Source organism: Engystomops pustulosus, chromosome 6 (assembly GCF_040894005.1).
Source record: "Engystomops pustulosus chromosome 6, aEngPut4.maternal, whole genome shotgun sequence".
In the NCBI taxonomy this organism is placed as follows: domain Eukaryota; kingdom Metazoa; phylum Chordata; class Amphibia; order Anura; family Leptodactylidae; genus Engystomops; species Engystomops pustulosus.
Window position 1 is genome coordinate 65579433 of NC_092416.1, and position 144179 is coordinate 65723611.

At 44.2% G+C, this 144179-nt stretch overlaps 2 protein-coding genes and 1 long non-coding RNA gene across 4 annotated transcripts; 2 read left to right on the forward strand and 1 right to left on the reverse strand.

Annotated features, from left to right (window-relative positions):
* The first annotated feature begins 24275 nt into the window (after positions 1-24275).
* LOC140135206 (nicotinamide N-methyltransferase-like) lies at positions 24276-49509 on the forward strand. Its single transcript, XM_072156375.1, has 3 exons — positions 24276-24471; positions 44173-44380; positions 46841-49509. Exons 1-3 carry the CDS (start codon positions 24321-24323, stop codon positions 47262-47264), a joined length of 783 nt encoding a protein of 260 aa, XP_072012476.1. The 5' UTR covers positions 24276-24320; the 3' UTR covers positions 47265-49509.
* On the reverse strand, positions 44028-88448 carry LOC140135207 (uncharacterized). The gene is made up of 4 exons (XR_011856486.1): positions 88371-88448; positions 68403-68486; positions 46942-47265; positions 44028-44354 (listed from the first exon to the last, which is right to left on the reverse strand). It is a non-coding gene; the product is annotated as an uncharacterized lncRNA (long non-coding RNA).
* Positions 88449-97602: 9154 nt separating this feature from the next.
* Positions 97603-123145, forward strand: LOC140135205 (nicotinamide N-methyltransferase-like). 2 transcript variants are annotated; one of them, XM_072156372.1, is made up of 3 exons: positions 97603-97800; positions 119372-119579; positions 119793-123145. In XM_072156372.1, exons 1-3 carry the CDS (start codon positions 97650-97652, stop codon positions 120214-120216), a joined length of 783 nt encoding a protein of 260 aa, XP_072012473.1. In that variant the 5' UTR covers positions 97603-97649; the 3' UTR covers positions 120217-123145. The 2 variants fall into 2 exon arrangements, with proteins under 2 accessions (XP_072012473.1, XP_072012475.1); XM_072156374.1 differs by lacking the exon at positions 97603-97800 and adding an exon at positions 101097-101171.
* The last annotated feature ends 21034 nt before the right edge of the window (positions 123146-144179 follow it).

The following is a 144179-nucleotide window of genomic DNA, read 5'->3' on the forward strand; positions in this document are numbered from 1 at the left end:
GTTCGTTATTCGAAACAAGCACTCGAGCATCAGGAAAAGTTTGACACTCGAGCATTTTAGTGCTCGCTCATCTCTAGTTAACACCTTATCAATCAGGTCCTTATTTGTTTTTGTGTATCTGTTCTTTGCTCCACTCCTTCAAAATCTATATTTTTTTATTTTTCCATTTAAAGGCAGGATGAGGGCTTGTTTTCAGCGGAACAAATTGGAATTCCTAGTGTCTGTTTTTAATATTGCATGACCTGTACTGGAGAGTGAGAAAAAATTCCAAATGCATTGAAATGCATCAAAAAACTCACAAAATTTTCACCATTTTTTTGTATGCTCTGATTTTACGTCTCTTACTGTGTGCTCCAAATGAAACCTCGATTTTATTCTGTGGGTCGCTACGAACACAGGGTTGCCAAATATTTTTTATTTTGATTAATACATTTTGAAACTTATTAAAATTGACATGATTTTGCATATTCTGAGGCCAATAACTTTTTCATTCTTCAGTGTACTGTGAGGTGTAAGGTGACATTTTTTCGAAGGCGTGATCAGGATTTCATTTTGTGCAACATTTTTATCACTTTTTATAACATTTTTTATGTGTTGTAAAATGGCAAAAAAGTGCCATGTTAGACATTCAGGCACTATTTTCCTTTATGGGGTCCCTTCTACATTTAACGTTTTGGTAATGTGATAATACCCGACATATTTATTATTTTATTTTTTTATTTATCTATTTTCTATCAGTTCTAGGGAAAGGGGGTGTCTTGAACTTTAAGACTTTTATAAATTGTTTTAATTTTTTTTACACTTTTCTAGCCCCCTATAATATTTAAATTCTAAGTAGGCTGATTGCTCCTTCCATTCTACTGTATTGCAGGATGTGTCAATTTTGCTAGTGATCTATAAGATCAGATCAGACTTAATGACTGTATAAGACTGTATAAGACTCAAGACCATCAAAGCAAGTTATCCCCACACCCGATGACATCACAGGGGGGAAGGGGGGAATTCCAAGATGGTGGCGCAACTGCACCGCCTCAATGTAAGTGCCTCTGGCAGCTTTACCAGAGGCATTTAAACTGTTAACACCAGCACTGACCACAGGTGTAAGCGGTGGATGTGCAACACCCCTGCATAGGCATACTGGTAGTTGAAAATAGCACCCTTCGCAGGTCAGGAACTATTAGGGAGATTGATTACCTCTCAGGTGTAATTTTGTGTAATTGCAGCTGTAGATACTGCCAACAGGGAACAGTTAACTGGTGTATCTAATTTTCCAATGATGTTTCTATTATGCAAGCTTGAAGGTGATTAGAGAGGTGCTACCACCTGACCATGGGAGTATAAAACCCCCTGCTGGGTGATAGGTCATGGTCTGTCTCAGCAGTCAGAGTGAGAGACTCCATCTTGGAGCAAGTCTGTCAGGAGGCAGAGTGAGCAGCATACCTTCAATGATGCCACAGCCATTAATTCCAGAAAATTCTAGTGCCTCAGTCTTACTGTCTTACACATAGGGCAAGTCCAGAGACTTAAGCCCAGAACTGCCGCTTCCACCACTTAGACTAAGTTCCATTTGACAGGGGTTGCACCAGGGGTAAACCATTGCACCAGCCTCTCCCTCCATATTTCTTATACTAACCACCTGCTGGAGTCCTGCCAGGCTGTAGGTAAGCCCTCCAGTACCCATACCAAGCACCGTGCCACTAGGTGTCTAAGGCCGCACTAGCCAGCCAATCCAGTATTTTGTGCCCCGGCTGCCTCCAGGCCACCATTAAAAGGTTAGTCCCCAGTGGGGGATGTTACAGATGCTGACTGGGAGATTCAACAAAAACTACAGAGCAGGATAAATTGTCACCGACACACCATAAGATGGATACACCTGTGGAAAAACACTTTTCTAGACCAGGCCACAGTGAGTTCCTAATAGTGAAAGGTGACTTAGCAGGATAACAGCGAAAGGAAAACCTGGGAGTTCAAGCTGATGATGACCTTCCAGTCACTGACACAAGTCCTCAATATTGCACCTGGGTTTATGGCTCATTACATGGACTCACTTCAAACCCCACAAGAGACTGACTCCAGACCCCTGCCATCCTAGGCCACCCCACCCTCCATGGCCCTTTTCTGTGTAACATAAACTCCTGTTTTATTACCCAAGCTTATCTTAATTGAATCGTAGCATATCTACTAATTATCTTAGTGTAACATCCCTTAAATGTTGTGTTTTTCTCTCAGTGCTTCATTTGTATCCATGCCTGAAGAAGGGGACTGTGTGCCCTAAAAGCTTGCAACAAATATCATTTATCTGTCTAGCCAATAAAGGTATCATTCCTTAAGCACTTTTGTAGTTTTTACTCAAAAGTATTCACATCAGATTTTTTGATTTTTCCTGGCTAACACAATGCTTCTACAATTTTCTCAACATACAAATGCCATTTGCGACATTTAGCACATCTGGAATAAAATATAAATGTGTCTTTCTGATGATAAACAAGTATGACAGGCTTTGTTATGATTTTAGAAAAAAAAATTTGTTAACTAAATGGTTAGTTAGTTGTCATCATTATTTTGTTTTGGGAACTATTCTTTTGAGTAATATAGTTCTGGGACAAATGTGATCATCATGTGGTATTATAACGCTTCTGGCTATATGCATTGGATTAACATTGTTTGAAAAGTAAACTAATAACCTTGAACCTTGAGATTTCCTTCAGGGCAGTGGTGATACAAATGAGTCTAAGTGTAAAAACCCTAGATTCTTCTTGTGTTTCAATTCCACAAAAATGTAAATGAATGAAATTTCATACCCTTGCTACAAGGACAAACTCAGAGCAAAACTAAAGAGATGCTAATCAAGGCATTGATGGTGATGATGTTATTCACCGGGAGAGAGTGTTACCTTAATCTGGGTCATTTCCAGCCAAAGGTGGATCTAGTTCCAGAATCCAGTGGACACCTGCAAAAGCAATTCACAGAATGGAGAGCTAAATTACTGCTAAGCCATGTTATCTTGGGAATGCCTCTGTGCTAGCAGTTTACCTGTTTTATGGTATAAGAAGTGTGTGTTCAGATGAACTTGTACCGTCCCGTGATTAGCATGTTTCTGGTCCATAAGAAGGCATTCGATAGGCCATAACAATTTGTGAAGGCAGTAATAATTGTATGAAACGTGATTGTAATGTGAGGATTGTATTTCCCTGACACCATTAATCCCTGATTAATGAAAAAGCTTTTTGTCTTTAATAAATACACGCACTATGCAAATGGAACACCTTATGAACACCACTTGAATCTATGTCTGAAATATAATGGAGAAAGGGGCGCTCCTATACTGCAGTAACCTCTATTAACGAGTGTGGAACAAAAACTGTATTGGAACTACTAACCTCATGAGGTTGTGCGATCGGGCACAACTCCAAGTATCACTTATGTCCTTTGGCATCTTCCTGCAGCCACGCTCCTGGGGTTCCTTCTCCTAGATGGAAAAACGGCTCCCAAGGTAAAACTTCCAGTGGTACTTTTCTATATATAATGAGCGTTTAGAAAGCGCTGAATGACTGAGATGGTGATTCGAAATCTGATTTATTAGTTAAAACTTGCTATTTAAGATATTTGATACCTGGCAACTAAAGCGTTACAGACATCGTGACAGCTTCCAGTCAACTATAATGACTTTCCAAAGTTGAAAACAATTAATAAGGGTAACAGAACATAAGTACATGAAATATAAAATATTCCATATAAAGGATAATTTTATTAGTAAGTTTAGAAATGGATCTTATGTTGCTTTGTGGATTTTCTGGGTGTCCTTTTTCCATAGCTGTAGTTCCGTTTGAACAGCCTTTTGTTCTGTAACTGCCACCATATTTGTAGTGCTGCTAAGCCAAAATGTCAATCAAGCAGACAGAATAGGACCTTCAAAATAACATAAGATCCATTTCTAAACTTATTAATAAAATTATCCTTTATATGGTATATTTTATATTTTATGAACTTATGTTCTGTTACCCTTATTCATTGGTATCAACTTTGGAAAGTCATAGTTGACCGGAAGCTGTCAAGTTGTCTGTAACTCTTTAGTTGCCGGGTATCAAATATCTTAACTCATTAGCGCTTTGCGTCCGATATTTCAGATGCTGAGCACAGTGACTTAATGCTTAGTGTCCAATATATTGGACGCAGAGGTGATGCCGATTCAGCTCGAGATCTGAGCCAAACCGGCATCAGGATAACACTGAGTGCCAGCTCTAACTAACAGCTGACACCCCAGGGTTACACCCGCAGTCAAAGTGGGCTCCGATCACGGGTGTTTAACCCATTAAATGCTGCGGTCAGTGCAACCGCGGCATTAAAATATCCTTTGGGGGGGTCTTTTCCCCCACGATTGCCCACAAAAACACTCCACCCACCCCACACCTTCTTCAGGAGGCGCCGATCGTTCCCCTGGCAGCCCCGAAGTCTGATCAGGAACCCAGGGCTTCCTGCTGGTAGTGCCTGAAACTTGCCATCTATGACGTCATCTTAAAGGCACAGTGTCAGCCTATGCATGTGAATAGGCTGACACTGCTAATACACCGCAATACATCAGTATTGCAGAGTGTTATCATGAACAAGCAATCAGATGATTGCTTTTTCATGTCCCCTGGTTGGACTAGTAAAATAAATAAAAAAAATGTTATTCAATAAAAAATAAAGTAATGAATCAATAAAAATGCCTATAAGCCCCATAACATTTAAAGAAACATATAACACAAAAAAAGTCTAAATCATAACACAAACCCCACATCTATAGTATCACCGCGTCCGTAACAACCCAAAGAATAAAAGTAAATAATTATCCACCTGCAAAATTTATGATTTTATGATTTTTACCTATTTAATCCCACTAAAGATGCAATAAAAAGTTATAAAAAAACATATGTACTTTACAATGATACTTGTTAGGATCAGTGGATCTTCTGGACCACCGCGGGAGATGGAACTAGCCAACACCCGGGACCAGAGTCTAGCAGCACCTGGTATTCACCAGAGCCCGCCGCAAAGCGGGTTGGACTTGCTGCGGCAGGATACCACTAGGTCGTTCCCAGGTGTGACTAGCCCACGGTGGCAGCCGAGGTCGAGGTACCTTAGCGGATGACAATCTCGTAGTCAGGTCCAGGCTCAGGGCCAGGGCAGGCGGCAGAGATGCAGCGTCAAGTCCAAGTCCGGGGTCAGCAACAGGAGGTCCAGGCAAGTGGGAACAGGAACACAGGCACACGGAACACAGCAACACGGAGGAACTTAGGTAACACGGCAACACAGGACTCAGGAGCGGGGACACGCAGGAACGCAGGAATACACAGGAACGCAGGAATACACAGGAATGCAGGAATACACAGGAACGCAGGAATACACAGGAATGCAGGAATACTCGCTTGGAAGCTTTCTCTAAGGCTATGAGGCACAAAGATTCATCAGGGGACACAGGAAGAGGCAGGATTCTTAAAGGTGAGGTGTTCAGCCAGTGCACCAATTAGCGGTGCGCTGGCCCTTTACATTTTCGGCAGGAGCCGCGCATGCACCCTAGGAGGCGGGACACACGCGCGCGGCGGTCCGGGGAAGAGCAGGAGCCGAGAGAGGTGAGTGAGGAGACCAGGCTGGAATCGCGGGAGCACCCGTGACAATACTGTTGCAAAATACAACATGTCTTGCAAAAAACAAGCCATCAACAAGCTCCATATCCAAAAAATTTAAAATGTTATGCCACTTGGAAAACAGCAATGCAAAATGCTAGATTTTGGCAAATTTAATAAAACGCAAGAAAAATATTATGTATGGTATCTCTGTAAACGTATTGATCCATAGAATAAAGATAACATGATTATTAGACTATACGATGAACACCAAAATAAAAAGTAAAAAATACAGTACAAAATTGATGCTTTTTTACTCTGACAACCACAAAAAAAAAGTTCCTAAATTTTCAAGAATAGGGGATACCAACCCCAAAATGGTAACATTGAAAAAAGCATCTCATACCATGGCCCATCACATGGCCCCAATAACAGAAAAGCTAAAACTTTATAGCCTACAAAATGGGCCTATCTGGAAACTAAAATCCTGGCAGCTGCAGGGTGCCCCTACCCTTCTGTACCTTGCTGTGCGCCCATAAAACAAGTAACGGCCACTTTTTTGGGGTCTCTGTACTTGCAAGAAATTGCATAACAAATTGTAAGAATGGTTTTATCTTTTTATATTTTGGAAATGTGTAAATTTTAGGGCTAAATGAACATACTACCGACAAAATTTGACCATTCTAAAATTCCTCTCCATTTTCATTTAATTACTGTGAAAAACACTGTTTCTGTTAGCTTACGGGGTGCAGATTTTAAAATTGGTAGTTTATGTAGGGGGTTTTTGATGAAAAATATGTAAAATTTCATTCAAAACAGTATTTATCCCCAAAATAGTCAATTCTGAAAATACAGAAAATCGATATTCAATTTGTAAGCCACGTGACATCAAAATAAATTATTCAGACATTTAAAAATTTATGAAAATGTAAAGTAGACATATGGGAAATGTTATTCAGCAACTTATTTGGGTGGTAAATCTATCTGCCTGAAAACGCAATGATTTAAAATTTTGAAAATGGCAAATTTTTCAAAAATTCATTTTTTCTTTTTTGTAAATAAACGCACAACTTATCAGCCAACATTTACCACTAAAATAAAGTACAACATGTGAGCAAAAAACTTTCTCAGAATTATAGCAGTGTTCAAAAGTTATAACCAGAATACAAAAATTGCTGCTACAAAATGGCTGCACCCTTAAGGGGTTAAATAGAATCACGTTGTGTTTGTTTGCCATGAACCATTTGAAGCACTTGGTTCTAGTGCGAAACATGCAAAATATTTTTTATTTTATGTTTCATATACAATAACAAGTTTTAACTAATAAATCAGATTGCGAATCACCATCTCAGTCACCCAGTGCCTTCTAATCGCTCATTATATATAGAAAAATACCACTGGAAGTTGAGGAGTTATTGTTTCTTTTAACCTTATAGCTGTGATCGCTCAGACAAAATGATTAATATGTACAGGGGAAGCTGTGAGAGGTCTGCGGGGAGGGGGTTGAAAACAGTGATGATCAGCCATCTGTGGTCACACATGGTGATAGCATAACTGCAGGATGAGAATATGCATCCTAAGGGCTCCTTCACATTTCATGTTTTTCACATCCATGGTTCAGTGATTGCCATGGATGTCTCATAAAGCCATTGCTTTCAAATAGTGTTTTCACATCGGATTGTATTTTTACTGATCCGTTGTCCATGGTAAAAATGCTGAAACATGTCCTATTTTTTCACAGATAAGGATCACATAAGGCAATAGAAGTCTACAGGTCCTCTGAAAAAAACTGATGAAACATTGTTTTTTTTTTCACTGATGAGGAAAAAAACAGGTTTTTTAAGCAATATTAAAACTACATTTTATTTTTGCAGATGCGGAGACAAAACAGAAGAAAAACAGATACACAACGGGGGCAAAACCCAATGGAGACTAAACTAAAGCTAAGCACCAACTCTAATGTGAAAGAGCCCTTATGCATACCATATGCAAAGTATAGTTTCTAAATAAAGGTGATAACATTGGACTGTCAGATAGGTTCCCAATAGTGGGTTCACACTTGTTAGGGCGGTTTATCTGCTTTAGGCAGGGCTTTAGCCCACAGGGACATCACAGGGTGAGTTCGCCACCACCTACCTAGTCTGACAGCTAGCGCCAAGCCTGGTTGTGGTTGCACGGTTTCTGGACAGGTACTGACATAATAACCAGCCTAACCTACACTATGAAGGCCATGGAAGCCATTGCTAGTCAGGTACATAGTCTGGCTCACATGGTTCAGAATCTGTCTAAACGTGTGCAGCAGCAGGAACCCGGCTTCCCTTTGATTTCAGGTCAGTCTGTGTATGAGCCTAAGGTTAAGCTTCCTGATCTCTTTGCTGGAGACAGAAGATTTTTTTTCCCCTTCAGGGAGAGTTGTAAGCTATATTTCCCCAGTCTTCTGGTAATGATTCCCAGAGGGTAGGCATCATCATGTCACTTCTGCGTGGTAGCCCTCAGGAATGGGCATTTTCTTTAGCCCCTGATGCCCCAGAGGTGTCCTCAGTAGATCTTTTCTTTTCAGCCTTGGGCTCTTTATATGACGAGCCAGATAGAACCAGTTTTGCTTAAGCTCAGTTGACTGCCTTATGTCAGGGTAAATGTGCTGCGGAGGATCATTGATCTGAGTTCAGGAGATGGTCCATTCCAAGTGCTTGGAATGATATAGCCTTAAGATACCAATTTAGATTGGGCCTGTCTGATGCTATTAAAAATCTGTTAGTGGGCTGAAGACCGAAGACCTTAGAACAGGCCATGATTCTAGCAGTTAGAGTAGACAGACATTATAGAGAACGTAAGCATAAACGCGAGTCTGTTTTTTCTTGATTCTTCTTCTCTATCTTCTTCCACTGTCTTACCTGCTATATCTAAAGAGCCCCTAGAAAATACTTTAGAGCCCATGCAAATAGAAGTGGAAGAGCCCATGCAGATTAAAGTTATGTCACCTCAGCAACGCAGAGATCTACGTAAGAGGAATGTCCTGTGCTTCTACTGTGGAAACTCCGGTCATTTCTTTGAGTCCTGTCCTTGACCCAGGTATTTCAGAAACCTCAGATGAGGTCACCTGTTATTGGTTCCTTGACTAAGGATAAGATGTCTGACAAGGCCATTGTTGACTCTGGGTCTGAGCACTACAAGTCCATTAACTTTGAGTTATGTGGTATACAAAACCTGAACCTGTGTCTGTTTTGCCACCTAAGGTTGATGTGTCTGCTAGCAAGCCAGATTTATTTACTGTCATCTGTGATAATCAACATCTGGCTCCTGATAACACCCCTGCAGATAAGCTATTTGTTCCTGCCCAACATTGGGTCAAGGTTATGGAGGAATGTCATGGTACTACACTTGCTGAACATTCTGGAGTCACTGCTACTAGAAATGTTATTTCCGAATCTTATTGGTGGCCTAAATGGTCACATGATGTGGAGGAATATGTTGCAGCATGTAATTGTACTAAGGCCAAGGTTTCCAGAGATTGCCCAGTGGAATCCTCTGCTCATCAATCTGTTCAGTCTAAACCGTGGACACATGTATCTATGAAATTTATCAAAAATTGCCACCTTCTCAGGGCATGAAATTAATTTGGGTGGTTATTGACCGTGTATCTAAAATGTGCCATTTCTTTCTGCAAGAGAAATTGCCTAATGCCAAGGAATTTGCCACTCTGTTCATTGACAATGTTCTTAAACTGCATGGGGTACCTGAGTCTGTTATTTTTGATCAGAGGGAACCATTTGCATCTGTGAGTTTCTGGAGTGAGTTCTGTAAAAAGTTGGGGATACAACTGTCTGGAACACCATCCTGTCATCCTGAGACTGCTGGATAATCTGATCAAGATAGTTTGCGGGTTGAGCAGTACCTCAGGAATTCTGTAACTGCCAGGAAGATTGTGGTACACAGCTAGCTATCTCTGAGTTTGTGTACAATCACCAAGACTCCGCATCTACCGCCAAGTCCCCATTTCTCTGCAGTTATGGTTTTGTTCCACGTTTTTCTTGTGTGTCTATGGATTCGTCCAGTAACCAGCATGCAGATGCTGTTGTGTCCAACCTATGTTCTGTTTGGGCACAAGCCCGCAAAAATCTGCTAAAGGCCCAAGATCTTATTTGCATGGGAACTGATAGAGCATCTTTAGTTGAGGGTCCAGGGGCCCCTCATAAAAGAAGGGGTACTGTCAGAACTCGCAAATTGTACTGATGGGATCTGGTTTCAGGCTTCTTGCTGGAAAACCACACCCAGAGCTGCCTGTTATTGACAGCTCCATTTCTGATCCTGGGAAAGCTGGGTGTGTCTTTGTAATCGTTTTGCCTGCAGCTGCGGTTTGAGTGATGGACGGCTGAGCCAGTTAGTGCTGGAGGTAGTGTACATTACTGCCTTATATTCTGCCCAGCTCTTCAATTGGTGCTGGTTATTGCAGTCTATCTGTGTATCTAGTGCTCTTGCCATTGCATTTCTTGCTTCTCTTTGTATTGACTTCTGCTTTGCCTACTGACTATTCTATTTGCTATAGGAATCTGTATCTTTGCCGCCATCTTGGTTTTGACCCGGTTCGTTTGACTCCGCTTGTCTGTCTGTATCTGTTGTTGTCCTTCAGTATCATTTATCTCCTAGTGTTACCCCACCTTCCTGTCTGTCTTGGGTCAGTTTCTGTGTACCAGTGTGAGCACTGACCTATATCTGTATTCCGGTTACCTGTCCGCTCCACCATCCAGCAGCTGCCAGACGAAGTAGGTTTTCCTGTCATCTTGTAGGGTCACTCAGGGACCATCAGTTAGGTTCCTGATAGTGGGTTCACCCTTTCCAGGGCGGTTTATCTACTTTAGGCAGGGCCTTATCCCGCAGGGTGAGTTCGCCACCTACCTAGTCTGACAGCTAGCGCCAAGCCTGGTTGTGGTTGCGCAGTTGCTGGACAGGTACTGACACCTATGCTGCCACTCATAATTATTTCCTAAGATGCCCCTCATAATTAATTATTTCCTATACTCCTCCTTATAATTCATTATTTCCTATGCTGCCCCTCATAATTAGTTTCCTTTGCTGCCACTCATAATTAATTATTTCCTATGCTGCTCCTCATAATTAATTATTTCCTAAGCTGCCCCTCATAATTAATTATTTCCTATGCTGCCCCTCATACTTAATTATTTCCAAAGCTGCCCCTCATAATTAATTATTTCCTAAGCTGTCCCTCATAATAAATTATTTCCTTAGCTGCCCCTCATAATTAATTATTTCCTATGCTGCCCCCCATAATTAATTATTTCCTAATCTGCCCCTCATAACTAGCTATTGGCCCCTGGACGCCACAATCTTTTTACTGCCCTTTTTAATAAAAAATACTCACCTATGTCTCCTGCCGCGCATCTTCTATCTTCTTGCTGCATCCGGGCAGGAAGGGGTGCGTGGCCGCGTGATGACGTCATTGCGTGGCCGCACATCCTAGTTCATGGAGCGATGTGCGCAGGGGTTGTCTTCCGGCCACATTGCTCCAGTATTAATGTTCGAACGGCCGCTTCCGGCCGCATCGAGCAATGTACAGTGACAGGCATTAGCTTCCTGTCCGGACGGACGGAGGCTCCTGTACAACTGTTGAAGGCCGTGGTGTGCCACGCGTCGGGGGCAGGATCGAAATAGCCGCATGTGGCCCGCGGGCTGTAGTGACACTGCTCTACAACTTTTCACTTGTCTTCTAATGTAGAAAATGTAATGTTCAAGTGCTTTATGTGACTATCTCTCCATTTTTAGCACTCACAAGATAGGATAAAGAGTCGATTTTTACCAATAAGGCTCAAATTAGAATCACAATAGCCCCATATACTAAGGTCCTAGTGCCGTTTTCTGTCAGACTTTTCACGTTCTTTTAGATGCCAACTGCTTGCACAGGTATTTAAGAAGTGCCTGCGCCACATTCGTGCCACACGCCATGTTTTGTGGCGAAGTTGCACTATTCTTCATGCTTCACAAATCTCGGCACTGAAATGAACTTTCCGGTGTTCGGTCGGATCCTGCACCAGATTTATCATGCAACAGAAATATGTTGCACGCCCTTTGTTATAGGTGCACCAAAAGAAAGTGGTGCACTCTGTAGGGGCAATACAGGGAGTGCCAGATTCATAAAGAATGTGCAGTAGAAATCATGAATCTGACGCAGTCTGCACATTACACAGGCACATAGTGCAGTTTGCAGTGTTCTTAGTAAATGTAACCCATTGTATATTGAATTTTGTAACATCAATTTTGTGATTGAAGGATATACACTCTCTGTTTTCTTATATTTTTGAATATACATTACTCCAATAACAATTGCAGATATATATAAAGGAGTACAATGCTTTGTCATGATTTCAGAAAACATTTAGTTAACTAAAGGGTTACATTTGTTGTCATCATTATTTTGTTTTGGACACTATTCTTTAGAGTGAAATAGTTCTGGGAAAATTGGATCACCAGGGGCATAATGTGGTTTTATAACGCTTCTAGATATATGCATTGCAAAAACATTGTATGAAAAATAAACATATAACATTGAACCTTGTGATTTTCTTGAGGGCAGTGGTGTTACCTTTCAACACCATTGTATAAAACATATGAATATTTATGTAAAACCCCAGAAAAGTTAATAAATGGGCACATTATTTTTTTTAAACTATATTTATTGAGAAATTTTCAGTTTTATAATAGAACAAAACCCCAAAGAAGGGGTATGTAATAAAAAGGAAAGGAGAGGTCCTATCCGGTTACTAGGTTCCATTTAATTTAATAAATTATTGGCTGTAAAAAGACCCAGTTCAGGGTGAAAGGATCAGTGGGGGGGACGAGGGGGGGGGACACACATAATATACATAATATAATTAACACAAAAGAAAACCAAAGAATCATGGCATTTGCTCATCATCTTATCCATGGAGGTTACGATACATGGTGTACTATAAGATGTTACCACATTTATATGCTAGGTTACAAATAATATAATTCCTAATCCAATTTCAATCTAGTTCTACATGGGCTTTCCCCACAAGCTGTTGTTCCTGGTACCACACTGCGTTCACAAAGCAATTTCTGATATCTCGCCTCATCTCTAGTGACAGCACACTGATATAACTTTCCCAAGTGGTGAAAAAAGATTGTACTCATTTTTCCTAATCAGGGAAGCTTCTATCTAGTCCATACACATTATATATGTGAGATTATCTAAAAGGGGGCGATGTGGGAATTTCTCCTTTAGTTCTGTAATTGTAAGAATTTTTTTGTCAGTTTCATGTAGCAACTGCGCCACCCACTGTGCAAATTCCAGTTCTAAACCATGTATAGAAATCGTGGTGCGGTTGACCATGTTGGAAGTCAGGGTCGCGGATTAATGACAGATACGAAGAGTACTAGCGGTCAAGGTTGAAATGTCTTCTCACTCTTGACTTTGCTTGCCAAGTGGACATAAGTAAGGGGTTATTTCTCGTCTATGTGGTCAGGTGGAAATATGCGGTGTGTAACAAATTAGTCAGACCCATCCCTGCTGCAAAATATTGGTCTATGAAGATGTCTGTGTAAATTGAGGTACTGTGTGTGAGGGAATTGAATCCATTTTCTATTGTGTTCTCCCTCTATGTGTCTTTTTCCTTGTTCTATTGATAGAAAAGACTTGTACCCATCCCCCCGAGTACACAGATCATTTTACACTGATAGCTCCTCTTGAGGCTATTGGAATGTGGGTATGGTCAGTAGGTTCCTTTGTCCCAAGAACCTATAAAAACTGTCTGCTACCTAAATATATTGCAATTCTCTCAAACATGTGAAGGTCTGAGTGATTCACCGAGCAGCTCGTACTATACAATGATTTGGAACCACACATCACAGAGATGGGGATATTTCCCTGACAAAACTTGGCGCTCGAACAGCGACATGGGTTTGCATGACGTCTACCGGAGAATTTAGGGATCATCCTTTCAGGACAGACAGACCATGCAGCTGCACAAAAAGGTAAGAAGCTTTTTTCTTACAAATTGTTCTGTCTCTCCTTGTTTGGATTGTTCCACGTCCGGTGAGTTGCATGCCTATATTGCCCAGTCCAAAGAATCTTGTTAGTTTATTTGAAAACTCCATGTGATGTGTGGTAGTGTATATGGGTATTGTGTGAGTTGAACATGTGTGTTTGATAGCGCTATTGTGATACTGTACTGTACTGGTTTTAAGAAAGATTACATTCTAGAATCGCCCCTACCTAAAGAGTCTCCTAGACGAGCAGCTTTTTGGATCGTAATTCGCTTGAGACAAAGTAGACTGAGTTTGGACAGTCGGACTTTATAAATTTATTTTGTGTGGTAGAATCCAGAGCTGCTGCAAGGAAGGGGACTGCAGTCATTTCTTGACGGGCAAACAGTTAAAAAAAAAATAATAATTTAGAATTAGAAGTGGTTAAAACTGCCCTATGGAAGAGTTAGTGACTGCGAGTGTGTGCCGGCACTGGAGATATATAGAAAACTATGGGAAAAATTTGCTAGGTAGGATGAGAGGCAATTCAGAGGGAAACCAGACGTACGGATCTTGAATGAGAAAGAGGCTGTAAAAGGATGTCAGAGAATGTTGGAAAAGGACAAGTATATCAAAAGATGGTTGTTTGTATGTTGGTAAATGGAAAGGTTCTTAAAAGAACAAAGGCTGGTTGCATGATAATGATATGATGGAAATTGCAAGTGGATAGGAGAAAATTACAGAGGAAGTGACCAGAGGAGGTTATAAAGAAACAGCCATAGGAAATTGTGTGTTGTATGAGTGTTATGACGATGACGGACAAAAACGTTGGACAGACAAAAGACAACATTTAGAAAAGGTTCTGCCTCCACCCTAAAATGGTGGATGAATTGATGTATGGAAACAAAGAAACAGACTGGCGGAGACATGTGCATGCAATGTGGCACCTAGACCCAACCCCCACACTGGAATATATCCGGTCAAGACTAGATTAGAAAAAGTGCGGGCTCTGCACAGAACAAAGACGTAGTCTTCAGATGTTTCTCCTGTAGGGGGCAGTAGACCAGTGGTATGGGTAATGATGCATTGCCTAAAGATCTTTGGATTTGTACCCACAGTCCGCTCAGCTGTATTGTTGTAACTTTAGAAGACAACTAAGATATAGTACCCAGGGAATAAATGTAGGAGACTGTGCCTGCTTATCTAAGAGTCACCTCTCAGAATTACAAAGTCCAAAAACCCGGGTAGTAACATATTTGTTACGGATTTTGGTCTTCTGTGGGGAGAACTCCTGGAGGGTTGTGCAGTCCCTATTGAATTCCCTGAGCTGACCCTTGCCAGATACTGTAGATGTTCTATGAGTTTATTCCATTATAGAGTCCTGCAGATTATGGCAAAGATATAAATATGTGCTTTGTCTATATCATGTATAGTGCTAATGGTATTTCATCAGAGTTACCAGATGTGAGGAAAGCACAGCACACAATTGTGGACATTGTTCATTGCAGGCTTGGACCCGAGAAATCCTGTGATTTATGTTTTAAAACATCAGAAATGTAGTGTAAAACTTTATAATACACCTAAAGTTTGAAGGGTGTGGTCAAAAGTTTTTGCAATTTGTGTAGGATGATACAGTGAACTTAGATGTTACAAATGGTGTGTTAGATTCCTTCTTTGTTCTCCTTGTATGCTGGGACACCTAATACTACAGACACCACAGGGAGAAGGAGGGGCTGCCTCCCCCCTTGTCTCAGTGAACACAGGAGTGGGGGGGGGGGGGAGGGGGGAGCACATGTTGGAATGTTAAGAGAAGAAAGGAACAATGATAATGTGTGTTCATTACTGAGGACTGATCTGGCCCTAAGCAGATTTTGGGTTTGATTCGGTGCAACATCTGTAATTTTATTGTTTTAACCAGGAGTAAAACCTCCCTATGATCCCATACTATTAGTCCTATTCAGCAGCTATGACGGTGATTATTATTAGGAGCTTTTTAGGCAGAAGTTACAACATCCCTAGAAGCCTCCTACATCACTGGCTCTAGTGATGCTTCTGCTAAGTTAGAACACTGTCCCCCAGTATGTGCCCCCAGTATGTGCCCCCAGTATGACCGTATAGGTTATAATAAGATCTAAGGTATTTGTATGCTTTATGTCTCCTATTATACAGCATTGATACATCGGCATTGGTCCCAAAACTGTGTTTTTCTGGAATATATTGCTCATTTTCTATTGTTCTCATTTAAGTTTAAGCCAAGCAGCTCAGAGGAGAGGACACAGGTTGGAAGCTCTGCTGATCGTGTGTAACAGGACAACCTGGACCCTTCTTGGTTTTGTATCCTACTGCTGCCTACGTATAAAAAGCTTCTGTAGTAGTTTTGGACTATCCTGATAGTATTTCACCTCTTCATGACTAGAAACCTTGGTTATAATGTGCCGTCTTTATGATGTATTACATTGAATCCAGCTCCACTACTTTCGCTAGATTCAAAGGGGGGAGACATGAGGTAGACGGGTTGTATTTAATGAACCAGTTACCTTTTAATATGTCTAACCTGAATATATCACTAATCTGCATTTTGAGTATTTTGTAGATGGCTTTAGAAACCAGGAATGAGGTTAATTCTACATCAGATGTGCAGTGGTCACACAACATGAGGTAACAGCAGCAGAACCACTCCCAACCTACCTGTCTGTACAGGAGGCGGAGGTGAGGGCACTGATGGAGGGGTGTAAAGTGGCAGAGGGGAAGAATGTGAGTCTTTTGGGATTCCTTATGATTCCTAACTTCATATAGTAAGTTTATCAACAACTATGAGACTTTGAAATAGCTGATAGAGGCCTTAGTGTTACATAAAGGTCCATACTAGAAGGTAAAACCTCTAAAGCTCTAATACATGAAGTGACCATAATGGTTACTAGAAAGCCTAGAGTCCGTGACCCTCGCTGGCCCAGTACGGTTATCTATACTCCTATCTTTATAGAAACAGGCTTCACAGGTGAGGAAGCAAGACTGGAGTAACACTGGGACCCCATGGATGGAGGGTGGACTATGGCAAAAAGGTGACAAGCAACGTCTGCCAAGGGCCCTTTACCCTATGATGGTTCAGTGCACCCACAGGTTGAGACACCAGTCTAAGACTCTATATGCTCCGTGGTGGATAAGTATCACTTACATTCACTTTTGCTACTGTCCATTTACACAAGTATGTTTATATGTGCTTAGTACAATGTAGGGAGAGTAGTGAAACCCTCATATATACACTCCAAAGCCGCATTACCCCTTCCAGAGGTTGTAGATTGGCTAAGTACAGCTACCAACGGTAAGTAGCTACGAACATGTACTTATGTGTATGGACCGCTTTTCTGGGTAATCTGAACCCTATCCTGTAACTAAAGCAACTGTAAAGACCACAGCCAGGGATCGATGAATATGTTAGTCCACTTATTCTAGAGACTAAAGTAATAATCCCTATTGGGGCAGTAATATAGTTGATGACAGCTCTAGGGATTAAAAAGGCTTTTCACCTACTGAGGTTGTTTTTAGAATTGCCCCACGGATGAAAATATACTTCCCTAAGGTTGTCCAGAGGTGTCATGGAGAATTGGTGGGGTGTCCAAAAACCTGCAGATACATTTTTTTTCTTAGGTCCATAACCTAGTATCTGTTTCAGTTCCAGAACCTAAAGTAGCTAGAGCAGAGGACCTGCACCCAGGTGATGAGATGGCCCTGATGTGACACCTGAGAGTCTTTTGAAGGGTCATCCCAAATACCTGTGACATATCAACGTGTAGAAACTACAACGAGACAGCGACAGCTGAAGAAGGGCGCATGACCCAGAGACTACAGAACATGAATCTGTGTAGCTTGATGCTGCTATGGACATTATCACTCCTACCACTCCTACTACAGTGTGTGCGCCGCATACCGTGTCTAATAGTACTCAGGGGTTGGTAGGCTGACATGTATAAGTATATACACCAATAGGATGTACAGATTCTGCCCTTTACAATGGATTTACATGAATTGTGTTGTGATATAATGTTCAGGATGCTCAGGAGGGAAGCAGGTGAAGGGTTATATAAGTCCTGGATGTGTGATTAGCACATGTCAATGTACCACCTGAAATTATTCACAAAAAGGGAGGAATTGTGAGGGAATTAAATCCATTTTCTATTGTGTTCTCACTCTATGTGTCTTTTTCCTTGTTCTATTGATAGAAAAGACTAGTACCCATCCCCCCGAGTACACAGATCATTTTACACTGATAGCTCCTCTTGAGGCTATTGGAATGTGAGTATGGTCAGTAGGTTCCTTTGTCCCAAGAACCTATAAAAAGTGTCTGCTACCTAAATAAATTGGAATTCTCTCAAACATGTGAAGGTCTAAGTGATTCACCGAGCAGCTCGTACTATACAATGATTTGGAACCACACATCACAGAGATGGGGATATTTCCCTGACAAAACTATCCAGTCCCTAATCACCCTCTAATAGCCGCTTGGTTGTATGCCCTGATATTAGGGAAGTTGAGGCCCCCATTAATCTTGGGTTGTAGGAGGATGTGAAACACTACCCTTGGGCAACGTCCCCCCGCCAGATGAATTTCTGGTATAGGTAATTAATTTTATTTAAGTCTTTGGATCTTAATGTCAGGGCAGAGATTACAGGAGATATAACAGCTTACGGAATTTAGTCTGGTTTCCAGCGCTCATATGTACTGTGTGTTGTTGGTATCCAACAGGACAAGCCAAGAATTGTAACTACCTTTAATATCCAATGGCAAGATATTCAAAAAATCCAGGAGCGCAATTGGAACATACTGAGAAGAGACGCGCGACTCCTTCCCCATACGGATAGCAAACCACAATTTACGGCCAGAAGTGCTAGAAATCTGAGGGACTTACTTACTAACAGCCACTTCCAACGTCCTACCTCCTCTTTGGGAAGGGGTACACGCTTACAAGGATCCTTTCCATGTGGAACCTGTACAGTATGCCCAAAAATCATCAGCACGAAACACTTTGAGGACCCAGTGGGCCAAGGTAAATATAAAATCTAACAGTATATCAACTGTAAATCAAAAGCTGTGATCTATGCCTTATTATGTCCCTGTCCAAAAGTGTACATAGGCCAAACATCTCAAGAACTAAGAAGACGCTTCCATCAACACTTATCGAACATCAATAATGCAACATCAGATCTTCAAAAAAGTAGGATGCTTTCCTCAGTTGCTTCACATTTTTTTTACAACAACATGGGGGCAACCCACGTGATCTGCGTGTGGTAGGCCTAGAGAAAATCACTCAGAACGTAAGGGGGGGTAGTATCACCCCCAGATTGTTACAAAAAGAATCTCGGTGGATTTATACATTAGATTGCGTTTCCCCCAAGGGACTTGATGAGGAACTTAACTTCACAGGTTTCTATAAAAAATAAAAAGTTAACAAACAACATAAAATAATATACATCTCTCCGTATTGAGTCCATTATTGATCTTCTCTTTCCTATTTTTTATGTTTATACACTTCGGGCTCCTTACAGTTATTGTGTGTTGGACCCCTTACACGAAAATTTTTTAATAGGGCCCCCTACAGTTTTTATGTGTGCTGGACCCCGTACACAATTCCATATCACAATATATCTTCTTTATGTGTAATTTCTTTTCTTCTCTTTTTTCTTATTTCACAGAATTCACAAGTCTCATATTGGTGTGTATAAGTATCACATTTTGATTCGTTGGGACTACGTATTGATGACCCAATATCCCACTTCATCTAATCCTCATCCTCACAGGACTTCTTTGGAGATCGGAGATCCATTTATTTCCACCTACAGCTCATTATCTTGTCAATTGCTTATTGGAAACAGCTATTTTGACTTAAGCAGTACCTTTTCTCTCTGAGTACCTTGCCAACTAGTATCCCCGTCTTTGTATACCATGGCGAATCATACTTCCAATTATTATTGTAACATAATTGACCAGGTGTAATACCAAATACTGTTATTACTTATTTTTGTATATACACTTAATCCATTAACTGTATTTTAGCTTACCTATCAGTATTATTGTCTCTTTTGAGGAGGACTGCCCCCTTTTTTCGTCCTGTGCTGCCCATGTGCACCTGGTACTTATTTTTGTATATACACTTAATCCATTAACTGTATTTTAGCTTACCTATCAGTATTATTGTCTCTTTTGGGGAGGATTGCCCCCTTTTTTCGTCCTGCGCTGCCCATGTGCACCTGGTACCAAGACAGTACGGCTGCACCTGTTTTATCAGTCTTTTGTCAAAACACAACACTTCTTTAGCATTTGGCACTTTTTCAGCATTTTTCAGCACTAGTCACTTTAAATATTTTTGTAAATGTATGGATTGTAGATCGTCTATTATAGCAGTACTTTGCTGTATTGTCTTCTGTGTTGGTTATATGAATTGATATCAACATAGTATTGCTGTGTCTATGTATTTAATATGAATTGAATTCATTTATCCACAGGGTTTTGCACTTTATTTAATTGAGTAGCACTAGCCACTTTATCGTATGAGCATTTAAAAGGTAGATTTTACCTCTGTTAGCGCTTCGTTGTATATTATATGCACAGTTTTTGCATCATATCATATCTTATTATATCTATATTTTATTATTTTATACGTTCCATAGAATCTTGACCTTATACCGAGTATTCATACTCTACTTACCTTATCCCCTTGGTATCGTTTGTACGAGAAATTATTATTCCAAATAATTCCCTTTGTTTAAAATTGCGTTTTTGATCGTACTGCAGTACTTCGCCGATACAATATATTATCACATTGGGACCCCGGGGTTCGTTCTTTGTAGGTTACGATATCTTCATCATTCCGCAGTACTGTTTTCTACCTATAATCGGCACCAAGAGATACCTATTTATCCCATGATACGTAGCGCCGCCTTCTGTTTATAATTGTGATCATGTGACATTCTTTCATTTCGGTTATACGCAGCTTGCGTTTCACTTACCAAGTAACCAATGCCTTATGACGTATTTCCGGCGAGTGTGAAATGTACTGCGCATGCGCTACAACCCTGACCGGAACTGCACACCGAGCAGTCGCAGGTATAAAAGGCAGTCCTCGCCTGCTATATATTCACTCCTGATGAAGCCTACTTGATAGGCGACACGCGTCGGGTCATCTACTCCAGACGTAGGTAGGGACTGGTTACTTATCTTTTACTTATCATGTGCACAGAATGTGCTTATTTATTTGTCGGCTAGCATTATTCTTGCCTTGTAGACCTTATGGAGACCATTGTACTAGACTTATATACACATGGATTATCCGTCACCTTTATTGGCGTATTATTCTAATTATTTTTCTCTGGCCTCCCTATATATACAACAACTTATTATAACACATACTGAGTGCACATATATGTTATTATTACTTTCATGTATAAGTCCCACACCACTGTCTAATTTGTTTACCTTGTATGTTCGATTTATGACTTTTTAATGGTTTTTAACTGTATCTATGTGTATGCTTAATAATAAAAACTTATTTTGTTGATTTTGCATATATGCATCCCTCATTCTTTTTTCAATTTGTGTGTTGTTGGTAAGTTACATTAATGAATTGTTAATGGAGGTGTGAAAGATTTCCAGTCTATAAAAGGCATAAGGACTCAGGAGACTTCTTGGGCAACCGCCACTGCCCTATCAAGTGTGGGTTCCAGTGATGAAGGTTCATGATAGACAGGTGACAAATTTGGCGGCGTGATGTCATCTGGAGGCGAGAGTTGTGAGCATGTTTCTTGATCTTGGGGATTGCATAAGAGGGGCCTGTGGTTTGCGTGCCCTTGCAGGCCAGCCACTGGTACTTCTCGATAGCTTTAAGTCAGCTTTAGTAGGCAAATTGGACAGTAAAAGCAATAAAAACCTGTCAATGCACTGGTGCCAGAGGAAGATGTAATAAGAGGAGGCGAAGTTGGGGAGTAGGTGTAGCATTATAACAGAAAAGATAGTCACCCCAACAACAGCAGATGAGGCAGTAAATCACAGGAATAGCAGTTATAGATTTGCTATAGTTTAATGCAAATTATGAGGTTGTTTCAGCACTCTTCCTATAGTATATCACCAAGTCTGCAAGCTTGCTATTTCTTGTATTATCTCTAGATGGCACTAGGAGTTTTGAGTTATTGCATCAAATATTTTAACTCTTGGCAGGCAACTTTGATATGAGCTGGTAGTAGCAAAATCCAAGATCTATTGAAGATAGCAGAATGGCTCCGGAGCAGAGTGTTTTTACAGGATCTGGCAACAATGAAGATAGCAAAATAACTCTAGAGCAGCATGTAGTGCCGAGACCCAGGTAATAATAAAGATAGCAGATAGCAGAGTATGGTGCTGGGATCCAGACAGCTGTGAACACTACAAACAGTTAGACAGTCAGCGAATCCGGCAGCAGGTTTTCCTTGGTCCAGTCCAGCAGCTCTGGATGCTCCAATAGCCCAGTGAGTGGGGGGTGAGGTGGAACTCGGCGCCCTGCAGCAGAGCAGGGCAATGCCCAAGATGGCCGATGGCAGCACGTGTGGAGCCCGGGCCAATACGTGCAGTGGCAGCTCCAGCACCAGCTCCCCAGTGGGTAAAAGGAGGCTTGTACTCCATCTCCAAGGTAAGATGCGGCCATCCGCGATGCCTCGCCCCTGGAAGACTGGACAAAAATTTTAGAAATGTTTATCACAAATCTACAAAGGCTACAAGGACAAACTTAGAGCAAAACCAAGGAGATGTTCATTCAGTCAATGGTGGAGATGATGTTGTGCACCAGCAGAGAGTGTTACCTTAATCTGTAACATTTTCAGCCAATGAGGTAAAGGCATGGATTTGGTTCCAGAAACCAGTGGACATCAGCCAGAGCACTTCACAGAATTGCAAATACTTTATTTGGTCAGCGTTTTTCCAACAACGTGGAGAGTATGACTGACAACTGCATGAGTAGCAGACAACAGCAAAGTAGCAGTAGCTCTTTGCAAGAATGTAGAGAAAAAGTTTAACATTAAGGCCAGAGAAAGTGCCACGACAGAGTTACAACGTGAGTTAAATAATCTTGGGGCATGCATTTGAATAGTGCAGAGCAATATGCAGCAAGTTGTGGTAGTATATGAGGTAGTATAGATAGCTGATGCATATGTTGCAGGTCAAGGGGAAGCCTGCCCCAAAGCCCTTTTTGTTGTCCACAGTGGGCTATGCCTCATCAACTCTTACCAAGTCTGCAGTTAATTCTCATAGGTGGGATTTGGAATAAACCTCGCAAAGATTATGGCATGTGGATGCCTTGATTGGAGTGCTGGACGATAATTAAAGAAAGTACGGGTATCTGAGCATATCCCTTTAAATGTTTTACATATGTTGATCAGTATCCTGATCTGTGGCAGATATTTCCCCTAGCACAGCTGAAATGTCTAATGTCATCTTCTTGAGAGCACTGTTCCTTATACTAAGCTAGAAATGTGTGATGTTGAGAATTTAATCTGTCCGGAAAATAACACTCAAGTAATTTTTTTACATATATTTTTCCTATTTATTGTACCGTTTTTAATTTTATGTATGTCTTTTTTATTCCATCCTTTGGAGAGGTAAATTACCACTAAGTCATGTTATCCCATGAATGTTTGTGTGCTAGCAGTTATCATGTTTTATGCTATAAGCAGTTTGTGTATGGATGAACAAGTAATATAGCTTGATTAGCATGTTTCTGGTCCTTAATTAGGCATTCGGTAGGTAGTAACAATGGGTGAAGGCAGTGATAATTGTATGAAACAGTGACTGTATTGTGAGGATTGTATTTCCCTGACACCATCTCTGATTAATGTAAAAGCTTTATGCTTTTAATCCCCAGTATGATTAACCCCTTAATGACTGCCACATCGTGTTTTTACAGCAGTCATCCAGTGCACTTATTCAGACCAACCCCTCCGGAACTTTAAGTGTACCGGCACTAACACTTGGGATCAGAAAAAGTCAGATCCTGGGTGTTGCCGATGGATTCGACCCCACCAGCTGTAAGCTTACTGGGTGATCTGGGTCTTGCAAGGCTCAGTTGTAACTAACTGAGCATGCATCTATATAAATGGCAAAACTATATAAACGAAGTATCTTCAGAATTGTAGTGAACCAGACAATAAAGATAAAATATTATTTTTACGTTAAGGTAAGTGGACAAAAAAGTGCTAAAAATACTAAATAAAAATTGATGATTTTGTTTGTGTCCCCCTTGAAATAGTTAATAGAATCTCATGAATAAGCTTTAGACCCCCAAAATGAATTATCTTTGCATTGGATCACATCCTGGAAATAATAAGCCCTCATATGCACGCATTCCCCAAAAAATGCCTTTACAATATGACAATACAAATCTGCTGTGAATGGCACTGTTTTCATTCCATTCCCTCCTAAATGCCGCAGTTCACCACCACATATGGGTGTACACGCTTGACATATTTGGTAGCAAAATTGCAGCACATTATAGAAATAGAATCTGTTCATTAAGCTGAAAACAAGCGTCGATGATGAGGGGTTAAACAATAACACATGAGAAACTATGCAAATAGAACAACTCATGAAGTGGCAGATGATTAGTAATACAAATAACTAATGTGTAATACTTATATAAAGACCTTGAGCACCAGTATAGAGGGAGGCAGTCTACCTGCAAAATAATAGAAGAAGATGGATTCCAATGCCCTTAAGAACTATCATATACATGACTGTGATTCCAGGCAAATGCTGGAGCATTATTTCTCCTGTAACCAGGACATGGTCTTTGAAGAGGATTTATTGAAGTTCCCCATTCAAAATTTTAGAAAGACGTTTGAATTGGGTATGTGTTTTCCTATTATTAAATCTTTAATTTTTTTTTATACATTTGTAAGAAGTTATTTTTTATCTTTACTGCATCAATTATTATCAAATTTAGTACAAATCTCGACAAATTTTGAAAGTCATATGAGCAGGACAGTTACATATTACATTGGTTCTAACACAAAGTCTTGGTCTTAACACCTTGTGGTTCACCTGGTTCAAATGTACAGGTTGTATACTATTTATGTCCTCGTCTATATTGAATCTCCCACTGCTGAGTTATAGTTTCAGATTGATGGACAGCCTTTCTACCTTATCTGGTGGGACATTGGACATCTTCTCCTTTTGTTTATTAATTGAAAATTAAAGTATAGAATTATGAAAACAATTGGCTTATATTGCAGACCATTATCTTTCATGAGTTCATATGAGCTTGCATTACATAGATGGTTAATTTATGTAAAAACAGAGCCACTTTGAATTTTTTTTGGTACCTTACTTTATCCCCTTAATGACCTGGCACTTTTTTGTTTTTTAATTTCCATTTTTCACTCCCCACCATCAAAAATCTATAACTTTTTTATTTTTACACATAAAGAGCTGTTTGATGGCTTGTAGCAAATTGCACTTCATAGTGATGATATTTAATATCCCATGCCATGCACTGGGAAGCGGGAAAAAAATCCCAAATGCAGTAAAATTGGTGAAAAACGTATTTGCGCCAGTTTTCTTGTGGGCTTAGATTTTACGGCTTTCACTGTGCACCCCAAATGACATTTATACTTTATTTTTTGGGTGCAATCATAGGGATAACAAATGTGTATAGGTTTAATAATGCCTTCATACAGTAACAAAAATTAAAACCTCCTGTACAAATTTTCTTTTTTAATTTTGTCATCTTCGGGAGCTAATAGCTTTTTTTATACTTCAGTATATGGAGCTGTGGGTGTTGACATATTTGTAAATTTTGTTGCCTTTTTCAATGCTTCCATTTTTAGGACCGTACAACCTTTTGATCACTTTTTAGATTTTTAAAATGCCTAAAAAGTGCCATTTTCGACTTTGGGCGCTATTTTCCATACTACAGTATAGTAGTACTGTATTTTTCGGACTATAAGGCGCACAAAAAAAATCCTTTGATTTTCTCAGAAATCAAAGGTGCGCCTTATAGTCCAGTGCGCCTTATATATGAACAGACTTACAGACAACAGCTGCCTTGAACTGTGCACAGGTCTGCCACCTTCTGGTCATTCTTCCTTAAAATCAGGTGCGCCTTATACTACGGTGTGCCTTATATATGAACCTAATCGTTTTAGCAGGCATTTATTGATGATGCGCCTTATACTCCGGTGCGCCATATAGTCTGGAAAATACTGTATATGGGGATTTTCCTCCTCATTCTTTACAAGCACCGATCGCGGGTGTTACTGGTAAGTGTTTGCTGTAATATGCAGCAAAGACTTACCGGCTATGGAGAGGGCTCAGCCTGTGAGCCCTCTCCATGCACCATGTTGTGCGTCGTTAAAGGGTTAAATGTAATGAGAAAGACCAGAATACAGCCTCAAAAGCCATATGATTTCAGCTTTACATTGCAAATAACCCACTTTCACCCACAATGCTGTTGCCCATGATAAGAAAAACATTACATAAAAAATATTTTTTTTTTACATTTTCTTTTAATTAACTGAAATAAAATGATTTTATATGACTAAATATGAACTCATAAACCAACTTAGGAGAGCAGAACAAAACCTTTGTCATGATACAAATCTTTTTTTACATCTGTAAAGCCCCCTTCACATGATCATGAGCAGCCTGTGAAAAACAGGCCATGTATCGGGCCAGTTCCACAAACTAAAGTCCCTGCACTATATCAAAAATGTAACGTAGAGACCTATACCAATACCAGTGCTGCAGTCCAGCTCGCAGACGAGAAGTCAGTGTGTTACAGTATATTTTGTCATAGTGCAAGAACTTCTGTCCTCTGCATAGTGTGCAGTGTGGGGCTGGACCGATAAATGACCCATGGGCAGGGAATTAAAGGGGTATTCCGGGAATATGAACGTCTGATACAAAAACCCATAATGCTATAAATAAATAAACATTACAAAACTCAATGTTATTAGCTGCAAAATGGAGCTTAAATAGTTTGAGTTTATGATTTACAAAATTTTATGGCCTCTCTAAAGTAGGTGAAGTTATAACCAAGATGGCCGCCACTGGAAACTACAGATCCCTTGATCCTTTAGTTCTCAGTAACTCCTCCTCCCTCTTAGTTTCTGCCCGCAGTGATGATCTAGCAGATTTTCCTGTTCTGTTACCATAGTAATTATTTGAAACTGCCATCATGGCACATCACCAAAACACTGGTCATACTGAATGCATTGCAACCAACCGACTACAGCCAAACGATAGTGAAGACCACATGACCTGCCCAGGCAGGTGCAGGACATGTGATGTGGACATGTGACCAGCGGCCATTTTCTGTCCTGTGTCTTCTCTGTGTGAAGAAAATTAACGGACTGATTAAAGGGCCTGTAGCATTTTTTAGGGCTTTTCCTAATATTTATTCAGTGGTTGCTTACTGCATCATGGCATGTGTTAAAAGAGCTTTCTTTTTCCTATGATACTGAACTGATTGGTCCTATATAAAAGCACTTTTATTTACCATATATTTGAGTATAGCAGAGAACATACAAGAACATTTGAATAAATAGCTTGACTGAGATGTCACTCAGTGCTATATGGGTAACAGATGTTCAAATGTTACACCAGCAGTATTAATATGGTCTGGGCTATTAATGTAGGGTTTTCTCCTTTTGATTCCAGACTTAGCCACTGCTTAACTGGACTATTCAATGGATATGTAACATGCAGGAACAAGAGGCTGAGTGTAAGTTAAAACTGATTAGCAAATAAAATGGGTACTCTAGTAGTGTGAAGTTACACTGATGCAAATTGGTCTAAGACTGGAATTTAAATTTATCACTGGATGATGCTGGTCTGCAAACTGTACTGATTTTTCTGGATGAAGCTAAAAATGCTAACTATACTGAGCGTGCTGGAACTAAAAACTATACACAGTTGTATCTGGATGATGGATTTTATTGTTGGATGATACTCAAAGTGCAAACTTGACTGAGAATTCACCATAAAGATTTTGATGGAACTGCAAACTACATATACTGAAAAAGTACCTTTAAGGTTTTGATGAACAATGCCAAAACTGCAAACTATATTGAGTTTTCCTATAAAATATTTTGCTAGCATTTAACAATATACAATATTGTAGCCTTTAGATTTTTGCTAAATGATGCTGGAACTGCAAAATATACAAAGACAGTACCTTTAAGATTTTGACGAATGAGGTTGAAACTGCAAACTATACTGAGACTGGGCCTTTATGATTTTGCTCCATGATGCTAGAACTGGGAACTATACTGAGACTGCCCCTTTAAAATTTAGCTAGAACTTAAAACTATACCATGACAGCACCTTTAAAATGTGCTAAATTACTGCAAAAAAGTTGATGCTTTTAAGATATTGATGCAGTAAATGCTTATAATACTAAGTCTGACCCTGGGCAATAGCAGACTATCATTAGCTTAATGCAGTTCTTCACAGTGCCCTAAAAAGGACAATTATTTCTGATTTAAAACTGTCCCTAATTGCACCAGCCTTCTCTAGAGGGCTAGCTTTAGATAGAGTACGCATCAGATTAGCCTAGTAGCTCCGAGTGCTATACATTTAGGCACTTACATCCTATTAGGCCAGTGTCTCTGTCTCATTGTACTGCTGCTTTAGCCTCCCAACAATATCTGTTGGACCCTAGCAGTTTCCGACTTACCTCAGTCTGTTGCTAGGGTTGGAACATAGTTTTTAACACTTATACAGTTGAGGATTTTGTATCATTTTATTTATATATACCAATAAAGGTTAAGTTTTATTACTAGATATACTCTTGTGACCCCCACAGTGAATTAGTTTCTATTTAGAGAGGTTAACAAACCCTTATCCTTACACAGTGATTATTTTTGAGAATCGTCTTTCTCATCTTTATCTGGGGAATGGCCGGTTTTGTATTTGCGGATCCCTGCACTGACAATTGGACGAGCGATGCACAAAATGTATTCTCGGAAGGAGAATTGCCCCTGTCTGGACACTCTCCATCTCTGAAAAGTGCCTTTAATTCCCTCACTAAGACATACAAGGAGTATATTAGATCGTGGTGGGAAATACAGAGCCTTGAGAACTATTTGAAACATAAAATAGTGCCTAGGGGCCTCAGAATCCCCATTACCCCCTCTCCGCGACTCAAGACCCCTAATATTAAGAGCAGGTGGGAAGAGGAGGTGACTGCATCCTCTTTGCGTTTGATGAATATTCTCTTGGAAGAGGAAAAGTTGGCCTTCAAACATACAAGTGAATTACTGCAGAGTGAAATAGCTACTGTAAGAACATTAAAGGACTCTGCAGGTTTTGATAAAAAAGACAAAGCTCTACAGCAGTCAATTGAAAGGTTCACATCTCAAATTAAAGAACGCAAACACTTTCAGTTTCAATGGGATCTTCAGGAATTCAAAGACAGGAGAGCATATGATTTCCTGTCACAAATCCAGATCCCAACTACACAGAAAAAAGTGACAGAGGCTTCTACCTCAGAAAGTGATACCACCGACTCTGAGTTCCCAGGGTGCTCCCAATCACCGAGGGGTCATAGGGGTACTCAACGAGGAGGCAGAAGGGGTAGACCAAGAGGTCGTGGAGATTCAAGTAGGGGGATTCGGGGGGGTTTTTTAGCCACCAACCCCCCGATCTCGGGATACCTTTTGAGGGGGGACCAAGGGCCGTCTGCAAAAAAATGAATCTAGACAAGGACAGTGAAAAATGCATCATTAATCTGTCTTCATATGATCTAGACAAGGCAGAGATGAGCCTCCTTAAAAAGGGTTTATCGTTTGTACCATCAGTACGCTTTGACTCATTTTCATGGGTCAAAGATGTGCATCTTTTTGCAAGAAAACTCAAGTGGAGGAAATTTTACAAATGTAATGACCGGAAGAGATGCATGGAATTAGGGGTGAACGAATCTGATTTGGGGGACCTTGATACCATGATGGATCTACTCGGAGAATCTGAGAGAGAACCAGGACTAGGCCCATTTACTTCCCTCAAAGAGAAAAGTCTCAAATATCCAGCTGTGGAATCCACGCACATTGATGTATTTGTGGATCTTGTTACGGAGGAATTGAAAAATCTTGAAGGTGACATACATAATCCTTTTAATAATCTCAGCTCCGAGGAAAGAATGGCCTTGTCGAACCTAGAAAGGAACGACGGGATCATTATAAAACCCTCGGATAAGGGGGGCAACATAGTCCTGCTCGAAAGGGCGGACTATGTGAATATGTGTGAAAATATACTTTACGATAATGAGGGATATCGACTCCTCCCAGCAAACCCCACAGCCAAATATTCAAGGGAACTTAAGAAGATTCTGGATGAGGCCTTACACGATCATCTTATTAGCCAACAGGAACATGAATTTCTTCTCCCGAAGTTCCCCACCACCGCAACCTTTTATGGTTTGCCTAAGGTCCATAAGGGGTTTCCCCCCCTGAAGGGACGACCCATTGTGTCTGGGATTAATAGCCTCACTCAAAACATTAGCCTCTACGTGGGCTAAATCTTGAGACCCTTCGTCACGAGCCTTCCATCCTATGTTTGTGACACTACCGATGTCCTTAAACAAATCGAAGGGATCATGGTAGATGAGAACATCTATCTGGCCAGTCTAGACGTGGAGGCCCTCTACTCCTCCATCCCTCATAATAAGGGATGTGAGGCGGTGGAGGCTTTCCTGAGTACCAGAGGTAACCATTTCAATAGACACAATGGATTTGTGGGGGTTCTTCTTAAATTTATACTCGAGAAGAACATATTCCTCTTTGAGGGTAAACTCTTCCACCAGCTGAGGGGGACAGCTATGGGGAGCCCAATGGCCCCCAGCTACGCTAATCTCTACCTCGGCTGGTGGTAGGACCGTATAGTTTTCTCAGAGGAACTAGCCAGATGGACATGTCATATATCCATCTGGCTTCGCTATATAGATGATGTGCTCATCTTATGGTCGTCCTCCCCCTCAAATTTTGAGAAATTTGTCCAGGCCTTTCATGTGAATGATCTGGGCCTCAGATTTACGAGTGAAATCCAGGAACAATCCATCGCGTTTCTGGACATTCGCATCTCCAAAACAACTGATGGTCATTTACAGACAAGAGTACACAGAAAAGACACGGCGACTAACAGTCTGCTGCGCTGGGAGAGTTGTCATCCTCTTCCCCTCAAAAGAGGGATACCAAAGGGACAATTTCTCAGACTACGACGTAATTGTAGCCATGTCGAGGATTTTCTGTCACAAGCTAGAGACCTGAGTGACAGGTTCACACAGATGGGCTTCCCCAGAAGGACAATATCTAAAGCCTTTCAACACGCCTTGACCTCTAGACGGGAGGATCTCCTAGTCCCGAAAAGTCGGGAAAGTGACAGTACCCTGCGCCTGATTGGTACCTTTGATGTGCAGGCGAATTCAGTAAAGAAAATCCTTGAAAAATATTGGCGGATCCTCAGACAGGATCCTGATCTGAGAGATGTTCTCCTTCCTTTCCCGTCAGTCACTTACCGTCGAGGTAAAAATCTACGTGACAGGCTCGTACATAGCCATCTGGAACCGTCACGATCACCCCGTACGTGGCTCTCGGAGAGGACAGGCACTTTCAAGTGGGGCAACTGTAATGTGTGCCCGCAGGTCCTGGGGGAGAACACATTCCAAAGCGCTAGTAACGGGAGAAGTTTTTCCATACGAGACTACGCGAATTGTAGGACGGAGGGAGCTGTATATATGCTTACATGCCCATGTCCTCTGAATTATGTGGGCAAAACCTACCGCCCCATCAAGGTCAGGATCCAAGAGCATGTTGGGGACATTAGAAACCAACGTACTACTACAGTGGCCAGACATTTTGCCACCTGCCATAATAGCAATCCCAAACTGCTACGGTTCCAAGTTATAGAAAAAGTGAGACCACCGAAACGGGGGGGCAACTGGGACAGGCTTATCCAACAAAAAGAGACCAAATGGATCTTCACCCTAGACACGGTTGACCCGAAGGGACTTAACGAAAGCATGTCCTTTGTTAGCTTTCTATGATCACTATTCTTCTACTATAGTGATAACTAGAGATGAGCGAGCACTAAAATGCTCGGGTACTCGTTATTCGAGACAAATTTTTCCCGATGCTCGAGTGCTCGTTTCGAGTAACGAGCCCCATTGAAGTCAATGGGAGACTCGAGCATTTTTCAAGGGGACCAAGGCTCTGCACAGGGAAGCTTGGCCAAACACCTGGGAACCTCAGAAAAGGATGGAAACACCACGGAAATGGACAGGAAACAGCAGGGGCAGCATGCATGGATGCCTCTGAGGCTGCTTAATCGCACCATTATGCCAAAATTATGGGCAACAGCATGGCCATGACAGAGTGACCGAATGAGGCTAGATAGCATCTAAAACATGCAATAATTGACCCTGACACTATAGGGGACAGCATGCAGAGGCAGCGGCAGCGGCAGCAGCGGCAGGCTAGAGAGTGTCATGGCAACATACCCTAAATGGACTCAGGCTTCAAACCAATGGGTGGCAGAGAGGAACCAAAGGAGGTGAGCAAGAAGCGCTCAGTATATTTTGTGGATTACACAGCAGGGTGGCGACAAAGTTAACATGGAAGCCATGAAAACAATCCAAAATTCTGCCTGACACAGCTCGTTTGATAAGGGGACCATGTATGGAGGCAGTGAACTAGTAGTAGATTAAAGGTGCTGCAGTTAAAACTATGTTAGTTGGATCTTGGCATGGAGCTGGCGCTCCGCTGCCAGGCGAGCTTTCGCCAATCCAAGCCCCTGTCTCTAGGCTACTCCCCAAACAGCACTTCTAAGAACCTTTTGTATAAGATCAAGTGTAGTAGCGTTCTTATAAGTTTGGGATATGGCGGGTGAGGGGAATGTAAACATCTGCGCAAGAAGCGCTGAAATAATATCCGTAAATGAAAAAAGTTTTCCAGTATATTTTGTGGCTTACACAGCACGGTGGCGACAAAGTTAACAAGTTTGATGTGGAATGCCCTGTATTAGCTCTTGGGCGGTGTGCCTTTTATCACCTAGGCTCAGCAGTTTGAGCACCGCCTGCTGTCGCTTAGCGACGGCACTGCTGCTGTGCCTAGAGCTACCGACTGATGGCGCCATGCCCACGGATGGTAATTCGGAGGAGGAGGAGGTGGAGGAGGGGTGGGAGGAGGAGGAGGCATAGTAGGCCTGAAACACCTGGACCGAGGTAGGCCCCGCAATCCTCTGCGTCGGCAGTATATGACCAGCCCCAGCGTCAGACTCGGTCCCAGCCTGCACCAAGTTAAGTGTAATAGCGTTCTTATAAGTTTGGAATATGGCGGGTGAGGGGAATGTAAACAGATGCGCAAGAAGCACTGAAATAATATCCGTAAATGGTAAAAGTTTGCCAGTATATTTTGAGGATTACACAGCAGGGTGGCGACAAAGTTAACAAGTTTGTTGTGGAAGCCATGAAAACAACCCAAAATTCTGCCTGACACAGCACGTTTGATAAGGCGGCCATGTATGGAGGCAGTGAACTAGTAGTAGATTAAAGGTGCTGCAGTTAAAACTATGTTAGTTGGTTCTTGGCATGGAGCTGGCGCTCCGCTGCCAGGCGAGCTTTCGCCAATCCAAGCCCCTGTCTCTAGGCTACTCCCCAAACAGCACTTCTAAGAACCTTTTGTATAAGATCAAGTGTAGTAGCGTTCTTATAAGTTTAGGATATGGCAGGTGAGGGGAATGTAAACAGATGCGCAAGAAGCGCTGAAATAATATCCGTAAATGGTAAAAGTTTGCCAGTGTATTTTGTGGATAACACAGCAGGGTGGCGACAAAGTTAACAACTTTGATGTGGAATCCATGAAAACAACCCAAATTTCGGCCTGACACACCTCGTTTGATAAAGGGACGATGTATGGAGGCAGCTATATGGACGACTTTTGGAGGTAGCAATGGAGACAACGTGTGGAGGCTGCTATGGAGACAATTCAATTTGGATAGTGCCTGTATGTGGCAGTCCAAAAAAGTTTTCAAACCAGAGGAGCAGGTAGGTGGCCCTCCAGAAAAATGGAATAGATTGAGTGCCTGTATGTGGCAGTCCAAAAAAGTTTTCAAACCAGAGGAGCAGGTAGGTGGCCCTCCAGAAAAATGGAATAGATTGAGTGCCTGTATGTGGCAGTCCAAAAAAGTTTTCAAACCAGAGGAGCAGGTAGGTGGCCCTCCAGAAAAATGGAATAGATTGAGTGCCTGTATGTGGCAGTCCAAAAAAGTTTTCAAACCAGAGGAGCAGGTAGGTGGCCCTCCAGAAAAATTGAATAGATTGAGTTCCTGTATGTGGCAGTCCAAAAAAGTTTTCAAACCAGAGGAGCAGGTAGGTGGCCCTCCAGAAAAATTGAATAGATTGCGTGCCTGTATGTGGCACTCCCAAAAATTGTTTAAAACAGAGGACCAGGTCGGTGGCCCTCCATAAAAATTAAATGCATAAAGTGCTATAGCTAGAGCCAGTGGGCCCTGTCAAAAAATAGCCAGTTTCCTCTGCTTTACTGTACAAAGAGGAGGAGAAGGAGGAAAATGAGGAGGAGGAGGAGTGGATAAATTATTTAGGTTGAGCTTCCTTCACCTGGTGGAGATTGGAAATTAGGAGAAATCCAGGCTTTATTCATCTTGATAAGCGTCAGCCTGTCAGCGCTGTCAGTCGACAGGCGTGTACGCTTATCGGTGATGATGCCACCAGCTGCACTGAAAACCCGCTCGGACAAGACGCTAGCGGCAGGGCAGGCAAGAACCTCCAAGGCGTACAGCGCCAGTTCATGCCACATGTCCAGCTTTGAAACCCAGTAGTTGTAGGGAGCTGTGTGATCATTTAGGACGATGGTATGGTCAGCTACGTACTCCCTCACCATCTTTCTGTAAAGATCAGCCCTACTCTGCCGAGACTGGGGACAGGTGACAGTGTCTTGCTGGGGTGACATAAAGCTGGCAAAAGCCTTGTAAAGCGTACCCTTGCCAGTGCTGGACAAGCTGCCTGCTCGCCTACTCTCCCTCGCTACTTGTCCCGCAGAACTACGCACTCTGCCGCTAGCGCTGTCAGAAGGGAAATACTGTTTCAGCTTGTGCACCAGGGCCTGCTGGTATTCATGCATTCTCACACTCCTTTCCTCTCCAGGGATGAGAGTGAAAAGATTTTGCTTGTACCGTGGGTCCAGGAGAGTGAACACCCAGTAATCGGTGCTGGAATAAATTCTTTGAACGCGAGGGTCACGGGATAGGCAGCCTAGCATGAAATCTGCCATATGCGCCAGAGTACCAACGCGTAAGAATTCACTCCCCTCACTGGCCTGACTGTCCATTTCCTCCTCCTCCAACTCCTCCAACTCCTCTTCTTCTGCCCATACACGCTGAACAGTGAAGGACTGCACAATGGTCCCCTCTTCTGTCTCGCCAACATTCTCCTCCTCTTCCTCCTCATCCTCCTCCACCTCCTCCGATATGCGCTGAGAAACAGACCTAAGGGTGCTTTGGCTATCAACAAGGGAATCTTCTTCCCCCGTCTCTTGTGACGAACGCAAAGCTTCCGACTTCATGCTGACCAGAGAGTTTTTCAACAGGCCAAGCAGCGGGATGTTGAGGCTGATGATGGCGGCATCGCCACTGACCATCTGTGTTGACTCCTCAAAGTTACTCAGCACCTGACAGATATCAGACATCCACGTCCACTCCTCATTGTAGACTTGAGGAAGCTGACTGACCTGACTACCATTTCTGGTGGAAGTTGACATCTGGCAGTCTACAATTGCTCTGCGCTGCTGGTAAACTCTGGATAACATGGTTAATGTTGAATTCCACCTCGTGGGCACGTCGCACAACAGATGCGGCGCACCTTCGTGAGCAAATCAGACAGATTGGGGTATGTCTTGAGGAAACGCTGAACTATCAGATTTAACACATGGGCCAGGCATGGCACATGTGTCAGTCTGCTAAGTTGCAGAGCCGCCACCAGGTTACGGCCGTTGTCACACACAACCATGCCTGGCTTCAGGTTCAGCGGTGCCAGCCACAGATCAGTCTGCGCCGTGATGCCCTGTAATAGTTCTTGGGCGGTGTGCCTTTTATCGCCTAGGCTCAGCAGTTTGAGCACCGCCTGCTGTCGCTTAGCGATGGCCCTGCTGCTGTGCCTAGAGCTACCGACTGATGGCGCCATGCCCAAGGATGGTCGTTCGGAGGAGGAGGTGGAGGAGGGGTGGGAGGAGGAGGAGGCATAGTAGGCCTGAAACACCTGGACCGAGGTAGGCCCCGCAATCCTCGGCGTCGGCAGTATATGACCAGCCGCAGGGTCAGACTCGGTCCCAGCCTCCACCAAGTTAACCCAATGTGCCATCAGCGATATATAGTGGCCCTGCCCGGCAGCACTCGTCCACATGTCCGTGGTCAGGTGGACCTTGTCAGAAACGGCGTTGGTCAGGGCACGGATTATGTTGTCTGACACGTGCTGGTGCAGGGCTGGGACGGCACATCGAGAAAAGTAGTGGCGGCTGGGGACCGAATACCGAGGGGCGGCCGCTGCCATGAGGCTGCGAAAGGCCTCGGTCTCTACTAGCCTATAGGGCAGCATCTCCAGGCTTAGCAATCTGGAGATGTGCACATTAAGGGCTTGGGCGTGCGGGTGGGTTGCACTATATTTGCGTTTCCGCTCCAGCGTCTGGGGTATGGAGAGCTGAACGCTGGTGGATGCTGTGGAGGATCATGGAGGCGACGATGGGGTTTTTGTGGCAGGGTCCTGGGCAGGGGGCTGACTATCAGCTGACACAGGGGAAGGAGCAGTGGTGTGCACGGCCGGAGGTGAACGCGCTTGTTGCCACTGAGTGGGGTGTTTAGCATTCATATGCCTGCGCATACTGGTGGTAGTTAAGCTATTAGTGGTGGAACCCCTGCTGATCCTGGTTTGGCAAATGTGGCACACCACAGTCCGTCGGTCATCCGGTGTTTCCTTAAAAAACCTCCAGACTTCTGAAAATCTAGCCCTCGCCGCAGGAGCCCTCGCCACGGGAGCTTCACTAGTTGACACATTTGGCGCTGATGCACCAGTTCTGGCCCTGCCTCTCCGTCTGGCCCCACCACTGCCTCTTCCAACCTGTTCTGGTCGAGGACTCTCCTCCGTCTCAGAAGCACTGTGTTCACCCGGCCTCTCAACCCAGCTTGGGTCTGTCACCTCATCATCCTCCGATCCCTCAGTCTGCTCTCCCCTCGGACTTCCTGCCCTGACAACAACTTCACCACTGTCTGACAACCGTGTCTCCTCATCGTCGGACACCTCTTTACACACTTCTTCTAGTACGTCAACAAGGTCATCATCACCCACAGACTGCGACTGGTGGAAAACCTGGGCATCGGAAAATTGCTCATCAGCAACCGGACAAGTGGTTTGTGACTGTGGGAAGGGTCCAGAAAACAGTTCCTCAGAGTATGCCGGTTCAAATGGCAAATTTTGCTGGGAGGGGGCAGACTGGGGGGGAGGAGGCTGAGGTGCAGGAGCTGGAGGAGTGCCGATTTCGGTGACATGGGTGGACTGCGTGGAAGACTGACTGGTGGACAAATTGCTCGAAGCATTGTCGGCAATCCACGACATCACCTGTTCGCACTGTTCTGGCCTCAACAGTGCTCTACCACGAGTCCCAGTAACTTCAGACATGAACCTAGGGAGTGTAGCTCTGCGGCGTTCCCCTGCTCCCTCATAAGCAGGTGGTGTCTCACCCCGCCCAGGACCACGGCCTCTGACCCCTGCAGTAGTTGGACGCCCACGTCCCCGCCCTCGTCCTCTACCCCTAGCCCTCGGGTTAAACATTTTGAAAATGAGAGTTATAACTTTAATTTTTTTTTTTACTTTTTTTTGTGTTTTTTTTTTTTGTGTGTGTTTTTTAGTTTTTAAAACCAAACGATGCTATCCTATTGCTATGGCTATTTTCTAGCCAAGTATGAAAGCACACTGCTATGCCAGATGAGATGACACTGAGTTATAAAAATAAACGTAAAATAAAAAAGGAAATGGCAGACTGTGCCTAATTGAAATCCAACCCGGGCCCTAATAAATTTTCCCACTTCGGTCTTTGCGATGGATATGTGCGTCACTAAGCGCAAAACACAGTGGTCGCAAGTCTCACTCCAAATTGCTCACAATTTGCTAGTAGATGCACTGCAGCAACTACAGCCACCAGCAGATCAACCAGAAATCAAATATATATAACGCTACTGTAGGCGTAAGTAAGCCGTTTGGATTCTCCTATGGCTATTTTCTAGCCAAGTATTAAAGCACACTACTATGCCAGATGAGATGACGCTGAGTTATGAAAAAAATAAACGTAAAATAAAAAAGGAAATGACAGACTGTGCCTAATTGAAATACAACCCCGGGCCCTAATAAATTTTCCCACTTCGGTCTTTGCGATGGATATGTGCGTCACTAAGCGCAAAACACAGTGGTCGCAAGTCTCACTCCAAATTGCTCACAATTTGCTAGTAGATGCACTGCAGCAACTACAGCCACTAGCAGATCAACCAGAAATCAAATATATATAACGCTACTGTAGGCGTAAGTAAGCCGTTTGGATTCTCCTATGGCTATTTTCTAGCCAAGTATGAAAGCACACTACTATGCAAGATGAGATGACACTGAGTTATTAAAAAAATAAACGTAAAATAAAAAGAAACTGGCAGACTGTGCCTAATTGAAATCAAACCCCTAATAAATTTTCCCACTTTGGTGTTTGAGGTGGATATGTGTGTCACTAAGAGCTAAACACAACGGTAGCAAGTCCCCCTGCTAATTCCTCACAATATGGTACTAGCTGCACTACTAGTGCCAGCAAGCCCAGCCACAAGCAAATAAAAAAAAAAAGTATAACGTTATTGTAGCCCTAAGAAGGGCTGTTGGGTTGTTGTAGAATCACTCCTGCCTAACAGTAAGCTAATAGAACACCCTAACGCTTTCCCTGACCAGCAGCAGCTCTCTCCCTAGCGGCATCCAGACAGAGAATGATCCGAGCAGCGCGGGCAGCGGCTAGTCTATCCCAGGGTCACCTGATCTGGCCAGCCAACCACTGCTATCGACGTGTAAGGGTACCACGTCATGCTGGGTGGAGTGCAGAGTCTCCTGGCTTGTGATTGGCTCTGTTTCTGGCCGCCAAAAAGCAAAACGGCGGGAGCTGCCATTTTCTCGAGCGGGCGAAATACTCGTCCGAGCAACGAGCAGTTACGAGTACGCTAATGCTCGATCGAGCATCAAGCTCGGACGAGTATGTTCGCTCATCTCTAGTGATAACCTATTCATAATCTTCTTAGGTTTAGCGTTCCCTCCATGGATCCTCTCTAATACATAATACGTAGTATTTCTCGTCTATATTTCTCCATTTCTCCACGTCTTTTTATGTTCTCTTGCCATCTACATCCTCGATTAGCGCCAATGTGTGTCTGAACTCTGATACATACTGGAGCAACCCTCTGGGGATTGGTACCTTCAATCAGTACCTTCAATCAGTGCTTTTATATCATATTGTTTTGATCAATGTCTCTATGTTTGGGTACACACAATACTTACCGGCCGGGTACACCTCAAAGACGAGTGTACTCTATGTCCCTGTTTTATCTTTGTACTCCTCCCTCTTTGCCCGAATCATCTGGGCACGAGTGGTCTCCTATCTTTGTTTATTTTCGCTCCCGAGCAGCCAATGGGAGCGTGTGTCGCGCGGTCGGGGCGGTCCCTTTGAGGATCCTGCTCTGACGAGCGGTCGCATGACCGGACTTTGCCCCCGCCTCCGATCACGTGATCGGGGGCGTCTACGGCTCCCGGTCTCTCCATTGGCTGCATTGTCATTTGACATCATGGGGGCGGTCTAATGCGGGGAGGCCCGATCCCAGGGTGCCCCCGCATTGGTCAGAGACCACCCTGTGATGTCACAAGGGGTTGGGGTCTTAACAATAAATATCCGGCGTTCCCCGCGGGCGATCGCCGTTGATATCAAAGCGGGGACACGCTCATCTATAAGTGTCATGCTTACCATGTGGTCAATCACATAGTTGCATCCACAAGATGTGGATGAATATGTAGATCACAACATTCACTATCAGATCCCTGATGAATGCTATCAGGAAACGCGTCGGATCGCATTAACATCTAGAGGAGGCTAGCTTCAGATAGAGAACATATCAGATTAGCCTAGTAGCTCCGAGTGCTATACATTTAGGCACTTACATCCTATTAGGCTAGTGTCTCTGTCTCATTGTACTGCTGCTTTAGCCTCCCAACAATATCTGTCGGACCCTAGCAGTTTCCGACTTACCCCAGTCTGTTGCTAGGGTTGGGATTTTGTATCATTTTATTTATATATACCAATAAAGGTTAAGTTTTATTACTAGATATACTCTCGTGACCCCCACAGTGAATTAGTTTGCACCAGCCTTCTCTCCCTGCCTATGGCAATCATTAGCATTTGTATTGACTTGCCCTATAAAGGGTAAAAAACTATATATAACTCTGTCTACTGTGTGTAATGTCACCTGGATACCCACAGATGACATACCTTTGGTTGCTAAAGCGCTGAAAGCTGGTTAAGTGGCTGCTCAGCACGCAATCTACCAGTTAAGCACTTATTACCCAAACATCAACCTGAAGTATGAACAGGGGTGCCTAGTCGGGTTCAAGGGTTCTGGGTGCTGAATCTGCCAAATTCAGTTTAGACCAACTCATCACTATTATATCCAGTTAAAAAAAATCTGTCCCTGGTGATGGAGTACCACTAGTTATAAAACAGCACAGCCCTGATTACTCTCTGTGAATCAAACAATCCATGCACCAGTTTGACATCACTTGACAATGGACAGATTTCTATCCACTGGCACTGTTGAATGACAGCAAGCAGTCATCTAAAAAACCATGAGGAATTGAAACAGAAAATATATTGAAAAATGACATAACTTTTCATTTTAAAAATAATACAATTTACTTGATGAATGTGGTCAGAGAATAGATTGCTAAAGTATTGCAGCAGATTGTAAGAGTAATAAGTCCAAACAACCTATCGGATTTGATATGAAAGAATATGAAGGAATATGAATCATACAGAACACACAAATTTATTGAACAATTGAAGTATTTAATTGTGATTGTTTTCTTATTTTATAGAGATTGGAAACCCACATTTTGATGAAAGTGATACATGTATATCTATATCTATATATTATTATATCTTTTTTTTATATAAAAACATTGTAATATGAATCATATTAAATGATTAAAGGGGTATTCCAGGAATCAGCATAATTCATATACAAGTGGGCACTCAAAATATAAGCTAATGTGTAATTAGTTGTTATTTAAAATTTTGCTCCCCTTAGCAGAAAATGCTGATGACATACACAGTGATGAAGAATTAAAATGCTACTGGCCCTTTAATCAGTCCGTTAATTTCCTCCGCGCGGTCCGTTGCAGGACAGAAGATGGCTGCTGGTCACATGTCCACATCACATGTCCTGTACCTGCCTGGGCAGGGTCATGTGACCACTACTATGTTAGGCTGTAGTCGGTTGGTTGCAGTGCATCCAGTATGGCCAGTGTTGTGATAATAGCAGTTACACATCATTACTATGGTAACAGAGCAAGAAAACCTGCTAGATCATCACTGGGAGCAGAGCATAAGAGGGAGGAGGAGTTACTGAGAACTAAAGGATCATGGAACTTGTAGTTTCCAGTGGCGGCCATCTTAGTGATAACTCCACCTACTTTAGAGAGGCCATAAATTTTGTAAATCATAAAATCAAATTATTTAAGCACCGTTTTGTGACTAATGACATTGAGTATTGTTGCATTCATTTATTTATATCATCATGGGTTTTTGTGTCAGACGTTCATATTCCCGGAATACCCCTTTAAGCATTTGCAAACTGTTTTGACTGGTCAATTAGCTGATTAGTATAGCTGAAGGTTATTTTATTACATTTGAAAAATTCTCATTTATTGTATCGGTATTATGGGTTTATGTCCAAATTTATTTCAACTAGAGACTACCTCAAAAGGACATTAAAACAACGTAAATTTTATTAGAACAATGTTGTTCCAATAAGTGGTTCTGTGTGGGGAGGAAGGTACTGTGTTTTCATAGACACACTCCTCGCATCCAACAATTTATGTCCCAACCACTGTTTGGCACAGTAATGGAACCCATAAATCTACATAAAAATGCTGGTGCTTGTCCCTAGTACTTTCATTAATGTAGCAATTAGCACCCCAGGATCTGCACCTATCTGCACCTTTCAGCTTTGATATAAGCTAGCTCGCTAAACTAGAGTCTAAAGAGGTTGTTCATACTAGTATGGCAAAATACGCCGGCACTTGTTTGGCTGCGTGTGATGCCGGCGTCCAGGGCTTTTTAAAGGTTAAGCACCGCCCCAGGAGGTGGAGCTCTGGAGCGTTCCACGTCACCGGAAACTCCCCTCATCAGCTGGAGGGATCCTCAACACGTCATCGCTTCAAGGACCCAATCCGGCAGCCGGGAGCATGACAGTGGGAACACTCCTCCAGGATAACTGACACACCTCCTAATGGATCGCTGAATCGCGATACTGTTTCTTAAGGTACTGATTTGCGGTTCTCACAAGGAACATGGGACACATGATATGCGTATACATTAGGTGGATTCAGAAGTATATACATATTGGGAAACCATGTAATATCAGTCTAGATCCCTTACAGGTGTTGTGACGGGATCGGAAGTGTTACAATGATATACATTAAAATCTAGCATGTCCGATCCTTGAACAATGGGTTCAGACATACTCATATCAGCAAGCTTATATCAAAGCTGAATGCATTTTTATGTAGATGTATGGGTTCCATTACTGTGTCAAACAGTGGTTGGGACATAAATTGTTGGATGCGAGGAGTGTGTGTATGACAACTTAACACAGTACTGTCCTCCCCACACAGAACCACTGGTGTGCTGGAATCTATACTCTAACCTATTTATGTTCGTCTTGTCAATTTGGTCTAAAAATATAAACAATAGGCAGCCCTATTAACCCCTTAAGGACGCAGGGTTTTTCGGCTGATTTCTCGCTCTCCAACTTCAAAAATCCATAACTTTTTCATTTTTACGTGTGCAGACCTGTGTGAAGGCTTATTTTGTGCGTAACAAATTGTACATTCCCGTGATATTATTTATTTTAACATGCCGTGTACTGCGAAGCTGAAAAAAAATTCCAAATGTGGAAAAATTGAAAAAAAAAAACGCACATGCGTCACGTTCTTGTGGGCTCAGTTTTTACGAATTTCACTCTTCGCTCCAAATAACATGCCTACTTTATTCTTTGGTTCGGTGCGATCGCGGTGATACCAAATTTATATAGGTTTTATTGTGTTTTAATACATTTTCAAAAATTAAACGAATGTGTACAAAAAAGAAAAAAAATGTTTTGCCATTTTCTGACGCTAATAACTTTTTCATACTTTGGCGCATGGAGATGTAAGAGGGGTCATTTTTTTTGCGAAATGAGGCGACGTTTTCATTGCTACCATTTTGAGGTCTGTGCAACATTTTGATCATTTTTTATTTCATTTTTTATGTCATTTAAAAACGTGTAAAAGTCGCATTTCGGACATTTGGGCGCCATTTCCCGCCTCGGAGGTCACCGCTGGCCATAACCGTTTTTATATTTTGATAGATCAGGCATTTTGGGACACGGCGATACCTAATTTTGTCTGTGATTTTTACTGTTTGTTATGTTTTATATCCGTTCTAGGGAAAGGGGGGTGATTTGAACTTTTAATATTTTATTAATTTTTTTAATTTTTTAAACTTTTTTTTTTCTTTTTTTTTTCACTATTTTTTTGGACCATCTAGGGTACATTAACCCTAGATGGTCAGATCGCTCCTACCATATACTGCAATACTACAGTATTGCAATATATGGCATTTTTGCAGGTCATACATTACAATGAGCCACTGGCTCATTGTAACGAACTTGCATAAGTCATGTAGTGTCAAAAGAATACCCGAGCCTACCATGGTAACCGATCGCCGCCCCTCGATGACGTTCGGGGGCGTGACGATCAGAAAAAAGATGGCGGCGCCCGCGCGCCGCCGTCTTTTAACCGCCGTCGGCGACTTTGCCGGCGGCGTTTAGAGGGTTAATAGCCGCGATCGGTGCAAGCACCGACCGCGGTTATTAGTGGTGGGGGTTTTGTGCAAAATGCAAAAACCCCCACCTCTGTATGAAGAGGACTCAGCCTGTGAGCCCTCTTCATACATCCCTTATACCTCTGCGCCGTAGAGTTACGGCGCAGAGCGTTAAGGGGTTAATATTTTAACATTGTTCTAATAAAATTTACGTTGTTTTAATGTCCTTTTGAGGTAGTCTCTTATTTTATTACATAATTTTTTTTATTTTTTATTTGTGTGTATAGGAGAAATTCAAAGTGTGACAATACACAAATGCAACCACATCATGAATCTCACAAGTGATTAAGCATTTACATAATATTTTTATTACAATTTTATACTTTCCTTTTCAGGACATATTAAAGGAGATATCTTGGTAGACCTCAGTGTTGGTTCTATTATTCATCATCTGTATTCTGCCCTTGAATTTTTCAAACACATCATAGTCCTGAAGATTAAAGACAGATGTATGCTGGAGCTGAAGAGATGGGTGGACACACGTACAGGAGCATTCGACTGGTGTCATGCTGCACAACTTCATGCAGACATAGAAGGAAAAAGGTTAAATATGAATTATACAAGAGATACAATGGGGCACATGTATTATAGTTTTGTCTCTCTGTGGTGAATTTTAGACACATTTGGTGACTAGTTTTTGCACCTTATGTATGATCATGTCTTTTTACGTGTGATACATGTTAAGTTTTTCCTATCCTGGCAGAAACTAATTTTGGCTTCTTTTTTGAGACTTTTTGTTGCAAGTGTCTCAAATCCACATGGACACAAGCCACGTTAGGGGTTATTTACAGGAATGGACACAAGCCACGTGAGGGGGTTATATACAGGAGTGGACACAAGCCATGTAAGGGGGTTATATACAGTTGTGGACACAAGCCATGTGAGGGGGCTATATGCAGGAGAGGCCACAAGTCATGTGAGGGGGCTATATGCAGGAGAGGACACAAGTCATGTGAGGGGATTATATACAGGAGTGGACACAAGCCATGTGAGGGGGAAGGGGTTATATTCAGCAGTGGACACAAGCCATGTAAGGGGGGTATATACAGGAGTGGACACAAGCCATGTGAGGGGGTTATATACAGGAGTGGATACAAGCCATGTGAGGGGTTATATACAGGAGTGAACACATGCCATGTGAGGGAGTTATATACAGGAGAGGACACAAGCCATGTGAGGAGGTTATATATAGGAGAGGACACAAGTCATGTGAGGGGTTTATATAAAGGAGAGGATACAAGCCATGTGAGGGGGTTGTATACAAGAGAGGACACAAGCCATGTGAGGGAGTTATATACAGGAGTGGATACAAGCCATGTGAGGGGTCTATATACAAGAGAGGACACAAGTCATGTGAGGGGGTTATATACAGAAGAGGACGCAAGCCATGTGACAGGGTATATACAGGAGTGGACACAAGCCATGTGAGGGGTTATATACAGAAGAGGAAACAAGCCATGTAAGGGGGTTATATATAGGAGAGGATACAAGCCATGTGAGGGGGTTATATAGAGGAGAGGATACAAGCCATGTGAGGGGTTATATACAGGAGAGGGCACAAGCCATGTGAGGGGTTATATACAGAAGCAGACACAAGCCATATGAGGGGTTATATACAGGAGAGGACACAAGCCATTTGAGGGGATTATATACAGGAGAGGACACAAGCCATGTGAGGGGCTATATACAGGAGAGGACACAAGCCATGTAATGGGGTTATATACAGGAGAGGACACAAGCCATGTGAGGGGGTTAAATACAGGAGTGGACACAAGCCATGTGAGGGGATTATACACAGGAGAGGACATGAGCCATGTGAGGGATTATATACAGGAATGGACACAAGTCATGTGAGGGGGTTTTTACAGGAAAGGATACAAGCCATGTGAGGGGGTTATATACAGGAGAGGACACAAGCCATGTCAGGAGGTTGTATACAGGAGGGGACACAAGCCATGTGTATGGGTTATATACAGGAGAGGATACAAGCCATGTGAGGGGGTTATATACAGGAGAGAACACAATCCATGTGAGGGGGTTATATACAGGAGTGGACACAAGCCATGTGAGGAGTTATATACAGGAGAGGATACAAGCCATGTGAAGGGGTTATATACAGGAGTGGATACAAGCCATGTGAGGTTTTATATACAGGAGTGGACACAAGCCATGTGAGGGGGTTATATACAGGAGTGGATACAAGCCATGTGAGGGGGAAGGGGTTATATACAGGAGTGAACACTACTGTTAATTTGGGATCTGTGAGTCTGTGTCCTGCATTTTTAAGCAATCTAGTCATACCCCAGCAAGATAACGACATATGAGGCTGCGTTCACACGTGACGTTAAGGGTGCGGTAACACGTTGCGTTTTGATTGCGTTTTGACATGCATTAACGTCGAGCTTATATTGTGTTTTGTAAACGCAAATGTTAACAGTTATGTAATTAGGCAAATAAGCTCTCCTCAGCTGTTTTAAAGGTATTCAAAATGCAATTAAAGCGCAATTAGAACACTATGTAAGACCTCATCCTTAGAAGTGACCAATACATTAAAAAAATATATTTAAATGCAAAAATTTTAGAATTTTCAAAAAACAGATTACTGTGCAAAATTTTAAACATTTAAAGCACGTGAAATAATTTAAATGCACATGTTATGTTAAGATACATAAGTGAAATGTTGCACGGAACATCTGGGAAACTAAGATACAAAAGGCACACTGCATAAGGTGCAGACCAAGGCGTACTTGAAAAACGACAAGTTAAAAGTCGCAAAAAAGTCTCAAATACGACAAAAGTCGCAAAATTAGACAATTTGACTAGCAGAAATAATGATACATGTTCCCCAATATGAAGAAAATTTCATAAATTCATAGAAAGCATACAATAAATGTAGTATTAGCCATCTTCGCTAAAATTAAGGTATAAAGATTATTAAAATTTTGGTTGTCTGTAATCTTTACTTTTCTTCATTTTTTTTTTTTAATTTTCTGTTTCTCACAGTTATGAGGTTCAGGACAAAGAAGGAAAAGTGAGATCCGCTCTGCAACATGTTGTAAAATTTGACCCTGAGAAAGAAAATATAACAGAACCAATAGATTTACCTCCAGCAGATTGTATCATCAGCGCTTGGCTCCTGGAAGCTATCAGCAAAGACAAAGAGGATTATGTCAAATATTTTAGGAAGTTCTCAAAGTTACTGAAACCTGGAGGGCACTTCATATTCGTAGGGACTTTAGAAGGAACATATTTCAAAATTCACAAAGAGAAGTTTCATGTTCTCACATATGATGAGGAATTTGTCCGGGGAGTTCTAGTTGGAGAAGGCTTCACAATTGACTATTGTGATGTTTTTAGGAGAACAGTTATTAGTGATCTTGTTGACTTTAAGTATGTTATATTCATTGCAGCTCATAAAGAGAAGTAGACTGTGGTAGAAAAATAGCAGCTTATTTAGTTAATCGTAGAAAAGTTGTTTTGTCCTTAAATAAAACTGACAAATAATAGTGCACACCAAAATTTGGTATAAGAATCATAAGCAGCAGCTAAAAAAAGCATCCACTACTTGAAGGAGCAAAGTAACATATTTGTGAATTAAACAATGCTTTAATGCCAATAGTATAGCACAGCAGAAGGTCACTTCACACAAAATGCTGTTGTATAAAGAAGTGTTACCATAATAGCGGGTTTTAGCTGTCCAGTAGGGTAAAACTGACACCCTGGTATAACACCCACTATAAGATAATTGTTTTTAACATATTGCTTTGTAAACATTATAAAAAGTATCAAAATATCAAATAGTCATATGTATGTCAAAATACTTCCAATGAAAGGAGCAAATAATTAATAATAATAAGTTGCTGAAAAACATTTCCCCTATATCTACTTTACATTTTCATAATTTTTGAAATGTCTGGATAATTTATTTTGATGTTATGCGGCTTACAAATCGAATATCGGTTTTCCGTATTTTCAGAAATGAAAAATTTGAAATGAAATTTTAAATATTTAATATTTAACCCCCCCTATGTATTAACCCATTTTCAAATATGCACCCCTAAAACTATAAGAAACAGCTTTTAGGAAGATTGCTAACCCCTTGAGATCTTCATAGTAATTAACACAAAATGGAGGTGGAGATGGAAATTTAGAATGGTCAAATTTTGTCAGTTATACATACATTTAGCCCTAAAATTTACAAATTTACAAAAGATAAAAAGAGAACACCCATATTTTTCTTATGCAATTTCTCCCGAGTAAAGAAACCCTCCCATATGCAGGAAGGAGTGTTTTATGGGCGCATAGCGAGACGCAGAAGGGAAGGAGTGCCCTGCAGATGACAGGATTTTAGTTTTCTCATTGGCCTCTTTTGTAGGCTATACAATCATGGGGTAGAGACCCCCAGAAGGCAGTTTAAATGCGGCGGTCGCAATGACCACGTCATTTAATGGGTTAAACAGTACGGTACCCCGTGTCAATAGAGCTCAGATCTCGAGCTGAGTCGACATCAGCGCAGTGTCCAGTATATCGGACACAGAACGCTAAGGGGTCTGAAAAGATGCTGATACAAAAACAAATAAGATTTTCACAAATTTAGATTGTATCCTGTAAATTTGCAACATATTGTTTGCTATTTACATAATTGGAGAAATTGGCTAAATTACATTTTAAAAAAATTAAATTAAAAATTGCATTAACATAAAGCAAACATATTATAAATGTTATTTATTAAGTAGTTTGGAATTTGAAATATATAAAACAAAACATTTCTTACTCAATTTTTAATGTTTTCATGAATGAACCCAAAGCATATCTCCAAAATGTTTCAACTAGCATGAAGTACTATGTGTAACCTCGTTGTTTTCTTGGTCATCTGGTGCTTAGCTGAGCAAGCAAATCTTCCCTCACCTCACTTCACCTGAATGTACTCTGATTTAAGCTCCTTGTGCACCATCTTCTCTCACTGGTCTAACAGTTTGTCTTGCTAGCTCTCTGTCAGTGTTTATTGCTATTCTTGTGTACTCATAGTTTTTTAACATTGGCTTTTGTCCTTGGCTATGTGGCCAGTGTATTAGAATTTTGATCTTGCTGTGACCAGTATTCTTAACCTTCTCTTTGTCGTATTTGTTTGTCTCTCTTGTTACGTTTTCACTGTGACTCAGGAAGGGAACATGTCCTGCCCTTACACTAAGGGGGTCATTGCCAAACCTTTTTAATTTTTCTCTTTTTTTGTAACTTTTTATTGTAATTGAGCCAACATGTGTGACTTTTACACCAGTTTTGCAAAGTTCACTGCATCAGAGATTTACACTGCTATGCCTGATTTTTCATAAAAATCTAGAAGTCTGAAAAACTCAAATTTTTTGCGCAATCCTGATGAAAATTCGACCTGCCTCATTTATCAACCACTAAGATGAATTACACAAATCCAAAACCTTACAAAAATCCCAAAAATTGGACACACATTTAAAGACTTATGATAAATATCCCTTTATGTCTGACAAAAAAAAACATTCTTAAAATCACCTGGAAAAGTTGAAGCTTTAGTAAATTATTACCACATCAGGGGGCACAACTGATTTAAACTAGATTTAAACTAGCTATGATACTAAGGGATTAAAATCTGAATTCTTATATAATCTGTGGCTGTGAAGTAGTTGCTTTTTTGATTGTTTGGCTTTTAGTTATATATTCTGACTTTTAGCTTTATATAATTGCAATAAATGTCAAAACATAATAATGCACTGGGTGATTTTTCTTGAGTTTATTGATATTTCATATCTTTTTCTTAAAATTTATTTATCTTAATTTATAAAGCATAGATTTATTTTCACACTGCAATAATGAAACAAAGGCTCCCTTCTAGAGATGAGCGAGCACTAAAATGCTCGGGTACTCGTTATTCGAGACAAACTTTTCCCGATGCTCGAGTGCTCGTCTCGAATAACGAGCCCCATTGAAGTCAATGGGAGACTCGGGCTTTTTTCAAGGGGACCAAGGCTCTGCACAGGGAAGCTTGGCCAAACACCTGGGAACCTCAGAAAAGGATGGAAACACCAAGGAAGTGGACAGGAAACAGCAGGGGCAGCATGCATGGATGCCTCTGAGGCTGCTTAATCGCACCATTATGCCAAAATTATGGGCAACAGCATGGCCATGACCGAATGAGGCTAGATAGCATCTAAAACATGCAATAATTGACCCTGACACTATAGGGGACGGCATGCAGAGGCAGCGGCAGCAGTGGCAGGCTAGAGAGTCTCATGGCAACATACCCTAAATGGACTCAGGTTTTACCAAAGGAGGTGAAATGATTTCCTATGTGAACAAAAGGTTGACGGTATATTTAGTCGATAACACAGCATGGTGTCGACATAGTGACCAAGTTCCATAACGTATCTGGTGAAACACCCTAAAAATGAGCCTGACACAGCTCTTTTGATAAGGGGACAACATGTGGAGGCAGCAATGGAGACGACTTCCATGATTAAGAGCGACAGTATGGGGCATTCATATTGCGCTGCTATGATTGCAACTTCAGGTCTCCAGCATGGCGGCGACAGATGGGCCGAGTTCCACTATGTATCTGGTGAAACACCTGAAAATTCTGCCTGACACAGCTCGTATGATAATCGGATGATGTGCTGCATATCCTCTCGTGCTCCAGCGTCTGGGGTATAGAGAGTTGAAATGAGACATTGGTGGACGCTGTGGAGGATCGTGGAGGCAAAATGGACAGGAAACAGCAGGGGCAGCATGCATGGATGCCTCTGAGGCTGCCTAATCTTGGGATGGAGCTGGCGGTCCACTGAAAGGCGAGATTTCGCCTGTCCAAGCCCCTGTCTCTCGGCTCCTCCCCACCCAAAATGGGCCTGGGGGCCAGAAGTGTTTACTTTGAAAAAATTATAATTTTCAAAGCGGCCGGGTCGTTTGAATATTTCACCTAGGAATAATGGAATAGCATAGTGGTTCTATTTTTAATTGTTTTTACGGAAATGGTTCCATGATTAAGAGCGACAGTATGGGGCATCCATATTGTGCTGCTATGATTGCAACTTCAGGTCTCCAGCATGGCGGCGACACATGGGCCGCGTTCCACTATGTATCTGGTGAAACACCTGAAAATTCTTCCTGACACAGCTCGTTTGATAAGGGGACGATGTATGGAGGCAGTGAACTAATAGTAGATTAAAGGTGCTGCAGTTAAAACTATGTTAGTTGGATCTTGAGATGGAGCTGGCGCTCCGCTGCCAGGCGAGCTTTCGCCATTCCAAGCCCCTGTCTCTAGGCTACTCCCCAAACAGCACTTCTAAGAACCTTTTGTATAAGATCAAGTGTAGTAGCGTTCTTATAAGTTTAGGATATGGCGGGTGAGGGGAATGTAAACAGATGCGCAAGAAGCACTGAAATAATATTGGTAAATGATAAAAGTTTGCCAGTATATTTTGTGGATTACACAGCAGGGTGACGACAAAGTTAACAAGTTTGATGTGGAATCCATGAAAACAACCCAAAATTCTGCCTGACACAGTTCGTTTGATAAGGAGACCATGTATGGAGGCAGCTATATGGACGACTTTTGGAGGCAGCTATGGCGATGACGTGTGGAGGTAGCAATGGAGACAACGTGTGGAGCCAGCTAAAAAGACGACATGTGGAGGCTTCTATGGAGACAATTTAATTTGGATAGTGCCTGTATGTGGCAGTCCAAAAAAGTTTTCAAACCAGAGGAGCAGGTAGGTGGTCCTCCAGAAAAATTAAATAAATTGAGTGCCTGTATGTGGCAGTCCAAAAAAGTTTTCAAACCAGAGGAGCAGGTAGGTGGCCCTCCAGAAAAATTAAATACATAGAGTACTATAGCTAGAGCCAGTTGGCCCTGGCAAAAAATAGCCAGTTTCCTATGCTTTAGTGTACAAAGAGGAGGAGAAGGAGGACAATGAGAAGGAGGAGTGCATACATTATTCAGGTTAAGCTTCTTTCACCTGTTGGAGAATGAAAATCCGGAGAAATCCAGGCTTTATTCATCTTGATAAGCGTCAGCCTGTCAGCGCTGTCAGTCGACAGGCGTGTACGCTTATCGGTGATGAGGCCACCAGCTTCACTGAAAACCCGCTCGGACAACACGCTAGCGGCAGGGCAGGCAAGAACCTCCAAGGCGTGCAGCGCCAGTTCGGGCCACATGTCCAGATTTGAAACCCAGTAGTTGTAGGGAGCTGTGTGATCATTGAGGACGATGTTATGGTCAGCTACGTACTCCCTCACCATCTTTCTGTAAAGATCAGCCCTACTCTGCCGAGACTGGGGACAGGTGACAGTGTCTTGCTGGGGTGACATAAAACTGGCAAAGGCCTTGTAAAGCGTACCCCTGCCAGTGCTGGACAAGCTGCCTGCTCGCCTACTCTCCCTCGCTACTTGTCCCGCAGAAGTACGCCCTCTGCCGCTAGCGCTGTCAGAAGGGAAATACTGTTTCAGCTTGTGCACCAGGGCCTGCTGGTATTCATGCATTCTCACACTCCTTTCCTCTCTAGGGATGAGAGTGGAAAGATTTTGCTTGTACCGTGGGTCCAGGAGAGTGAATACCCAGTAATCGGTGCTGGAATAAATTCTTTGAACGCGAGGGTCACGGGATAGGTAGTCTAGCATGAAATCTGCCATATGCGCCAGAGTCCCAAAGCGCAAAAATTCACTCCCCTCACTGGCCTGACTGCCCATTTCCTCCTCCTCCAACTCCTCCAACTCCTCTTCTTCTGCCCATACACGCTGAACAGTGAAGGACTGCACAATGGTCCCCTCTTCTGTCTCGCCAACATTCTCCTCCTCTTCCTCCTCATCCTCCTCCACCTCCTCCGATATGCGCTGAGAAACAGACCTAAGGGTGCTTTGGCTATCAACAAGGGAATCTTCTTCCCCCGTCTCTTGTGATGAACGCAAAGCTTCCGACTTCATGCTGACCAGAGAGTTTTTCAACAGGCCAAGCAGCGGGATGGTGAGGCTGATGATGGCGGCATCGCCACTGACCATCTGTGTTGACTCCTCAAAGTTACTCAGCACCTGACAGATATCAGACATCCACGTCCACTCCTCATTGTAGACTTGAGGAAGCTGACTGACCTGACTACCATTTCTGGTGGAAGTTGACATCTGGCAGTCTACAATTGCTCTGCGCTGCAGGTAAACTCTGGATAACATGGTTAATGTTGAATTCCACCTCGTGGGCACGTCGCACAACAGATGCGGCGCACCTTCGTGAGCAAATCAGACAGATTGGGGTATGTCTTGAGGAAACGCTGAACTATGAGATTTAACACATGGGCCAGGCATGGCACATGTGTCAGTCTGCCGAGTTGCAGAGCCGCCACCAGGTTACGGCCGTTGTCACACACAACCATGCCTGGCTTCAGGTTCAGCGGTGCCAGCCACAGATCAGTCTGCGCCGTGATGCCCTGTAATAACTCTTGGGTGTGCCTTTTATCGCCTAGGCTCAGCAGTTTGAGCAACGCCTGCTGTCGCTTAGCGACGGCACTGCTGCTGTGCCTAGAGCTACCGACTGATGGCGCCATGCCCACGGATGGTAATTCGGAGGAGGAGGAGGTTGAGGAGGGGTGGGAGGAGGAGGAGGCATAGTAGGCCTTTGAGACCTGGACCAAGGTAGGCCCCGCAATCCTCGGCGTTGGCAGTATATGAGCAGCCCCAGAGTAAGACTCGGTCCCAGCCTCCACCAAGTTAACCCAATGTGCCGTCAGCGATATATAGTGGCCCTGCCCGGCAGCACTCGTCCACGTGTCCGTGGTCAGGTGGACCTTGTCAGAAACGGCGTTGGTCAGGGCACGGATGATGTTCTCTGACACGTGCTTGTGCAGGGCTGGGACAGCACATCGGGAAAAGTAGTGGCTGCTAGGGACCGACTACCGAGGGGTGTCCGTCACCATGAGGTTTCGAAAGGCCTCGGTCTCTACCAGCCTATAGGGCAGCATCTCAAGGCTAAGCAACTTGGAGATGTGGACGTTGAGGGCTTGGGCATGTGGGTGGGTTGCGCTATACTTCCTTTTGCGCTCCAGCGTCTGGGGTATGGAGAGCTGAACGCTGGTGGATGCTGTGGAGGATCGTGGAGGAGAAGATGGGGTTTTCGCACGGGAGGTGTTTGGGCCGTGGCCCTGGGCAGGGGGCTGACTAGCACATGACACAGGGGAAGGAGCAGTGGTGTGCCCGGCTGGAGGTGAACGGGCTTGGTGACATTGAGTGGGGTGTTTAGCATTCATATGCCTGCGCATATTGGTGGTAGTTAAGCTAGTAGTGGTGGAACCCCTGCTGATCCTGGTTTGGCAAAGGTTGCACACCACAGTCCGTTGGTCATCCGGTGTTTCTTTAAAGAACCTCCAGACTTCTGAAAATCTAGCCCTCGCCACGGGAGCTTGACTACGGGCAACATTTGGCGCTGATGCACCAGCTCTGGCCCTGCCTCTCCGTCTGGCCCCACCACTGCCTCTTCCAACCTGTTCTGCTATAGGACTCGCCTCCGTCTCAGGAGCACTGTGTTCACCCGGCCTATCAACCCAGCTTGGGTCTGTCACCTCATCATCCTCCGATCCCTCAGTCTGCTCCCCCCTCGGACTTCCTGCCCTGACAACAACTTCACCACTGTCTGACAACCGTGTCTCCTCATCGTCCGACACCTCTTTACACACTTCTTCCACTACGTCAATAATGTCATCATCACCCACAGACTGCGACTGGTGGAATACCTGGGCATCGGAAAATTGCTCAGCAGCAACCGGACAAGTGGTTTGTGACTGTGGGAAGGGTCCAGAAAACAGTTCCTCAGAGTATGCTGCTTCAAATGTCAAATTTTGCTGGGAGGGGGCAGACTGGGGGGAAGGAGGCTGAGGTGGAGGAGCCGGAGGAGTGCTGATTTCGGTGACATGGGTGGACTGCGTGGAAGACTGACTGGTGGACAAATGGATAGAAGCATTGTCCGCAATCCACGACATCACCTCTTCGCACTGTTCTGGCCTCAACAGTGCTCTACCACGAGTCCCAGTAACTTGAGACATGATGAACCTAGGGAGTGTAGCTCTGCGGCGTTCCCCTGCTACCTCATCAGTAGGTGGTGTCTCACCCCGCCCAGGACCACGGTCTCTGACCCCTGCAGTAGTTGGACGCCCACGTCCACACCCTCGTCCTCTACCCCTAGCCCTCGGGTTAAACATTTTCCAAATTAAAGTGTAAACTTTTAATTTTTTTTTTGTGTTTATTTTTTTTTTATTTTTAATATTTTTTTAACAAAACATTGCTTTCCTATTGCTATGGCTAGTTTCTAACCTACACTGACAGCACACAACTGGATTTTGTGCTGTGCCTGATGAGTTTGAGCTATAAAATGAAATAAAGGTAAAAAAAATAAATAAATCAGCAGACTGTGCCTAATTCTAATCAAACCCCTAATAAATTGTCCCACTTCGGTGTTTGAGGTGGATATGCGTGTCACTAAGAGCTAAACACAACGGTCGCAGGTCTCCCAGCAAATTCCTCACAGTATGGTACTAGCTGCACTACTAATGCCAGCAAGCCCAGCCACAAGCAATCCGAAAAAGGAAAATATAACGCTATTGTAGGCCTAAGTAAGCCGTTGGGGTTCTCCTATGGCTATTTTGTAGCCGACACTGAAAGCACACTGCTTTGCAAGATGAGTTTGAGCTATAAAATGAAATAAAGGTAAAAAAAAAAAATAAATCAGCAGACTCTGCCTAATTCTAATCAAACTCCTAATAAATTGTCCCACTTCGGTGTTTGAGGTGGATATGCGTGTCACTAAGAGCTAAACACAACGGTCGCAGGTCTCCCAGCAAATTCCTCACAATATGGTACTAGCTGCACTACTAATGCCAGCAAGCCCAGCAACAAGCAAACAAAAAAAAAGGAAAATATAACGCTATTGTAGTTCCTAAGAAAGCCGTTGGGGTTCTCCTATGGCTATTTTGTAGCCGACACTGAAAGCACACTGCTTTGCAAGATGAGTTTGAGCTATAAAATGAAATAAAGGTAAAAAAAATAAATAAATCAGCAGACTGTGCCTAATTCTAATCAAACCCATAATAAATTGTCCCACTTCGGTGTTTGAGGTGGATATGCGTGTCACTAAGAGCTAAACACAACGGTCGCAGGTCTCCCAGCAAATTCCTCACAATATGGTACTAGCTGCACTACTAATGCCAGCAAGCCCAGCCACAAGCAAACAAAAAAAAGGAAAATATAACGCTATTGTAGGCCTAAGTAAGCCGTTGGGGTTCTCCTATGGCTATTTTGTAGCCGACACTGAAAGCACACTGCTTTGCAAGATGAGTTTGAGCTATAAAATGAAATAAAGGTAAAAAAAATAAATAAATCAGCAGACTCTGCCTAATTCAAATCAAACCCCTAATAAATTGTCCCACTTTGGTGTTTGAGGTGGATATGTGTGTCACTAAGAGCTAAACACAACGGTAGCAGGTCTCCCAGCAAATTCCTCACAATATGGTACTAGCTGCACTTCTAGTGCCAGCAAGCCCAGCCACAAGCAAATAAAAAAAAAAATGTATAACGTTATTGTAGCCCTAAGAAGGGCTGTTGGGTTCTTGTAGAATCACTCCTGCCTAACACTATTCTAATAGAACAGCCTAACGCTTTCCCTGACCAGCAGCAGCTCTCTCCCTAGCCGCATCCAGACACAGAATGATCCGAGCAGCGCGGACAGGGGCTAGTCTATTCCAGGGTCACCTGATCTGGCCAGCCAACCACTGCTATCGACGTGTAAGGGTACCACGTCATGCTGGGTGGAGTGCAGAGTCTCCTGGCTTGTGATTGGCTCTGTTTCTGGCCGCCAAAAAGCAAAACGGCGGGAGATGCCATTTTCTCGAGCGGGCGAAGTATTCGTCCGAGCAACGAGCAGTTTCGAGTACGCTAATGCTCGAACGAGCATCAAGCTCGGACGAGTATGTTCGCTCATCTCTACTCTCTTCCTTTTGACTGAATTGGGTCATTTATCTTTAGTCAGCACAATTCTGCAGAGTTAAAAATATAAAAGAAAACAAAGAGAAAAGCCTGTAGAAAAATGACCCCAAAGTAATAGTCTGGAGGCGCAAAGGGTTGCCACATGGATTTCCAGCAATAAACCCTTACAAGGTTAATAACTAGAGATGAGCGAACATGCTCGTCCGAGCTTGATGCTCGGTCGAGCATTAGGGTACTCGAAACTGCTCGTTACTCGAACGAATACTTCGCCCGCTCGAGAAAATGGCAGCTCCCGCCGTTTTGCTTTTTGGCGGCCAGAAACAGAGCCAATCACAAGCCAGGAGACTCTGCACTCCACCCAGCATGACGTGGTACCCTTACACGTCGATAGCAGTGGTTGGCTGGCCAGATCAGGTGACCCTGGGATAGACTAGCCGCTGGCCGCGCTGCTCGGATCATTCTGTCTCTGGATGCCGCTAGGGAGAGAGCTGCTGCTGGTCAGGGAAAGCGTTAGGGTGTTCTATTAGCTTACTGTTAGGCAGGAGTGATTCTCAAAGAACCCAACAGCCCTTCTTAGGGCTACAATAACGTTCTACTTTTTTTATTTTAATTTGCATCTTTTACCATTTTGTGAGGAATTAGCAGGGGGACTTGCTACCGTTGTGTTTAGCTCTTAGTGGCACACATATCCATAGCAAAGACCGAAGTGGCAAAATTCAGTAGGGGTTGGATTTCTATTAGGCAATAACTCAGTGTCATCTCATCTGGCATAGTAGTGTGCTTCCTTTGATACTTGGCTAGAAAATAGCCATAGGAGAATACAAACAGCTTCTTGAAGCCTACAGTAGCGTTCTATATATTTGATTTCTGGTTGATCTGCTGGTGGCTGTAGTTTCTGCAGTGCATGTACTTGCCAATTCTGAGCAATTTGTAGTGAGACTTGCGACCGCTGTGTTCTGCGCTTAGTGGCGCACATATCCATAGCAAAGGCCGAAGTGGCAAAATTCAGTAGGGGTTGGATTTCTATTAGGCAATAACTCAGTGTCATCTCATCTGGCATAGTAGTGTGCTTCCTTTGATACTTGGCTAGAAAATAGCCATAGGAGAATACAAACAGCTTCTTGAAGCCTACAGTAGCGTTCTATATATTTGATTTCTGGTTGATCTGCTGGTGGCTGTAGTTTCTGCAGTGCATGTACTTGCCAATTCTGAGCAATTTGTAGTGAGACTTGCGACCGCTGTGTTCTGCGCTTAGTGGCGCACATATCCATAGCAAAGGCCGAAGTGGCAAAATTCAGTAGGGGTTGGATTTCTATTAGGCAATAACTCAGTGTCATCTCATCTGGCATAGTAGTGTGCTTCCTTTGATACTTGGCTAGAAAATAGCCATAGGAGAATACAAACAGCTTCTTGAAGCCTACAGTAGCGTTCTATATATTTGATTTCTGGTTGATCTGCTGGTGGCTGTAGTTTCTGCAGTGCATGTACTTGCCAATTCTGAGCAATTTGTAGTGAGACTTGCGACCGCTGTGTTCTGCGCTTAGTGGCGCACATATCCATAGCAAAGGCCGAAGTGGCAAAATTCAGTAGGGGTTGGATTTCTATTAGGCAATAACTCAGTGTCATCTCATCTGGCATAGTAGTGTGCTTCCTTTGATACTTGGCTAGAAAATAGCCATAGGAGAATACAAACAGCTTCTTGAAGCCTACAGTAGCGTTCTATATATTTGATTTCTGGTTGATCTGCTGGTGGCTGTAGTTTCTGCAGTGCATGTACTTGCCAATTCTGAGCAATTTGTAGTGAGACTTGCGACCGCTGTGTTCTGCGCTTAGTGGCGCACATATCCATAGCAAAGGCCGAAGTGGCAAAATTCAGTAGGGGTTGGATTTCTATTAGGCAATAACTCAGTGTCATCTCATCTGGCATAGTAGTGTGCTTCCTTTGATACTTGGCTAGAAAATAGCCATAGGAGAATACAAACAGCTTCTTGAAGCCTACAGTAGCGTTCTATATATTTGATTTCTGGTTGATCTGCTGGTGGCTGTAGTTTCTGCAGTGCATGTACTTGCCAATTCTGAGCAATTTGTAGTGAGACTTGCGACCGCTGTGTTCTGCGCTTAGTGGCGCACATATCCATAGCAAAGGCCGAAGTGGCAAAATTCAGTAGGGGTTGGATTTCTATTAGGCAATAACTCAGTGTCATCTCATCTGGCATAGTAGTGTGCTTCCTTTGATACTTGGCTAGAAAATAGCCATAGGAGAATACAAACAGCTTCTTGAAGCCTACAGTAGCGTTCTATATATTTGATTTCTGGTTGATCTGCTGGTGGCTGTAGTTTCTGCAGTGCATGTACTTGCCAATTCTGAGCAATTTGTAGTGAGACTTGCGACCGCTGTGTTCTGCGCTTAGTGGCGCACATATCCATAGCAAAGGCCGAAGTGGCAAAATTCAGTAGGGGTTGGATTTCTATTAGGCAATAACTCAGTGTCATCTCATCTGGCATAGTAGTGTGCTTCCTTTGATACTTGGCTAGAAAATAGCCATAGGAGAATACAAACAGCTTCTTGAAGCCTACAGTAGCGTTCTATATATTTGATTTCTGGTTGATCTGCTGGTGGCTGTAGTTTCTGCAGTGCATGTACTTGCCAATTCTGAGCAATTTGTAGTGAGACTTGCGACCGCTGTGTTCTGCGCTTAGTGGCGCACATATCCATAGCAAAGGCCGAAGTGGCAAAATTCAGTAGGGGTTGGATTTCTATTAGGCAATAACTCAGTGTCATCTCATCTGGCATAGTAGTGTGCTTCCTTTGATACTTGGCTAGAAAATAGCCATAGGAGAATACAAACAGCTTCTTGAAGCCTACAGTAGCGTTCTATATATTTGATTTCTGGTTGATCTGCTGGTGGCTGTAGTTTCTGCAGTGCATGTACTTGCCAATTCTGAGCAATTTGTAGTGAGACTTGCGACCGCTGTGTTCTGCGCTTAGTGGCGCACATATCCATAGCAAAGGCCGAAGTGGCAAAATTCAGTAGGGGTTGGATTTCTATTAGGCAATAACTCAGTGTCATCTCATCTGGCATAGTAGTGTGCTTTCTTTGATACTTGGCTAGAAAATAGCCATAGGAGAATACAAACAGCTTCTTGAAGCCTACAGTAGCGTTCTATATATTTGATTTCTGGTTGATCTGCTGGTGGCTGTAGTTTCTGCAGTGCATGTACTTGCCAATTCTGAGCAATTTGTAGTGAGACTTGCGACCGCTGTGTTCTGCGCTTAGTGGCGCACATATCCATAGCAAAGGCCGAAGTGGCAAAATTCAGTAGGGGTTGGATTTCTATTAGGCAATAACTCAGTGTCATCTCATCTGGCATAGTAGTGTGCTTCCTTTGATACTTGGCTAGAAAATAGCCATAGGAGAATACAAACAGCTTCTTGAAGCCTACAGTAGCGTTCTATATATTTGATTTCTGGTTGATCTGCTGGTGGCTGTAGTTTCTGCAGTGCATGTACTTGCCAATTCTGAGCAATTTGTAGTGAGACTTGCGACCGCTGTGTTCTGCGCTTAGTGGCGCACATATCCATAGCAAAGGCCGAAGTGGCAAAATTCAGTAGGGGTTGGATTTCTATTAGGCAATAACTCAGTGTCATCTCATCTGGCATAGTAGTGTGCTTCCTTTGATACTTGGCTAGAAAATAGCCATAGCAATAGGATAGGATTGTTTGGTTTTAAAAACTCAAAAAAAAAAAAAAAACACAAAAAAAAAAAAAACACAAAAAAACACCAAAAAAAACAAAAAGAAGTAAAAAAAAAAAAAAAGTTATAACTCTCATTTTAAAAATGTTTAACCCGAGGGCTAGGGGTAGAGGACGAGGGCGGGGACGTGGGCGTCCAACTACTGCAGGGGTCAGAGGCCGTGGTCCTGGGCGGGGTGAGACACCACCTGCTGATGAGGGAGCAGGGGAACGCCGCAGAGCTACACTCCCTAGGTTCATGTCTGAAGTTACTGGGACTCGTGGTAGAGCACTGTTGAGGCCAGAACAGTGCGAACAGGTGATGTCGTGGATTGCTGACAATGCTTCGAGCAATTTGTCCACCACCAGTCAGTCTTCCACGCAGTCCACCCATGTCACCGAAATCCCCACTCCTCCAGCTCCTGCACCTCAGCCTCCTCCCCCCCAGTCTGCCCCCTCCCAGGAAAATTTGGCATTTGAACCGGCATACTCTGAGGAACTGTTTTCTGGACCCTTCCCACAGTCACAAACCACTTGTCCGGTTGCTGCTGAGCAATTTTCCGATGCCCAGGTTTTCCACCAGTCACAGTCTGTGGGTGATGATGACCTTCTTGACGTAGTGGAAGTGTGTAAAGAGGTGTCCGACGATGAGGAGACACGGTTGTCAGACAGTGGGGAAGTTGTTGTCAGGGCAGGAAGTCCGAGGGGGGAGCAGACTGAGGGATCGGAGGATGATGAGGTGACAGACCCAAGCTGGGTTGAGAGGCCGGGTGAACACAGTGCTTCTGAGACGGAGGAGAGTCCTCGACCTGAACAGGTTGGAAGAGGCAGTGGTGGGGCCAGACGGAGAGGCAGGGCCAGAGCTGGTGCATCAGCGCCACTGTCAACTAGTGAAGCTCCCATGGTGAGGGCTCTTGCGGCGAGGGCTAGATCTTCAGAAGTGTGGAGGTTCTTTAAGGAAACACCGGATGACCGACGGACTGTGGTGTGCAACATTTGCCAAACCAGGCTCAGCAGGGGTTCCACCACTACTAGCTTAACTACCACCAGTATGCGCAGGCATATGAATGCTAAGCACCCCACTCAGTGGCAACAAGCCCGTTCACCTCCGGCCGTGCACACCACTGCTCCTTCCCCTGTGTCAGCTGCTAGTCAGCCCCCTGCCCAGGACCCTGGCACAAAAACCCCATCGTCGCCTCCACGATCCTCCACAGCATCCACCAGCGTTCAGCTCTCCATACCCCAGACGCTGGAGCGGAAACGCAAATATAGTGCAACCCACCCGCACGCCCAAGCCCTTAATGTGCACATCTCCAGATTGCTTAGCCTGGAGATGCTGCCCTATAGGCTAGTAGAGACCGAGGCCTTTCGCAACCTCATGGCGGCGGCCGCCCCTCGGTATTCGGTCCCCAGCCGCCACTACTTTTCCCGATGTGCCGTCCCAGCCCTGCACCAGCACGTGTCAGACAACATCATCCGTGCCCTGACCAACGCCGTTTCTGACAAGGTCCACCTGACCACGGACACGTGGACGAGTGCTGCCGGGCAGGGCCACTATATATCGCTGACGGCACATTGGGTTAACTTGGTGGAGGCTGGGACCGAGTCTGACCCTGGGGCTGCTCATATACTGCCGACGCCGAGGATTGCGGGGCCTACCTCGGTCCAGGTGTTTCAGGCCTACTATGCCTCCTCCTCCTCCCACCCCTCCTCCACCTCCTCCTCCGAACTACCATCCGTGGGCACGGCGCCATCAGTCGGTAGCTCTAGGCACAGCAGCAGTGCCGTCGCTAAGCGACAGCAGGCGGTGCTCAAACTGCTGAGCCTAGGCGACAAAAGGCACACCGCCCAAGAGCTATTACAGGGCATCACGGCGCAGACTGATCTGTGGCTGGCACCGCTGAACCTCAAGCCGGGAATGGTTGTGTGTGACAACGGCCGTAACCTGGTGGCGGCTCTGCAACTCGGCAGACTGACACATGTGCCATGCCTGGCCCATGTGTTAAATCTGATAGTGCAGCGTTTCCTCAAGACATACCCCAATCTGTCTGATTTGCTCACGAAGGTGCGCCGCATCTGTGCGCATTTCAGGAAGTCCAGCCCAGATGCTGCCACTCTCAGGGCAGCGCAGCGCCGCCTCCAACTGCCCGCTCACCGACTGTTGTGCGACGTGCCCACGAGGTGGAATTCAACACTGACCATGTTATCCAGAGTTTACCAGCAGCGCCGAGCGATTGTAGACTGCCAGATGTCAACTTCCACCAGAACTGGTAGTCAGGTCAGTCAGCTTCCTCAAGTCTACAATGAGGAGTGGACGTGGATGTCTGATATCTGTCAGGTGCTGAGTAACTTTGAGGAGTCAACACAGATGGTCAGTGGCGATGCCGCCATCATCAGCCTCACCATCCCGCTGCTTGGCCTGTTGAAAAACTCTCTGGTCAGCATGAAGTCGGAAGCTTTGCGCTCGTCACAAGAGACGGGGGAAGAATATTCCCTTGTTGATAGCCAAAGCACCCTGAGGTCTGTTTCTCAGCGCATATCGGAGGAGGTGGAGGTGGAGGAGGATGAGGAGGAAGAGGAGGAGAATGTTGGCGAGACACAAGAGGGGACCATTGTTGAGTCCTTCACTGTTCAGCGTGTATGGGCAGAAGAAGAGGAGTTGGAGGAGGAGGAAATGGACAGTCAGGCCAGTGAGGGGAGTGAATTCTTACGCGTTGGTACTCTGGCGCATATGGCAGATTTCATGCTAGGCTGCCTATCCCGTGACCCTCGCGTTCAAAGAATTTATTCCAGCACCGATTACTGGGTGTTCACTCTCCTGGACCCACGGTACAAGCAAAATCTTCCCACTCTCATCCCTGGAGAGGAAAGGAGTGTGAGAATGCATGAATACCAGCAGGCCCTGGTGCACAAGCTGAAACAGTATTTCCCTTCTGACAGCGCTAGCGGCAGAGTGCGTAGTTCTGCGGGACAAGTAGCGAGGGAGAGTAGGCGAGCAGGCAGCTTGTCCAGCACTGGCAAGGGTACGCTTTACAAGGCTTTTGCCAGCTTTATGTCACCCCAGCAAGACACTGTCACCAGTCCCCAGTCTCGGCAGAGTAGGGCTGATCTTTACAGAAAGATGGTGAGGGAGTACGTAGCTGACCATACCATCGTCCTAAATGATCACACAGCTCCCTACAACTACTGGGTTTCAAAGCTGGACATGTGGCACGAACTGGCGCTGTACGCCTTGGAGGTTCTTGCCTGCCCTGCCGCTAGCGTCTTGTCCGAGCGGGTTTTCAGTGCAGCTGGTGGCATCATCACCGATAAGCGTACACGCCTGTCGACTGACAGCGCTGACAGGCTGACGCTTATTAAAATGAATAAAGGCTGGATTTCTCAGAATTTCCAATCTCCACCAGGTGAAGGAAGCTCAACCTGAATAATTGATCCACTCCTCCTCCTCCTCCTCATTTTCCTCCTTCTCCTCCTCTTTGTACAGTAAAGCAGAGGAAAATGGCTATTTTTTGACAGGGCCCACTGGCTCTTGCTATAGTACTTCATGCATTTAATTTTTCTGGAGGGCCACCTACCCGGTCCTCTGTTTGAAACAATTTTTGTGAGTGCCACATACAGGCACTCAATCTATTCCATTTTTCTGGAGGGCCACCTACCCGGTCCTCTGTTTTAAAAAAATTTTGGGACTGCCACATACAGGCACTCAATCTATTCCATTTTACTGCAGGGCCACCTACCTGCTCCTCTGGTTTGAACAATTTTTGGGACTGCCACATACAGGCACTCAATCTATTCCATTTTACTGGAGGGCCACCTACCTGCTCCTCTGGTTTGAAACATTTTTGGGACTGCCACATACAGGCACTCAATCTATTCCATTTTACTGCAGGGCCACCTACCTGCTCCTCTGGTTTGAACAATTTTTGGGACTGCCACATACAGGCACTCAATCTATTCCATTTTACTGGAGGGCCACCTACCTGCTCCTCTGGTTTGAAACATTTTTGGGACTGCCACATACAGGCACTCAATCTATTCCATTTTACTGCAGGGCCACCTACCTGCTCCTCTGGTTTGAACAATTTTTGGGACTGCCACATACAGGCACTCAATCTATTCCATTTTACTGCAGGGCCACCTACCTGCTCCTCTGGTTTGAACAATTTTTGGGACTGCCACATACAGGCACTCAATCTATTCCATTTTACTGGAGGGCCACCTACCTGCTCCTCTGGTTTGAAACATTTTTGGGACTGCCACATACAGGCACTCAATCTATCCCATTTTACTGGAGGGCCACCTACCTGCTCCTCTGGTTTGAAAAATGTTTGGGACTGCCACATACAGGCACTATCCAAATTAAATTGTCTCCATAGCAGCCTCCACACGTTGTCTCCATTGCTACCTCCAAAAGTCGTCCATATAGCTGCCTCCATACATCGTCCCTTTATCAAACGAGGTGTGTCAGGCAGAAATTTGGGTTGTTTTCATGGATTCCACATCAAAGTTGTTAACTTTGTCGCCACCCTGCTGTGTTATCCACAAAATATACTGGCAAACTTTTACCATTTAGGGATATTATTTCAGCGCTTCTTGCGCATCTGTTTACATTCCCCTCACCCGGCATATCCTAAACTTATAAGAACGCTACTACACTTGATCTTATACAAAAGGTTCTTAGAAGTGCTGTTTGGGGAGTAGCCTAGAGACAGGGGCTTGGATTGGCGAAAGCTCGCCTGGCAGCGGAACGCCAGCTCCATGCGCATCATGCGCTTCTTGCGCATCTGTTTACATTCCCCTCACCCGCCATATCCCAAACTTATAAGAACGCTACTACACTTAACTTGGTGCAGGCTGGGACCGAGTCTGACCCTGGGGCTGGTCATATACTGCCGACGCAGAGAATTGCGGGGCCTACCTCGGTCCAGGTCTCAAAGGCCTACTATACCTCCTCCCACCCCTCCTCCACCTCCTCCTCCTCCGAATTACCATCCGTGGGCATGGCGCCATCAGTCGGTAGCTCTAGGCACAGCAGCAGTGCCGTCGCTAAGCGACAGCAGGCGGTGCTGAAACTGCTGAGCCTAGGCGATAAAAGGCACACCGCCCAAGAGCTATTACAGGGCATTCCACATCAAAGTTGTTAACTTTGTCGCCACCCTGCTGTGTAATCCCCAAAATATACTTGCAAACTTTTACCATTTAGGGATATTATTTCAGCGCTTCTTGCGCATCTGTTTACATTCCCCTCACCCGCCATATCCTAAACTTATAAGAACGCTACTACACTTGATCTTATACAAAAGGTTCTTAGAAGTGCTGTTTGGGGAGTAGCCTATAGACAGGGGCTTGGATTGGCGAAAGCTCGCCTGGCAGCGGAGCGCCAGCTCCATGCCAAGATCCAACTAACATAGTTTTAACTGCAGCACCTTTAATCTACTACTAGTTCACTGCCTCCATACATGGTCCCCTTATCAAACGAGCTGTGTCAGGCAGAATTTTGGGTTGTTTTCATGGCTTCCATGTTAACTTTGTCGCCACCCTGCTGTGTAATCCACAAAATATACTGGCAAACTTTTATCATGTACCGATATTATTTGAGCGCTTCTTGCTCACCTCCTTTGGTTCCTCTCTGCCACCCATTGGTTTGAAGCCTGAGTCCATTTAGGGTATGTCGCCATGACACTCTCTAGCCTGCTGCCGCTGCCTCTGCATGCCGTCCCCTATAGTGTCAGGGTCAATTATTGGATGTTTTAGATGCTATCTAGCTTCATTCTGTCACTCTGTCATGGCCATGCTGTTGCCCATAATTTTGGCATAATGGTGCGATTATGCAGCCTCAGAGGCATCCATGCATGCTGCCCCTGCTGTTTCCTGTCCATTTCCGTGGTGTTTCCATCCTTTTCTGAGGTTCCCAGGTGTTTGGCCAAGCTTCCCTGTGCAGAGCCTTGGTCCCCTTGAAAAATGCTCGAGTCTCCCATTGACTTCAATGGGGTTCGTTATTCGAGACGAGCACTCGAGCATCGGGAAAAGTTCGTCTCGAATAACGAGTACCCGAGCATTTTAGTGTTCGCTCATCTCTATTAATAACCTTTCTGGGTAATGAAAATATGGTCATTTAAACCCTTCCCGCCGCGGCCCTTTTTCGATTTTGCGTTTTCATTTTTCACTCCCCACATTCAAAAATCTGTAACCTTTTTATTTTTCCATGTACTTAGCTGTGTGATGGCTTATTTTCTGCGTAACAAATTACACTTCAAAATAGTGGTATTTAATATTTCATGCCTTGTACTGGGAAGCGGGAAAAAAATTCCAAATGCAGTGAAATTGGTAAAAAAACGCATTTGTGCCGTATTCTTGTGGGCTTGGATTTTACGGATTTCACTGTGCACCCCAAATGACATGTCTTCTTTATTCTTTGGGTCGGTACGATTACGGGGATACCAAATTTGTATAGGTTTTATAATGTTTTCATATATTTAAAAAAATTAAAACCTCCTGTCCAAATTTTTTTGGGGGCATTTTGCCATATCCTGGGGCTAATAACTTTTTCATACTTTGGTGTATGGAGCTGGGGTGGAGGTTTTTTTTTGCGGATTTTGATTTCGTTTACAATGTTATCATTTTTAGGTCTGTACGACCTTTTGATCACTTTTTATAGAATTTTAAATATTATTTTAAATGGCAAAAAAGTGCTATTTTCGACTTTGGGCGCGGTTTTCCGTTACGGGGTTAAACGCAGTGAAAAACCGTTATCATATTTTGATAGATCGGGCATTTTCGGACGCGGCAATACCTAATGTGTTTATGATTTATACTGTTTATTTATTTTTATATCAATTCTAGGGAAAGGGGGGTGATTTTAATTTTTAGGTTTTTTTTATTATAATTTTTTTATTTCAACTTTTTTTAAATTTTTATTTTTACTATTTTTCAGACTCCCTAGGGTACTTTAACCCTAGGTTGTCTGATCGATCCTATCATATACTGCCATACTACAGTATGGCAGTATATGGGGATTTTACTACTCATACATTACCATGTGATGACAGCACTTGGTAATGAATGGGTTAACCCGAAGTAGCTTCGGGTCTTCGTGAGACCCGAAGCTACCATGGCAACGGATCGCCACTAACCGATGACGTCACGTCTTTTTGAAGCCGCCGGCACGGTAAAACACCGCTGCAATATGCAGCAAAGACTTACCGGCTATGGAGAGGGCTCGGCCCGCGAGCCCTCTCCATGCAGCGCGACCCGACATGTGACGTACTATTACGTCACATGTCGGTAAGGGGTGGTACACAGTAAAATAGCAAATGATCCCTTTTCCAAACAAACTCTCCATTTTAGTTGATAATGGCTTCCTTTGCACTTTTTTTTAGAGAATATGCTAAAAAAAAAAATTAAATACCTGATTTTCTATGTTAACCAAGTAAGTGTCATGGTCAAAAGTGTTCCAACCCGTGAAAGGTCTAGAAGAAAGTACTTGAATACTCAAATTTAAAATCATCTTCCTCAAAGTTCAAATAAACAAATAAAATTATAAACATGTTAGATGTTTTATCAAAATCTAGAAATAATTTTCCTATACATTAAATTTTTCTAGCTACTCTTTGCATTTTTAATAAACATTGATCAAAAGGCAATAAAGTTCCTAAATTGGTATCAGTGAATAGGTCAGCCCATCCCTCAAATGAATAACACCATACTATAAAATAGATACAGTTTTTTTTTTTTTTCCAAAAGAGAATACTGTTCCAAAGAATAAAGGGGATGTAGTATTCGTCTGTAAAGTAACTATCAATTCTCAAACCTTAAATGTTTGGGAATAATAAATGTCAGTTTTACCTTTGCAGCTTCCCGTAAAATAGTACCGAATATTAAATGAAGTCACTTGAAAGTACAATTTGTTTTGCAGGCTTTCCTTCAGCTCTGTAAACAGAAATATAATTAAGGCTTTTGAAAGTGAAATGTAAAAAACAGAAATACAAAAATGGAAAATGGCTGCCGTGTGAAAAGGTTAAAAAATATATAGATGCTATACAGAATGCAATTAACCCTTATTTTTCAGTTCTTTCCTCTACAAGCTGTAGCTTTTATATTTTTCTGTCACCATAGCTGTTCGGTGTTTTACTTTATTTTTGAGATCAAGTTTAGTTTTCAATAGCAATATATCCTACTGGACTTTTATTAACCCTTTATGTGCAGTATATTTTAAAAAAGAAGGCAAACACTAAGTAGTTTTTTTTTCTAATAAAAATTTCTGCCTTTATTGTTGAACCAAAATAACATACAAATATTTTTGTCAGCGTCAATACACATACAGCGATACCATAACTTATAGGGTTTTTTAAACAAACTTCCTTTTTATAATGAAATACTTGTGGTAGAGATGAGCGAGCACTAAAATGCTCGAGTGCTCGTTATTCGAGACGAACTTTTCCTGATGCTCGAGTGCTCGTCTCGAATAACGAGCCCCATTGAAGTCAATGGGAGACTCAAGCATTTTTCAAAGGGACCATGGTTCGGGAATAAAATGTGTTATTTAATTGAAATAGAATGTCTTCTGATAAGTTAGCAGATGTATGCAAACATCTGCAATCTATTCTTCACTGTTCTGCGCGTATATTATCTCCCGCCAAGTTAGCAGATGTGAAGAACAGTGAAGAATAGAATAAAAACAGTGAACACAGTGAACACAGGATCATTTAAGTGAAAAACGCAGTGAAAAACACAGTGAAGAATAGATTGCAGATGTTCGGCACATCTGCTTACTTGTCAGGATCCATGATGCTGCTCCCCGGTGTCTTCGTGCTGCTGCTCCCCGGTGTCTCCGTGCTCCCCCGGTGTTTCCGTTCTGCCCCAGTGTCTCCGTGCTGCCCCAGTGTCTCCGTTCTGCCCCAGTGTCCCCGTGCTGCCCCAGTGTCTCCGTTCTGCCCCTGCCCGATGTCTCCGTGCTGCCCCAGTGCCTCCGTTCTGCCCCAGTGTCTCCGTTCTGCCCCTGCCCCGATGTCTCCGTGCTGCCCCAGTGTCTCCGTGCTGCCCCAGTGTCTCCGTTTTGCCCCTGCCCGATGTCTCCATGCTGCCCCAGTGTCTCCGTTCTGCCCCTGCCCGATGTCTCCGTACTGCCTCAGTGTCTCCGTGCTGCCCCAGTGTCTCCGTGCTGCCCCAGTGTCCCTGCCCCGATGTCTCCGTGCTGCTGTTCCCCCCATGTCTCTGTGCTGCTCCCTGGTGTCTCTGTGCTGCTCCCTGGTGTCTCTGTGCTGCTCCTCGTGTTCTTCAATGTGTTCTTCACACAAATATATTGTTCTTCACATACTATTTTGTTCCGCGCGTATCTTCCGACAAGTAAGCAGATGTGCCGAACATCTGTAATCTATTCTTCACAGTGTTTTTCACTGTGTTTTTCACTTAAATGATCCTGTGTTCACAGTTTTTATTCTATTCTTCATTGTTCTTCACTGTGTTTTTTTAATTAAATGCTCGATCTCGAGCAGGGGAAATACTCGTCCGAGCAACGAGCCGTTTCGAGCACCTTAATACTCAAACGAGCATCAAGCTCGGACGAGTATACTCGCTCATCTCTAACTTGTGGGAGGAAAAACTTAAAACTTCAAAACGCCAACTTCTAAATGCCATAACTTTTAAAATTTTTGTCAGTGTTGCAGTGTGTAAGTTACCAGAACCTGGAAGATAAATACAGGTCCATAGCCAAGATTACTACCTAGAGACATTACCAGAACCAAGATTCACTTATATTACTGGATAACATAAAAAACACACTTATTGGCATGTTGTCTCAGCAATGGGAACCATCAACCTGGTGACAAGTAGCCAGGAGCTGTACAGCAGCTATGTATTGCTGGATAGTCACTAACTTTAGGCTTCATTCTCATCTTGTGTTTGCTATCCATCATAAGGATATGTTAGAAAGATTCCAAGTGTATTCTAACAATGGAGCGAAGTAGCATATCCCACTGTATGCTCATACTTAATGCTTATGAACTGGGATGCAACCTTCAGTTCCTCCCCCCCTTAAAGTAGGAGAAGGATGTAATATCAGCACTAGATAGTGATTGGCTGATGCCAATGTTCTGAGCGTTTCACTAGTGATTTCACTGTCCAGAATGCCTTCCAATAAAGCTTCCTACAGACAGAGAGAAAACAGAGATGTAAAGAAAATATACTCTTTAATATTGTAGTACAGGGCATGTACAAAGAGGGCTCACCACATAAAGAGGTGGGGTTTACTGCATATTGCAGCAAACACCCACTGCTAATACCTGCGGTCGGTACTAGCATATATTGCGGGTATTAACCCTACCAATGCGAGAAGCAGCATTTAAAAGGCACAGTGCCTGGGCACCACCATCTTTGTAGCAATTGTCTCTCCCACAAACATCATCGGGGATGGCAATCGATTGCCATCACAGCCTCGGATCTAACGAAGTTTTGTTACAATGAGCCAGTGGCCACAGTAGTATTGCAGTATATGGTAGGACCAGTCAATCATCTAAGGTTAATGTACCATAGAGGGTCTAAAAAATAGTAAAAAAAAAAAAAAAGTTTAAAAAATGTATAGAAATTATAAAAATTTTTTAAAAAGCCTGGCACAGATAATAGCGCCAAAATGTCCAAAATGCCACCTTTACACCATTTTACATCACATAAATGTAATAAAAAGTGATCAGAGTGTTGCAGAGTCCTCAAAATGGTAGCAATGAAAACGCCCAATCAATTTACAAAAAAATTACACCTCACACAGATCTGTACACGAAATTATGAAAAAGTTATTAGCGTTAGAAGATTTTTTTCATACACATTTGTTTAATTTTTGAAAATGTATTAAAAAACAATAAAACCTATATGAATTCGGTATCACCGTGATCGCACCGAACCAAAGGCTAAAGCAGAGGTGTTATTTGTAGTTTGTGGGTTTTTTTTTGCTAATTTCAACACATTTGGAATTTTTTTTCCAGCTTCCCAGTACACGGCATGGAATCATAAATAACGTCACTGAGAACTAAAATTTGTTACACAGAAAATAAGCCTTCACACAGCTCTGTACAAGGAAAAATAAAAAAGTTATGGATTTTTGAAGGTGGAGAGAAAGAAATGAGCGAAAAACCCTGCGTCCCTAAGGGGTTAACCCCTTAAGGACGCAGCCTGTTTTTATGATAAGTCTCAGCCCTTTTTTAAATTTGACCAGTGTCTCTTGTGGTAATAACTTTTCAACGCTTTACGATATCCCTGTGATTTTGAGATTGTTTTCTCGAGAGATATTGTAGTTTTTGTTAATAATATAATTTCGCTACTCAGTAACTTTTTGGGGGTTAAAAATTCAATAATTAATAATTTTTTTTAAACTTACGATTTTCAAAGTTTCAAATATTCTACTTTTTATACAAAAAGTCATATCACAATTTTATTTTGTAGAAATCTTTTGCCATTTGTCTTCTTTTTATTTCCATAGTTTGTTTTATGTTTCCTTTTTTAATGGATGTTAGAAGGTTTAAAGTTTTAGTAGCAATCATTTGAAAAATGCTACATTTTCGGTGACCAATTCAGTGAACCCACAAGTAACACCATTTTATGAACCTAACATCTCAGGATACTATTCAAATTAGCATTTCAGAAGTCTGTTTAACCCTTTAATACATTCTCTGGAAGCAAAAAATTATGGATTTAAAATTTTGAAATTTCAATTTTTGTATACGATTTTTCTCATTTAGTCCGAAAATATACACATTCAGAAGGAATTTGAGGTAAATCTACATTCCACATTTTTGGCCACAAGTACAGCAATACCAGAAATGTGGATGTCAACTGCTGTTTCGCTGCACAGATATCTCCAGAATGGAGTTAGTGCTTTTTGTTTTTTGGCAGGCCGATTTAGCTGCAATGTTTTGTGGTGCCACAGCGTACTTGAAGAGCGTCTAAAATAACATTACAATATAAAACCCCAAATATATGTCACCATTTTGGAAACTACACCCTTAAATGTATTTATCTATGGTTGTAGTGAACATTTAACCCCCAACATGCTGGCAAACATTTAATACAAATTAAGTAAATTGCATTTTTTTTCAAATATACCATTTTAGTACCTAATATATTGTTCCCAACTCATGCCACTTTAGACGAATACCCCAAAAATCATTCTGCAGGTTCTATGGCAATACCCCATATGTGCCGATCATAGACAGGCTGGAAAAACAGAAGGGCTGACAAGGGAAGGAGGAAAATTTTAATTTTGGTCCCCCATTTTCAGGAGTTTTGATTTCGAGTGCCATGTTTGCACAGCTCTTGAGGTAACAGTACAATAGAAACCCCCTAGAAGTGACACCATTTTGGAAACTAAAACCCTCAAAGAATTTTTCTGGGATTGTGGTGAGCATTTTAAACCCCAACATGCTGACCAAAATTTAATACAATGTAAATGGTGCAGAGTAAAAATGCCACTTTAGACAAACACCCCAAAAATCATTCTGCGGGTTCTGTATTCCCCAAATTTCAATTCTTTTTTGTGTGTCCATGTATTGTTGTAATATAAGGACATCTCTCTTGTCCTATGACATAGCACACAATACTGAGTAGCCGCATAGTGCCCAGCTCTCACGCTCTCTGAGCTTTTCCCCTAGCAGCGACTTCGGGAGACCTCTCTGATTCCTTCTAACAGTGCAGCATGCCACAGTTTTTCTGGAAGTGTGGCTCTTGAACAGGGTAGTGCTGTTGTAAAAGTCATCTACATAGAGTTCTTCCCTTCATATATCCTGAACTTATATGTGTACCCTGCTGCATTCTCACACAGCTCATACATCTTCACGCCATACCTTGCCCTCTTATTAGGCAGGTACTGGCGGAACTAAGGTCTCCCTTTGAAATGTACCAGGGACTCATCAATAGATATATGCCCTCGGGGGTATACACTTCCATAAATTTGTCACTCAAATAGTCTAATAGGGGCCTGACCTTATAAAATCTATTGTACCTGGGGTCATCTCTGAGTAGGCACTGTGCATTTTTGGCATAACTTATGGATGGTTTCAAAGCGCATCCTACTCATCGCCATGCAGAACACCGGGGTATGGTACAGTATGTCTGTGCTCCAAATGTCCCTGATTTTGAGCTTTATAAGAAGTACTAATACAATTATTACTACCTTACTACAAATTGTTACGGCCTATCGAATGCCTACTTATGGACCAGAAACATGCTAATCACGTTACAGTACAACTTCATCTGAACACACACTTCTTATACCATAAAGACAGAGACATTCCCAAGATAACATGGCTTAGCAATAATTTAGCTCTCCAAAGTCCATTTACCATTCTGTGAATTTCTTTCACGGTTGTCCACTGGATTCTGGAACTAGATTCCCCACTTAACCACCATAGGCTGGAAATGTCACAGATTAAGGTAAAACTCTCTCCCGGTGAATAACATCATCGCCATCAATGCCTGGATTAGCATCTCTTTAGTTTCACTCTGAGTTTGTCCTTGTAGCAAGGATTTGAAATAAACGTTACAAACAATTTTGTCCATTCATTTACTTTTCTGGAATTGAAACACAAGAAGAATCTAGGGTTTTTACACTTAGACTCATTTGTTTCATATAATGGTGTGGAAAGGTATCACCACTGCCCTTAAGGAAATCACAAGGTTCAAAATTATTAGTTTACTTTTCATACAATGTTAATCCAATGCATATAGCCAGAAGCGTTATAATACCACATGATGATCACATTTGTCCCAGAACTATATTACTCCAAAGAATTGTTCCCAAAACAAAATAATGATGACAGCTAACTAATCATTAAGTTAGCATTTTTTTTTCTAAAATCATAACAAAGCCTTTTGTACTTGTTTTTTGTCAGAAAGGCATATTTATCATTTATTCCAGATGTGCTAAATGTCGCAAATGGCATTTGTATGTTGAGAAAATTGTAGAAAATTGTAGATAAATCAAAAATCTGATGTGAATACTTTTGAGTAAAAACTACAAAAGTGCTTAAGGAATGATACCTAGCCAATTGGTTAGCCAGAAAAATGATATTTGTTGCAATCTTTCAGGGCACACAGGCCCCTTCTTCAGGCATGGATACAAATGAAGCACTGAGAGAAAAACACAACATTTAAGGGATGTTACACTAAGATAATTAGTACATATGGTGAGACTCAATTATGATAAGCTGGGTTAATAAAACAGGAGTTTATGTTACACAGAGAAGGGCCATGGCAGGGGTCTGGAGTCAGTGTTTTGTGGGGTTTGAAGTGAGTCCATGTAATGAGCCATACACCCAGGTGCAATATTGAGGCCTTGTGTCAGTGACTGGAAGGTCATCATCAGCTTGAACTCCCAGGTCTTCCTTTCCCTGTTATCCTGCTAAGTCACCTTTCACTATTAGGTGGTGAGTATAAGAAATATGGAGGGAGAGGCTGGTGCAATGGTTTTCTGGTTAACCCCTGAGATGTCAAATGGAACTGAGTCTAAATGGTGGAAGCGGCAGTTCTGGGCTTAAGTCTCCGGACTTCCCCCATTTTCCAGTCAGTAGGGCTGAGGCAATAGAAGTTCCTGGAATTAATGGCTGTGGCATCATTGAAGGTATGCTGCTCACTCTGGCTCCTGACAGACTGACTCCAAGATGGAGTCTCTCACTCTGACTGCTGAGACAGACCATGAGTTGTCACCCAGCAGGGGGTTTTATACTCCCCCTGGTCTAATGGTAGCACCTCTCCAATCACCTTCAAGCTTGCATAACAGAAACATCATTGTAAAATTACATACACCAGTTAACTGTTGCTTGCCAGGCAGTATCTACAGCTGCAATTACACAAAATTCTAATTCTAGAACCTTCCTAGAGAGGTAATCAATCTCCCTAACAGTTCCTGACCTGAGGAGGGTGCTATTCGCAACTACCAGTCTACCTATGCATTGGCAGGGGTGTTGCACAACCACCACTTACACCTGTGGTCAGTGCTGGTGTTAACAGTTTAAATGCCTCTGGTAAATCTGCCAGAGGCACTTACATTGTGGTGGTGCAGCTTCGCCACCATCTTGGAATTCACCCCTGCCCCCCTGTGATGTCATTGGGTGTGGGGATAACTTGCTTTGATGGTCTTGAGTCTTATACAGTCATTAAGCCTGAGCAAAATGGACACATCCTGCAATACAGTAGTATGGAAGGAGCAATCAGCCTACTTAGAATTAAAGTATTATAGGGGGCTAGAAAAGTGTAAAGAAAAATTAAAACAATTTATAAAAGTCTAAAAGTTCAAGACACCCCCTTTCCCTAGAACTAACAGAAAATAAATAAATAAAAAAATAAAATAATAAATATGTCAGGTATCATCACATTACCAAAACGTAAAATAAATGAGGAACCCCACAAAGAAATTAAATTAAAATGTTGCACAAAATGAAAACCTGATCACGTCTCGCAAAAAATGCCACCTTACACTTCACTGTTCACAGAAGAATGAAAAAGTTATTGGCCTCAGAATATGCTAAATCATGAAAAAAATTTTGTACCTACAGTTTAAAAATTTTAAAATGTATTAATCACAATAAAACATATTTGGCACGCCTGTGTTCGTAGCAACCCACAGAATAAGAACGAGGTGTCATTTGGAGCACACAGTGAGAGGCGTAAAAACAGAGTTTTGTGAGTTTTTTGATGCATTTCAACCAGAGATGAGCGAGCACTAAAATGCTCGAGTGCACCCGCTCCGCTCCTCCATGCCCGCTCCGTGATGCCCGCTCCGCTACTCCATGCCCGCTCCGCAATGCCCGCTTCTCTCCTCCATGCCTACTCTAGCCCCCCTCCGCTCCTCTATGCCCACTCCAGTCCCGCTCCGCTCCTCCATGCCTTTTTCAGCAAAACAGGGCAGGACAAGAAAGTGAATCCTATATGTATGCACAAACCCCCTTGTTTAATTATTATGCATGCCAATTCCCTAACAAATTAATGGAGTGTATGGAGGGTTGTAATGTCACTCATCTCCGAATGTGAAGACAAATTCTCAGGGACTCATAATGAGAAGAACTGTCTCAGTATTGGTATTCTTTTCAAATTACAGAACTTAAATTACAGTTCTTTATTTACTGTTCCTCGGTTATTCTGATTTGTGTCAATATGTATTTGGAAAACAGAGAGAGGCTGTAACTATAGTGGGAAGTCTGTATTATCTTAAGACTGACAGAGCCTAGTTGTACAGAATTATTTAGTCTTGACTAGCAACCTTATAACATGTGGTGGTACAATACTGAGCATCTGAACCAAACTGAACTAGTGCTGAAGTGCCTGGGGCTTCTGGTGAAGTCCCTGGGACTTCTCCTGAAGTGCCTGGGACCTTTGACTCCACAGGGGTGACCCCCAGTAACTATGCCCCTCAGGTCCCTGATTTTATGGCCAGTCCTGGGATACAGAGAGACATGGCAGGGATTGGACCAGTGGACTTTTTTAAGATCTTTTTTAGCGAGGACCTAAATGGTCTGATTGTATCCCAGACCAATCTCTATTCTGCACATCATATTGCAGAAAACCTCAATTCTTATTATGAACAAGCCCACAGGTGGACCCCTGTCAGTGCAGCAAAGACTAAGAAATATTGCTTTTTTATGTCCCCTGGTGGGACTAGTAAAAAAAGTAAAAAAAAAAATGTTATTCAATAAAAAATAAAGTAGTAAATCAATAAAAATGCCCATAAGCCCCATAACGTTTAAAGAAACATATAACACAAAAGAAGTCTAAATCATAACACAAACACCACAAATATAGTATCACCGCGTCCGTAGACGTAGAAGAATAATAAATAATTAAATAATTATTGAACCCGCACGATGAGTGCCGTTAAATTAAAATGTTGAAAACCTGCCCAAAATTATGATATTTACCTAGTTAATCCCACAAAAAAAATGCAATAAAAAGTGATAAAAAAAACATATGTACTTCACAATGTTGCAAAGTACAACATGTCTTGCAAAAAACAAGCCATCAACCAGCTCCATTGCCAAAAAATTTAAAATGTTATGCCACTTGGAAATTGGCAATGCAAAAATGATAGATTTTATCCCCACATTAGGGTTTTATTTGGCAAATTTAATAAAACATAAGAAAAAATATTTGGTATGGTATCTCCGTAATCCTATTGACCCATAGAATAAAGATAACATGATTATTAGGCTCATAATCCAGAAAGAAGAAATGATGTCCGCGCTTCAGGGATGTGCAGGTAAAATAAATTATTTTATTTTGAATTCTTGTAAAATCCACAGTAGGCAAAATTACAAACGTGTGATGGCCCAGGTATGGTCACCACGTGGGGCTTTTTGGATGTATTTCGCGCTGGGAGTCAGTCAAGCCGGAAGGTGAGCAGGAACTTTGCATCTCTCTTATATGATTATTAGGCTATACGATGAACACCAAAAGAAAAATCCTGTAGAAAATTGATACTTTTTTACTCTGCCACTCCCAAATTGGTAACACTGGATAAATCATCTCATCCCATGGCCCATCACATGGCCCCAAAACTTTATAGCCTGTAAAATGGGCCAATGAGGAAGCTAAAATCCTGGCAGCTGCAGGGCGCTCCTTCCCTTCTGCGCCTCGCTGTGCGCCCATAAAGAAAGTAACGTCCACTTGTGGGGGGTCTCTGTGAGGAGAAATTGCATAACAAATTGTAAGAATGGTTTTCTCTTTTTATATTTTGGAAATGTGTATATTTTAGGGCTAAATGAACGTATAACCGACAAAATTTGACTGTTCTAAAATTCCCCTCCGATTTAATTACTGTGAAGATCTCAAGGGGTTAACAATCTTCCTATAAACTGTTTCTTATAGTTTTAGGGGTGCAGGTTTGAAAATGGGTTGATTATATAGGAGGTTTTTGATGACATATATGTAAAATGTTATTCAAAACAGTATTTATCCCCAAAATAGTCAATGCAATAGGCAATGCATGTCAGAATACTAAAAAATGCTGCTACAAAATGGCTCCGTACTTAAGTGGTTAAATAGCATCACGTTGTGTTTTTTGCCATGAACCAGATGAAGCGCTTGGTTTGAGCACATAGCGTGTAGTTCTTAGAAACATTTTTTTTATTTTATGTTTTAAATACAATGATAAGTTTTAACTAATAAATCAGATTGCAAATCACCATCTCAGTCACCCAGTGCCTTCTATACGCTCATTATATATAGAAAAATACCACTGGAAATTGAGGAGTGATTGTTCCTTTTAACCTTCTAGCTGTGATCGCTCAGACAAATTTAAATGATTACTATGTACAGGGGAGCTGTGAGAGGTCTGCGGGGAGGGGGTTGATAACAGTGATAATCAGCCATCTGTGGTGACACATGGTGATAGCATAACTGCAGGATGAGAATACGCATCCCAAGGGCTCTTTCACATTTCACGTTTTTCACATCCGTGGTTCAGTGATTGCCACGGATGTCTCATAAAGCCATTGCTTTCGATTAGTGTTTTCACATTGGCTTGTATTTTTACTAATCCGTTGTCCGTGGTAAAAATGCTGAAACATGTCCTATTTTTTTCACAGATAAGGATCACATAAGGCAATATAAGTCTACAGGTCCTCCGAAAAAAACTGATGAAACATCACTGATGAAGAAAAAACAGGATTTTAAAACAATATTAAACCTTCATTTTATTTTTTGCAGACGCGGTGACAAAACAGGAGTAAAACAGATACACAACGGGGGCAAAACCCAATGGATACTTTAACTAAAGCTAAGCACCAACTCCAATATGAAAGAGCCCTTATGCATACCATAGTTTCTAAATAAAGATGATAAAGGTCATAAAACTACATAAAAGAGGGCCAAGTTTGGCCATCTGGTACCATGGAGGAGGCTAAACCTGGCTATGGATAGTAATGAAATAGAATGAAATACAAAATATACAAAATTATTAACAGATAATAATATTGGAGATAAGAGATACAAATTGGAGTATTCTTTTCACTGAAGCCATTTCCTGCTTATGGACACATACAGATTGTTTTCTTGTTCTCTTGTTCTCTTCGTGACTGCAGTGATTTGTCACTGATTCTGCACTTACTGACCCATTCTTTTCAATGGGCTTTTCACACTTCAGTTTTTTTCCACTGATCCAAAGTTGTCAGTGAACAAAAAAAAAAAAACAGGTTCTAAATTAATCTAAAATAACTGAAGTTTGAAAAAGCCTGATGAAAAGAGTAGTTCATTAAAGGGGTTGTGTCTAGAGATGAGCGAACATACTCGTCCGAGCTTGATGACCGTTCGAGCATTAGCGTACTCGAAACTGCTCGTTGCTCGGACGAATACTTCGCCCGCTCGAGAAAATGGCAGCTCCCGCCGTTTTGCTTTTTGGCGGCCAGAAACAGGGCCAATCACAAGCCAGGAGACTCTGCACTCCACCCAGCATGACGTGGTACCCTTACACGTAGATAGCAGTGGTTGGCTGGCCAGATCAAGTGACCCTGGGATAGACTAGCCGCCGCCCGCGCTGCTCGGATCATTCTGTGTCTGGATGCCGCGAGGGAGAGAGCTGCTGCTGGTCAGGGAAAGCGTTAGGGTGTTCTATTAGCTTACTGTTAGGCAGGAGTGATTCTACAAGAACCCAACAGCCCTTCTTAGGGCTACAATAACGTTATACTTTTTTTTTTTTTTATTTGCAGCTAGTACCATATTGTGAGGAATTTGCAGGGGGACTTGCTACCGTTGTGTTTAGCTCTTAGTGACACACATATCCACCTCAAACACCAAAGTGGGAAAATTTATTAGGGGTTTAGGGATTTCAATTAGGCACAGTCTGCCAGTTTCTTTTTATTTTACGTTTATTTTTTTAATAACTCAGTGTCATCTCATCTGGCTTAGCAGTGTGCTTTCATACTTGGCTAGAAAATAGCCATAGGAGAATCCAAACGGCTTCCTTACGCCTACAATAGCGTTATATATATTTGATTTCTGGTTGATCTGCTGGTGGCTGTACTTGCTGCAGTGCATCTACTACCAAATTGTGAGGAATTTGTAGTGAGACTTGCGACCGTTGTCTTTAGCGCTTAGTGACGCACATATCCATCGCAAAGACCGAAGTGGGAAAATTTATTAGGGGTTGGATTTCAATTAGGCACAGTCTGCCATTTCCTTTTTATTTTACGTTTATTTTTTCATAACTCAGCGTCATCTCATCTGGCATAGCAGTGTGCTTTCATACTTGGCTAGAAAATAGCCATAGGAGAATCCAAACGGCTTACTTATCCCTACAATAGCGTTATATATATTTTATTTCTGGTTGATCTGCTGGTGGCTGTCCTTGCTGCAGTGCATCTACTACCAAATTGTGAGGAATTTGTAGTGAGACTTGCGACCGCTGTGTTTAGCGCTTAGTGACGCACATATCCATCGCAAAGACCGAAGTGGGAAAATTTATTAGGGGTTGGATTTCAATTAGGCACAGTCTGCCATTTCCTTTTTATTTTACGTTTATGGCATAGCAGTGTGCTTTCATACTTGGCTAGAAAATAGCCATAGCAATAGGATAGCATCGTTTGGTTTACTTTTAAAAACTAAAAAACACAAACAAAAAAAAAAAAAAAAGTTAAAAAAATATTAAAGTTATAACTTTCATTTTCAAAATGTTTAACCCGAGGGCTAGGGGTAGAGGACGAGGGCGGGGACGTGGGCGTCCAACTACTGCAGGGGTCAGAGGCCGTGGTCCTGGGCGGGGTGAGACACCACCTGCTGATGAGGGAGCAGGGGAACGCCGCAGAGCTACACTCCCTAGGTTCATGTCTGAAGTTACTGGGACTCGTGGTAGAGCACTGTTGAGGCCAGAACAGTGCGAACAGGTGATGTCGTGGATTGCCGACAATGCTTCGAGCAATTTGTCCACCAGTCAGTCTTCCACGCAGTCCACCCATGTCACCGAAATCGGCACTCCTCCAGCTCCTGCACCTCAGCCTCCTCCCCCCCAGTCTGCCCCCTCCCAGGAAAATTTGGCATTTGAACCGGCATACTCTGAGGAACTGTTTTCTGGACCCTTCCCACAGTCACAAACCACTTGTCCGGTTGCTGCTGAGCAATTTTCCGATGCCCAGGTTTTCCACCAGTCGCAGTCTGTGGGTGATGATGACCTTCTTGACGTAGTGGAAGAAGTGTGTAAAGAGGTGTCCGACGATGAGGAGACACGGTTGTCAGACAGTGGTGAAGTTGTTGTCAGGGCAGGAAGTCCGAGGGGGGAGAAGACTGAGGGATCGGAGGATGATGAGGTGACAGACCCAAGCTGGGTTGAGAGGCCGGGTGAACACAGTGCTTCTGAGACGGAGGAGAGTCCTCGACCAGAACAGGTTGGAAGAGGCAGTGGTGGGGCCAGACGGAGAGGCAGGGCCAGAGCAGGTGCATCAGCGCCAAATGTGTCACGTAGTGAAGCTCCCGTGGCGAGGGCTCCCACGGCGAGGGCTAGATTTTCAGAAGTCTGGAGGTTCTTTAAGGAAACACCGGATGACCGACGGACTGTGGTGTGCAACATTTGCCAAACCAGGATCAGCAGGGGTTCAACCACTACTAGCTTAACTACCCCCAGTATGCGCAGGCATATGAATGCTAAACACCCCACTCAGTGGCACCAAGCCCGTTCACCTCCGGCCGTGCACACCACTGCTCCTTCCCCTGTGTCAGCTGATAGTCAGCCCCCTGCCCAGGACCCTGCCACAAAAACCCCATCGTCGCCTCCACGATCCTCCACAGCATCCACCAGCGTTCAGCTCTCCATACCCCAGACGCTGGAGCGGAAACGCAAATATAGTGCAACCCACCCGCACGCACAAGCCCTTAATGTCCACATCTCCAGATTGCTTAGCCTGGAGATGCTGCCCTATAGGCTAGTAGAGACCGAGGCCTTTCGCAACCTCATGGCGGCGGCCGCCCCTCGGTATTCGGTCCCCAGCCGCCACTAATTTTCCCGATGTGCCGTTCCAGCCCTGCACCAGCACGTGTCAGACAACATCATCCGTGCCCTGACCAACGCCGTTTCTGACAAGGTCCACCTGACCACGGACACGTGGACGAGTGCTGCCGGGCAGGGCCACTATATATCGCTGACGGCACATTGGGTTAACTTGGTGGAGGCTGGGACCGAGTCTGACCCTGCGGCTGGTCATATACTGCCGACGCCGAGGATTGCGGGGCCTACCTCGGTCCAGGTCTTTCAGGCCTACTATGCCTCCTCCTCCTCCCACCCCTCCTCCACCTCCTCCTCCGAACTACCATCCGTGGGCATGGCGCCATCAGTCGCTAGCTCTAGGCACAGCAGCAGTGCTTTCGCTAAGCGACAGCAGGCAGTGCTCAAACTGCTGAGCCTAGGCGATATAAGGCACACCGCCCAAGAACTATTACAGGGCATCACGGCGCAGACTGATCTGTGGCTGGCACCGCTGAACCTGAAGCCAGGCATGGTTGTGTGTGACAACGGCCGTAACCTGGTGGCGGCTCTGCAACTCGGCAGACTGACACATGTGCCATGCCTGGCCCATGTGTTAAATCTCATAGTTCAGCGTTTCCTCAAGACATACCCCAATCTGTCTGATTTGCTCACAAAGGTGCGCCGCATCTGTGCGCATTTCAGGAAGTCCACACATTAAAGATAGGACCAACTGTCACGGCAGGGGTTTAGAAACAATTATTTTCTAATAACACTAATACCCTGTTCTCGAGTGGAGTAGTCAATCACACACTACCACTTTTTTATTTCAAGTACCATTAAAAGTGACGTTTTATCATTTAGTTCTGTCCGGATATGGGTATTTTTTTGCGCTACCCCTGGTAGTTTCAGGAAGTCCAGCACAGATGCTGCCACTCTCAGGGCAGCGCAGCGCCGCCTCCAACTGCCCGCTCACCGACTGTTATGCGACGTGCCCACGAGGTGGAATTCAACATTAACCATGTTATCCAGAGTTTACCAGCAGCGCAGAGCGATTGTAGACTGCCAGATGTCAACTTCCACCAGAACTGGTAGTCAGGTCAGTCAGCTTCCTCAAGTCTACAATGAGGAGTGGACGTGGATGTCTGATATCTGTCAGGTGCTGAGTAACTTCGAGGAGTCAACACAGATGGTCAGTGGCGATGCCGCCATCATCAGCCTCACCATCCCGCTGCTTGGCCTGTTGAAAAACTCTCTGATCAGCATGAAGTCGGAAGCTTTGTGCTCGTCACAAGAGACGGGGGAAGAAGATTCCCTTGTTGATAGCCAAAGCACCCTTAGGTCTGTTTCTCAGCGCATATCGGAGGAGGTGGAGGTGGAGGAGGATGAGGAGGAAGAGGAGGAGAATGTTGGCGAGACACAAGAGGGGACCATTGTTGAGTCCTTCACTGTTCAGCGTGTATGGGCAGAAGAAGAGGAGTTGGAGGAGTTGGAGGAGGAGGAAATGGACAGTCAGGCCAGTGAGGGGAGTGAATTCTTACGCGTAGGTACTCTGGCGCATATGGCAGATTTCATGCTAGGCTGCCTATCCCGTGACCCTCGCGTTCAAAGAATTTATTCCAGCACCGATTACTGGGTATTCACTCTCCTGGACCCACGGTACAAGCAAAATATTTCCACTCTCATCCCTGGAGAGGAAAGGAGTGTGAGAATGCATGAATACCAGCAGGCCCTGGTGCACAAGCTGAAACACTATTTCCCTTCTGACAGCGCTAGCGGCAGAGTGCGTAGTTCTGCGGGACAAGTAGCGAGGGAGAGTAGGCGAGCAGGCAGCTTGTCCAGCACTGGCAAGGGTACGCTTTACAAGGATTTTGCCAGCTTTATGTCACCCCAGCAAGACACTGTCACCTGTCCCCAGTCTCGGCAGAGTAGGGCTGATCTTTACAGAAAGATGGTGAGGGAGTACGTAGCTGACCATACCATCGTCCTAAATGATCACACAGCTCCCTACAACTACTGGGTTTCAAAGCTGGACATGTGGCACGAACTGGCGCTGTACGCCTTGGAGGTTCTTGCCTGCCCTGCCGCTAGCGTGTTGTCCGAGCGGGTTTTCAGTGCAGCTGGTGGCATCATCACCGATAAGCGTACACGCCTGTCGACTGACAGCGCTGACAGGCTGACGCTTATTAAGATGAATAAAGCCTGGATTTCTCCTAATTTCCAATCTCCACCAGGTGAAGGAAGCTCAACCTGAATAATTTATCCACTCCTCCTCATTTTCCTCCTTCTCCTCCTCTTTGTACACTAAAGCAGAGAAAACTGGCTATTTTTTGACAGGGCCCACTGGCTCTAGCTATAGTACTTTATGCATTTCATTTTTCTGGAGGACCACCGACCCGGTCCTCTGTTTTAAACAATTTTTGGGAGTGCCACATACAGGCACTCAATCTATTCAATTTTTCTGGAGGGCCACCTACCTGCTCCTCTGGTTTGAAAACTTTTTTGGACTGCCACATACAGGCACTATCCAAATTAAATTGTCTCCATAGCAGCCTCCACACGTTGTCTCCATTGCTACCTCCAAAAGTCGTCCATATAGCTGCCTCCATACATCGTCCCCTTATCAAACGAGGTGTGTCAGGCAGAAATTTGGGTTTTTTTCATGGATTCCACATCAAAGTTGTTAACTTTGTCGCCACCCTGCTGTGTTATCCACAAAATTTACTGGCAAACTTTTACCATTTACGGATATTATTTCAGCGCTTCTTGCGCATCTGTTTACATTCCCCTCACCCGCCATATCCTAAACTTATAAGAACGCTACTACACTTGATCTTATACAAAAGGTTCTTAGAAGTGCTGTTTGGGGAGTAGCCTAGAGACAGGGGCTTGGATTGGCGAAAGCTCGCCTGGCAGCGGAGCGCCAGCTCCATGCCAAGATCCAACTAACATAGTTTTAACTGCAGCACCTTTAATCTACTACTAGTTCACTGCCTCCATAAATGGTCCCCTTATCAAACGAGCTGTGTCAGGCAGAATTTTGGATTGTTTTCATGGCTTCCTTGTTAACTTTGTCGCCACCCTGCTGTGTAATCCACAAAATATACTGGCAAACTTTTATCATTTACCAATATTATTTCAGCGCTTCTTGCTCACCTCCTTTGGTTCCTCTCTGCCACCCATTGGTTTTAAGCCTGAGTCCATTTAGGGTATGTCGCCATGCCACTCTCTAGCCTGCCGCTGCTGCTGCTGCCTCTGCATGCCGTCCCCTATAGTGTCAGGGTCAATTATTGGATGTTTTAGATGCTATCTAGCTTCATTCTGTCACTCTGTCATGGCCATGCTGTTGCCCATAATTTTGGCATAATGGTGCATTTAAGCAGCCTCAGAGGCATCCATGCATGCTGCCCCTGCTGTTTCCTGTCCATTTCCGTGGTGTTTCCATGCTTTTGTGAGGTTCCCAGGTGTTTGGCCAAGCTTCCCTGTGCAGAGCCTTGGTCCCCTTGAAAAATGCTCGAGTCTCCCATTTACTTCAATGGGGCTCGTTATTCGAGACGAGCACTCGAGCATCAGGAAAAGTTTGTCTCGAATAACGAGTACCCGAGCATTTTAGTGCTCGCTCATCTCTAGTTTTGTCACCATAGCAAATGGCTGTAATTGGGTCCAATGCATCGTGACAAGTACTTTCACCATTTGCACTTATTACAAAATCTGCAGCCTTACTGAGATAACTCCTTTTGTTCTGGTTGCTGGCGCCCCCTGCTGGTAGCTGTGTCCTGTCCTGAGCTACAGCTGATCTGGCTGAGTCTGCACACAAGGAGTCAGCAGCTGCTCTGCACTACAGATCACTCCACACAGCTCCTCTCCACACAGAGAGATCAGCTGACACACTGCAGCCAATAGGAAGTAAGAGAGGAGGAGGGGCAGAGATTGTGCTGTGATGTCCACTGCTTACCAGCTCCACAGGAGCTTCCAGCAGCAGATACAAGGTAACTGCAGCCAGACATGGCTATCGGCTGCACAGAGGAGTCCTCCCCCAACATAGATCATAGCAATATGGCAGCCCTCTCCTCCCTCCACCATTAGTCAGGTCACACAGGAGGCTGCAGAGATAACACAAGTAACAGGCTGAGCTCTGATCTCTCCTGATGCAGTCCTCCTCCTGTACTCTCCACCATTCACTGTCCCTTTATGCTACCCTGCTGTCCTGCAAAGGGGCCCCTGTCCCTGACTAGCAGGGAAGTAGCTAAAGATCAGTAACATGTGAGAAGCTGTCACCTATTTACCTATCCAAGTCCTATTATCTATCACCTGTCATCTATCTATCCATCACCTGTCATCTATATATCCATCCATCCATCCATCTCATATCTATCTATCTATCTATCTATCTATCTATCTATCTATCTATCAATTAACCGCACCAAAGTAACATACAAAAATACAAAAATTTTGTACAATCAATGCATACAAGTAGAGCAAAACAATGTATTCTCACAGCATCATGTTAGGTCACGCATAAAGTAAAGTATAAATATGTTGGAGGTCTAGAAAAATGCAGGGCCGGCAAACTCCATGTGTATCCTCACTTCGAAGTGACTTCCTCAGGGGTAAGTGTCACTTTGGAGTGACGATACACGTGGGGTTTGCCTCCCCTATACCCACCTAGACTTCCGCCATGCATGTCAGCCTGACCGACCATGATGCTGTGAGAATACATAGTACATGTGTACTATGTGCAGTGTCCTGTGTAGTGTGCAGGGGGCGCCAGATTCAGGATTTCTGGCGCACGTTCTTCATGAATCTGCTGCCCCCTGCACTGCTTTGACAGACTGCACCAACTTTTTTTAGTGCACTTTTAACATGGGGCGTGTAACACATTTCTATTGGATCTCTATTGGATCAGTAAATGCAGGGACTATTTGAGTACAGCAGGTGGAAGGAGACTCTGAAGGCTGAGCGCTCTGTAGCACTGAGGTGTGGAATAACTGCTGCTGTCAGTGCTGTGCATGTGCCTGGCTAGGCCCCTCCCACATCTGCTTCTGTGTGGAGCAGAATAGAGGCTGAACAAGCATCATAATAACAAATAGAAAGGTAACTTTAATTCCAGGTAACCATTACAAATAGATTTTTGAAATATTTTAACCTCTTTCACAGCTTTTTGTAGTCAATTGTTTCGTGGCATAACCCCTTTAAGGTATGAGTGACAAATCACTGAGCCAGCAAAAGAAAACCATAGTCCATGGGAGTCATTTATCTTAACTCTATTTGTTTTGGCTAGTTTTTGCCTGTCTTTTTTCCATCTGCTACTTTGGTAATTTATCAATCTCACTTTTTTCTTGTGTTGAATGGAATTTTTTTCCAGATCTCTTTTTGAGACATATTTTACAAATACCGTATATACTCGAGTATAAGCCAACCCGAGTATAAGCCGAGACCCCAAATTTTACCACCAAAAACTGTTAAAACCTATTGACTCGAGTATAAGCCGAGGGTGAGAAATGCATTGATCACACACCCGCCCCGTCTAAAGCCAGCAACCCCCCAGTAGTATATAGACTGCCAGCGCCATGTAGTATACAGCCAGCCCTGCCGGCCCCCTGTAGTATACAGCCAGCCCAGCCTGCCCCCAGTAGTATACAGCCAGCCCAGCCTGCCCCCAGTAGTATACAGCCTGCCCAGCCTGCCGCCAGTAGTATACAGCCAGCCTATCCTGCCCCCAGTAGTATACAGCCAGCCCAGACTGCCCCCAGTAGTATACAGCCAGCCCAGCCTGCCCATAGTAGTATACAGTCAGCCCAGCCTGCCCTCAGTAGTATACAGCTAGCCCAGCCTGCCCCCAGTAGTATACAGTGAGCCCAGCATTAAAAAAAACCCTATATACTCACCCCCCGGGGGCCCTGATGCGCGTCGCTGCTCCCCCGATGTCAGTGCGGCTCCTCTTCTGTCTTCCGCACCTGTCTTCTGTCTTCGGTAACATCCTGCAGGGCGCGGTCATGTTATTCCCGCCCGGAAAGCGCATAGTATGACGCGGCCGCTGCTGAAGTCATACTATGTGCCAGCCGTGAAGAAACATGGCCGCGCCCTGCAGGATGTTACAGAAGACAGAAGAAGTTGGAAGACAGAAGAGGACCCGCACTGACATCGGGGGAGCAGCGCGGACATCAGGGGAGCAGCGCTGCACATCGGGGCCGCCGGAGGGCGAGTATATAAGTTGTTTTTTTTAAGTGCTGGGCTGGCTGTATTGACTTGTGTATAAGCCGAGTTGAGGATTTTCAGCACATTTTTTGTGCTGAAAAACTCGGCTTACACACGAGTATATGCGGTAACTGAAAAATGTTGCACAAAGTTTAGAAAATTTTAAATGATAAATGACATTTGCAACTTTTAGCACATCTGGAATAAAAGTTAAATGTGTCTTTCTAATGATAAACTAATACAAAAGGCTTTGTTATGATTTAAGAAAAAAATTGGTAACTAAATGGTTAGTTATCATTACTTTGTTTTAAGAACAATTCTTTGGAGTGATATAGTTCTGGGGCAAATGTGATCATCATGTGGTATTATAATGCTTCTGGCTATATGCATTGGATTAACATTGTATGAAAAGTAAACTAATTACCTTGAACCTTGAGATTTCCTTAAGGGCAGTGTTATTACCTTTCCACACCATTATATGAAACATATGAGTCTTAGTGTAAAAACCCTAAATTTGTCTTCAGGTTCTTTAAATTCCAGAAAAGTAAGTGAATGGACAAAATTGTTAGTAATTGTTAGAATGGATAAAATTGTTAGAGATGATCGAGTATACTCGTCCGAACTTGATGCTCGTACGAGCATTAGTGTACTCGGAACAGCTCGTTGCTCGGACGAGTATTTCGCCTGCTCGATAACGAGCTTTCACTTAAGGAAACACAGCGAAGAACAGTGAAGAACACAAAGAACACAGTGAACACAGGATCATTAAAGATCATTTAAGTGAAGAACACAGTCAACACAGTAAGGAACACATTGCAGATGTTTCCGTACATCTGCTAACTGAGACATTAGTTAGCAGAAGACATTAGTGCAGAACGGTGTTCTTCAAAATAGTATGTGAAGAACATTATGTGTGAAGAATCTTCATACATATTGTTCTTTACATACTATTGTTAAGAACACCGTTCTGCAATCGTGTCTTCGGATACGAGTGCAGATGTACGGAAACATCTGCAATGTGTTCTTCAGTGAAGAACACATTGCAGATGTTTCCGAATATCTGCTAACTTATCAGAAGACATGAGTACAGAAAGGTGTTCTTCACAATAGTGTGTGAAGAACAATATGTGTGAAGAACACATTGCAGATTTGTAACAAGGGTCATTCTCCTTTTTGAAGTTCCACAAATATTCCATTGAATAAAAAAAAACGATGAAACAGTACTGACTTCCTTATTTCTCAATAAAATGTCACATTTTATTGCAGAGCCTTGGTCCCCTTGAAAAATGCTCGAGTCTCCCATTGACTTCAATGGGGTTCGTTATTCGAAACGAGCACTCAAGCATCGGGAAAAGCACTTGAGCATTTTAGTGCTCGCTCATCTCTATTAGTAATGTTTATTTCAAATTCTTGCTACAAAAACAAACTCAGAGCAAAACTAAAGAGATGCTAATCCAGGCATTGATGGAGATGATGTTGTGCATCCCGAGAGAGTGTTACCTTAATCTGGAACGTTTCCAGCCAATGGTGGTCAAGTTGTGGATCTAGTTCCAGAGTCCAGTGGACACCCACAAAAGCAATTCACAGAATGGTAGAGACTTTGAAGAGCTAAATTACTGCTAAGCCATGTTATCTTAGGAATGTCTCTGTTCTAGCAGTTAACCTGTTTTATGGTATAAGAAGTGTGTGTTCAGATGAACTTGTACCGTCCCGTGATTAGCATGTTTCTGGCCCATAAGTAGGCATTCGATAGGCCGTAACAATTTGTGAAGGCAGTAATAATTGTATGAAATGGTGACTGAATTGTGAGGATTGTATTTCCCAGACACCATTAATCCCTTATTAATGAAAAAGCGTAATGTCCTTAATAAATACTATAACTAGAGATGAGCGAACATACTCGTCCGAGCTTGATGCTCGTTCGAGCATTAGCGTACTCGAAACTGCTCGTTGCTCGGACGAATACTTCGCCCGCTCGAGAAAATGGCAGCTCCCGCCGTTTTGCTTTTTGGCGGCCAGAAACAGAGCCAATCACAAGCCAGGAGACTCTGCACTCCACCCAGCATGATGTGGTACCCTTACACGTCGATAGCAGTGGTTGGCTGGCAAGATCAGGTGACCCTGGGATAGACTAGCCGCTGCCCGCGCTGCTCGGATCATTCTGTGTCTGGATGCCGCTAGGGAGAGAGCTGCTGCTGGTCAGGGAAAGCGTTAGGGTGTTCTATTAGAATAGTGTTAGGCAGGAGTGATTCAACAAGAACCCAACAGCCCTTCTTAGGGCTACAATAACGTTATACTTTTTTTTTTTTTTGCTTGTGGCTGGGCTTGCTGGCACTAGTAGTGCAGCTAGTACAATATTGTGAGGAATTTGCAGGGGGACTTGCTACCGTTGTGTTTAGCTCTTAGTGACACACATATCCACCTCAAACACCAAAGTGGGAAAATTTATTAGGGGTTTGATTTCAATTAGGCAAAGTCTGCCATTTACTTTTTATTTTACGTTTATTTTTTTAATAACTCAGCATCATCTCATCTGGCATAGCAGTGTGCTTTCATACTTGGCTAGAAAATAGCCATAGGAGAATCCAAACGGCTTACTTACGCCTACAGTAGCGTTATATATATTTGATTTCTGGTTGATCTGCTGGTGGCTGTCCTTGCTGCAGTGCATCTACTAGCAAATTGTGAGCAATTTGTAGTGAGACTTGCGACCGCTGTGTTTTGCGCTTAGTGACGCACATATCCATCGCAAAGACCGAAGTGGGAAAATTTATTAGGGGTTGGATTTCAATTAGGCACAGTCTGCCATTTCCTTTTTTATTTTACGTTTATTTTTTTAATAACTCAGCGTCATCTCATCTGGCATAGCAGTGTGCTTTCATACTTGGCTAGAAAATAGCCATAGGAGAATCCAAACGGCTTACTTACGCCTACAGTAGCGTTATATATATTTGATTTATGGTTGATCTGCTGGTGGCTGTACTTGCTGCAGTGCATCTACTAGCAAATTGTGAGCAATTTGTAGTGAGAGTTGCGACCGCTGTGTTTTGCGCTTAGTGACGCACATATCCATCGCAAAGACCGAAGTGGGAAAATTTATTAGGGGTTGGATTTCAATTAGGCACAGTCTGCCATTTCCTTTTTTATTTTACGTTTATTTTTTTAATAACTCAGCGTCATCTCATCTGGCATAGCAGTGTGCTTTCATACTTGGCTAGAAAATAGCCATAGGAGAATCCAAACGGCTTACTTACGCCTACAGTAGCGTTATATATATTTGATTTCTGGTTGATCTGCTGGTGGCTGTCCTTGCTGCAGTGCATCTACTAGCAAATTGTGAGCAATTTGTAGTGAGAGTTGCGACCACTGTGTTTTGCGCTTAGTGACGCACATATCCATCGCAAAGACCGAAGTGGGAAAATTTATTAGGGGTTGGATTTCAATTAGGCACGGTCTGCCATTTCCTTTTTTATTTTACGTTTATTTTTTTAATAACTCAGCGTCATCTCATCTGGCATAGCAGTGTGCTTTCATACTTGGCTAGAAAATAGCCATAGCAATAGGATAGCATCGTTTGGTTTTAAAAACTAAAAAACCCCAAAAAAAACTAAAAAACACAAAAAAACACAAAAAAAAGTAAAAAAAAAATTAAAGTTATAACTTTTATTTTCAAAATGTTTAACCCGAGGGCTAGGGGTAGAGGACGAGGGCGGGGACGTGGGCGTCCAACTACTGCAGGGGTCAGAGGCCGTGGTCCTGGGCGGGGTGAGACACCACCTGCTTATGAGCGAGCAGGGGAACGCCGCAGAGCTACACTCCCTAGGTTCCCCTAGACACCCATGTCACCGAAATCGGCACTCCTCCAGCTCCTGCACCTCAGCCTCCTCCCCCCCAGTCTGCCCTCTCCCAGGAAAATTTGGCATTTGAACCGGCATACTCTGAGGAACTGTTTTCTGGACCCTTCCCACAGTCACAAACCACTTGTCCGGTTGCTGCTGAGCAATTTTCCGATGCCCAGGTTTTCCACCAGTCGCAGTCTGTGGGTGATGATGACCTTCTGAACGTAGTGGAAGAAGTGTGTAAAGAGGTGTCCGACGATGAGGAGACACGGTTGTCAGACAGTGGGGAAGTTGTTGTCAGGGCAGGAAGTCCGAGGGGGGAGCAGACTGAGGGATCGGAGGATGATGAGGTGACAGACCCAAGCTGGGTTTATAGGTCGGGTGAACACAGTGCTTCTGAGACGGAGGAGAGTCCTCGACCAGAACAGGTTGGAAGAGGCAGTGGTGGGGCCAGACGGAGAGGCAGGGCCAGACCTGGTGCATCAGCGCCAAATGTGTCAACTAGTGAAGCTCCCGTGGCGAGGGCTCCTGTGGCGAGGGCTAGATTTTCAGAAGTCTGGAGGTTCTTTAAGGAAACACCGGATGACCGACGGACTGTGGTGTGCAACATTTGCCAAACCAGGATCAGCAGGGGTTCCACCACTAATAGCTTAACTACCACCAGTATGCGCAGGCATATGAATGCTAAACACCCCACTCATTGGCAACAAGCCCGTTCACCTCCGGCCGTGCACACCACTGCTCCTTCCCCTGTGTCAGCTGATAGTCAGCCCCCTGCCCAGGACCCTGCCACAAAAACCCCATCGTCGCCTCCACGATCCTCCACAGCATCCACCAGCGTTCAGCTCTCCATACCCCAGACGCTGGAGCGGAAACGCAAATATAGTGCAACCCACCCGCACGCCCAAGCCCTTAATGTCCACATCTCCAGATTGCTTAGCCTGAAGATGCTGCCCTATAGGCTAGTAGAGACCGAGGCCTTTCGCAACCTCATGGCGGCGGCCGCCCCTCGGTATTCGGTCCCCAGCCGCCACTACTTTTCCCGATGTGCCGTCCCAGCCCTGCACCAGCACGTGTCAGACAACATCATCCGTGCCCTGACCAACGCCGTTTCTGACAAGGTCCACCTGACCACGGACACGTGGACGAGTGCTGCCGGGCAGGGCCACTATATATCGCTGACGGCACATTGGGTTAACTTGGTGGAGGCTGGGACCGAGTCTGACCATGCGGCTGGTCATATACTGCCGACGCCGAGGATTGCGGGGCCTACCTCGGTCCAGGTGTTTCAGGCCTACTATGCCTCCTCCTCCTCCCACCCCTCCTCCACCTCCTCCTCCGAACTACCATCCGTGGGCATGGCGCCATCAGTCGGTAGCTCTAGGCACAGCAGCAGTGCCGTCGCTAAGCGACAGCAGGCGGTGCTCAAACTGCTGAGCCTAGGCGATAAAAGGCACACCGCCCAAGAACTATTACAGGGCATCACGGTGCAGACTGATCTGTGGCTGGCACCGCTGAACCTGAAGCCAGGCATGGTTGTGTGTGACAACTTTGAGGGGTCAACACAGATGATCAGTGGCGATGCCGCCATCATCAGCCTCACCATTCCGCTGCTTGGCCTGTTAAAAAACTCTCTGATCAGCATGAAGTCGGAAGCTTTGTGCTCGTCACAAGAGACGGGGGAAGAAGATTCCCTTGTTGATAGCCAAAGCACCCTTAGGTCTGTTTCTCAGCGCATATCGGAGGAGGTGGAGGTGGAGGAGGATGAGGAGGAAGAGGAGGAGAATGTTGGCGAGACACAAGAGGGGACCATTGTTGAGTCCTTCACTGTTCAGCGTGTATGGGCAGAAGAAGAGGAGTTGGAGGAGTTGGAGGAGGAGGAAATGGACAGTCAGGCCAGTGAGGGGAGTGAATTCTTACGCGTTGGTACTCTGGCGCATATGGCAGATTTCATGCTAGGCTGCCTATCCAGTGACCCTCGCGTTCAAAGAATTTATTCCAGCACCGATTACTGGGTGTTCACTCTCCTGGACCCACGGTACAAGCAAAATATTTCCACTCTCATCCCTGGAGAGGAAAGGAGTGTGAGAATGCATGAATACCAGCAGGCCCTGGTGCACAAGCTGAAACAGTATTTCCCTTCTGACAGCGCTAGCGGCAGAGTGCGTAGTTCTGCGGGACAAGTAGCGAGGGAGAGTAGGCGAGCAGGCAGCTTGTCCAGCACTGGCAAGGGTACGCTTTACAAGGCTTTTGCCAGCTTTATGTCACCCCAGCAAGACACTGTCACCTGTCCCCAGTCTCGGCAGAGTAGGGCTGATCTTTACAGAAAGATGGTGAGGGAGTACGTAGCTGTCCATACCATCATCCTAAATGATCACACAGCTCCCTACAACTACTGGGTTTCAAAGCTGGACATGTGGCACGAACTGGCGCTGTACGCCTTGGAGGTTCTTGCCTGCCCTGCCGCTAGCGTCTTGTCCGAGCGGGTTTTCAGTGCAGCTGGTGGCATCATCACCGATAAGAGTACACGCCTGTCGACTGACAGCGCTGACAGGCTGACGCTTATTAAGATGGATAAAGCCTGGATTTCTCATAATTTCCAATCTCCACCAGGTGAAGGAAGCTCAACCTGATTAATTTATCCACTCCTCCTCCTCCACATTTTCCTCCTTCTCCTCCTCTTTGTACAGTAAAGCAGAGGAAACTGGCTATTTTTTGACAGGGCCCACTGGCTCTAGCTATAGTACTTTATGCATTTAATTTTTCTGGAGGGCCACCGACCCGGTCCTCTGTTTTAAACAATTTTTGGGAGTGCCACATACAGGCACTCAATCTATTCAATTTTTCTGGAGGGCCACCTACCTGCTCCTCTGGTTTGAAAACTTTTTTGGACTGCCACATACAGGCACTCAATCTATTTCATTTTTCTGGAGGGCCACCTACCTGCTCCTCTGGTTTGAAAACTTTTTTGGACTGCCACATACAGGCACTCAATCTATTCCATTTTTCTGGAGGGCCACCTACCTGCTCCTCTGGTTTGAAAACTTTTTTGGACTGCCACATACAGGCACTCAATCTATTTAATTTTTCTGGAGGGCCACCTCCCTGCTCCTCTGGTTTGAAAACTTTTTTGGACTGCAACATACAGGCACTCAATCTATTTCATTTTTCTGGAGGGCCACCTACCTGCTCCTCTGGTTTGAAAACTTTTTTGGACTGCCACATACAGGCACTCAATCTATTCAATTTTTCTGGAGGGCCACCTCCCTGCTCCTCTGGTTTGAAAACTTTTTTGGACTGCCACATACAGGCACTCAATCTATTTCATTTTTCTGGAGGGCCACCTACCTGCTCCTCTGGTTTGAAAACTTTTTTGGACTGCCACATACAGGCACTCAATCTATTTCATTTTTCTGGAGGGCCACCTACCTGCTCCTTTGGTTTGAAAACTTTTTTGGACTGCCACATACAGGCACTATCCAAATTAAATTGTCTCCATAGCAGCCTCCACACGTTGTCTCCATTGCTACCTCCAAAAGTCGTCCATATAGCTGCCTCCATACATCGTCCCTTTATCAAACGAGGTGTGTCAGGCAGAAATTTGGGTTGTTTTCATGGATTCCACATCAAAGATGTTAACTTTGTCGCCAACCTACTGTGCCATCCACAAAATATACTGGCAAACTTTTATCATTTACCAATATTATTTCAGCGCTTCTTGCGCTTCTGTTTACATTCCCCTCACCCGCCATATCCTAAACTTATAAGAACGCTACTACACTTGATCTTATACAAAAGGTTCTTAGAAGTGCTGTTTGGGGAGTAGCCTAGAGACACGGGCTTGGATTGGCGAAAGCTCGCCTGGCAGCGGAGCGCCAGCTCCATGCCAAGATCCAACTAACATAGTTTTAACTGCAGCACCTTTAATCTACTACTAGTTCACTGCCTCCATACATGGTCCCCTTATCAAACGAGCTTTGTCAGGCAGAATTTTGGGTTGTTTTCATGGCTTCCACAACAAACTTGTTAACTTTGTCTCCACCCTGCTGTGTAATCCACAAAATATACTGGCAAACTTTTATCATTTACCAATATTATTTCAGCGCTTCTTGCGCATCTGTTTACATTCCCCTCACCCGCCATATCCTAAACTTATAAGAACGCTACTACACTTGATCTTATACAAAAGGTTCTTAGAAGTGCTGTTTGGGGAGTAGCCTAGAGACAGGGGCTTGGATTGGCGAAAGCTCGCCTGGCAGCGGAGCGCCAGCTCCATGCCAAGATCCAACTAACATAGTTTTAACTGCAGCACCTTTAATCTACTACTAGTTCACTGCCTCCATACATGGTCCCCTTATCAAACGAGCTGTGTCAGGCAGAATTTTGGGTTGTTTTCATGGCTTCCATGTTAACTTTGTCACCACCCTGCTGTGTAATCCACAAAATATACTGGCAAACTTTTATCATGTACCGATATTATTTGAGCGCTTCTTGCTCACCTCCTTTGGTTCCTCACTGCCACCCATTGGTTTGAAGCCTGAGTCCATTTAGGGTATGTCGCCATGCCACTCTCTAGCCTGCCGCTGCTGCCGCTGCCTCTGCATGCCGTCCCCTATAGTGTCAGGGTCAATTATTGGATGTTTTAGATGCTATCTAGCTTCATTCTGTCACTCTGTCATGGCCATGCTGTTGCCCATAGTTTTGGCATAATGGTGCGATTAAGCAGCCTCAGAGGCATCCATGCATGCTGCCCCTGCTGTTTGCTGTCCATTTCCGTGGTGTTTCCATCCTTTTCTGAGGTTCCCAGGTGTTTGGCCAAGCTTCCCTGTGCAGAGCCTTGGTCCCCTTGAAAAATGCTCGAGTCTCCCATTGACTTCAATGGGGCTCGTTATTCGAGACGAGCACTCGAGCATCGGGAAATGTTCGTCTCGAATAACGAGTACCCGAGCATTTTAATGCTCGCTCATCTCTAACTATAACTAAACAATAAAACACGACACACTATGCAAATAGAACACCTCATGATGTGACAGATGATTCTTACTAACACAAATGACTAATGTGTAATACTTATAAAAGACCTTGAGCACCAGAATAGAGAAAGACAGTCTACCTGCAAAATAATAGAAGATGGATTCCAGTGCCCTTAAGTTCTATAATATAGATGAATGTGATACCAGACAAATTCTGGAGGATTATTGCTCTGGTAACCAGAAAATGGTCTTTGAAGAGGATTTTGTGAAGTTCCCCATTCAAAATGTTAGAAAAACCTTTAAATTGGGTATGAGTTTTCCTATTATTAAATATTTTCATTTTTTAATACTTTTGTAAAAAAGTATTTTTTTTATCTTTAAAGCACCAATTATTATCAAATTTAAATTATTTAATTTAGTTATAATCAAGTCCTTGTCTCCAACTTTGTTAAAAGTTGGAGAACAATTAAAAATTGGATTAGTTCTAACACATAGGGCCAGATCTATTAAAGTGTTTGCGCCAGTTTTGTTCTAATCTTTTTTTTTTTTTTGCTATTTTGGGTTCTTTATTGTTTATTTTTGTCTCTATTTTTTGGTTTAACATTTTTTTCCATTATTAGCAAGACTTTCAATATTTGATTTTATACAAATTTTTCAGTTTTTATTTTTATACAAACATAACATAATTTATTTTTTTGTGTTTTGTTGTTCAAATGGCAACTACTTTAACAAAGTTTTATAATTTTTTTGTGTTTTGCTACTAGAATGGCAAGTACTTGAACATGACTGTATATATTTTTTTATTTTGTTTGTGTTTTGTTACTTGAATGTCAACTACTTGAAAATAGTTGTATTTTATTTTTTGTGTGTTTTGTTGCTTGAATGGCAACTACTTGAAAATAGTTTTATATATATATATATATATATATATATATATATATATATATATATATATATATTACTGAATGTTTTGATGCTTGAATGGCAACTATTTGAATATAGTTGTATATATTTTTTTGTGTTTCTTCTTCCACTGGTGGCTTGGCTTCAGCTAGAGGCTCCGGGACACGGTCCAGCAACAGGGTCACCATCTGTTTTTGGTCCTGCTCCTCATATTACAAATGAAACATATTTTGGTTTGTATTTTTTATTTTCGGAAGATACGTTTGCTTCTAAATTTAGTCTTTAGTTGATTTACCTCCTCGACAGTTGGTTGAAGGTTTGGGGGACTGGAGTCGGCCATTTCTGTTTGCTTCTACCTTGACCTCCATTTTACACTTTTTGATTATCTCACCTTTGGCCCCCTGGTTCATTCTTCTAACATTTTTGAAGAACTTATTTTGCCTTACTTTTTTGCAACTGAACTGCTTCTGGATCTGCCTGACAGAATTGAATTTCCTGTACTTTGCATGCAGAGGGGCTGAGAGCTGTTCCATGATCCTTGTCTATTACTTATAACTCCCTGAATCATGGGGCAGCTCATAGCCCTGCTCATTGACAAGGGTGAGGATGTTGCTGAGCTCTGTTGTTGCCTTGCTTCTCATTTATAAAATTAAATTCAAAATAAAAAAAATAAATTTTTTGATTAGTTTGTGTGCTGTTCTTGTATTATCCATGTGTTTTTTTAAACTTATTGAAACTCCTGCATTCACCTTCTTTTGTGCCAAAAAGCATGGATAAGCAACATCTGCCTAAAGGGAACATAATAGATGTCCGCAAATGTAAATTGATGTCAATGGGATTTAAAACTGATACTTTACCTTTTTTGGGTGTAACTAACAGAGTTTTGAACTGTCATGTTAACTTCACCTTATTGTGTGCTTATCCTGATTTGCCTGCATCCATGCATCCATTAGTATAAGAAACGATAAGACTCAATACTTTAGTATTTATTTGATGCAATCTATCCTTAAAAATGTGTTTCTGTTTCAAATCTTCTACTGACATTTTTTTTTTGTTTTATCTGTATTTTCCTCCTTCCCATTTTTGACCCCTCATAAAGCTGATTTGTGTTAATTTTGCATTGTTTTGGGGGCTTTGGATGTGTTTTGTCAGTACTTTGCTGTACTCACATGTGGCAGTGATGGTGGTCAGCTCATGGTCTCTTTCTCTTTCTGTGACACTGGAGGAGTTTAGGTTTGTGCCGCAACACTTTGAATTTATGTATGCACGCACTATTTACGTGTGCCACTTGCATAGGTGAACGTTTTGGCTTTTCCCAACTAAGCTTCAGTAAATATCTACATGTGGGGGTAGATGAGATGTTCAAGATATGTCATAGATATATCTCGTTCCCCAAAACACTAGCTTCTTTACAGAAAAATAAAGGGTAATTCATGAAAATATTGGGGATGCCACTTGTCAATAGATTGCACCCAGCTTTGGTGACTGTTGATTCTAATGATGTAGCTACAGGAACAGGAAAATGTTTTTGTGGCATGTTGTAGAAATTCTCATTTGCTTTGATTAGTTCTGGTCCTAAATTTCTTTACTCTACAGGATCTAAATCTTTGACTGTGAAGCATATACATAGGCGTAGGTGCAGGGTCCCTATAGACACAAAGACGACAATTACTTAAATACCATTTTGTGTGCAAATAATGCTTGTTTGACACTTGCACATCCACCAAAAAGAGGGATGGGACTAACTTTTTAAAAATTTTGTACCCAACATTAAGATGACAATCGACGTAAACTAACACCCTGGCTTAAGATACCCTGCCTGGATCTGAACAAAAAGAAGGAGCAGAAATATAATGTACACACACAAAAAGACCAGAAGGGTCATTTATTGTTCTTTTGGCCTTCTCAAAAGCATATAAAAATCCCTGGAATTTTCAGGAGTAGCAATGTTTTACAGCCCACCACCAATAAGCTCCACATCGACCTGGCCACGGACTTGACTAAACATATCCCCAAGGTTCAAGCAGAACCCCACACTCGACCTGGCCAGATCTTTTGACAGCAAGACACTAAAGATTTTTTTTTTAAGCTGTCAAACCCAGCCACAAAATAATACAATTGTCAAATACTGACAAGAATAAATTCTAAATTAATTCAGTTAAATGTTTTCTTTTCATTTTTTTAACTTACAAATATACAGACAGGGTAACACAGGGTAACAAGACAGTTGAACCATCTTGTACTGTAATAGAGTATAAGCCAACCTGAGAATATGCCGAGAATACCTTATTTTACCACACAAAAACTTGGAAAATGTATTGACTCGAGTATAAGCCTAAAATGGGAAATGCAGCCGCTATTCTCTAACGTAATGTCCAATAATTTCCCCTCATCAATAAAATGTCTAAAAGTCTTCCCTCATGCATGCCCTTCCAATTAATATAATATCCACAGCAGCCCCACAAATTAATATAATGTCCAGCAGAGTACCCACATTAGTATAATGTCTAGCAAAGTGCCCCCATAAGTATATCCAGCAGAGTTCCCCCATAAGTATGATGTCTAGTAGAGTGCCCCCATAAAAAAGAAAGTTAGTATGCACCCTCGGCGCTGTCCTCCCTGAAGCACCTCTTTGGGTTCCCAGTCGTGCGGGCATATGCAGGTCTATGCGATCTGCCGACACAAAAACTATGATGTCAGCTGGTAGCAACACTGCCACCTCACAGTTTCTGTGCCGGCAGATTGAATAGAAGTGCACCTGCTAGCTACATGGAGGGTGAATATTAGCTTTATTTTTTTTAATATCCTCGAGTATAAGATGAGTGGGTCTTTTTTTAGCACAAAAATAGTGCTGAAAAACTCGACTTATACTCAAATATATATGCTACATGTTTACCAAATTTTACATCTTAGAAAAAAGGATAAAAGGCATATAAAGAAATAGGCAAAAAAGCACATTCAGGGGGACATTACGATTCGTGTCACCATTGAAAGCACTTCCAAACAATATTTAATTAAAAAAAATGTAGCTTCAAATTTTAGACCAATGAAAGTCCCCTTCTGGGGTATTCTGGGGTCATCAGTAGTTTAGATTCAATAGCAAAAAAATTCCCTTGTTACGTTCTCATTAAAATAGCCATTGAATAGTTGTGTCTTAAACTTGTAGTGAAACATGCATTAGGCTCTGTTCACACCTTCATAAGTTGTTAGACTCACTTGAATCAATGCAAATGCTTCGGTAAATAACCATAACTCAATAAAAGACATTGCAGACTCTAAATGCTAAATTTATACACATAGCCAAAAAAAGCATACCTTCATCAACCCGATAAATGGCATAAATCACAATCTCATCAACTTGATCATTGTCAAGAGTTTTGGTAATTCTCTCCTCCACCCAGGTTAACCAATGGGCCCACCACCAGTCTTGTGAGCTAATCTCTTTTGTTTGGCTGCAAAAGAAAGCAGATTATATATGTTCTAATATCCCCCTCTAGATATGATTTTTGGAGGACAGGGGAAGCTTGTCTGCAAAAAAATACCCCCCCCCCCCCAAAAAAAAATCATATGCAACCAAACAAACTCATCGTTATCATCATCATTATCACCATCAGACTTAGCAGAAATCTTATATTTAACAAAAACATGGGGGGGAGGGGCACCAGGAGCTGATGGTGGATTGCAAGCTGTTGGGGGTTCAGATCTGACACTTCCTCATCTTCCTGGGGAAAATAAGCACAGATATACTCCATAAATTCTGCACTGGCATCAGTTGGGGAAGTGGAGGGCAGATCTGTGGTCCTAGACATCTTTCCTTTGTTGTTGGATAGCCGCTGCTGCACACATGCACAAGTTCGTACATATAGATACATTTGTGTCACACTCAGATTGCACCATATTATTAAAGACTGTGGGCCACTTTTAATTAATCTGTCACCGTCTGCACACTCCACCGGCAAACTGCACATAGTTGACCTTTCATTCTAATTTTTAGATGCACGGGTTGTATATATTCGGTGTCCTATTCTCCATTGATTCTCCCACTGCTGAGTTACAGTCTTGGATGATGGATTGCTTGGACATTTTCATTAAACTAAGGCAAGGACAGCCTTTTCTACCTTCACTGGTTGCACATTAACCCCTTTATGACCAATGGTCATTGGTGCCTGATTGTCCAGGTCAATGTTTGATGTTCTGCTATGTGCTAGGCACTTTAAATAACAATATCTCTGGAAAAGCTTTATATATCATAACAATTTTTACTTTGTTTTTTTTTTCATCTTTATAAAATGTATCAATAATTGACTACAAATGTGAAATAATAAGCTATTTTGTAATTTTTTCCAAGTTTTTTTTTAAATAAGTAGTAACTTTTACCAAAGTATGCTATAAATATGTACCACATTATTCCATCACCCTTTCCCAGGTTCAGCTACAGATGCAGAGGGTTCATGTACTTCAAGTGAAAGTCCCATGCAGATTCAAATGCCTTCATTTCCTGAACCCTTTCATCTAGAAAAACAATTCATATGAAATAGCAGAGCCCCCTCTTTAATATGATATATGAATTGTGCATAGATGCTTAGTAAACCTTTAAGGCTGGATATCTCCATACACAATCCATACAGCATATTAAAGGGGAGATTCTCCTGTTTAGGATGGCATAAAACTGTTACTATGTTCCAGGATTCAGGAGATATGAGTCTGGTCAATGTCAACGCATTTTAAATGTCTTTTCTGCATAGGACTGGTGCAAATAGGACGTATATAGCCGTATAGCCGATTTCATTTAAATCATACAGGCTACTGACTTACATTTTACCTTCCGTATATGGGGTGGGGGCTATGCTCAAATTGTTTGTTGACATCTTCATCACTTACAAGTCATGGAACGCTTATGCTGTTCATTTAATTATACATTGAAAATTGAAATAAAGAAAAAATAAAGAATTAAGAAAAAAAATGGATTGATTTGCAGAGCTGCCCAACATTTTCTCCAATGAGCCTGCATTATATCGGTGGTTAATTTACCTAATAACAAAGCCACTTTTTATTTATTGGTACATTACTTTAAATATAATGAGAAAGATCAGTGAAAAACAGGCCTTATGTCAGCCCAGCCAAAAATGTCAAAAATGCATTTAACAAAGTGGAAAATTTTTTTTTAATTCTATGTACCATTAACCTGGAGGGCTTGTTGTGGGAGGAGTAATGTGTTGTTTTCATAGCAGTTACATGTTTCTAAGATTCCCCATCATGAGACCTAACTTCTTTGCACAATAGAAAAAGCTTATTGAGTAATGCAGGGGGAGGGGCTTTTTCTAATACTTGTTCAGTGATTTAAAACTGCATGATGGGATGTGTTTATAGAGCTTTATTATTCCTATGGTTGTAGTGTTCCTACATGAAAGCACCAATATTTAATTTGTGTTGGGCTCATTTAAAAATGATATTTTATCAAAGGTAGAGATGAGCGAGCACTAAAATGATCAGGTGCTCGTTATTCGAGACAAACTTTTCCCGATGCTCGAGTGCTCGTCTCAAATAACGAGCCCCATTGAAGTCAATGGGAGACTCGAGCATTTTTCAAGGGGACCAAGGCTCTGCACAGGGAAGCTTGGCCAAGCACCTGGGAACCTCAGAAAAGGATGGAAACACCACGGAAATGGACAGGAAACAGCAGGGGCAGCATGCATGGATGACTCTGAGGCTGCTTAATCGCACCATTATGCCAAAATTATGGGCAAAAGCATGGCCATGACAGAGTGACCGAATGAGGCTAGATAGCATCTAAAACATGCAATAATTGACCCTGACACTATAGGGGACGGCATGCAGAGGCAGCGGCAGCAGGGGCAGGCTAGAGAGTGTCATGGCAATATACCCTAAATGGACTCAGGCTTCAAACCAATGGGTGGCAGAGAGGAACCAAAGGAGGTGAGCAAGAAGTGCTGAAATGATTTCCTATGTGAACAAAAGGTTGACGGTATATTTAGTCGATAACACAGCATGGTGGCGACATAGTGAACAAGTTCCATAACGTATCTGGTGAAACACCCGAAAAATAAGCCTGACACAGCTCTTTTGATAAGGGGACGACATGTTGAGGCAGCCATGGAGACGACTTCCATGATTAAGAGCGACAGTATGGGGCATCCATATTGCGCTGCTATGATTGCAACTTCAGGTCTCCAGCATGGCGGCGACAGATGGGCTGAGTTCCACTATGTATCTGGTGAAACACCTGAAAATTCTGCCTGACACAGATCGTTTGATAAGGGGACGATGTATGGAGGCAGTGAAGTAGTAGTAGATTAAAGGTGCTGTAGTTAAAACTATGTTAGTTGGATCTTGGGATGGAGCTGGCGCTCCGCTGCCAGGCGAGCTTTCGCCAATCCAAGCCCCTGTCTCTCGGCTACTCCCCAAACAGCACTTCTAAGAACCTTTTGTATAAGATCAAGTGTAGTAGTGTTCATATAAGTTTGGGTTATGGCGGGTGAGGGGAATGTAAACAGATGCGCAAGAAGCGCTGAAATAATATTGGTAAATGATAAAAGTTTGCCAGTATATTTTGTGGATTACACAGCAGGGTGGCGACAAAGTTAACAAGTTTGATGTGGAAGCCATGAAAACAACCCAAAATTCTGCCTGACACAGCTCGTTTGATAAGGGGACCATGTATGGAGCCAGCTATATGGACGACTTTTGGGGGAAGCTATGGCGATGACGTGTGGAGGTTGCAATGGAGACAACGTGTGGAGGCAGCTAAAAAGACGACGTGTGGAGGCTGCTATGGAGACAATTTAATTTGGATAGTGGCAGTCCAAAAATTTTTCAAACCAGAGGAGCAGGTAGGTGGTCCTGCAGAAAAATTAAATAGATTGAGTGCCTGTATGTGGCAGTCCAAAAAAGTTTTCAAACCAGAGGAGCAGGTAGGTGGTCCTCCAGAAAAATAAAATAAATTGAGTGCCTGTATGTGGCAGTCCAAAAAAGTTTTCAAACCAGAGGAGCAGGTAGGTGGTCCTCCAGAAAAATTAAATAGATTGAGTGCCTGTATGTGGCACTCCCAAAAATTGTTTAAAACAGAGGACCGGGTAGGTGGCCCTCCAGAAATATTAAATACATAGAGTACTATAGCTAGAGCCAGTTGGCCCTGGCAAAAAATAGCCAGTTTCCTCTGCTTTAGTGTACAAAGAGGAGGAGAAGGAGGACAATGAGGAGGAGGAGTGCATACATTATTCAGGTAGAGCTTCTTTCAACTGGTGGAGAATGGAAATCCAGAGAAATCCAGGCTTTATTCATCTTGATAAGCGTCAGCCTGTCAGCGCTGTCAGTCAACAGGCGTGTACGCTTATCGGTGATGATTAGAGATGAGCAAGCACTAAAATGCTCGGGTACTCGTTATTCGAGACGAACTTTTCCCGATGCTCGAGTGCTCGTCTCGAATAACGAGCCCCATTGAAGTTAATGGGAGACTCGAGCATTTTTCAAGGGGACCAAGGCTCTGCACAGGGAAGCTTGGCCAAACACCTGGGAACCTCAGAAAAGGATGGAAACACCACGGAAATGGACAGGAAACAGCAGGGGCAGCATGCATGGATGCCTCTGAGGCTGCTTAATCGCACCATTATGCCAAAATTATGGGCAACAGCATGGCCATGACAGAGTGACAGAATGAAGCTAGATAGCATCTAAAACATCCAATAATTGACCCTGACACTATAGGGGACTTCATGCAGAGGCAGCGGCAGCAGCGGCAGGCTAGAGAGTGGCATGGCGACATACCCTAAATGGACTCAGGCTTCAAACCAATGGGTGGCAGAGAGGAACCAAAGGAGGTGAGCAAGAAGCGCTCAAATAATATCGGTACATGATAAAAGTTTGCCAGTATATTTTGTGGATTACACAGCAGGGTGGCGACAAAGTTAACATGGAAGCCATGAAAACAACCCAAAATTCTGCCTGACACAGCTCGTTTGATAAGGGGACCATGTATGGAGGCAGTGAACTAGTAGTAGATTAAAGGTGCTGCAGTTAAAACTATGTTAGTTGGATATTGTCATGGAGCTGGCGCTCCGCTGCCAGGCGAGCTTTCGCCAATCCAAGCCCGTGTCTCTAGGCTACTCCCCAAACAGCACTTCTAAGAACCTTTTGTATAAGATCAAGTGTAGTAGCGTTCTTATAAGTTTAGGATATGGCGGGTGAGGGGAATGTAAACAGAAGCGTAAGAAGCGCTGAAATAATATTGGTAAATGATAAAAGTTTGCCAGTATATTTTGTGGATAACACAGATGGGTGGCGACAAAGTTAACAACTTTGATGTGGAATCCATGAAAACAACCCAAATTTCTGCCTGACACACCTCGTTTAATAAAGGGACGATGTATGGAGGCAGCTATATGGACGACTTTTGGAGGTAGCAATAGAGACAACGTGTGGAGGCTGCTATGGAGACAATTTAATTTGGATAGTGCCTGTATGTGGCAGTCCAAAAAAGTTTTCAAACCAGAGGAGCAGGTAGGTGGCCCTCCAGAAAAATGGAATAGATTGAGTGCCTGTATGTGGCAGTCCAAAAAAGTTTTCAAACCAGAGGAGCAGGTAGGTGGCCCTCCAGAAAAATGGAATAGATTGAGTGCCTGTATGTGGCAGTCCAAAAAAGTTTTCAAACCAGAGGAGCAGGTAGGTGGCCCTCCAGAAAAATGGAATAGATTGAGTGCCTGTATGTGGCAGTCCAAAAAAGTTTTCAAACCAGAGGAGCAGGTAGGTGGCCCTCCAGAAAAATGGAATAGATTGAGTGCCTGTATGTGGCAGTCCAAAAAAGTTTTCAAACCAGAGGAGCAGGTAGGTGGCCCTCCAGAAAAATGGAATAGATTGAGTGCCTGTATGTGGCAGTCCAAAAAAGTTTTCAAACCAGAGGAGCAGGTAGGTGGCCCTCCAGAAAAATGGAATAGATTGAGTGCCTGTATGTGGCAGTCCAAAAAAGTTTTCAAACCAGAGGAGCAGGTAGGTGGCCCTCCAGAAAAATTGAATAGATTGAGTGCCTGTATGTGGCAGTCCAAAAAAGTTTTCAAACCAGAGGAGCAGGTAGGTGGCCCTCCAGAAAAATTGAATAGATTGAGTGCCTGTATGTGGCACTCCCAAAAATTGTTTAAAACAGAGGACCAGGTAGGTGGTCCTCCAGAAAAATTAAATGCATAAAGTACTATAGCTAGAGCCAGTGGGCCCTGTCAAAAAATAGCCAGTTTCCTCTGCTTTACTGTACAAAGAGGAGGAGAAGGAGGAAAATGAGGAGGAGGAGGAGTGGATAAATTATTCAGGTTGAGCTTCCTTCACCTGGTGGAGATTGGAAATTATGAGAAATCCAGGCTTTATTCATCTTAATAAGCGTCAGCCTGTCAGCGCTGTCAGTCGACAGGCGTGTACGCTTATCGGTGATGATGCCACCAGCTGCACTGAAAACCCACTCGGACAAGACGCTAGCGGCAGGGCAGGCAAGAACCTCCAAGGCGTACAGCGCCAGTTCGTGCCACATGTCCAGCTTTGAAACCCAGTAGTTGTAGGGAGCTGTGTGATAATTTAGGACGATGGTATGGTCAGCTACGTACTCCCTCACCATCTTTCTGTAAAGATCAGCCCTACTCTGCCGAGACTGGGGACAGGTGACAGTGTCTTGCTGGGGTGACATAAAGCTGGCAAAAGCCTTGTAAAGCGTACCCTTGCCAGTGCTGGACAAGCTGCCAGCTCGCCTACTCTCCCTCGCTACTTGTCCCGCAGAACTACGCACTCTGCCGCTAGCGCTGTCAGAAGGGAAATACTGTTTCAGCTTGTGCACCAGGGCCTGCTGGTATTCATGCATTCTCACACTCCTTTCCTCTCCAGGGATGAGAGTGGAAAGATTTTGCTTGTACCGTGGGTCCAGGAGAGTGAACACCCAGTAATCGGTGCTGGAATAAATTCTTTGAACGCGAGGGTCACGGGATAGGCAGCCTAGCATGAAATCTGCCATATGCACCAGAGTACCAACGCGTAAGAATTCACTCCCCTCACTGGCCTGACTGTCCATTTCCTCCTCCTCCAACTCCTCCAAATCCTCTTCTTCTGCCCATACACGCTGAACAGTGAAGGACTCAACAATGGTCCCCTCTTGTGTCTCGCCAACATTCTCCTCCTCTTCCTCCTCATACTCCTCCACCTCCACCTCCTCCGATATGCGCTGAGAAATAGACCTAAGGGTGCTTTGGCTATCAACAAGGGAATCTTCTTCCCCCGTCTCTTGTGACGAGCGCAAAGCTTCCGACTTCATGCTGATCAGAGATTTTTTCAACAGGCCAAGCAGCGGGATGGTGAGGCTGATGATGGCGGCATCGCCACTGACCATCTGTGTTGACTCTTCAAAGTTACTCAGCACCTGACAGATATCAGACATCCACGTCCACTCCTCATTGTAGACTTGAGGAAGCTGACTGACCTGACTACCAATTCTGGTGGAAGTTGACATCTGGCAGTCTACAATCGCTCGGCGCTGCTGGTAAACTCTGGATAACATGGTCAGTGTTGAATTCCACCTCGTGGGCACGTCGCACAACAGTCGGTGAGCGGGCAGTTGGAGGCGGCGCTGCGCTGCCCTGAGAGTGGCAGCATCTGTGCTGGACTTCCTGAAATGCGCACAGAGGCGGCGCACCTTCGTGAGCAAATCAGACAGATTGGGGTATGTCTTGAGGAAACGCTGAACTATCAGATTTAACACATGGGCCAGGCATGGCACATGTGTCAGTCTGCCGAGTTGCAGAGCCGCCACCAGGTTACGGCCGTTGTCACACACAACCATGCCTGGCTTCAGGTTCAGCGGTGCCAGCCACAGATCAGTCTGCGCCGTAATGCCCTGTAATAGTTCTTGGGCGGTGTGCCTTTTATCGCCTAGGCTCAGCAGTTTGAGCACCGCCTGCTGTTGCTTAGCGACGGCACTGCTGCTGTGCCTAGAGCTACCGACTGATGGCGCCATGCCCACGGATGGTAGTTCGGAGGAGGAGGTGGAGGAGGGGTGGGAGGAGGAGGAGGCATAGTAGGCCTGAAACACCTGGACCGAGGTAGGCCCCGCAATCCTTGGCGTCGGCAGTATATGACCAGCCGCAGGGTCAGACTCGGTCCCAGCCTCCACCAAGTTAACCCAATGTGCCGTCAGCGATATATAGTGGCCCTGCCCGGCAGCAGGTGGACCTTGTCAGAAACGGCGTTGGTCAGGGCACGGATGATGTTGTCTGACACGTGCTGGTGCAGGGCTGGGACGGCACATCGGGAAAAGTAGTGGCGGCTGGGGACCGAATACCGAGGGGTGGCCGCCGCCATGAGGTTGCGAAAGGCCTCGGTCTCTACTAGCCTATAGGGCAGCATCTCCAGGCTGAGCAATCTGGAGATGTGGACATTAAGGGCTTGGGCGTGCGGGTGGGTTGCACTATATTTGCGTTTCCGCTCCACCGTCTGGGGTATGGAGAGCTGAACGCTGGTGGATGCTGTGGAGGATCGTGGAGGCGACGATGGGGTTTTTGTGGCAGGGTCCTGGGCAGGGGGCTGACTATCAGCTGACACAGGGGAAGGAGCAGTGGTGTGCACGGCCGGAGGTGAACGGGCTTGTTGCCACTGAGTGGGGTGTTTAGCATTCATATGCCTGCGCATACTGGTGGTAGTTAAGCTATTAGTGGTGGAACCCCTGCTGATCCTGGTTTGGAAAATGTTGCACACCACAGTCCGTCGGTCATCCGGTGTTTCCTTAAAGAACCTCCAGACTTCTGAAAATCTAGCCCTCGCCGCAGGAGCCCTCGCCACGGGAGCTTCACTAGTTGACACATTTGGCGCTGATGCACCAGGTCTGGCCCTGCCTCTCCGTCTGGCCCCACCACTGCCTCTTCCAACCTGTTCTGGTCGAGGACTCTCCTCCGTCTCAGAAGCACTGTGTTCACCCGGCCTATCAACCCAGCTTGGGTCTGTCACCTCATCATCCTCCGATCCCTCAGTCTGCTCCCCCCTCGGACTTCCTGCCCTGACAACAACTTCCCCACTGTCTGACAACCGTGTCTCCTCATCGTCGGACACCTCTTTACACACTTCTTCCACTACGTCAAGAAGGTCATCATCACCCACAGACTGCGACTGGTGGAAAACCTGGGCATCGGAAAATTGCTCAGCAGCAACCGGACAAGTGGTTTGTGACTGTGGGAAGGGTCCAGAAAACAGTTCCTCAGAGTATGCCGGTTCAAATGCCAAATTTTCCTGGGAGGGGGCAGACTGGGTGGGAGGAGGCTGAGGTGCAGGAGCTGGAGGAGTGCCGATTTCGGTGACATGGGTGGACTGCGTGGAAGACTGACTGGTGGACAAATTGCTCGAAGCATTGTCGGCAATCCACGACATCACCTGTTCGCACTGTTCTGGCCTCAACAGTGCTCTACCACGAGTCCCAGTAACTTCAGACATGAACCTAGGGAGTGTAGCTCTGCGGCGTTCCCCTGCTCCCTCATCAGCAGGTGGTGTCTCACCCCGCCCAGGACCACGGCCTCTGATTCCTGCAGTAGTTGGACGCCCACGTCCCCACCCTCGTCCTCTACCCCTAGCCCTCGGGTTAAACATTTTGAAAATGAAAGTTATAACTTTAATTTTTTTTTTACTTTTTTTTGTGTTTTTTTGTGGTTTTTTAGTTTTTTTTGTGTTTTTTAGTTTTTAAAACCAAACAATGCTATCCTATTGCTATGGCTATTTTCTAGCCAAGTATGAAAGCACACTGCTATGCCAGATGAGATGACGCTGAGTTATGAAAAAATAAACGTAAAATAAAAAGGAAATGGCAGACTGTGCCTAATTGAAATCCAACCCCTAATAAATTTTCCCACTTCGGTCTTTGCGATGGATATGTGCGTCACTAAGCGCTAAACACAGCGGTCGCAAGTCTCACTCCAAATTCCTGACAATTGGCTAGTATATGCACTGCAGCAAGGACAGCCACCAGCAGATCAACCAGAAATAAAATATATATAACGCTATTGTAGGCGTAAGTAAGCCGTTTGGATTCTCCTTTGGCTATTTTCTAGCCAAGTATGAAAGCACACTGATGAGATGACGCTGAGTTATGAAAAAATAAACGTAAAATAAAAAGGAAATGGCCGACTGTGCCTAATTGAAATCCAACCCCTAATAAATTTTCCCACTTCGGTCTTTGCGATGGATATGTGCGTCACTAAGCGCTAAACACAGCGGTCGCAAGTCTCACTCCAAATTCCTGACAATTGGCTAGTATATGCACTGCAGCAAGGACAGCCACCAGCAGATCAACCAGAAATAAAATATATATAACGCTATTGTAGGCGTAAGTAAGCCGTTTGGATTCTCCTTTGGCTATTTTCTAGCCAAGTATGAAAGCACACTGATGAGATGACGCTGAGTTATGAAAAAATAAACGTAAAATAAAAAGGAAAAGGCAGACTGTGCCTAATTGAAATCCAACCCCTAATAAATTTTCCCACTTTGGTATTTGCGATGGATATGTGCGTCACTAAGCGCTAAACACAGCGGTCGCAAGTCTCACTCCAAATTCCTGACAATTGGCTAGTATATGCACTGCAGCAAGGACAGCCACCAGCAGATCAACCAGAAATAAAATATATATAACGCTATTGTAGGCGTAAGTAAGCCGTTTGGATTCTCCTTTGGCTATTTTCTAGCCAAGTATGAAAGCACACTGATGAGATGACGCTGAGTTATGAAAAAATAAACGTAAAATAAAAAGGAAATGGCAGACTGTGCCTAATTGAAATCCAACCCCTAATAAATTTTCCCACTTCGGTCTTTGCGATGGATATGTGCGTCACTAAGCGCTAAACACAGCGGTCGCAAGTCTCACTCCAAATTCCTGACAATTGGCTAGTATATGCACTGCAGCAAGGACAGCCACCAGCAGATCAACCAGAAATAAAATATATATAACGCTATTGTAGGCGTAAGTAAGCCGTTTGGATTCTCCTTTGGCTATTTTCTAGCCAAGTATGAAAGCACACTGATGAGATGACGCTGAGTTATGAAAAAATAAACGTAAAATAAAAAGGAAAAGGCAGACTGTGCCTAATTGAAATCCAACCCCTAATAAATTTTCCCACTTTGGTATTTGCGATGGATATGTGCGTCACTAAGCGCTAAACACAGCGGTCGCAAGTCTCACTCCAAATTCCTGACAATTGGCTAGTATATGCACTGCAGCAAGGACAGCCACCAGCAGATCAACCAGAAATAAAATATATATAACGCTATTGTAGGCGTAAGTAAACCGTTTGGATTCTCCTTTGGCTATTTTCTAGCCAAGTATGAAAGCACACTGATGAGATGACGCTGAGTTATGAAAAAATAAACGTAAAATAAAAAGAAACTGCCAGACTGTGCCTAATTGAAATCCAACCCCTAATAAATTTTACCACTTCGGTCTTTGCGATGGATATGTGCGTCACTAAGCGCAAAACACAGTGGTCGCAAGTCTCACTACAAATTGCTCACAATTTGCTAGTAGATGCACTGCAGCAAGTACAGCCACCAGCAGATCAACCAGAAATCAAATATATATAACGCTACTGTAGGCGTAAGTAAGCCGTTTGGATTCTCCTATGGCTATTTTCTAGCCAAGTATGAAAGCACACTGCTATGCCAGATGAGATGACGCTGAGTTATTAAAAAAATAAACGTAAAATAAAAAAGGAAATGGCAGACTGTGCCTAATTGAAATCCAACCCCTAATAAATTTTCCCACTTCGGTCTTTGCGATGGATATGTGCGTCACTAAGCGCAAAACACAGCGGTCGCAAGTCTCACTACAAATTGCTCACAATTTGCTAGTAGATGCAGTGCAGCAAGTACAGCCACCAGCAGATCAACCAGAAATCAAATATATATAACGCTACTGTAGGCGTAAGTAAGCCGTTTGGATTCTCCTATGGCTATTTTCTAGCCAAGTATGAAAGCACACTTCTATGCAAGATGAGATGACACTGAGTTATTAAAAAAATAAACGTAAAATAAAAAGTAAATGGCAGACTGTGCCTAATTGAAATCAAACCCCTAATAAATTTTCCCACTTTGGTGTTTGAGGTGGATATGTGTGTCACTAAGAGCTAAACACAACGGTAGCAAGTCCCCCTGCAAATTCCTCACAATATGGTACTAGCTGCAAATAAAAAAAAAAAAAGTATAACGTTATTGTAGCCCTAAGAAGGGCTGTTGGGTTCTTGTAGAATCACTCTTGCCTAACAGTAAGCTAATAGAACACCCTAACGCTTTCCCTGACCAGCAGCAGCTCTCTCCCTAGCGGCATCCAGACACAGAATGATCCGAGCAGCGCGGGCAGCGGCTAGTCTATCCCAGGGTCACCTGATCAGGCCAGCCAACCACTGCTATCGACGTGTAAGGGTACCACGTCATGCTGGGTGGAGTGCAGAGTCTCCTGGCTTGTGATTGGCTCTGTTTCTGGCCGCCAAAAAGCAAAACGGCGGGAGCTGCCATTTTCTCGAGCGGGCGAAGTATTCGTCCGAGCAACGAGCAGTCTTGAGTACGCTAATGCTCGACCGAGCATCAAGCTCGGACGAGTATGTTCGCTCATCTCTAGTGATGATGCCAACAGCTGCACTGGAAACCCGCTCGGACAACACGCTAGTGGCAGGGCAGGCAAGAACCTCCAAGGCGTACAGCGAAAGTTCGTGCCACATGTCCAGCTTTGAAACCCAGTAGTTGTAGGGAGCTGTGTGATCATTTAGGACGATGGTATGGTCAGCTACGTACTCCCTCACCATCTTTCTGTAAAGATCAGCCCTACTCTGCCGAGACTGGGGACAGGTGACAGTGTCTTGCTCGGGTGACATAAAACTGGCAAAGGCCTTGTAAAGCATACCCCTGCCAGTGCTGGACAAGCTGCCTGCTCGCCTACTCTCCCTCGCTACTTGTCCCGCAGAAGTACACCCTCTGCCCCTAGCGCTGTCAGAAGGGAAATACTGTTTCAGCTTGTGCACCAGGGCCTGCTGGTATTCATGCATTCTCACACTCTTTTCCTCTCCAGGGATGAGAGTGGAAAGATTTTGCTTGTACCGTGGGTCCAGGAGAGTGAATACCGAGTAATCGGTTCTGGAATAAATTCTTTGAACGCGAGGGTCATGGGATAGGCAGCCTAGCTTGAAATCTGCCATATGCGCCCAACGCGCAAGAATTCACCCCCCTCACTGGCTTGACTGTCCATTTCCTCCTCCTTCAACTCCTCCAACTCCTCTTCTTCTCCCCATACATGCTGAACAGTGAAGGACTGAACAATGGTCCCCTCTTCTGTCTCGCCAACATTCTCCTCCTCTTCCGCCTCATCCTCCTCCACCTCCTCCGATATGCACTGAGAAAAAGACCTGAGGGTGCTTTGGCTATCAACAAGGGAATCTTCTTCCCCCGTCTCTTGTGATGAGCGCAAAGCTTCCGACTTCATGCTGACCAGAGAGTTTTTCAACAGACCAAGCAGCGGGATGGTGAGGCTGATTATGGCGGCATCGCCACTGACCATCTGTGTTGACTCCTAAAAGTTACTCAGCACCTGACAGATATCAGACATCCACGTCCACTCCTCATTGTAGACTTGAGGAAGCTGACTAGCCTGACTACCAGTTCTGGTGGAAGTTGACATCTGGCAGTCTACAATCGCTCTGCGCTGCTGGTAAACTCTGGATAACATGGTTAATGTTGAATTCCTGAGAGTGGCAGCATCTGTGCTGGACTTCCTGAAATGCGCACAGATGTGGTGCACCTTCGTGAGCAAATCAGAAAGATTGGGGTATGTCTTGAGGAAACGCTGAACTATGAGATTTAACACACGGGCCAGGCATGGCACATGTGTCAGTCTTCCGAGTTGCAGAGCCGCCACCAGGTTACGGCCGTTGTCACACACAACCATGCCTGGCTTCAGGTTCAGTGGTGCCAGCCACAGATCAGTCTGCGCCGTGATGCCCTGTAATAGCTTTTGGGCGGTGTGCCTTTTATCGCCTAGGCTCAGCAGTTTGAGCTTCGCCTTCTGTTGCTTAGCGATGGCACTGCTGCTGTGCCTAGAGCTACCGACTGATGGCGCCATGCCCACAGATGGTAATTCGGAGGAGGAGGTGGAGGAGGGGTGGGAGGAGGAGGAGGCATAGTAAGCCTTTGAGACCTGGACCGAGGTAGGCCCCGCAATCCTCGGCGTCGGCAGTATATGACCAGCCCCAGGGTCAGACTCAGTCCCAGCCTCCACCAAGTTAAACCAATGAGCCGTCAGCGACATACAGTGGCCCTGCCCGGCAGCACTCGTCCACGTGTCCATGGTCAGGTGGACCTTATCAGAAACGGCATGGGTCAGGGCACGGATGATGTTGTCTGACACGTGCTTGTGCAGGGCTGGGACGGCACATCGGGAAAAGTAGTGGCAGCTGGGGACCGAATACCGAGGGGCGGCCCTTGCCATGAGGTTTCGAAAGGCGTCGATCTCTACCAGCCTATAGGGCAGCATCTCCAGGCTAAGCAGTTTGGAGATGTTGACGTTGAGGGCTTGGGCGTGTGGTTGGTTTGCACTATACTTCCTTTTGCGCTCCAGCGTCTGGGGTTTGGAGAGCTGAACGCTGGTGGATGCTGTGGAGGATCGTGGAGGTGAAGATGGGGTTTTCCCACAGGAGGTGTTTGGGCCGGGGTCCTGGGCAGGGGGCTCACTAGCAGATGACACAGGGGAAGGAGCAGTGGTGTGCCCGGCCGGAGGTGAACGGGCTTGGTGCCATTGAGTGGGGTGTTTAACATTCATATGCCTGCGCATACTGGTGGTAGTTAAGCTAGTAGTGGTGGAACCCCTGCTGATCCTGGTTTGGCACAGGTTGCACACCACAGTCCGTCGGTCATCCGGTGTTTCTTTAAAGAACCTCCAGAATTTTGAAAATCTAGCCCTCGCCACGGGAGCTTGACTACGGGCAACATTTGGAGCTGATGCACCAGCTCTGGTCCTGCCTCTCCGTCTGGCCCCACCACTGCCTCTTCCAACCTGTTCTGGTATAGGACTCGCCTCCGTCTCCGAAGCACTGTGTTCACCCGGCCTATCAACCCAGCTTGGGTCTGTCACCTCATCATCCTCCGATCCCTCAGTCTGCTTCCCCCTCGGACTTCCTGCCCTGACAACAACTTCACTACTGTCTGACAATCGTGTCTCCTCATCGTCCGACTCCTCTTTACACACTTCTTCCACTACGTCAATGATGTCATCATCACCCACAGACTGCGACCGGTGGAAAACCTGGGCATCAGAAAATAGCTCAGCAGCAACCGGACAAGTGGTTTGTGACTCTGGGAAGGGTACAGAAAACACATCCTCAGAGTATGCTGGTACAAATGCCAAATTTTCCTGGGAGGGGGCAGACTGGGGGAAGGAGGCTGAGGTGGAGGAGCTAGAGGAGTGCTGATTTCGGTGACATGGGTGGACTGCGTGGAAGACTGACTGGTGGACAAATGGCTAGATTCATTTTCCGCAATCCACAACATCACCTGTTCGCACTGTTGTGGCCTCAACAGTGCTCTACCACGAGTCCCAGTAACTTGAGACATGAACCTAGGGAGTGTAGGTGGTGTCTCACCCCACCCAGGACCACGGCCTCTGACCCTTGCAGTAGTTGGACGCCCACGCCCACGCCCTCGTCCTCTACCCCTAGCCCTCGGGTTAAACATTTTCAAAATTAAAATGTAAACTGTAATTTTTTTTTGTTTTTTGTTTTTTTGTGTTTTTTTTTTTTTTAAACAAAACGATGTTATATCCTATTGCTATGGCTTGTTTCTAACCTACACTGACAGCACACAACTGGATTTTGTGCTGTGCCTGATGACTTTGAGTTATAGAAAAAAATAAACGTAAAAAAAAATAAATCAGCAGACTGTGCCTAATTCAAATCAAACCCCTAATAAATTGTCCCACTTCGGTGTTTGAGCTGGATATGTGTGTCACTAAGAGCTAAACACAACGGTTGCAAGTCTCCCTGCAAATTCCTCACAATATGGTACTAGCTGCACTACTAGTGGCAGCAAGCCCAGCCAAAAGCAAACCAAAAAAAAGTAAAATATAACGCTATTGTAGGCCTAAGTAAGCCGTTGGGGTTCTCCTATGGCTATTTTCTAGCCTACACTGAAAGCACACTGCTTTGCCAGATTACTTTGAGTTATAAAAGTAAATAAACGTAAAAAAGAATAAATCAGCAGACTGTGCCTAATTCAAATCAAACCCCTAATAAATTGTCCCACTTCGGTGTTTGAGGTGTCACTAAGAGCTAAACACAACGGTCGCAAGTCTCCCTGCAAATTCCTCACAATATGGTACTAGGTGCACTACTAGTGGCAGCAAGCCCAGCCACAAGCAAACCAAAAAAAAGTAAATATATAACGTTAATGTAGCCCTAACAAGGGCTGTTGGGTTCTTGTAGACTCACTGCTGCCTAACAGTAATCTAACTTACTTACTATAGTAAGCAAACTATATTGAGAATTCCCTTTAAAGATTTTGATGGAACTGCAAACTATGTTGAGACAGTACCTTTAAGATTTTGATGACTTATGCTGGGATTAAAAACTATACTGAAATAGGGACTTTAAGATTGGGCTTGATGATGCTGAAACTTCAAACTATACTGAGACTGCCCTTAAAGATTTTGTTAGAACTTTAAACTATACAGAGTGGGTGCTTATAGGATATTCATGGATGATGCAGTAAATACCCATAGTACTAAGTGTGGTCCTGGACCATAGCAGCCTATCAGTAGCTTAATGCAGTTTTTCACAGTGTCCTGAAAGGGCTATTATTTCAAATTTCAATCACAGCAGCCTACTCTCCTTTCCAAGGTTGACTATTCGTTTCTGACGCTATGAAGGGCAGAAATCTCTCTTATCTGTTATGGTATCTGGATATGTGAGCCTGTTCTTATACAGCAGATTCATATGTCCTAACTGGCCAATCACAGCCCTGTCCACAGAGGACATGCCTGTGATTACTAAAGTGGTGGAAGTCGGTGGAGTGGTCACTCAGCAGTCAATCAACAAGTTTGGTGCTTATTCCCGTGCTTATTCCCCAAACATGCACCTGAAGCACTAACAGTGGCATCTATTTGGGATCAAGGGTTGATCAGATTGCCAATTTTGATAGATTCGGTTTACACCCGCTTATCATTTAAAATCTGTCCCTGGTAATGTGATGGCACACAGGAGTAGTAGTTATAAAACGCAGCTCAGATTTCTCTCTGTGATTTGAACAATCCATGCACCAGTTTGGCATCACATGCCCAGGGACGGATTTCTATCCACTTTTACTAAACAATACATCTGTCTGTTGAACGTCAGCAAGCGGACATCTAGAAACTCATGAGGAATTAATACAGAAAATATATCGGATAATGCTTATTACCACTTATATAATCTGTCTTAAACTAATTGCTTATAGTAACCAAATAAAGCTAAGAGCTCAGAGCTCATATTAATGAGCTGTGGCAAAATAGAAGCTGAGCTGTGATTGGTTGCTAACTGCCACAGCAGCACCAAACAATGTCTCCTGTATATGGTGGGTAATACGTGTATTTTGGAAAGCATTGGGTGAAAATTTGGACTAAACCTTGTCTAGGATGTTCCCAGGTAAAAGAGAGTGACTCCAGAATGTAGTGATTGCATTTATTTAGAGGACAGATACACACGCATACAATTATCTTTATATATTATATTATGTTTTCACTTGTCACTTGTTTTCACTTGTCATATTAACTAATTAGTATACTCAAGGGTTATTTTATAATTTTTTTGTTCTTGTTGGTACGTATGGGAGAAATTCCAATAAGTGTGTTTTGTGATACAAAACACAAGGGCACTCACATCACATATCTCACAAGTTATTTTACATAATATTTTGATAACAATGTTTTACTTTCCATTTCAGGTCACATTAAAGGAGATATCTTGATCGACCTCAGCATTAGCTCCATGATTCATCATCTGTACTCAGCCTGTGAGCTCTTCAAACACATCATAGTCCTGAAGGTCAATGACAGATGCATCATGGAGCTGAAGAGATGGGTGGACACACGTACAGGAGCATTCGACTGGGGTCATGTCTCACAACTTTATGCAGACAAGGAAGGAAACAGGTGAAACACTTGATTTTGCTACTGCTGTACAAGAGATATGAAGAAAATGTCATAAATTTGTAGACAGCATATGATTTATGTACTATTAGTCGTACTGGCCAAAATTAAGACACATAAATGATTATATTTTGGTGGGCTGTAATGTTTACTTTTCCACTCACATGAATATTATCAATACCATTGTATTTTGTTAATTTTTTTTGTTTTTCATAGTGATGACGTTCAGTATAAAGAAGGAAAAGTGAGATCAGCGCTACAACATGTTGTAAAATTTGACCCTGAGAAAGAAAATATGACAGAACCAATAGATTTACCACCAGCCGATTGTATCATCAGTGGTTGGCTCCTGGAAGTTATCAGCCAAGACAAAGAGGATTATGTCAGATATCTCAGAAAGTTCTCAAAGTTGTTGAAACCTGGAGGACACCTCATATTATTTGGGTCTTTAGGAGCAACATATTTCAAAATTCACAAAGAGAAGTTTCATTTTCTTACATGCGATGAGGAATTTGTCAGGGGAGTTCTAGTAGGAGAAGGCTTCAAAATTGATCATTGCAATATTTTTAAGAGAACAGTTATTAGTGATCTTGCTGACCATAAGTATGTAATATTCATTGCAGCTCATAAAGGAAAGTAGACTGTGGTAGAAAAATACAAGACAAGTCTTCTTCTATGTACTCATTTATCATTTAAAATAGTAGAGAAAAAACTGATTACTTAGTCAATTGTAGAAAAGTTGTATTGCCTTTAACCCCTACGGGACTCAGCCTCTTTTGGCCTTATGGACGCGGCCCCATTTTTCAAATCTGCCCTGTGTCACTATAAGTGGTTATAGCTTTGAAACAATATAAGATATCCAGGGGATTTTGAGATTGTTTTCTCGTGATACATTGTACTTCAAATTAGTTTAAAAATTTGTATGAAATCTTTTGCGTTTAGTTATGAAAAAAAACAAAATTTGGCAAAAATTTGGAAAAATTCTTTATTTTCAACGTTCTAAATTCTCTAGTTTTGATGCAGATAGTCATAGCACCCAAATAAATTCATAACTTACATTTCCCAAGTGTCTGCTTTATGTTGGATGGTTTTTTGAGATTCCACATATTTTACTTGAATGTTATGAGGCTCAGAAAATTCAGGTGCCATTTTTCAAATTTTTTGTAAAATCACCAAAACCCGTATTTAGATGGACCTGCTCAACTTCTAATTGACACTGAGAGGCCTACATAATAGCGAGAGTCATAAACTACCCCTCAACTTATGAAAAACCACTTTTAAGAAGTTTGTTAACCCTTTTTATAGGGTTTTATAGTCTGCAAATTGTAATATTTTTTCCCAATACACTCATTTTGGGTGGAAAATTAAACATTTACAATGGATTAAATGAAAAAAGGCTCCAAAAAGTTTGATACCCAATTTCTCTCGAGTACACCGATACCCTATATGTGGTGGTAACCTGCTGTATGGGCGCACGGCCGGGCATAGAAGGGAAGGAGGCGCCATCCAGAGCAGATTTGCTATGTCACATTGTACAGGCTATAATTTTTTTTCTTTTTTTAATGTGGACCTATAGGGGCTTATTTCTTTTGCCACATGAGATGCACTTTTCTGGTAGGTAATTTTGGGGCATCTATAGCTAATTGGTGAGATTTTATTAACTCTTTGTTGGTGGAGGAAATGAAAATCATCAATTTTTAGGAAAATGTTTATGTTTTTTTTTTGGTTGTTAAACATACCATAAAAATAGTACATTATTTTTATTCTATGGGTCGCCACGATTTGAAAAGACCTCATTTATATAGATTTTTTATTTTTTCCAATTTTTACTGAATAAAAAGTAATTTGCCAAAAATGTTAATTTTAGTGTCACCATCTTTCGTATGCATAACTTTTTTATTTTTCACCTCACAAATCTGTTTAAGGGCTTATTTTTTGTGAGAAGGATTGTTATTTTCAGTGGTCTTATTATAGAGTGCACAACATTTTTTAAAACACTTTTTAGGGTATTAATTGAAAATTATTTTTTTGGAGCTTTTTGTTTTTTTTTTACGGGGTTCACTTTGCGGTTCTAATAACAATTCTGTTTTATTATGCAGATTGTTACGGACGCAGGGATACCAAATATGTGGGGGTTTTGTGTATTATATTCAATTGTACTGAATAAAAACTAATTTGGAGAAAATCTTGTTCATTTTTGCATCACCATTTTTTCATATGCATAACTTTTTTATTTTTCGGGTGACAAATCTGGTTAAGGGCTTATTTTTTGCGAGAAGAGTTGCTCTTTTGAGTGGGCTTATTTTAGAGTGCATACCATTTTTTAAATCACATTTTAGAGCATTTTTTACAGTGTATTTATTAAAAATAATGAATAATAATAATTCTGTTTTATTATACAGATTGTTACGGACGCGGCAATACCAAATATGCGGGTGTTTTTTGTGTTTTTTATACTTTATTAAGTGTTTTTATGGGAAAGTGACATTTTAGGGGCTTATATTTTAATGTATTTTTTTTATTTATTCTAATGTGTAGTGTTCAGTGTTTTTCACTTTTTTTTCTTATACATACTTGAACTTGAACCAGTGATGCTCTGATCGCTGGTTCAAGTTCAGTACACTGCTCTACAATACTATTGTGTAATCTGCTTGCGCATGCTCAGACAGTAGTGCGGTTAGGCCATGGAAGGTCTGACTGCCAGGGAGACCGGGCAGCTCCAGGGCACATGCCAGTCGTTGGAGCTGCCCAGAAGTGGATCGGATCCCTTGGTAAGTGGCGCGGGGGATCCGATCCATAGCGCAAACACCCTTACACGCCACGGTCATGCTTGACCGTGGCATGTAAGGGGTTAACACCCGTGATCGGAGTCGGCTCTAATCGCAGGTGTTAGCCCAGGCTGTCAGCTTTGATAGACAGCTGACAGCCGCTGCTTCTGGTGCCGGCTCCATTCGTGAGCCGGTGCCAGAAGCAGGACGTTATAGCACGTCCCCATGCGCTTAGCATGTAGCCCCGGGGACGTACTATAACGTCCTGGTGCGCCTAGGGGTTAAATAAAATTGACAAAAAATTATGCACATCTAAATGTTGGCATTGGAATCATAAGCAACAACTAAAAAACAGCCACCACTTGCAGGAGCACAGTTCTATATCTTTTAATTAATCAATTTCTTATGACAAGTGCTGCAATTGTATGGCACTGCGGAAAGTAACTCCCCTAAATGCAAAATGTATCAGATGTAACTTTAAACTTAAACCCTGCTATAACACCCACTATCTGATATAATTGTTTGTAAACAATATAAAAAGTGATAAAATAGTCATTTTGCATTTTTGGTAAATTATTGCCCCATCAGGTGACACATCTCAGATTTGAACATAGGACAGATTGGTGAAACTAGCAATGATGTTAAGGGGTTAAAATCTGTTTTTTATATAATCAGGGACTACAGAAGTTCTGAGAGTCCTGATTCAGAATAGGAGAGCTCCATCCTCTTTTAAAAATGATATTTTTGGTGTGTATTTCCTGATACAATTGTTTTTAAGTAGTTGTGTTGTTCTTTTTTGGCTTTTAGTTATGTATGCTAACTTTAAGCATTATATCATTGCAATAAAGGTTAAAACATAACATTGCACTGGGTGATTTTCCTTAAGTTTGTTTCTGTATCACATAGTAAAAAGAAATCTATGCTTCATAAATAAAGGCTGTTTTCCTTTTGCATCTGACAGAATCGCCACACAAAGGGGTCACTTATCTTTAGTCAGGACAAGTATGCAAAGTTAAAAAAAAAAAAGAATGAGAAAAGTCTAAGCTAAAGCTAAGATAAGTTACGGTAATCCTTTATTGGTCCCACAGTGGGGAAATCCCAAACTTTACAGCAGCAGAGAGGATGCAGAGAGTGCAGGACAGACAATGACAGAACAATAATATTAGGGATAAATGAACAAAAAGAGAAAAAATAATAAAATGTTGATGAAGACAATCAATGATTGGCAGTTTGGTATTCAGTGTGTGGATGGAACCTGCAGGGACTGGTTAGGTGGGGGGCACAGGTTACTTCCGTTTGGGCCTTGTTGGTTGTACTGCCTGATTGCAGCGGGGAAGAATGATTTCTTCTAACACTCCCTTTCACACTTGGGATGAAGCAGTCGGTCACTGAAGGTGCTCCCCAATGCCACCAGTCTCATGCATGGGATAAGAGATATTCTCCAGAATAGATTTCAACTTACACAGTGTCCTTCTCTCAGCTACCACCTGCAAGAGGACGCCTCAGGACAGAGCTGGCTTTCCTAATCAGTCTATCCAGCCAGCTCCTCTCCCTAGCTGAGATGCTGTTTCCCCAACAGAGTACCACCTCACCCAACTCCAAAATAAAAAAAAGCTATAGTTTTTTTTTTTAGTTTCTATTTTTTAAAGTTTTCCTGAAAATTTTGTATCACCATGAATTTCCTGACTTCTTTTTAGCAGCTTCCTGTTACATAACACAGAATATACTTTATATATGGAGCCGATAGACTGTAAAATATGTTTTACAGAAAGCAGACTGTCATACAAATCTGTAAGCAGAAAAAAAGTTAAGACTTTTGGAAAGAGGGGCATGGAAAACAGAAATACAAAAATGAAAAAATAACTCCTTATCTCTGCACATGCATAGCTCCCAGTATTCACTATATACAGCCCCCCCCCAATAATCACTGTATACAGCCCCCAGCAATAACTATAGAAAGCCCCCATTAATAACTATATACATTTCAAAGGAAACACTATATTCAGCCCCCAATAATAACTATATATAGCCCTCAACAATAACCGTATACAGCCCCACAGAAATAACTGCATAAAGCCCCAGTTATTACTATATACAGCCCTCCAGCAATAACTATATACAGCACCCAGTAATCACTATATACAGCCCACAATAATCACTATATACAGCCCCAGTAATCACTATATTCCGCCCCCTAACAATAACTATATATAGCCCTCCAACAATAACAATACATAGATCCCAGTATTCACTATATACATGCCCCATTATTCACTTTATACAGCCCCTGGTACTCACTATATAAAGCCCCCAGCATTATCTATATACAGAAGCCCCTGCCAGGGAAACAATCAGTGTCCCCTGAAGACGGCACAGGTGGGAGCGCCCCCACCCCCCCAAAGGCAGATTAAATGCCTTGTTCATGCTGACCGTGGAATATAACAGGTTAAACACTCATGAGCCCACTCCAGCCAAGGGTGTTACCCTGGGGTGTCAGCTATTAGTTATAGCTGACACCCCATGTATCCCGATACTGGTTCAGCTCAGATCGTGTCCAATATATCAGACGCTGAGGGCTAAGTCACTGCACTCAGCATACGATAAATCGGATGCAGAGCACTAAGGGGTTAATGATATAATCAACCCAAAGGATGAGGACATAAACTTAACTGAGTCCATATATCAAAACTTTATTTACAAAAAAGCCATGCAAACCTCACTGAAACTCATTAGTCAAATTAAAACTTTGCTTTTATTAGATTTTTTAAGAACAATATGTTCTTTCCCAAATATTGTATGGACAAATTCCCTATATTGTATTATCATATACGTAGGCCGTTGTGGAAACTTTACTGTGTGGTATAGGGTGTTTTATCGACAGCTATTCTATTCAGCACCACAGGCCGAGGTGACCAGAGGTACTCAAGTAACACGTAATATTAACCCCTTCCCGACATTTGATGTAATAGTACTGCATCGCGGGAGGTGCGTTCCCGCAAAATGCAGTACTATTACGTCAAGCTTCTGGCGCCGGCTCCTGAACGGAGCCGGTGCCAGAAGCTGCGGGTGTCGGCTATATATTCTAGCTGACACCCGCCTCTAACACCCGCGATCGGAGATTTCTCCGATCGCGGGTGTTAACCCCTAACACGCCGCGGTCGCGCTGAACGCGGCGTGTTAGAGGCATTTAAAAGTAATTAAAGCTGAATCGGACCCCCCCCCCCCCCCCGCGGCGCTCCGATCGCAGCCCCGGGACTGCCGGTGCCCGGGGCTGCGAGATCTTGATCCGGAAGCCGGGTACGTGCCTTCTGGCAGGACCCGGCTGTAAGACACTGGGCATGCGCAGCATGCTCAGTGTCTTACATTACACAGTGCAATACATCTGTATTGCACTGTGTAACCTGTAAAAAAGCTTGAACAAGTGATCAGAAGATCACTTGTTCAAGCTTAGATGTCAGTTACTGTAAAAAAAGTAAAAATAAATAAATAAAGGTTTTTTACAATAAAAATAAATAATAAAAGAAAGTGAAAGTCCCCCCAAACACCACATTTCCCTTTACACAAGTAATAAAGTATAAAAAACACTAAATCACGAAAAAAACCCACTTATTTGGTATCGCCGCGTCCGTAACAATCTGTACAATAAATCCTAATCATAATTTGACCCGCTCGGTGAACGTGGTAAAAAAAAAACCAATAACTTGCCAAAAATTAAAACTTTTTATCAAATTGCTTTACAAAAAATGTTCTAAAAAGTGATCCGAAAAAGTTACAAGCACCAAAATGATACCAATAAAAAGAGCAATTTGTCACGCAAAAAATAAGCTTACAATCAGCTCCGTAAACAGAAAAATACTATAATTATGCTGCTATAAAAATGGCAATACTAAAACAAATGCAATTTTTTCTATTCCAGTTTTCCTTCAATAAAATTGGACAAATAAAAATAAAACTATATAAATGAGGTATCACCGTAATCGTAGTGATCCGTAGAATAAAGATAATATATTATTGTTATGCTACAGTGAACACTAACACACTTGTGATGTAGGTAGGTATACGTTTCACTAGAGTTGCAAAAAACAATAAAAAGATCCTGCCTGACTGGAAACGTTTAAAATATACTCATTTTATTGGTAGAAATCATTAAAACATATAGGACTAGTCCTATGTGAACAATTAATACTATTCAGGCATTGGCCAGCAGTGTTGGACTAGTATGGTGGTCCTAACTACAGGACAGCCCTGTTATGGGAATTATATTGCACTGTCCCGATTGTGCGAGCCACAAGTGGTCTACTGTAAAGTGCTCGTAGTGGCTAACAGTAGACCTGAGTAAAGGCACTAATGGTTAACAAGGCCTCATTTATATACAATTTGCTAGTTTACACCTAACGCGTTTCTGCATCCCAACATTTGCATTGGGATGCATCCTCAGAGGTGCTATTTCTTATAGGATGGAATTTTTAGATAAATTGTAGCATCCCTAGCATTCCCCCCCGCGGCATTGTAACAGGCCGTCACGCGGCCGCTACATGCTGGGGGTTTTAAATGGTTAACTCCGCCCCTTCCCGGGAACCGACGGTGGGGCGTATGTAAAACCCGGCTCTAAGGGGCGGAGTTAACCATTTAAAACCCCCAGCATGTAGCGGCCGCGTGACGGCCTGTTACAATGCCGCGGGGGGGAATGCTAGGGATGCTACAATTTATCTAAAAATTCCATCCTATAAGAAATAGCACCTCTGAGGACGCATCCCAATGCAAATGTTGGGATGCAGAAACGCGTTAGGTGTAAACTAGCAAATTGTATATAAATGAGGCCTTGTTAACCATTAGTGCCTTTACTCAGGTCTACTGTTAGCCACTACGAGCACTTTACAGTAGACCACTTGTGGCTCGCACAATCGGGACAGTGCAATATAATTCCCATAACAGGGCTGTCCTGTAGTTAGGACCACCATACTAGTCCAACACTGCTGGCCAATGCCTGAATAGTATTAATTGTTCACATAGGACTAGTCCTATATGTTTTAATGATTTCTACCAATAAAATGAGTATATTTTAAACGTTTCCAGTCAGGCAGGATCTTTTTATTGTTTTTTGCTACAGTGAACACCCCCCCCCAAAAAAATGCTAAAAATCCAAAACAAGAATTGATGATTTTATTTTCCTCCACACGTAAAAAGTTAATAAAATTGGTTCAATAAGCTAAAAACCCACTAAAATTAAGGTTTTTTTACAGTGCATCTCGTCTCGCAAAAAATAAGCCCTTATTTGTCTAAATTGCTTAAAAAATAAATAAAGATTGTATAGCCTATTCCCAACGAGCGTTGTTATAGAACGGTGCGGCAAGTAGTGACTTTCCAACATCGGTCAGTGTAAGACGGCGGCTGTTCACTGATCGGGGTAAGACGGCGGCTGTTCCTGACAGCCATCCATCCTGCCCCATGGACCAGAAGGGTTACGTCCCCCCCACACACCCCCAATTTATTATCGCTGCTATTGGCTCATCAATTCAGACGAGCCAATAGCAGCGAATTTTCTTATGACGTCAGTAATACCGGTCACCATGTCTGTAGACACGGTGATCGGGGCAGGGTGGCGGCTGTTCCTGACAGCCACCAATTTTGCCTTGCGGTCCAGAGGGGTTTTGTTGCCCCCCTCTGTCCATGTTTGCCGCTATTGGCTGGTCGATTTGGTCCAGCCAAAAGCAGCAATATTCGTCACAATGGGCATCGCTAAGGTGAATAAGAGCAACACTTGGCGATAATTTCCCTACTAAAACGAAGAAAAGTGCACATTGTTCAGATGATGCTGTACAACATTAACGTGCTGTTCCAATGTGCATGTCCTGCCGTATCATTTCTCCGTTTTCAAGAGGAAGATATTAGGAAACTAATATTGGGACAAGGACGGGGCCCCAGTACCTCTGGTTTAGATGTTCCTGTGTTTTGCCAGGGCAGCATTTTCCCGGTGAATTCTGCTGCTTCTAATGATAGGACTCAATAAAGAGTCTGTTCCAAAAGAGGAGTTAGGATGGACACTACATACTACTAAGAGACCTGCGACAACTCCAGAGTGACAAAAGTTTAGTTGGTCCCTTGATATATTCTACCTCCTTATACACTAGACATTCACAATTCACGCCCAACCTATTGTGAATTAATTTCGGTAAAATGAATAATTGTAACAACTGTTATGTCCCATTGCTCCCTATACCCCTCCATTATTTCATAAGGGGCGCCACATAACGGGCACTGAACTTTCCAGAAATAATAGCAATTTCCATCTTGGACTCCATTGCACATCATATTTGGAAACCACCTGTATGTTCAAAATGCTCATTTCACCACATGTATTACACTACACCACATATTACACCTTGCTATATTCCCCAAGGGGTGTACATTCAACAATTAGGGTCACTTTTCGGGTTTTCCTCTGTTTTGGTACCACTACGGCTCTCCAAATGGATCCTGACACATGTGAAGAATTTCTTGCAAATTTGGCCTCTAAAAGACAAACATCCCTCTTTTCCTCTACTGTGCGCCCATAATGCATTTTATATGCACATGTGGGGTACTTCTACACTCAGGAGAAATAGTTTTACACCTTTTTTGGGGTTATTTAATATATTATCCCTTGTGGCTTACATAAATTAGGGGTAAAGTGACATTTATAAGAAAATTTTCACCTTTTTAATGATTAGGGCCTAATTGGATCATTCACCTGTAGGGGCAAATACATATATTACACATTGCAAAATTCTCTAAGGGGTGTGAATTCAAAGATTAGGGTCACTTTTCGGATTCTTCTCTGTTTTATACCACTAGGGTTCTCCAAATGCATGTCAAACATTTCTGTCAAATTTGGCTTCTAAAAGGCAAACATTCCCCTTTCCTTTTACTGTGCGCCCATACAACATTTTATATACACATGTGGGGTACTTCTACACATGAGAGAAATAGGTTTACACATTTTGGGGGTTATTACATTTTTTTTATCCCTTGTGGCTATATAAAATTAGGGGTAAAATGACCTTTATAGGAATATGTTCACCTTTTATCTATTTAAGTCCTAATTAAATCAAACACCTTTACGGACAAATACACATATTACACCTTGCTAAATTCTCTAAGGGGTGTGCTTTCCAAAATGGTGACACTTGTTGGGGTTCCCCTCTGTTTTGGTACCACTACAGCTCTCTAAATGCATCCTGACTAGAGATGAGCGAACATACTCGTCCGAGCTTGATGCTCATTCGAGCATTAGCGTACTCGAAACTGCTCGTTGCTCGGACGAATACTTCGCCCGCTCGAGAAAATGGCAGCTCCCGCCGTTTTGCTTTTTGGCGGCCAGAAACAGAGCCAATCACAAGCCAAGAGACTCTGCACTCCACCCAGCATGACGTGGTACCCTTACACGTCGATAGCAGTGGTTGGCTGGCCAGATCAGGTGACCCTGGAATAGACTAGCCCCTGCCTGCGCTGCTCAGATCATTCTGGATGCCGCTAGGGAGAGAGCTGCTGCTGGTCAGGGAAAGCGTTAGGGTGTTCTATTAGAATAGTGTGAGGCAGGAGTGATTCTACAAGAACCCAACAGCCCTTCTTAGGGCTATAATAATGTTATACTTTTTTTTTTTTTTTGCTTGTGGCTGGGCTTGCTGGCACTAGTAGTGCAGCTAGTACCATATTGTGAGGAATTTGCAGGGGGACTTGCTACCGTTGTGTTTAGCTCTTAGTGACACACATATCCACCTCAAACACCAAAGTGGGACAATTTATTAGGGGTTTGAGTAGAATTAGGCAGAGTCTGCTGATTTTTTTTTTTTTAGCTGTATTTCATTTTATAGCTCAAACTCCTCTTGCAAAGCAGTGTGCTCTCATTGTAGGCTACAAAATAGCCATAGGAGAACCCCAACGGCTTACTTAGGCCTCCAATAGCGTTATATTTTCCTTTTTTTTGTTTGCGTGTGGCTGGGCTTGCTGGCACTAGTAGTGCAGCTAGTACCATACTGTGAGGAATTTGCTGGGAGACCTGCGACCGTTGTGTTTAGCTCTTAATGACACGCATATCCACCTCCAACACCGAAGTGGGACAATTTATTAGGGGTTTGAGTAGAATTAGGCAGAGTCTGCTGATTTTTTTTTTGTTTTTAGCTGTATTTAATTTTATAGCTCAAACTCCTCTTGCAAAGCACAAAATCCAGTTGTGTGCTGTCAGTGTAGGTTAGAAACTAGCCATAGCAATAGGATAGCATCGTTTTGTTAAAAAAAATAAAAAACTAAAAAAAAATAAACACAAAAATTTTTTTTTTTCAAGTTTACACTTTAATTTGGAAAATGTTTAACCCGAGGGCTAGGGGTAGAGGACGAGGGCGTGGACGTGGGCGTCCAACTACTGCAGGGGTCAGAGGCCGTGGTCCTGGGCGGGGTGAGACATCACCTGCTGATGAGGGAGCAGGGGAACGCCGCAGAGCTACACTCCCTAGGTTCATCATGTCTCAAGTTACTGGGACTCGTGGTAGAGCACTGTTGAGGCCAGAACAGTGCGTAGAGGTGATGTCGTGGATTGCGGACAATGCTTCTAGCCATTTGTCCACCAGTCAGTCTTCCACGCAGTCCACCCATGTCACCGAAATCGGCACTCCTCTAGCTCCTCCACCTCAGCCTCCTTCCCCCCAGTCTGCCCCCTCCCACCAAAATTTGGCATTTGAACCGGCATACTCTGAGGAACTGTTTTCTGGACCCTTGCCACAGTCACAAACCACTGAGCTATTTTCCGATGCCCAGGTTTTCCACCGGTCGCAGTCTGTGGGTGATGATGACATTATTCACGTAGTGGAAGAAGTGTGTAAAGAGGTGTTGGACGATGAGGAGACACAGTTGTCAGACAGTGGTGAAGTTGTTGTCAGGGCAGGAAGTCCGAGGGGGGAGCAGACTGAGGGATCGGAGGATGATGAGGTGACTGACCCAAGCTGGGTTGATAGGCCGGGTGAACACAGTGCTTCTGAGACGGAGGCGAGTCCTATAGCAGAAGAGGTTGGAAGAGGCAGTGGTGGGGCCAGACGGAGAGGCAGGGCCAGAGCTGGTGCATCAGCGCCAAATGTTGCCCGTAGTCAAGCTCCCGTGGCGAGGGCTAGATTTTCAGAAGTCTGGAGGTTCTTTAATAAACACCGGATGACCGGCGGACTGTGGTGTGCAACCTTTGATCAGCAGGGGTTCCACCACTACTAGCTTAACTACCACCAGTATGCGCAGGCATCTGAATGCTAAACACTCAATGGCACCAAGCCCGTTCACCTCCGGCCGGGCACACCACTGCTCCTTCCCCTGTGTCATCTGCTAGTCAGCCCCCTGCCCAGGACCCCGGCCCAAACACCTCCCGTGCGAAAACCCCATCTTCGCCTCCACGATCCTCCACAGCATCCACCAGCATTCAGCTCTCCATACCCCAGACGCTGGAGCGCAAAAGGAGGTATAGCGCAACCCACCCACACGCCCAAGCCCTCAACGTCCACATCTCCAAGTTGCTTAGCCTGGAGATGCTGCCCTATAGGCTGGTAGAGACCGAGGCCTTTCGAAACCTCATGGCGGCGGCCGCCCCTCGGTATTCGGTCCCCAGCCGCCACTACTTTTCCCGATGTGCCGTCCCAGCCATGCACAAGCACGTGTCAGAGAACATCCTCCGTGCCCTGACCAACGCCGTTTCTGACAAGGTCCACCTTACCACGGACACGTGGAAGAGTGCTGCCGGGCAGGGCCACTATATATCGCTGACTGCACATTGGGTTAACTTGGTGGAGGCTGGGACCGAGTCTGACCCTGGGGCTGGTCATATACTGCCGACGCCGAGGATTGCGGGGCCTACCTCGGTCCAGGTCTCAAAGGTCTTCTATGCCTCCTCCTCCTCCCACCCCTCCTCCACCTCCTCCTCCGAATTACCATCCGTGGGCATGGCGCCATCAGTCGCTAGCTCTAGGCACAGCAGCAGTGCCATCGCTAAGCGACAGCAGGCGGTGCTCAAACTGCTGAGCCTAGGCGATAAAAGGCACACCGCCCAAGAGTTATTACAGGGCATCACAGCGCAGACTGATCTGTGGCTGGCACCGCTGAACCTGAAGCCAGGCATGGTTGTGTGTGACAACGGCCGTAACCTGGTGGCAGCTCTGCAACTCGGCAGACTGACACATGTGCCATGCCTGGCCCATGTGTTAAATCTCATAGTTCAGCGTTTCCTCAAGACATACCCCAATCTGTCTGATTTGCTCACGAAGGTGCGCCGCATCTGTGCACATTTCAGGAAGTCCAGCACAGATGCTGCCACTCTCAGGGCAGCGCAGCGCCGCCTCCAACTGCCCGCTCACCGACTGTTATGCGACGTGTCCACGAGGTGGAATTCAACACTGACCATGTTATCCAGAGTTTACCAGCAGCGCAGAGCGATTGTAGACTGCCAAATGTCAACTTCCACCAGAACTGGTAGTCAGGTCAGTCAGCTTCCTCAAGTCTACAATGAGGAGTGGACGTGGATGTCTGATATCTGTCAGGTGCTGAGTAACTTTGAGGAGTCAACACAGATGGTCAGTGGTGATGCCGCCATTATCAGCCTCACCATCCCGCTGCTTGGCCTGTTGAAAAACTCTCTGGTCAGCATGAAGTTGGAAGCTTTGCACGCGTCACAAGAGACGGGGGAAGAAGATTCCCTTGTTGATAGCCAAAGCACCCTCTGGTCTGTTTCTCAGCGTGTATCGGAGGAGGTGGAGGAGGATGAAGAGGAAGAGGAGGAGAATGTTGGCAAGACAGAAGAGGAAGCATTGCTCAGTCCTTCACTGTTCAGCGTGTATGGGTAGAAGAAGAGGAGGAAATAGAGAGTCAGGCCAGTGAGGGGAGTGAATTCTTGCGCATTGGGACTCTGGCGCATATGGCAGATTTCATGCTAGGCTGCCTATCCCGTGACCCTCGCATTCAAAGAATTTATTCCAGCACCGATTACTGGGTATTTACTCTCCTGGACCCACGGTAGAAGCAAAATCTTTTGACTCTCATCACTGTAGAGGAAAGGAGTGTGAGAATGCATGAATAGCAGCAGGCCCTGGTGCACAAGCTGAAACAGTATTTCCCTTCTGACAGCGCTAATGGCAGAGGGCATACTTCTGCAGGACAAGTAGCGAGGGAGAGTAGCCGAGCAGGAAGCTTGTCCAGCACTGGCAGGGGTACGCTTTACAAGGCCTTTGCCAGATTTATGTCACCCCAGCAAGACACTGTCACCTGTCCCCAGTCTCGGCAGAGTAGGGCTGATCTTTACAGAAAGATGGTGAGGGAGTACGTAGCTTACCATACCATCGTCCTAAATGATCAAACAGCTCCCGACAAATACTGGGTTTCAAAGCTGGACATGTGGCCCGAACTGGCGCTGTACAACTTGGAGGTTCTTGCCTGCCCTGCCGCTAGCGTGTTGTCAGAGCGGGTTTTCAGTGCAGCTGGTGGCATCATCACCGATAAGCGTACACACCTGTTGACTGACAGCGCTGACAGGCTGAGCCTTATCAAGATGAATAAAGCCTAGATTTCCATTCTCCACCAGGTGAAAGCAGCTCAACCTGAATAATGTATGCACTCCTCCTCCTCATTCTCCTCCTTCTCCTCTTTTTACACAAAAGCAGAGGAAACTGGCTATTTTTTGCCAGGGTCAACTGGCTCTAGCTATAGTACTCTATGTATTTAATTTTTTCTGGAGGGCCACCTACCCGGTCGTCTGTTTTAAACAATTTTTGGGACTGCCACATACAGGCAATCAATCTATTTGATTTTTCTGGAGGGCCACCTACCCGCTCCTCTGGTTTGAAAACTTTTTTGGACTACCACATACAGGCACTATCCAAATTTAATTGTCTCCATAGCATCCTCCACACGTCGTCTTTATAGCTGCCTCCACACGTTGTTTCCATTTGTACCTCCACACGTCATCTCCATAGCTGCCTCCAAAAGTCGTCCACATAGCTGCATCCATACACCTTAGCAAACGAGCTGTGTCAGGCAGAATTCCACATCAAACTTGCTAACTTTGTCGCCACTAACTTGCTTACTGTGTTATCCACAAAATATACAGCCAAACTTTTATCACTTACCGATATTATTTCAGCACTACTTGCGCATCTATTTACATTCCCCTCCCCCGCCATAACCAGGCCAAATACTTATAAGAACAGTACTACACTTGATCTTACACAAAAGGTTCTTAGAACTGCTGTTTGTAGCCCCCGCCTGCTTTGAAAATTATTATTTTTTCAAAGTAGACGCTTCTGGCCCCCAGGCCCAATTTGAGTGGGGAGGGGCCGAGAGGCAGGGCCTTGGCCAGGCGAAAGCTCGCCTGGCAGTGGACTGCCAGCTCCATCCCAAGATCCAACTAACATAGTTTTAACTGCAGCACCTTTAATCTACTACTACCTTACTGCCTCCATACATTGTCCCCTTAACAAACAAGTTGTGTAAGGCAGAATTTTCGCGTGTTTCACCAGATACATAATGGAACTCGGCCTATCTGTCGCCGCCATGTTGGAGACCTGAAGTTTCAATCATAGCAGCGCAATATGGATGCCCCATACTGTTGCTCTTAATCATGGCACCATTTCCGAAAAAAATTTAAAAAAAAAAACCGCTATGCTATTCCATTATTCCTAGATGAAATATTCAAACGACCCAGTCTGCTTTGAAAATGATAATTTTTTCAAAGTAAACGCACCTGGCCACTAGGCCCATTTTGGGTGGGGAGGAGCCGAGAGGCAGGGGCATGACCAGCGGACCGCCAGCTCCATCCCAAGATTAGGCAGCCTCAGAGGCATCCATGCATGCTGCCTCTGCTGTTTCCTGTCCATTTCGCCTCTATGATCCTCCACAGCGTCCACCAATTTCTCCATGCACAGTGTTCAGCTGTCTGTACCTCAGACGCTGGACCGCAAGAGAAAATACAGCACATCGTCCCCTTAGCAACGAGCTGTATCAGGCTACATTTTCGGGTGGTTTACCAGCTGTGATTTTCTGGTAATTTATATGGGTCACTCATTTTGATAATGGATGTAAAGCTGTATAACTGAGTGTGCTTCCCCCCCCCCCCCACATGCCTCCACACATCGTCTCCATAGCAGCCTCCATATGTCGTCTCGACAGCTGCCTCCACACGTCGTCTCCATAACAGCCTCCAGATGCCGTCTCCATAGCTGCCTCCACACGCTGTCTCCATAGCTGCCTCCACACGTTGTCTCCATAGCAGCCTCCACACGTCGTCTCCATAGCAGCCTCCAGACGCCGTCTCCATAGCTGCCTCCAAAAGTCGTCTCCATAGCTGCCTCCACATGTCGTCCCCTTAGCAAACAAGCTGTGTCAGGCTCATTTTTCGGGTGTTTCACCAGATACGTTATGGAACTTGGTCACTATGTCGCCACCATGCTGTGTTATCGACTAAATATACCGTGAACCTTTTGTTCACATAGGAAATCATTTCAGCGCTTCTTGCTCACCTCACAGGCCAAATACTGATACTTACAGTGCTACACGTTATCCTCGCCAAAAGGAATTGTTTTAATTTGTTTGAAGCCCAAGTCCATTTGGGGTATATCGCCTTGCCACTCTCTAGCCTGCCGCTGCTGCCACTGCCTCCGCTTGCCGTCCCTTATAGTGTCGAGGTCAATTATTGGGTGTTTTAGATGCTATCTCGCCTCATGTGGTCACTCTGTCATGGCCATGCTGTTACCCATAATTTTGGCATAATGGTGTGATTAAGCAGCCTCAGAGGCATCCATGCATGCTGCCCCTGCTGTTTCCTGTCCATTTACGTGGTGTTTCAAATCCTTTTCTGAGGTTCCCAGGTGTTTGGCCAAGCTTCCCTGTGGAGAGCCTTGGTCCCCTTCAAAGTCCCTTGACAAAGACCTGCTGCGATTGAAACGCGCGTCGGGCACGCCAGGTAATATCATGTCCTCCTCTTGGTCACACTAGCTTCTACTCATTTTGCATGTGTTTATCCATGTGCAACACCCTCGCCGATGCAAGACAGAGCTGTGTTTGCAAATATGTCCCACCATGTAGCTTGCAGCCTGTGTAGGGTCTGATTAGCCTCACAGCATGTCACTACATAACACTTGATAACACAGATGAGTATTGCAGTGGTAGATCCTGCCTGGCAAGGCAGGAGTTAATTGCTTTATGTGATGTAAAATGTGTCATCCAAATGTATTGTAAGCTGGGATGTAATTGGAGGAGTAACCACCACATGACCAAGAGCTGAGAAAAAGTGACGGTTGGAGATTTCCAACAGTCAGTTCAGTCAGAGAAGTGAGTCAGGACAGGATTCAGTCAGAAAGACTAGCCAGTCAGACAAAGCAGTGAGTTAGACAGAGAGAGGAAAGGGGTATCATCCTACCTTCAAGGGTGATACCTGAAGCAATCCAGGACAAGCTGAAGCTTCCTATTAGGACACAGCTACCTCCCAGCCTGCCCTCTGCATCCAGGCTGGCGATCTACCTCCTGTGGCTCCCTCCAATCTCAGCCATCCACTACTCTGTTAAAGGCACGTTGCTGCGGTTCCTGTCGGTTCCAATAAAGAACTGTAAGTTGTTTTTGTTCAACCTCTGCCTCCGTCTGGTCCCTGCTACTACGGCTGTCACCATCACGGGCACCCTGTCCAATACACAGGGACTTATACTCTAGACACCAAAGGGTTGCCCCAGGGAGATCCGCTATAGCAGCCTCTCCCTCATCATTTCTTGCCAACACCACCCTGCTGGAGAGCTGCCAGGCTGTAGGACAGCCCTCCGGTTCCCCATACCAAGCACCGTGACACTAGCGTGCCTAGGCCGCAACTGCCAGCCACTCAGGTACTGCGGGCCCCGGCTGACTCCAGGCCCCGAGAAAAAGGCTAGGCCCCAGTTGCAAGTGGCGTCACGAACACAGGATCATTACTTCTGTGCCTTATTCTGGCACTAGAGACTATCCTTTATTGAAAAACTACTGTGCTGCCTAACCCTGCTGCCATTCGGGTATAGGCCCAAGTGATTTTGTGCTATATTTCACATTGACTTTATTACTGCTGCCAAGCGCTGTCAAGCATCGCTCCAGCAATCAGGGGGTTAATCCCTGCCAATGGACTCTGTTAGCTCAAGTACAGTTGGTGCAGAGCGGTTGAAGCATTTATCTCACAAGGCTGTGGCGCAGCAAGTATTTCCAGCCCGCCAAATCCTCACTGGCGGGAACTCCAGAGTCGTCACTAGGCTCCGCCCCCTGCGCGAGTGGTGCGAAGCACCGTGGAAGAGGAGCTGGAGCGTGTGCGGCCGGCAACGAAGAGGGTTAATCGGCCATCTTGGATTTCGGCGCATGCTGCACCTGAAGCCTGCCAGCAGCGTGCGCCTCATCCGGAGTTCCGGCGCACGTGTCCTGCGACTGGCGGAAAACACCGCTGAGCATCACCGAGCCCCTGCTGCCTGCCAGGAATGGAGTCCTTTATGCACCGGAGCTGTCCTGGCACAGCGGCTGATCCTGAGTGAGTACCGCTGGGGAAGTTAAAGGGGGGTAGAGATTGTTTCCGATGCTAGGTTATTGGCTCACCTCTCAGGGAATAGTGACTGTGTCTTAAAGTGCCCACGTCCCATTCTAGCCATCACCCATAGCAACGGACAGTGTGCAACCCTACAGACTTCCCTCAGCTAGGCCAGTCATGTCCGCCCAGGGCGAAGATACGGGACTGGAGCAGGTCCCATCCCCTGGTCCCTCCTCAGGGTACCGGAGCATGTTAAGCCCGCCAGAGAGTCCCTTCAGCCCTGCTACAGCCAGTGTCCCTGGGACTCCCACCGTTATGCCTCTGACTATGCCATACTATCCGGGGGCCCCCTGGTTGTCCCACTACGAGGGAGAATTGCACACTCTCCCTGAATTCAGGGACAAGTTGTTAGCCACCTTCGCCTTGTACCCGTTCACAGAGGAACAGAAAGTGGGCATCCTAACCGGGCAGTTGAAAGGACCCGCTCTCCGGGAAGTCAAGTCTTGGCCCCGAGAACAGTGTCAGAATGTGGTCCAAATTCTTGATAGGCTGTGCAACACCTTTGACAAGTGTACTGCCTCAGAGTTGAAGCAGCAATTCTTCGGGAAAAGACAGAAGCCCCAAGAGTCCCTCCGAGACTTTGCCCTCTCCCTACAGGAGACATGGAAGGCCATAACCCTTCTTGATCCCAAAGACGCTGAAACCTCTGATCAAACCCTGAGGGAACAATTCATTAATGGACTTGTTGATAGAAATCAAAGGTGTCAACTAAAGATCATCTCTTCTCAACATGCCCAGGCCTCCTTTCTTGAGTTTAAGGAAATTGCCATTGACATATTAGGGGACCGACCGCCTACTGAACCACAGAAAGAGCCTGAATCCGTGGAAATGGAGGACTCTGCTCTAGCTTGCCATCCAACGCAGTCGACATCACCTACTCCTGCGGCTACGGAAGTTGCTGGCTTAGCAGGACAGATCCCTAATCTGGCGGACACCCTGCATAAAATACTCGATCGGTTGACCCAGTTGGAAGTGACTGTCTCCGCTATGAGGAAGAAACCTCCAGAGAACTCTGTAAGGTCAGCTACCCCTCATGACTCTCCGGCCAAACAGCGCCCAAGAGAAGCAAAGTCGTTAAGCACCTGGAGGCAGAAGAAACCCCGCCAGCGGTGCAGCTACTGCCATAAATATGGGCATGAAGAGGATGGATGTCGTCAGTTAAACGACAAACCCTTGGAGTTAAGGGACGACCTCCAAGGGAAGAACCTGTAAGTCCCCGAGATGCTAACTGGATGCACAGGTTCGTGGGGACTCGCCCCATGGTTTATGTAACCATCAACCGAGTTACCCTACCGGCCTTAATTGATACCGGCTCTCAAGTGACCACCCTCCGGAGTACTGCCTTCGAGAAATGCCGAGGAGGAGCATCCTTAGTCCAGCCTCCCAAGGCTTACTTGAACATTATTGCTACGAACGGAAAACCCGTACCCATCCGTGGCTACTGGGAGCCCACGCTAACCATTGGAGACACTGAGTTAACCAGACAGGGCGTAGTGGTGACACGAGTGCCCGAAAACAGTAACTTCTCCCTGGTACTGGGTACCAATGTCCTCCGCAACTGCTACCCTGAAGTGCTGAAGGCTCTCCACGACTCCCTGCCAACAGTGCCCAACGGTTCCCGGAAGGTAATTCAGGAGACTATGCAGGTTCTAGCGGCGCAACAGAAGTTTGCTGGCCCTAATGGTGAAATCTGCAGAGCCCGGATCAAGGATCGCCAACCTGTCCGCCTTCAACCTGGGACTGAGACGTTAGTATGGTGTCGAGCCTGCATGGGCGTCCAAGGTCAAGACTACCAGGCGATAGTAGAACCTCTACCAGCTGATGAAGACCTGCCCATTCTAGCCGCCCGGAGCCTAGTCACTGTATCCCGAGGACAAGTACCCATTCGACTACTAAATGTGGGAGACTCCCCAGTGGATCTGAGAAAGTACCAGGCAGTAGCCACTCTCTTCAGCGTCCATCCTGAAGACTTGGTGGAAACCTCTCTGCCTCCCAACAGTTGGAACTGAAGCAAAGTGCTGAAGGTGAGCCTGCCGAGCAATCCTGGTGGCGAGCTCAATATTGGAGACGACGATTTTACTCCTGCAGACCAAGTACAAGGTGTCCTGGATGTCGTTATGAAGCACCACCAGGCCTTCAGCAAACACCCACTGGATTTTGGGCAGACTACCCTGATCCAACATACCATCCCTACTGGCTCTCATCCTCCTATCAAGGAACGATACCTCCAGCCCGCTACCAAGAGGTGAAAAAGCTGGTACAAGAGATGAAGACAGCCAACGTTATCCGGGAGAGTCACAGCCCATGGGCTGCCCGGCTGGTCCTTGTGAAAAAGAAGGATGGAACCCTTCGATTCTGTGTTGACTATAGGAAGATCAACAATATCACCCACAAGGATGCCTATCCTCTGCCTCGAATCGAGGAATCCCTCGCAGCCCTAGGGTCAGCTGCCTACTTCTCTACCCTGGACCTGACCAGTGGCCACTGGCAAGTGGCCATGGCGCCGGAAGACAGAGAGAAGACGGCTTTCACCACCCCAATGGGCCTGTTCGAGTTCAACAACATGCCGTTCGGACTATGCAACGCCCCAGGCACATTTCAACGGCTGATGGAGAGATGTTTGGGTCATCGAAACTTCGAGACCATCCTGCTATACTTGGACGACATCATCATCTACTCAAAGACTTATGAAGACCACCTCCACCATCTGGCTGAAGTCTTCCAAATCCTGACCCAACATGGGTTGAAGGTCAAGCCATCCAAGTGCCACCTGCTACAACCTAGCGTCAAGTACCTGGGACATGTGGTGAGCGCTCATGGAATTGAGCCGGATCCAGAGAAGATTGCAGCTGTACACGACTGGCCTACCCCATCAACCATACGGGACATCAAAAGCTTCCTGGGATTTGCCAGTTATTACAGGCGTTTCATCCCGAAGTTTGCCCAGCTGGCGGCTCCCCTGCAAGAACTTCTAAGGGGCCTGCCAAAAGAGAGCCAACGTTCCCGAGTATCTATTGAGAGGACAGCCGAACGAGAAGCTGCCTTCCAGATGCTCAAGCAACGGTTGACTGAGCCTCCGGTGTTGGGATATCCAGACTACAGTCTGCCTTTCACCCTATACACTGATGCCAGCAAGCAAGGCCTAGGGGCTGTACTATCCCAGCTCCAAAACGGAACTGAAAGGGTCATAGCCTACGCCAGCTGTTCCCTCCGAGAACCGGAGCAAAACGACCAGAACTACAGTTCCTTCAAGTTGGAGTTTCTGGCGTTAGTCTGGGCTGTGACCGAAAAGTTCAAGGACTACCTGGCTGCATCCTTCTTCACTGTCTTCACAGACAATAATCCCTTGGCGCATCTGAACACCGCTCGTCTTGGAGCACTGGAACAACGGTGGGCCTCCAGACTTGCCAACTTCAACTTTACCATCAAGTACCGGGCTGATAAGACCAATGAAAACGCCGACACTCTGTCCCGTCTCCCTGACCAGTGGGAGGGACCCTCCACAGATGCTCAGTGGGAAGATGTGGAGATGCCAGCGTTCTATGCCCGGTTTGTGCATCAAGATGCTCAGAGAGTTTACTCCTTACCGTCAGAAGCAGCGCCAGCTACTCCTCAAGAAGAGTCAGAGCCCCCTGCAGAAAAGGACCTCTGGATAAGTCTTCAGGCTGATAGCCGCGCCATAGGAGAAGTAATGGACTATCTCTCTAGTGGGCGAGTGCCTGAAAGAATCCGCCGCAGAAGAGCTGATGGAGAACTGTCTCAATTGTGGCGCCATGTTCAGAAAGACTCTGAACATGCATCAGGGTCTGTTAAAGAGAAGAACTCTGGACCCTATCGCTTATGACCGGCTGTACCAGATTGTGATTCCCAGGAGGGACGCCAAGATAGTACTGGATATGTACCATGACCAGTCTGGACACTTTGGCGCTCAGAAGACTGAAGCCACCCTCCGAAGGCGCTTCTACTGGGTCAATATGAAGCCCGACATCGAAGCCTGGTGTCGGGAATGCCCAGCCTGCGCCATCGCTCGAGGAGAGCGACACAATCAAAGGGCCCCTCTACATCCCATTGTGAGCCAACGGCCCTTAGAGATCCTGGCATTGGATCATGTGAAGTTGGAGCCCAGCAGATCCGGTCATAGTTATGCTCTCACGATCATCGACCACTATACCAAATTTGTGGTTGCAGTACCTGTCAGAGACCTATCTGCAAGGACCACCGCAGCGGCCCTGTGGAAGAGCTTCATCCTCCCCTATGGCTGTCCGGACCAGATCCTTACGGACCAAGGAACAGCATTTGAGTCCCAAGTCTTCCAGGAGCTGTGCACTCTGTATGCCTGTAAAAAGCTGAGGACCACAGCCTATCATCCCCAAGGCAACGGGCTTTGTGAGAAGATGAATCAGACTCTAATCAACATGCTGAGGACTCTGACCCCTGCAAAAAGGGCTGACTGGCCAAAACTGTTGCCCGAATTGGTGTACCTGTACAACAATACCACTCATTGCTCCACAGGATACACCCCGTATTATCTGATGTTCGGGAGACATGGCCATCTCCCTGCTGATATGACCTGGGACATGGAGTCCCCTGATTCCCAGTCTTTACTCCCCCAGACTGACTGGGTTCACGAACACCAGAGGCGCCTGGCGGATGCCGGAGAAGTTGTGGATCTGCGGTTGGAAGAGGCCCGAGAGAAACAAAAAAGGGACTTCGATCGTAATGCCTGTGCTGAGCCTCTTGCCCCAGGAGATCGAGTGTGGCTGCGCAACAACCATCCCACCAGTAAGCTAGATGGGCGTTGGGAGCGCGAGCCATACCTAGTTAGGGACAGTCTCTCCCCTGAAGTCTACGAGATTTCAAGAGGAGACCGTCCACTACTCCGGGTACATAGGAACCGGCTGAAGAGATGTCTTCGTCCTTTTGCCCCTATGTCCACACCTCTCACTTCGACCCCCAACTTACAGACCTCCTTGTGTTCACCTACCCCCAGTTTCTTAGAACTTGTGACTGTGCCTCAACTCTGTTTTGTTGTTTCCACTCCAGTAAGAGGTACCCCAGAGAGAACATCATCCCCACCGCAGTCTCCAATACTGCTGCCTGTGGAGGATGATCCGGCTCCAGTGTCTGCAACCCCTGAAGCATCAGAGGCAGCTGAGACTCCGACTCCAGCGCCTGACTCAGAGGAGGACGATGAGGAGGTTGTTATCTTCTCTAGGCTGGAACTTCGGAGGTCTCAAAGGGAGACAAAAGGTAAAGCTCCTGCGTACCTGCAGGAGTACCAGCTGGTGTCACACAGAAGGAGGAGGCAGGTACGCTTTTCTGACACCGAAGTACTTACCACCGAAGAAGATACTGAGTAACCCCTGATGGGCTGAAAGCCTTACCAGGTACTGTGCTTATTGTACATATTGTAAATATTATTACTGCTATCCCATTTGGGCTGAGCGCCTGCTATTCCGCAAGAGCCAGAGACTTTCCTGGGACTCTCACCCCTATTTATTTATTTCAGTCAAGAGACATACCTTGAACTGCCCACTGTCATGTGCTATGATAGCACCCCTACAAAGGACTCTGTCCCTCTACACATAGAGGAGACCCTTTGCATCTTTATTGCACTTTTCCCACTTCAAGGGCTGTACCCAGAAGATGGACTTTGCTATTAAAGACCTTCTGAGAGACTTTTGCCAACCTCAAGGAAAAGTTGCTACTTTATTTAATTTTATATTGCACTTAATGCCTTCCTTTTAGGTATGGACATTCTACATGCACTTTTATGCCTTTCCTTTTCATGTAAAGAGACATTCTATGCTGCTACCCTGAGTAGCCTAACTATCTGTAACGTTTGTAATGTGATAAGATGTGTACCCATTGGGCTCCTAAGCCAATGTGAGTTTACAACATGTTTGCACACTGTCAATATATGTCAGTAGTTTGCACTAACCTTTTATAGGCTTTTCAGATTGTAGTGTGGTTGTGTCGGACCGTCTAATCTGTAAACCTTGACCGCTATCTTATGCCTCAAACCAAAGCTTTGCAAGTGGGGGTAGTCCGTAAACTGCGGGTCCTTAGGGGACCGGGGGTGTTAAAGATATAGCACCTGGATGCCACTCACACAAGGATAAGAATGTCAGTCGGCAGGTACTTGTACATTGTACAATGTTTTATTGTGTCACATATGCCAATGTAATGCATATATACACTATATATTTGTCGCCAGGGAAGAAGTGTTTATATTACAAATAT

Excerpts from the sequence above, each read along its gene's own strand:
- LOC140135206 (XM_072156375.1), top strand. The coding sequence starts at position 24,321 with ATGGATTCCAATGCCCTTAAGAACTATCATATACATGACTGTGATTCC. Across the intron at positions 24,472-44,172 it reads TAGAAAGACGTTTGAATTGG|GACATATTAAAGGAGATATC; the intron begins GTATGTGTTTTC and ends TTTCCTTTTCAG. Across the intron at positions 44,381-46,840 it reads GCAGACATAGAAGGAAAAAG|TTATGAGGTTCAGGACAAAG; the intron begins GTTAAATATGAA and ends TGTTTCTCACAG.
- LOC140135205 (XM_072156372.1), top strand. The coding sequence starts at position 97,650 with ATGGATTCCAGTGCCCTTAAGTTCTATAATATAGATGAATGTGATACC. Across the intron at positions 97,801-119,371 it reads TAGAAAAACCTTTAAATTGG|GTCACATTAAAGGAGATATC; the intron begins GTATGAGTTTTC and ends TTTCCATTTCAG. Across the intron at positions 119,580-119,792 it reads GCAGACAAGGAAGGAAACAG|TGATGACGTTCAGTATAAAG; the intron begins GTGAAACACTTG and ends TGTTTTTCATAG.